Source organism: Zingiber officinale, chromosome 3A (genome assembly GCF_018446385.1).
Source record: "Zingiber officinale cultivar Zhangliang chromosome 3A, Zo_v1.1, whole genome shotgun sequence".
Taxonomy (NCBI): Eukaryota; Viridiplantae; Streptophyta; class Magnoliopsida; order Zingiberales; family Zingiberaceae; genus Zingiber; species Zingiber officinale.
The window spans coordinates 95,623,191-95,767,369 of NC_055990.1; the positions used below are offsets into that span (position 1 = coordinate 95,623,191).

At 38.7% G+C, this 144,179-nt stretch overlaps 4 protein-coding genes and 1 non-coding gene across 7 annotated transcripts; 2 read left to right on the top strand and 3 right to left on the bottom strand.

Annotated features, from left to right (window-relative positions):
- The first annotated feature begins 57,819 nt into the window (after positions 1-57,819).
- Positions 57,820-57,892, top strand: TRNAA-UGC. The gene has a single exon. It is a non-coding gene; the product is annotated as a tRNA-Ala (tRNA).
- Positions 57,893-58,053: 161 nt separating this feature from the next.
- On the top strand, positions 58,054-67,082 carry LOC122052088 (golgin subfamily B member 1-like). 3 transcript variants are annotated; one of them, XM_042613485.1, is made up of 5 exons: positions 58,054-58,100; positions 62,014-62,447; positions 63,294-65,259; positions 65,426-65,632; positions 66,628-67,082. In XM_042613485.1, the coding sequence occupies exons 2-5, from the start codon at positions 62,116-62,118 to the stop codon at positions 66,940-66,942; spliced, it is 2,820 nt and encodes a 939-aa protein (XP_042469419.1). In that variant the 5' UTR covers positions 58,054-58,100; positions 62,014-62,115; the 3' UTR covers positions 66,943-67,082. The 3 variants fall into 3 exon arrangements, with proteins under 3 accessions (XP_042469419.1, XP_042469418.1, XP_042469420.1); XM_042613484.1 differs by lacking the exon at positions 58,054-58,100 and adding an exon at positions 61,107-61,524; XM_042613486.1 differs by lacking the exon at positions 58,054-58,100 and adding an exon at positions 61,109-61,524 and having other exon boundaries at positions 63,297-65,259.
- Positions 67,083-68,070: 988 nt separating this feature from the next.
- On the bottom strand, positions 68,071-70,950 carry LOC122052090 (chaperone protein dnaJ 72-like). Its single transcript, XM_042613488.1, has 3 exons — positions 70,449-70,950; positions 69,045-69,114; positions 68,071-68,398 (listed from the first exon to the last, which is right to left on the bottom strand). The coding sequence occupies exons 1-3, from the start codon at positions 70,853-70,855 to the stop codon at positions 68,336-68,338; spliced, it is 540 nt and encodes a 179-aa protein (XP_042469422.1). The 5' UTR covers positions 70,856-70,950; the 3' UTR covers positions 68,071-68,335.
- Positions 70,951-72,176: 1,226 nt separating this feature from the next.
- Positions 72,177-75,679, bottom strand: LOC122052091 (calmodulin-2/4-like). Its single transcript, XM_042613489.1, has 2 exons — positions 75,522-75,679; positions 72,177-72,770 (listed from the first exon to the last, which is right to left on the bottom strand). Exons 1-2 carry the CDS (start codon positions 75,595-75,597, stop codon positions 72,397-72,399), a joined length of 450 nt encoding a protein of 149 aa, XP_042469423.1. The 5' UTR covers positions 75,598-75,679; the 3' UTR covers positions 72,177-72,396.
- Positions 75,680-78,996: 3,317 nt separating this feature from the next.
- Positions 78,997-95,119, bottom strand: LOC122052089 (SNF1-related protein kinase regulatory subunit beta-1-like). The gene is made up of 4 exons (XM_042613487.1): positions 94,519-95,119; positions 79,954-80,135; positions 79,717-79,879; positions 78,997-79,563 (listed from the first exon to the last, which is right to left on the bottom strand). Exons 1-4 carry the CDS (start codon positions 94,702-94,704, stop codon positions 79,243-79,245), a joined length of 852 nt encoding a protein of 283 aa, XP_042469421.1. The 5' UTR covers positions 94,705-95,119; the 3' UTR covers positions 78,997-79,242.
- Between the last annotated feature and the right edge of the window lie 49,060 nt (positions 95,120-144,179).

Consider the following 144,179-nt stretch of genomic DNA (forward strand, 5'->3'; position numbering starts at 1 on the left):
TAAGATGTAGGAAAATGGATCCTTGTTGTAGATTGAGTTGGTTTAAAAATTAATCTAATGGAACGATTAGGGTTAAGACCATTAACCTTAATCAATGGTTAGATTTAATTTTGGGTAGGTAATTGGTTATGTTAATTAGGGTTATCCCTAATTTAGTTTCGTGGATTTTATTAAGCTATTTAAATTCATATGACCTTTAGCTAAATAAATATTTATATATTGGTTGGTACAGGATTTTGATTCAAGACGGTGTCTCGACGAGGGATCCATTTCGGACTTATTGGACCTTTCTTATTGGAGGCGGGTACTTTTGACTTATTGTCTTTGATATGCATAGTAATGAAATTAACAAGTTGCATTAATTATGTTCCTCATTTGTTTCGATTAATCACTACCCGATTACCTGTTACCTGCTTGATTGATTGTTTGTTTTGCATTTCGTGTTGTTATATACCTGATTACACATGCTCATAGGGGTAGTGATATAACCATGTTTCACCATGTTCAGGACCTAGGATTGATACCTTATCTGATCGATGTACTTTGATGTGATTTATTTACTATGGTGCACATCATATGTGTATGTAGATTTGTTCGGTATATTACCATGCTTAGTGTCATGCACTATTCGCATGATTGCATGCTGTGTGATAGATTGCTCCATTATTGTCGAGCACATTGCTAGTTTCATCACTGTTCGATGCTCCGTTGTGACGCTCATGGGTAGTGTGGTGCAGCGTGGTAGCACGTCAGTTTGCTCTTCCGGTGCTCCGTTGGTCCGCTCAGGGGTAGTGTGACGCAGCGTGTAGCACGTTAAAGATCCCTCCCTGTCATAGTGTACCGGAAGATGAGAGCACTGAGCTCCCCCATTTACGATTTGGGGTAGGAGTATGTATGTACTCCGACAGCATCCCGTTCTCTCGGTCACTCATCAGGAGTAGTGATGCGGAGTGCACGGTCGTCACAGCCCTACCCACTCGGTCCCACTTTTGTTGTGAGTTGGCTGACTGGCGTCAGGGGTGACCATGACATTGGCATCATATGCATGATGCATTTATTGTTTGTGTTTGTGTTTGCTGCATTTATATGCTGCACATTGTTTGGATACCAATGTTTGACATGCATACATGATTTCTATACCTCTCGGACTGCTTGTCTTTATACCCAGGTCCTGGTTAGTACAGTATTCTCCTGTTTACTTAAGTTTGTATTCACCTTTATTACATCAGGAGACTGTACGCATGATTAGTGCTAGGCGTTATTTCCTTACTTTGCATATCAGTTGTACCTGCTGAGTGTTGGACTCACCCCGCCTCCATTGTTGTTATATTTTCAGGTTGAGGCTGTCCGGAGCAGTTCCAGTCGCTAGTTCCCATCTGCACGTAGTGCTAGTCCTTTGCTGGTCTTGAGTTGTTATTTTATCTTAGTTTCTCTATCAGACTTTGTTTTTAGTCTTGTATTGTTTTACTTATGGATATTGTATGGATTCATATCGTTTGATGGATTTTTGGTATGATTTGGATTTATTCTACTACATGCCTGCCTGGACGGCAGAAGAGGTAAGTTTATCGGATTTGAGCTTTACGAGTGTAGTTGAGTAGGGTTGATTTTGAGTCATGGTATTACTGCTTTGGTTTGCTTATATTTATATAAACTGCGTGGTGATGGTTTATTTACATGTTATTATTCCAGCCGCATGTGGCTGAGGTATATGAGGATGTAGAAAAGTTTCAGATTGTCCGCCGTACAGGGGAGATGCTGTCGAAATTTCTTCGGACAGAGACTCCTCCGGGGCGTGACAATTTAGTGGTATCAGAGCCAAGTTTTACGATCATTGTTTTCGTATTTTGGATATTTGGGATAACCTGATACCAATTTATATGGTATCAGAGCGCCAAAGTTTGGCGATACTTGTTTAGTTTCCGTGTGTTGGATTTTCGAGATTTATCTGATACCAATTTATTGGTATCAGAGCAGGGTGTGATTCCTGCTTTTAGTATTCTGGATATATTTTGCTAGCCCAAGTTTGCGAGTCAAACTGGGTAGTTATTTTGGTTGCACGGATTTTCCATTACGTATATGTTTTGGATTTTCGTTTCGGATTAATATGGATTTCCGGTGATTTTCATGTTCGGAATTCCGAGGTCAATTTGGGGACTGGACAGCGACAGAACATCTCCAGACAGCAATTAAGTATGATGTTTAATTTTATAGTTTATGACATGTATTAGCATTCTTTATTTAATACTTGTTTGGTTGTTGTAACACATATTACATGTGATAGGTTAGCCATTGAGCATGGTTGACCTTAATAGAGATCAAGGATTATAGTCTCTGGTGATTTTTCATATCATACCATCAGTAGTTTTAGCTTCTGTTACTACTAGTAGGAGATGGAGGCACGTACCAGCCTCTGCTATTGTTAACTGGGTAATGGATGATACCTACTTATTCCTGTTGACTTAGCCAGTAGAGTTTTTTTATACTCATATCTTTTGGATATTAGGGTACCCGATACGATGAAAATTGGTCATTGGAGAGTTATCATGTTTGATCATTGTCGAGAATGGTTTGAGGTTGAGGGATATTGTGAGATCAGATATTGTGATGTGTTGATTTCTAATGATTTATGAGAGTAAATGTTATGTGGTTGTCTGATGATCTATTACTAGATATTTGTTTTGATGATCTATTAGTGGATAACTATTTTGATGATCTATTATTTGGGTTGTCGTTGATGGTGTCATAGTGAGTGTCATGTAGGATATTCACATGTTTGATGATTATAGTTGGTGATTAGATTATAAATCGGGTGCTAGAGAGTTTACGGTTGAGTGTGCCTATGAGATTTTAATAAATCTGGTTAGTTGTGATTAGTTAATAGGATGGTAAGATTGATATTTGCTTCCTCTGATATTGGACAATATGGATAAATAATGATTTGATGTTTTGAATGCTAACTTGCTCTTATGGGGAGTAGAGATTTATTCATTTGATATTATGTGGGCTGTTATTTTTGAGGATAAAAATGAGAGTGTCTTGATGATCTTGAATTCTGACTTTTTCTTTTGGGTCGGACACATTTATACATATGATATTATGTGGGCTGGCATTTTCTAGTTTGAGTTGATGTAATTAGTGTTGAATTGACCCATGAACTGATTTAGTTATTTGATAATTTATTTGGGGGTCAAGTTGTTACTTGCTCTGGTGTCTATAAAGATGGGTCCCTTCAGATAATTCTGTATGGATTATGGATCAATGAACTGGTAGGATTTTTGTTGTGCTGCCTTTGGTTGTCATAGTTGAAAATTTTTCTGGGTCTGCTGAGTGGATACATGTATGGAACATGATATCCGGTTGATTATGATTGGATTGGTTTGTGAATCCTGGCAAAAAAATTTTATCATATAACTCTCTATATGAATGATTAGTAATGGTTTCAGATATTGAGGATATAAATTTGATTGAAGTGTTAAATGTAACCAATTTTTCATCAATGTTAAGGCTGGATGTAAATGGTTGAGTATTGTGTCGGATTTGGATAACATAGAAGGTAAAATAGGGAATGTCAGGTTGATTGGATTAAATATGCTGATTAGGTATATCTATGTGGTGTATACTTGTCCAGTTATGATTATGTGGGTTTCTAGTAGATTATACCCGAGTGGTTAGGCATACATGTCTGATTGTTTATTAGAGGTATTTCGTCGATTAAATCTATGTTGTGAAATGTGCACATGTGTTTGAGTGTTTTATTGGAGGTATCTTATCGATTTAATCTGAGTTGTGATATGTGCAGATGTGTTCGGTGTAATATTCGAGATATCTTGTTGATTATGTTTGTTCTGTGTGTACACTCGTGTCTATTATGACTTTGTTGGAAGTATTACGTTGATTATACTCTTGGCATAGGTGTATGTATGCCATGTGAGGTTGTTTGAGGTGTATTGTCGATTATACCTATGTTGATATATGCACACGGGTTCGGTAGGTATTGTTGGAAGTATCACACTGAATTATACCTGTGCTATGAGTGTGTTTGGTGTACTAATTGGATGATTATGTCGATCATACCTATGTTATGTGTGCACGTGTGCCAGGTGTATTGTTGGTAGCATCATGACGATTCTACCTATGTTGAGTGTTTATCATTATGTCTTTGGTTGTATTACCCTGTCAAATAATTCTCCTATTAGTGGGTGACCGATCCACTAGGATGATGATAGAGTTGACTATGGATTTGATTTGCTTACTAGGTTGTTATACCTTTGGCTGCCCACAGTGATATGTGGTTGAGTGATCTCGTACAGCCTCTAGTTAGATAGTTAGGTGCCTTGGACATTTATGGATCGTTTGTGGTGGAGCGGAGCTCCCACATATTATTGTTGGTTTGTGAGAGAGCGTTGCTCTTACATATTTTGGATTGTTGTGGTGAAGCGTTGCACCCACATGTTACGGATTGTTTGTGGTAGAGTGTTGCTCCCACATATGTGGTATTTCTTGTGATGGAGCGTTGCTCTCACACTGGTGGATTTATTCTTTGGTGATTTGTATTGTTAGTGATTATATTTCAAACTTATTGTCAGGGATCTTATGGTTAGAAATGTCTGTGATACGGACATTATGGGTCATGATTTTTCCATTAGGGTTTGGGAAGCCTTAGATGTTTTCATGGACTCGATGATTTGGGTATCCCTAGGATATTGGATCAGAATTCGTTATCGTTATTGACGACGTGGTGTTTTATTCCTGATTTGAGGTGTATCACGTGTTGGAACCCCAAGGTTGTTTTGGTGTGATCAACAAGTTAAGTTAGGTCCTGCGTTGTTTTAACCTTGTGTCTAAGTGTGCAGGAGCTTAGGAGCACAGGTACTCGAGCGGAAGACGCAGCTAGCGAGAAGGACGGCACGCGGTGCGTTCGAGGGACGAGGTGCTGCGGAAGAGTACACCGGCGGACGAGAAGGAAGTGAAAGCCGGAGCGGAAGATTGCTCGGGGAGCAAGAGACGCAGCTAGCGCGAAGGTCGGCACGGGGTGCGACTGAGGGACGAAGTCTGCGGATGAGTACGCTGGTGGACGAGAAGGGACACGTGGCAATTCCGAGGGACGAGAAGCCGGAGGGAAGCACGCTCGAGAAGACCGGAAGATGGGTTCGGGTGAGCCCTATTCCGGATGTCAGAGATCACCCAAGAAAGCGGAGCCGGAGCAGAAAGACCCGGACCAGAGGCGAGCTGAACCGGAGAAGAGAGCACGGACCAAAAGTCAACTAGGTTGACTTTTGGCTCCGGGGCGCCCGGAACTGTCCGGGGCGCCCGGAGCTGTCCGGGGCGCCCGGAACCCTTCCGGGCGCCCGGAAGTGACTTCTTCACAGGATCGAGATTTAACTCGATCCAACTGTTGGGGGATAAATTTTATCCCCCCCCAGGACGCCCGGAACCCTTCCAGGCGCCCCGACCAAGGCTATAAATATAGGCTTGGTCCAGAAGCTTTTAAACAATCACGATCATTCTATTTCCAAACACTTGTATGCTTTAGTTGTAGTTAAGCTTTTGTTTTCTGTGCCTAAACGCTGTAAGAGGCTTCTCCGCCTGAAGGAGTTTTTGAGCTTAATCTTCCTTGGATTAACAACCTCCCCGGTTGTAACCAAGTCAAATCCGGTGTCTCGTCTTTTCGTTTATGCTTTTATTTATCTGCTTAATTCATTTTACAAGTGTTAGCTTAATCGTTCGAAGAAGGGTTGTCTGTTTTTAATTGACAGGTTATTTACCAACCCTTATAGCCGGCCCAAAGGTCCTACATCACGTACACTATCTTCGCATAGTTCTAGAGATGTTTCGACTGAAACGTCTATATGTGAAGATCAGTAGTGCGTATCTTAGTTGTCTTTTATGATATGTTTGAGACACACGGTCACCAGTAGAGTATACCGTGGTTTCACAGGAGATCGAGGTTGTTACCGTTGGGAGTAGACGGAGTCTATAGAGGAGGCTTGCAACTTCCTTTGTTTGGCTCGATATTTCCGGAGATACGTTGAGGGTTTCTCCCGGATTGCTATGCTACTTACACGTCTGACCAGGAAAGGCGTGAAGTTCACTTGGACAGAGGATTGCAAGACCAGCTTCCAGGAGCTGAAGCGGAGATTAGTGTCGGCTTCAGTTTTTGATTTTACCTTCAGGAGAGGAAGGATATATCCTCTACACTGACGCATCTATTCAGGGTTTGAGTGTTGTTCTAATGCAACACGATAGAGTAGTCTCCTATGCTTCTCGTCGGTTGAAGGAGCATGAGAAGAACCACCCTGTACATGATCTGGAGCTAGTCGCCATTATTTTTGCCATGAAGATTTGGCGACATTATTTATATGGCGTTACATTTGAGATTCTCACAGACCATAAGAGTCTCAAATATCTGTTTACTTAGAAGGAACTTAATCTCCGACAGAGGAGATGGATGGAGTTCCTTAAGGATTATGATTGTACCATTAGCTATCACCCGGGGAGAGCTAATGTGGTTGCCGATGCGCTTAGCAGGAAGTCCGGAGAGACTTTGGCTTGCTACCGAGTTTCAGTTACAGACTTGGTTCAGGGTTTCTCCGAGTTAGACCTTGAGGAGCAGGGATCTACAGAGCAGGGTATTCTGGTTACCATGGTTGCTCAGTCGTCGATCAGGACGAGGATCCGAAAGACACAGGCTGGTGATCAGCATTTGCAGTTCATTAGTAGTCAAATAGCTTCCGGGCAACAGACCGAGTTTACACGAGACGAGGAGGGTATTATGTACTTCCGAGGTAGATTATGCGAACCTCAGCCGAACCCAGCCAACCAACTGGTCTGCGGTTGATTTGTACCTCAGTCTCATCCAGTCTTACAGGGCTACTTCAGGAGGCTCATCGCTCTCGATTTGCGATCCATCCAGGCGAAATCCGTATGTATCGAGACTTGAGGCGTTCCTATTGGTGGAACGGTATGAAGAAAGACATCGTGGATTTTGTAGCTAGATGTCTTGTCTGTCAACAGGTGAAGGCTGAGCATCATAGACCTGCCCTGCCGGGTTACTTCAGCGGATTCCTATTCCTGAGTGGAAGTGGGATCACATTACTATGGACTTTGTGGTGGGTTTGCCTAGGACACGACGAGGCCATGACGTGATTTGGGTAATCGTTGATCGATTAATCAAATCCGCGCACTTCTTAGCGATCCGGAGGACTGATTCCCTGGATCAATTGGCAGATCTATATTGCCGAGAGATCATCAGATTACATGGTGTTCCGTTGAGTATCATTTCGGATAGAGATCCACGGTTTATGTCACGTTTTTGGCAGAGTCTGCAGCAAGCCTTGGGCACGCAGCTCTGATTTAGTACAGCTTTCCATCCGCAGACAGATGGATAGTAAGAGCGGACCATTCAGACTTTAGAGGACCTGCTGAGGTCGTGTGTTATGGATTTCGGAGGCAGTTGGGAGGACCACTTGTCATTGGTAGAGTTTGCTTACAACAACAGCTTTCATTCGGCTATCCAGTTGTCACCGTTTGAGGCGTTGTATGGTAGGTCTTGTCGGACACCCACCCTCTAGGATGAGGTTGGGGAGGGCCAGTTGTTGGGACCTCATAGAGCTCCGCATAAGGCAGAGTTAGTTCGTACTATCAGACGGAGGATGTTAGAGGCGTTGGACCGCCAGAAGGGTTATGCAGACCGGAGGCGGAGACTCTTAGAGTTCTCTGCAGGCGACCATGTATTTCTGTGAGTTTCACCCACGAAAGAGGTGAAGAGGTTTGACTTCAGAGGTAAGCTAGTTCCGCGATACATTGGCCCTTTCCAGATCATGGAGAGGATTGGAGCGGTAGCTTATCGGCTGGCACTATCGCCGTCCTTGGCAGGCGTTCCCGACGTTTGCCATGTATCTATGCAGAGGAGATACATATCTGACCCGACACATGTGCTGACAGATATCTCAGTTCCTGTTAAGTCTGACGTCATTTATGAGGAGATTCCGGTACGTATTCTAGACCGGAAAGAGCGTCAGTTGTGGAACAAGACTATTTGGCTGGTTAAGTCGGATGACAGTATCATTTGGATGAGGAAGTTACTAGGGAGCTCGAGGATACGATCCGAGCTCGATACCCCCATCTTCTCACTTGAGATATGTGATTTAATTTACCGTTCATCATTTATACTTTATATCTATTGTTGGTACTTGCTGATAGTAGATAATAAAATTTGGGGACCAAATTTTTATTAGTGGGGGAGAATGTAAAATACCGAAAATAGGCGAATATTAATAAGGAAATTTTCTGAAATTTTTGGAAATTTTTCGAGAATTTTTCGGAGCTCGTACGGACGAGTTAACGGGGATAAAAACGGAGCCCGGGAAAAGCCTGTTTAGGCTACCCCATTTAAGCGATTCTTTTGATAATCCACATTGTAAAGTGTTGAGTGCCTTTGAATCAATTTGTACTTTCTTCTTTATTTCTTCTATCCATTCCTCTGGATTGTTGACTGGTGATGTGTAGCCGCATTGGATAATGAGCCATTGATCAATGTCTGTTTTGAGAAAAACTTCCATCCTCTTTTTCCAGTATGGGAAGTCACTTCCATCGAATAGCAGAGAATGCACGGTCGAATATCCCTCGGATTGTGTCATTTGTTCTTGCACCAAAAATTGAGAAACAAAAAGAATTTCCAAGACTCTTGTCTTAGGATTAGCAGTGCTTGAAAAATAAAAAATATTCTAAAAAAATGATGAAAAGAAAAAGTTTTAAAAGATGCTTTGAAAAACGGTTAAGTAATTTCAGAGCTAACTTGGCTCTGATACCAATTGATAGATTGGATGCGAGCGATAGAGGGGGGGGGGGGGGGGGAATATCGCTTCTTTTAAAACTCTTCTTTTACTTTTAAATCAGAATAGTGCAGCGGAAAGTAAAAAAGGAGACAGGTTCATTTACTTCGTTCGGAGCCTAGCTCGACTCCTACTCGAAGGCTCGCAGCCCTTGATTGCACCGATGAGCAATCCACTAAGATTCTTCTTCCCGAAAACCTCGGAAAGAAGTAATGCGTACAAAATACAATAATATAAGATAGTAACAAGCCTACTATCTTATATGAGTTTAAGTATAATATAAAAGTAAAGTATACCGACAGTATGTGAAAGTTGAAGCTCGGTCGGCACTTGCTTGCATGTAGAAGAGTTGTAGAGCAGTATCACGAACAGCAGCAGCTAGCACAGAGATTGATTTCAAACCCGAACAGTGTTTTTTCAGCCCTGGACCTCGAGCTCTCTTTTATGAGAACCGTCGACGTTCGATCGACCGATCCCTGGGTTCGGTCGATCGAACCCGCTCCCTTTCTTCTGTGCTGAGATTCGCTGAGATCTTATCTTCGAGCATTAACTGAACTTTAATGGTTCGATCGACCGAACAGTAGCCTTCCTTGTTCGTCGAGATCTTGAATTAATGCGCCATTAATGTCTTCATTGTTCGGTCGACCGAACCTCATTTTCGGTCGACCGATCATGCTGTGATACCATGTTTGCAAGCCTGATCTGTTTTTCCATTTTTGCCTGTTCGGTCGACTAATAAAATGTCTTTTATGGTCGACTGAAACTCCTGTTCAATTGACCGAACCCTTGGTTAAATGAAGCTTTCTGAGTGCTGGTCGCGTGGCTGTTGACAGAGCCTGATTCTGAGTTCTGAGTCAAAAGTTATGACCATTTGAAGTTCAAGAGGTCATATGATTCTGCAACACAAAGTTAGTTCGATATAACAATAATATTCCTGCAAAACAAAGTTAGCACAGTTATAATACATGAGTAGTAATATGCATAAGTATAATAGTTAGGACTATCTTGATCTCAACTTGGAAACCTTCCCAGTTTCTTCAGTTGGATCTGCGACCTTAGGTTGTTCCCTTTAGGAACCCGGTCTCACTGTCGCTCCTCCAGTTATTTACCTCAACCTACCTACCAAACGTTGGGTCCTTCAAACCTGTTTGGACTTTACTGTCTGGCCGTGACTAGGGCTTTCCTGATTGAGTAAATAGCCTGCACACTTAGCCAAATCATCAGATCATAACATGACTTAACTTGAACCTTTGACAACATCAAAACTCAAGTTTGATTATGGTGCACCTTGCACCAACAGTTATGTTATTATATTTTTTTCCTAACTTGAACTTAGGTTGATGCACATCAAAAAGGGAGAGATTGTAAGTACCCCGAGTGTAGGACTGAAAAAATGCTAGAGGGAGGTGAATAGCATTCGTCAAAAATTGAAAGTGAATTAAATTGAAGTATGCAGCCGCAAAATAAAAGACAATGCTAACACAAGTAGTTTTACTTGATTCGGAGTCTTCATGACTCCTACTCCAAGGCCCGCAATCGTCGATCACTTTTGTTGGGCAATCACTATCAGTTAGAATAAGGTGTTACAAGTATTGAGTACAAGAACTGAAATTGTTACCGACAAACAAAAAGGAAATAAGAATCTCTCGTTCTTCGAACTTCGGAGCACCCTTTCGGTGTCGTCAGAGCTTTTTTAGAGCAACACGCAAGAGAAAAACTTATAGTAGTTGTTGTTGTGAAACTCCTAGTCGAAGGCCTTTAAATAGGCCCATTCCAGGCACCTCGACCATGTGGCTCGGCCAATTGACGTGCTCTACATCAGCTTGTGGATGAGTTTTTGGGTCCGGGTACCTAGACCGACTCCGGGCCCCCAGACCATCAGGGTGCCCACTACACTCGCCCGGGAGAGCCCGGTCTGGGCGCCCGGATCCCTTTCGGGTGCTCTAACTCTCCTTTTCTTCAGCAGCTTCTTCCCTGCAAAAAGGTTAGTGCATGCAATAAAAAATATATTTACCCTACAAAATAGAGTTAGCACAATATAATAAAATAGCAGTAGTAATTAGATCATGTCTCCTCGAGACCAGGATCTAATCAAGGTCTCAACTTAGGTTTCCCAAATGGACCTAAGTTAGAACGACGCCTACAATTTCCTCAACAGGGAACGCATCCTCACTGGATCTCTCCTCCAGTTGCTTACCTCCACTTACCAGCTGCAGTTGCTTGACTTGCCTTTAACCCATCAGGTCTTCCCGCTAGTTGTCAGGTCCATAAATCCAACTGGATTTCGGTCAATTGTCAAGTCCCTAGGAGGAACCGGACTTCCCGCCAGATATCGAGTCTTGCAGACCTATTTGGACTTCGCACCAGCTATCGAGTCCTGCGGACCTAACTGGATTTCAGCTTGGTGTCAGGTCCTTCAGACAGTCTATTAGGATGTATACTAAAAGCCTAGCTTTTTATATGAACATTTATTTTGAAATGAGAATCACATTGGTCAAATGTCTGCATTTAGTAAAATGCAGTTGTCCATTTAATTTATATTGTATATAACATGGTATGTGGTGTCGCACAGAAGATTATGTTATTAGTTCCTTATAAATTATAAATAGTAGCTCACAACCAAGATGGATTGGGACAAACCATTGGAATGGTTGTAGTGTAATTTGGTACTAGTTTATCTTGACTATAAAATTATTGGTGCGGGTAGCACTAACGGTCTAACTCAGGTTTTGATGAATGACAAATCAGGTTAAGTTAGTTTGTTGTTGTCTAACACTTTGATCGAGTGTGCAGGAGAAGTCCAGACAGGTCGACGGGCTGACCAGATGTTTGGCACGAAGCCCAGCTAGGTCGACGGGCTGACCGGATAGCTGGCACGAAGTCCAAGCGGGTCGACGGGCTGACCGGACGCTTAGGCACGAAGTCCAGATAGGTCGACGGGCTGACCGGATAGCTAGCACGAAGTCCAGACGGGTTGACGGGCTGACCGGTCGTCTGGCAGGTAAGTGAGGTAAGTCACTGGAGGGGAGTGACTGTGAGAACGCGTTCCCGGGAAGGGAACATTAGGCGTCGATCCGGCTTAGATCCATTTCGGATATCTAAGTCGAGATCGTGACTAGATTCCGGTCTCGGAAAGACGGAATCTAAGTCATACTCTTTTTGCTAATTCATACTCACTTTGCTTATCTATAAAACTGTGCTAACAATCTGTGTTGCAGGGTATATTTGCCTCGGACTAACCTTTTCTTGCAGGAGAAGGACTTTCTGGAGAAGAGGGGTCCGGGTGCCCGGAAGGGATCCGGGCGCCCGGAGGCAAGTTTTATCCAAATCGAGTCGTCGCCACATGGAGTTCGCTGATTAGACTTGCCACGTCGCACCAGGGCGCCCGAAAGGGATCCAGGCGCCCGGAGCAGCATATAAAAGAAGCCCCAGGGGTGGAGCTTCAACATCAATTCAGAACTGAGAATCTACTGCTTGCTCTGCTGCTCTACGCTCCTGCGACGCCAAGAGGCTATTCCGACAAAGCGCTTTCTTAAGTCTAATTCTTCTTCTCTTGTCGGTATTTTATTTTTGTCAATTCTTGTACTTAATTATTTTGTAATCATCATTCGAATTGATAGTGATTGCCCAACGAAAGTACTCACGGAGTACGGGCCTTCGAGTAGAGTCGTCACAGGCTCCGAACGAAGTAAAATTACTGTGTCTGTTCTTTTAAATTCCGCTGCACTTAACTCTTTTCAACGCTTTTTTTCGAATCGATATTCACCCCCCCCTCTATCGAACTCTCACGATCCAACAAAAATTACACTAGTACACTATGTGTGTATTGAGCAGGATCATTTGAGGTTGTTCCTTTTACACTGACTGCATAAAAGAACATAACCTCTGTTATTATGGATGTGCGTACTCTTAATCCTGATATAATAACAAGCACATATACTTAGTATTTATTTCTTTAATTTATCAATGGTGAGATTTATTCGTTAAATCAATAGGCCCGATAAGTTAGGAAATAATATTATTTATATGATGTGTTGTTGATTATAGAAGGAAACTGTGTCCTAGTTATCTAGGTTGATGATGTCCCCTTGAGGAGTTCATAAGGATTGTCATGTAAACCCTGCAGGTGGACTTAGTCCGACATGACAATGAAGTTAAGTGGTACTACTCTTGAAGCTAGATATTAATTAAGTGAGTTGTCAGTAACTCATTTAATTAATGGACATTCGATATCTTAAACACAGGGAGATTAATGCACTCATGATAAGAAGGAGCCCATAATGTAATATGTGATTGGTGCAGTACTTCAATAATAACTCTTTAGTGGTATAAGTTATTATTGATGAACTTAAATTGGGTGTTCGGGTCGAACACAGGAAGCTCAAGCTCATCGGGAAGCCAAAATCAATTCCTCCTCTCGGTCCCTGCTGTAGCCTCTATAAAGTCTCGCATTCACCCGTTTTGATTTTCCTTCTTACCCAAATAAGGGGTCGGCCAAGCCCTCTTACTGCCGAAGATGTGGGTCGGCCAAGCCATGCTTTGTGCCCAAGCATGGGGTTGGCCATACAAGAAGAGAAAAGGAAAATTTTATTTAAAACTTTCCTTTTTAGCTGCTAGCAAAGATTATAAAAGAGGAGGAGGTGCTCCCTAAAAATATAACCTAAGCTCTCTCTCTTTTATTCTCTTGTGTGGCCGGCCCTCTTCTATTGTTTTCTTTCTCTTGAGGTCAGCGGCACCTTGCTTCAATCTTTGTGGCTGGTGGTGCTTGGAGGAGAAGAAGAAAAGGTTCGGGTGCTTTGTCTTGGTAGATCATCGCCCACATGACATCCAAGAGGAGGGAGGAATATAGCAAAAGATCAAGATCAAGAGGTCTTTGTCTACGAAGAAAGGTATAACTAGTTCTTTATTCTGCAACGAAACTAGTTTAGTTTTTCTTTGTATGGATCCTGAAATACCAACACAAGAGGCAATCGATTTTGTGCTTCAATTGAGTTCTCTGTAGTTAAACCTAGGGTTTACCGTAAGGAGTTTAAATATTCAATTTCTTTGAAAGACTTTGTCTAGAAAGTGGTGGATGATCCCATAACCAAGAAGGTCGAGTGCCTTACCAACGACCTGGAAGTCAATCCTTGAAATAGATATTTAATCAACTTTTGTAATATGGTTTAACTTCTGAAGAATACATGAGTTGAACTTGGATTAATAATGTTAAGTTTCGTTTGCAATCCAAGTTTAACTTTTGAAGAACACATGGGTTGCTAGGAAAAGTTATGTACTTGTACAAATTTTTGTACAGGGAAAATGGAATGGAATTCCAAGTAGCACCCAACAATTGGTATAAGAGCTAGTTTTCTGCCTCTATGTGTTTGGTTTTCAGTTAAATTATGCACTTTTCATACATAGATTTAGGCAGGATAATAGTAGGATGTACAAATAGATTAACTCTGTGGTTGCAGGCATCCTAGTTCCAACTATTATGGACCAATTATGTTTGTGTGTGATTTGGACCCTCGGGCATGTTGAGGGTATTTTATGTGTGTGCATGATTGTAATTATTAAATACAGCAGGAGCTGTATTAGTTTTAGGATTTTACATTCTGTTCGATCTAGATTATATGTACATTTCCTTGTGGAATATAGGATCGATAAATGTAAAATTTTATTTTTGTCGCAGATCGTATCCTTGCGAAGCGTGGTGGTATTTGAGGACCAGAGGTGTAGTGGAAAAGGAAGCAAGATAGACGCGACGACATGACCCGTTGGCAGCGGCTAGGGTTAGTGGCACAAGGAGGACAACTATGGATGAGGGCATAATAATTGAAAATTTATTTTTATATTTATTACCTTTTATGTTGTTTATATGTGTTGTGTGTGTGTGCATGTTAAAATTCTTCGTTTTAAATAACTAAGTGGGAGAGGAATTATTAAATTTCCACGGTCTCCATTACTGGTTTATAAGTGATGCATTCAAACTTGCGTGTTGGCTTTGAGTGTGTTCCTCCACATCGGATGAGTTTGTTTGTGGATCACTAGATCAAACTTCCTTTATGGATGATTATAGGAAATTATTTAGGTTTGTGTGATCTTCTCCATCTGAAGGGGCACAATCCTATTTAATGGACTAAGTATCAAGTAATGGTATACACTTAGGCGCATTTAATAGTATCCTCCCCATCGGAGTCACTGCTATTATTTTTGTGACCGAAGAAAAACTAACTATTAATTTTATTTATCATAAAGTTATGTTGACAAGATAATAAAATTAATGGGTAAAACCCCCTCTTACAAATGTTTGAATTTGTATACGTCCACACTATCGTGGCATACAAAATTCATGATGTTTTGAGGTGTTGGTGAATTTTAATGATATTATTTAAGGAATCAATATTATTTTAAATTCTAAAGTTTTGACCAAATATTTTGTGATTCTTCATATTTCAAATGGCTTTCAATCCTCTTGTTGTGATATTGAAAGAAAACAAACTAACTGGTCCCAATTACATTGATTGGAAAGAAAACTTGGACATTGTTTTAACTGCTAAAGGTTATAAGTTTGTACTTCTTGAGGTCTGTCCTAGCATGCCTAATAGAAATTCTAGTGAAGAGGAGATTGACATTCATAGGAAATGGGTTAAGGCAGATGAAATGGCGCGGTGTTACATTTTGGCTTCTATGTCAAATGTGCTGCAACATCAGCATCAGGCCCTACCCACTGCCTATGACATGATGCTCAATCTCAAGGAACTTTTCAGACACCAGAATTGGGCTGTCAGGTAGGAGGCCATTGTTAGAGTGTATACTAAAATCCTAGCTTTTGTAAACATTTATTTTTGAAATAAAAGAATCACATTGGTCAATATCTACATTTATTTGTTAAATATAATTGTTCAATTAATTTATATAGTAGATGACATGGTGCGTGGTGTCACACTCAGAAGATCATGTTGTCGGTTCTTTATAAATTATAAACAGTTGCTCGCGACTAAGATGGAAAGGAACAAACCATTAGAATAGTCGTAGTGTAATTAAGTATTAGTTTATCTTACCTAATAAATTACACTGGTACACTCTAAGTGTATTGAGTAGGACCATTTTAGGTAAATTCTTTTTGTACTGACTAAATAAAAGAACTAGACCTTAGTTATTATGGAAGTGTGTGCTCTTAATCCTAATATAAAAATAAGCACATATATTTAGTATTTATTTCTTTAACTTATCAAAGGGTGAGATTTAGCTCGATAAATCAATAGGCCCGATAAGTTGAGAAATGATATTACTTATAGTGTGTGTTGTTGTTTATAGAAGGAATCTGTGTCTTTATTATCTAGATTGAGAATGTCCCCAAGAGGAACTCATAAGGATTGTCATGTTAAACCCTGTAGGTGGACTTAGTCCGACATGACAATAAGGTTGAGTGGTACTACTCTTGGACTGAGATATTAATTAAGTGAGTTGTCAGTAACTTACTTAATTAGTGGACATTCGTTATCTTAAGCACAGGGAGACTAACACACTCATAATAAGAAGGAGTCCATAATGTAATTCGGGATTGGTGTGGTAGTGCGATAATAACTCTCTAGTGGAATGAGTTATTATCGATGAACTTGAGTTGTGTGTTTAAGGCGAACATGGGATACTCAAGCTCATCGGAAGGCCAAAACCAATTTCTCCTCTAGGTCCCTGTCGTAGCCTCATTAAACTCTCAAGTCTATCCAAAGAAAGGCTCATCTTGGTGTCCAAGAAGGGGGTCGGTCCATTGCTTGGTGACCAAGCAATGGTCGGTCACATCTCCTCTTAAAGGGCCGGTCTTTTTGCTTGGTACCCAAGCATGTAGGGGACGACCACAATAATTCAAACAAGGAGGGGTGTTTTAAAATTTTAAAATCTTCTCTTTGTAGAAAACTACAAGTTTTAAAAGAGAGATTTTAAATTTTAAAACTTTCCTTATTTGAATTAGGCCACATGTTTTAAAAGAAAGTTTAAAAGTTTTAAAATTTCCTTTTTAAACCATCCTCATGGTTTAAGGGAAAAAAAGGGAAGAGGAGTTTTAAAATTTAAATTTTCTATCACCATGTTAAAAAAGGAAATTTTATAAGAGAAGTTTTAAATTTTAAAACATGGTTTTGATTTTTTTAAAACTTTCCTTTTTTAACTCCTACTTTAGGAAATTAGAAGAGAGCTTGTAAAATTTTATAAGGGCTTATAAAATTTTATAAAAAAAATTATTATTCTTTTTCCTTGATGAGGTGGCCGGCCACCTTGCTTGGTGCCCAAGCAAGGGGCCGGCCAATAGGATTAAACTCAATCAATGATTGGTGATTAATTCAATCAAGAGGTAAGAAAAGGAAAAATTAAAAGGAAAAAGGAAAACTAGAGGAAGATTTTAATTTTTGTAAAAAGTCTTTCCTTATTTGCCTTGGGCAAGTAATATAAAAGAAAGGGGAGGGGAGGCCTCATGATACAACAATTCTTATTCTCTTGCTTGGAGATCTTGGTGTGGTCGGCCCCTCTCTCCCTCTCCTTTCCCTTGCTTTCTTTTCCTCGGTGGTGGTGGTGGCCGAATATTAGAGGAGGAAGAAGAAAGCTCTTTGGGTGGTGTTCATCTTGGAGGATCGTCGCCCACACGACGTCCAAGGCAAAGCGAGGAATATGGCAGAAGATCTCGAGGTCATTAGCATACAAAGAGAAGGTATAACTAGTATTTTTCTTCCGCATCATACTAGTTATTTTTCTTTATAAGAATTCCAAACACAAGAGGCATTAGATCTAGTTTTTTCGAATTTATTTTTCGAGTTTGTGTTTTCCTTGTTCTTCGAATTTGTTATTCGATTATTCTTTTTGGTTAAACCTAGAGTTATTTAAGGAAATTAAATATTAGCTTTCCTTAAAAGGCTTTGTCTAGGCGGTGGTGGTTGCTCCCATATCCAAGAAGACCATGTGCCTCGCCATGTAGTCCTGGAAGCCAATTTTGGAAATTAATATTTAATGGAATTAATAACATAGGTGGATTTGGATCAATAGTGTTAAGTTCCGCTTGCGATCCAAATCTAAACCATCAAGAACAGATAAGTTAAATTTGGAATCAATGATGTTAAGTTCCGTCTGCGATTCCTAATTTAACTTCTAAAGAACACAATATGTTATTTAAGGAAAGGTTCGACACTTGTACAAAATTTTTATACAGTGGAACCGATACGATTTTCCTAGGACTAACCAACAGTCATGAGAAACTTAATGATGACCACCATGATTGAGGGAACACCCATAAGGGATAATATCCTCAAGATGATGGCTCATTTAACGAACTGTCCTCGCAGAAACAAGAACAATGAAGGTGTATCTTATTCATTAGTTGTTGAAACATGTTTAGCGGTGTTCTACCGGTACCTCGTGTGTAGATACGGGAGTCACTGATCATGTCTGCAATTCATTGCAGGGGTTCCAGGAAACCCAACGACTACATGAAGGGGAAATCACCGTCTACATGGGCAATGTTACGAGAGTGGCGGCTGTTGCAGTGGAAGATGTTTATTTATCTTTTGATAGAAATAAAACATTGATTTTGAGAAATTATCTTTATGTACCAAGTTTTAGAAAGAACTTGATTTCAGTTTCTAAACTATTTATGGATGGATATTTTGTTTCTTTTGATGAGAAAGTAGTTGTCAAGAAAAATAGGGTAGTTATTTGTTCTAGTACGTTGGTTGACAATTTATATACTCTAAATCCAATAACTCCCACGATACAACAATAAGAAATTTAAAAGAAAGAGATTTTAATCTTTCCCTTTTAGAATTACAAAATTCGTTTTGGGAATATGCCCTGGAAACAGCAGTGTACATTCTGAACTTAGTACCTTCTAAGTCAATAACCTTTACTCCCACAGAATTATGGAATGGGTGTAAGCCTAGTCTGAAACATATTTGGATTTGAGGTAGTCCAACACATCTGCTGAAGGGAGACACTAATAAGTTGGAATCATGTTGGCACCAATGCCTGATTTTTAGAAGAGGACTATATAATGAACCACAAGCGCATGAGTAAAATTATTCTTGAAGAAATAAGAGAAGACACGTCTACCTTAGTACCAACGGTACAAGATGAGATACCACGAGAAACTGCAACACGTGTTACCAATGATGCACAATTACAAGTAATGTCTCGTCATAGTGGGAGGGTTGTTAGACAACCTGATAGATTCATGTTTTTGGGAGAATCTTTAGACTTGATTCCTGGTGAACATGAACCTGATCCCTGGACATATGATGAAGCACTCCAAGATAAAAATGTAGAATCAGTCTATCTATGGACTAAAGCAAGCTTCGAGATCTTGGAACATCCGGTTTAATCTTATGGATTTATTCAATGACCGGATGAGTCTTGTGTATACAAGAAGAGTGACGAAAACGTGGTGGTATTTCTTGTATTATACGTAGATGACATTTTGCTCATTGGCAACAATGTCAAAGTGTTGTCAAACGTAAGGGTATGGTTGTCCAAGCAGTTTGATATGAAGGATTTGGGAGAATGTGAACATATTCTTGGGATCAAAGTAATAAGGGATCACAAGAAAAGAATGTTGTGTTTATCCCAAGCTTCATACATCGATATTATCCTAGCTCGTTTTAGCATGCAAAACTCCAAGAAAGGCTTTCTACCTTTTTGGCATGGAGTACCTTTATCTAAAGAGATGTGTCCTAAAACATCAAAAGAGATAGAGGACATGAAGATAGTTTCTTATGTTTCGGCTGTAGGAAGCCTAATGTATGTAATGCTATGTACGAGACCGGATATCTGTTTTGCCGTTGGCATGGTTATCAGATATCAAAGTAATTCAGGACAGGGACATTGGACTGTCGCAAAGCATATATTAAAATACCTGAGAAGGACTAGAAATTATATATTGGTTTACCAGGCAGATGATTTGCTCCCTGTGGGTTACATGTAGGGATGACAATTTTCCCCACGGGTTTGGGTCCTCGCGGGGAAACCCCGAAATGGGGATGGGGATCCCCGATTTTTCGGGGATGGGCGGGTTCGGGGCGGGTATGAGAATACTATCCCCATCCCCGAACCCGCCCCGAATATTATTATTAATAATATTAATAAATAATAATATGATTTTTTTTAAAAAAGTATTAATAATAGTGTTAATATTAATATTAAAATTTTTGAAAATAGTATTAATAATAATATTATTAATATTGATATTAATATTAATATTATCATTAATAATAATTATTAAATAATAATAATAATAATATAAATTAAATTTGGGAATGAGGCGGGGATGGAGATTTGATCCTCGTGGGTTCGGGTTCGGGGAATCCCCGAACCCGAAAAAATGAGAACGGGGTGAGGATGGGAATGGCAAACCCGCCCCCGCCCCACCCCATTGTCATCCCTAGTTACATGGATTCTGACTTTCAATCGAATAGGGACAATAGCAAGTCGACCTAGGGATATGTGTTTACTTTGGGAGATGGAGCCATAGCATGGAGGAGTGTTAAGCAAAAATGTGTTTCGAACTTTACCATAAAAGCTAAGTATGTGGCAGCCTCTAAGGCAGCAAAAGAAGTTGTATGACTCAGAAACTTCTTGATGGACTTAGATGTGATTCCTGGTTTGCCCAAAATTATCATAATTTATTGTGATAATAGTGGTGCAGTAGCAAACTCGAAGGAACCACGAGCTTATAAGGCAAGTAAACCCATTGAGCGCAAGTACCACCTAATACGAGACTTCGTAAAACGTGGAGAAGATGTTGTCGCCAAGATTGCCCTTTAGGCGAGAGCTTTTTGTTGGGATTTTCGGGCCGCAAAAACCACTTTTTCGCGTTGCAAAAACCCCGAATCTCCCATGCCACCGGATCCGTGCAAAGTTTATAAACAAAAATTTCGAGTACGAGTTTACTAACGCCTAGATCTACACTAGAGAAGGAAATTACCCTCGATGCGATGCCCTTCGCAATCCCGCTCGTCCAACGGTTCACCGAATCTCGAGATTGTCAAGCGTACGATCCCCTAGAAGTATCCACACGAACAAACTAGGTGGAGAGGCCAAACAAAAAGGTGTGCTAGCACCTATGAAGTGTTCAGCCAAGAGAGGAGAGGGAGAAGAAAATTGAGAGCAAGAGGAAGAAGATGGAGTAAATGACTTGAATTGAAAAAATCAACTCTTTTCCACACAATAAGTGGCCGACCACAATGGAGTTGTAACCTCCATTCTCATTTAATGTGGCCATTAAAGAGAAGATTTGTAACCTCCATGAGGTGGCACACACATGTGCCAACTATGATGATGTGGCACATCATCATTAGTCCTCCTAATGCCAACTCACAAATGAGGTGGCAAATAGTCAAGTCAAACTTGACTCTTCCTCTTCCTCTCAAGTCAAGTCAAACTTGACATTATAACTCCCATGGTTGATCAAATCCAACCATTTGATTCAAGCCAATTTAATATAATGAATCTAATTCATTTAATTAAATTGATTCAATGAGTCATAATCTAAATTAGACTCATTGAACACATGAATCAAATTGAGTCCAACTCAATTAGTTCAATTAGGATTACTCTTAAACCAATTTGATTCATCACATGAATCTAATCCTCTTGGTTCATCATATGAACCTAATATCCATCTAATTGTCCTTTGTGTGTGACCCTATAGGTTCTTATAACGTTGGCAATGCTCCTAAACCCATTTAGAAGCATAAGTAATGAGCGGTATCTAGCAACAATCATTACTACCCAAGTTATAAGAATGTTGAGATCCAACATCACCTTGTGATTACTAATTGTAACTCCTCACAATATATGACAAGTGTCCTTCTATCCTAGACATCTAGATTGATCAATATGAGGCATAGACCGTGTCATCCTCTAATCAATCTAAATCTTGAACTCCAAGTAGACTCACTCAATCAAATGAGCTCAATATCTCATATTGACTTATTTGGGCATGGCCATGCACTTTGTGGTCTCACTCTATCAAAAATATCGATGTCACTCCCATCATATAGGAGGGATAGATCCCATATACATCACTCACATCCCTCTACATAATTCGTTACATACCCAGTAATCGCCTTTATACTCCACCCAGTTACGGGTGACGTTTGACGAAGCCAAAGTACGTAACTCCTTATGTAGGGATCCATGGTGACTTCAGGTCCAAGGACTAGTAGTCATACTAATAGCCACATGAGAAAGTATATGACACTCATATAACAATCCATGATTCTTTCTCATGGTAGGTCATTCAGTATACATTCTCCAATGCATACCCATGTGTCAACTGATATCTCTGTATCCATGACTTGTGAGATCAATTCATCGAGTTGACCTACATGCTAGTCTCGTCACATTAACATTGTCCCTGAATGTTAATACTCGACTAGGAATGATTAAGAGTAGTGTTCCCTATATCATCTCACTATCGGTTCAACTAACCGATTGATATAGGTAAGAACCCTCTACTCAAGGACGCTATTATACTTAGTTATTTGGCACCAATATAAGTAAGTATAATAATCAAAACAAATGCCTTTATTAATATACAAAAATATGATACAATGAGTCCATACAACAATCATCAAATGATTGGCTCTAGGGCTCTAACTAACAATCTCCCACTATCACTAGTGCCAATCAGTGTAGGCTCTAAGTCCCAATGACCTAGTGTGACCATCATGCTTTCTCTGTGCTAAAGCCTTGGTCAAGGGATCTGCGATGTTAGCCTCTGTAGGTACTCTGTAAATCTTCACATCTCCTCTATCGATAATCTCTCGAATGAGATGGAAGCGCCGTAGTATGTGTTTGGTCCGCTGGTGTGAGCGAGGTTCCTTCGCCTGTGCTATAGCTCCATTGTTGTCACAATAGAGCCCAATAGGGTCAGCAATGCTAGGAACCACCCCAAGTTCAGTGATGAACTTGCGGATTCAAACTGCCTCCTTTGCTGCTTCTGATGCAGCAATATACTCGGCCTCTGTTGTAGAATCAGCTACTGTGTCCTGCTTCGAACTCTTCCAGCTCACAGCACCACCATTTATGCAAAACACGAACCCTGACTGCGATCGATAATCATCCTGATCGGTTTGGAAGCTGGCACCACTGTAACCCTTTATAGCTAGCTCATCATCGCCTCCATATATCAAGAAATATTCTTTAGTCCTTCTTAAGTACTTAAGAATATTCTTGACTGCTATCCAGTGACTTTCACCTGGATCTGACTGGTATCTGCTCGTCATGCTCAAAGCATACGAGACATCAGGACGAGTACATAGCATGGCGTACATGATAGATCCTATGGCTGAAGCATAAGGGATCTGATCCATGCGGTCTCTCTCCTCTCTAGAAGAGGGGCCTTGAGTCTTCGAAAGACTCACGCCATGTGGCATCGACAGAAATTCCTTCTTGGAGTTCTGCATGGCAAACCGAAGGAGTACCTTGTCAATGTATGTACTCTAATTTAGGCCAAGCAATCTCTTAGATCTATCTCTATAGATCTGTATCCCTAGAATGCGGGATGCCTCACCTAAGTCCTTCATTGAGAAACAAGTCCCTAGCCAAGTCTTGACAGACTGCAGCAAAGAAATGTCTTTCCCAATGAGTAGTATGTCGTCCACATACAATATGAGGAAGACAACTATGTCCCCTACAACTTTCTTGTAGACATAAGATTCATCTTCATTCTTGATGAAACCAAACTATTTGATTGCATCATCAAATCGAAGATTCCAGCTCCAAGAAGCTTGCTTTAGTCCATAAATGGACCTATGCAGCTTGCATACTCTGCCAGTATGTTGTGGATCTACAAAACCCTCAGGTTGTGTCATGTACACATCCTCGAGTAGATTTCCATTCAGAAACACGGTTTTGACATCCATCTGCCATATCTCATAGTCATGGTATGCTGCAATGGCAAGCATGATCCGAATGGACTTAAACATCACTACTGGAGAAAAGGTTTCATCATAGTCAATACCATGAATCTGCTTGAAACATTTAGCTACCAAGCGACCCTTATAGATAAGTCCATCCATGTCAGTCTTTCTCTTAAAGACTCACTTTCACCCAATGGGTTTTACCCCTTCAGGTGGATCAACCAAAGTCCATACTTGGTTGGTGTACATGGACTCCATTTCGAATCTCATGGCCTCTAGCCATTTCTCGGAATCTGGTCTCATCACAGCTTCCTGATAGATGGTAGGCTCATCCTCTATGAGCACAACGTCATCATGGTCAAACAAGAGAAATGAGTATCTCTCAGGCTGACGACGTACCCTATCAGACCTGCGAAGAGGTATGTCTACTTGAACTGGTTGTTGTTCCTCAACTTTTTGTGGAACAACATCATCCACAACACTTTGTGGTTCCAGTTCAACTTCCATCGAGGCTTCAGTGCTATGTTCCGCATCTTGAACTTCTTCAAGATCGAACGTACTCCCACTAGTCTTTCTAGAAACAAAGTCCCTTTCTAGAAAGACCCCAGTTTTTGCCACAACTACCTTGTGCTGACTGGGAATGTAGAAGTAATATCCCTTAGTTTCCTTGGGATATCCAATAAAGTAGCACTTGTCGGATTTGGATCCTAATTTGTCTAAGACTTGACGTCGAACGTAAACCTCACAACTCCAAATCCTCATAAAAGACACCTGGGCATCTCTCCCAGTCCATATCCTATATGGTGTCTTTATCACGGCCTTGGATGGAACTCGATTGAGTATAAAAGCTGCCGTGTCTAGAGCATAGCCCCAAAGAAATGTAGGAAGATCTGTGTGACTCATCATAGACCACACCATATCTAATAGAGTATGATTCCTCCTTTCAGATACATCATTCTACTGTGGTGTTCCAGGAGAAGTGAGTTGGGATAGAATCCCACACTCAGCTAGATAGTCACGAAACTCATGGCTAAGGTATTCTCCACCTCGATCTGATCGAAGTATCTTAATACTCTTACTAAGCTGGTTCTGTACTTCATTCTTGAATTCTTTGAACTTTTCAAAGGATTCAGACTTATGTGTCATCAAGTGCACATAACCATATCTATTGAAGTCATCAGTAAATGTGATGAAGTACCTATAACCGCCTCTAGCAGCGACATTGAAAGGGTCACATACATCACTATGTATAAGTCCTAACAAATCAGTCGCTCTTTCGCTGTGCCCACTAAAGGGAGTCTTGGTCATCTTGCCTAGTAGGCATGACTCGCACATCTCATAAGATTCAAAATCAAATGAGTCCAGCAAATCATCCTTATGGAGCTGGGATAAGCGCTTGTCATTTATATGACCTAAGCGACAGTGCCAAAGATAGGTTTGATTCAAGTCATTTGACTTGAATCACTTGGTATTTATGTTATAGATAGGGCTTACAAGGTCTAGAATGTAGAGTCCATTCATCAGAGGTGCACTACAATAGAACATTTCTTTTAAATAAACAGAACAACATTTGTACTTTATTACAAAAGAAAAACCTTTCTTGTCCAAACAAGAAACTGAAATTATGTTCTTAGTTAAAGCAAGCACATAACAACAATCATCCAACTCTAGTACAAGCTCAGAGGGCAGAGATAGAAAATAAGTCCCTACAGCAACAGCAGCAACCCGTGCTCCATTGCCTACTCGTAGGTCCACCTCGCCCTTTGCCAATGCCCTGCTATTTCTCAGCGCTTGCACATTAGTACAAATGTGAGAAGCACATCCGGTATCTAATACCCATGATGAAGAAATAGATAGATTAACTTCTATAACATATATACCTAAAGTGGAAGTCTCACTTCGCTTCTTCTTAAGATCTTCCAGGTACACCTTGCAGTTCCTCTTCCAGTGCCCGGTCTGACCACAGTGGAAGCAGGTAGCATCCTTGGCGACCCCTCCTTTAGGCTTCAGTGTCTTGCCTTTGCCCTTGGCTTGGGACTTTCCCTTGCCTTTAGGCTTGCCCTTGCGCTTATGTTTCTGAACCATCAGAACAGAGTTGGGATTAACCTTCTTAAGGTTGAGCTCAGCAGTTCTTAACATGCTAAGCAGCTTGGGCAGTGGCTTGTCAATTTCGTTCATGTTGTAGTTTAGAACGAATTGACTATAGCTATCCTGCAAGGATTACAAGACCAGGTCAGTGGCCAGCTCTTGGCCAAGCGGGAATCCCAACCTCTGTAGGTTTTCTATGTACCCAATCATTTTGAGTACATATGGGCCTACGGGAGCCCCATCTAACATCTTGCACTGAAATAGTTCCCTTGAGATCTCAAATCTCTCGTGCCTCGCCATGCTTGGTGCCCAAGCATGGGGCCGGCCATACAAGAAGAGAAAAGGAAAATTTTATTTAAAACTTTCCTTTTTAGCCGCTAGCAAAGATTATAAAAGAGGAGGAGGTGCTCCCTAAAAATATAACCTAAGCTCTCTCTCTTTTATTCTCTTGTGTGGTCGGCCCTCTTCTATTGTTTTTTTTCTCTTGAGGCCGACGGCACCTTGCTTCAATCTTTGTGGCCGGTGGTGCTTGTAGGAGAAGATGAAAAGGTTTGGGTGCTTTGTCTTGGTAGATCGTCGCTCACACGACGTCCAAGAGGAGGAGAGGAATACAGCAGAAGATCAAGAGGTCTTTGTCTATAAAGAAAGGTATAACTAGTTCTTTATTCCGCAGCGAATCTAGTTTAGTTTTTCTTTGTATGGATCCTGAAATACCAACACAAGAGGCAATCGATTTTGTGCTTTAATTGAGTTCTCCGTAGTTAAACCTAGGGTTTACTGTAAGAAGTTTAAATATTCAATTTCTTTGAAAGGTTTTGTCTAGGAAGTGGTGGATGATCCTATAACCAAGAAGGCCGAGTGCCTCGCCAATGACCTGGAAGTCAATCCTTGAAATAGATATTTAATCAACTTCTGTAATATGGTTTAACTTCTGAAGAACACATGAGTTGAACTTGGATTAATAATGTTAAGTTTCGTTTACAATCCAAGTTTAACTTTTGAAGAACACATGGGTTGCTAAGAAAAGTTTTGTACTTGTACAAATTTTTGTACAGGGGAAACAGAACGGAATTCCAAGTAGCACCCAACACAGTCAACTCCTGCACACTTGGTAGAAAGGTTAGACAAACATCACATCCAACTTTCCAGCGAATGGAGCATCTTGGAGGCGCCTTCTAACCTCGAATAGAGTTTTCCAAGGGCTATAAAAAGATCCCTGGAAATAGGAAATAATCAACAACTTAAACTACAACTCTTGTACCACTTTCCTAACATTTCTTTGAGATTTTCAACGATTGTAAGAGGTTTCTCCACCTACAACGAAAGAGATCTTTTAGTGTCTTTCACAACCTTGGATTAACAACCACCTAAGTTGTAACTAAGTAAAATTATGGCCTCTTAATCTTCGTTTTTAAGTTGCTTAGTTCAGTTTTATTATTGTTAGATTTAATTATGATACTAATCAAGTCCAAAGATCGAGAAAGCTTATTTTAATTTTACAGAAAATTCACCTCCCCTCTTGCCAGGTCCCGCTACACCAACAGACAACAAGTATATTCTCCTAAGAGGAGTAGGTGAGAATGTATTCCTCGTTGAGGGAACAGAAAGCGTCAGTCTGGATTAGAGTTTCATGGAAAATTCAAAAGTTAGGTCCGAATAGTTCGAGACTGTCAAAAAATATTGTTTAATATTATTTTATTTTTCTATACTAACTCTATGATGCAGAATACTCTTAAGCCTGAAAATGTTAATCTAGGCGCCTCAAGTAGATACAAACACCTGAAAGGTATTAGGCACCTCTATCACCTCAGCGCACACAACAGGATAAGGTGACAACTTTAGGTTGGTCAACACACGTCAGATCCAGGTGCCTCAAATGAATTAAGGTGCTTGGGATAGGATAGAGTCGACCAAGAGAGCTTCGCTCAGCGCTCACCATGTCAGCAACTGAAGCACCTCAAAAGAATTAAGGCACCTAGACAAGGATAAGGCGTGACGAGCTCAAATCAGATAAGACTTTAATTGAGGTGCCTCAAAGGGAATAAAGCTGCCTGGATCAACCCATAAAAGGAGGTCACGAGCAGTAGAAAAGAAACAACTTTTCTATACAATCAAATAGCTTCACACTGCTATGAACTTTGATTACAATGCTGCAATGTTGCTCTGGCAACTATGTATTACTTTAATCATCTAATTGTTGGTATAATTTACTTAAGTAAAGTTGTATCTTCATATTCAAGTTTGTATTATTCAAATTGAGAGTGAATTACCAAACGAAAGTGATCAACAATCGCGAGACTTAGAGTATGAGTCATCAAAGGATCCAAACTAAGTAAAAACAAATTGCATTAGTATTGTTTCAATTATTCCGCTCCATACTCTCAAGTTTTACAAAAAATGTGAAAAAAGACATGAATGTTATTCACCCTCCTCTAGTGCGTTTTTCAATCCTATAGATAGCATAGCTGCCTAATACAATGAAATGTTGCTTTCCTTGACATCTAATTAATGAAGAGAGAGTATCATCTCAGCGGTATTTAAAAGAAGCTCATATTTACGGGAGAAGGTACAATCACTTGTTGGACAAAACAATCTATTGCCAGAGATTTTGGGAATTAGCTAAATTTAAATTCACCAAGTTAAATTCAACTTATCTGTCGAGATGACCTGAGCAGATAATCTCAGGCTGCCAGCAAGGACTGGTTTATGTCAAGTGTTGAACGCAAACGAGTGACCGACTGGGCGAGTGAGCAGCCAGAAGGGCGAGTTGCAAACCAAGTGACCTAGTGGTCGAGCGAGCAAGAGAATGTGGCCGAGCGAACTATGGTAGGAGGGCATGCGACTGAACAAACATAAAGGCCGAGCGAGGTGCGACCGAACGAGCATACGATCGAACCAACGTAGAGGCCGAGCGAGCTACGATAGGACGAGTGTGTAGCCGAGCAAAGAAGAGGTCGGGTGAGCAAGCAGCCGAGCAAGAGTGCGGTCAGATGGGCTTGCGACTGAGTGAATGAGCGTACAATCGAGCAGACCAAGCACATGGCCGAGTAGACCAAGAGTCCAAGCAGGTTTGCGACCGAATGGGTGAGCAGCCAAGCACCGAGTGAGCGACCAAGCAGACAAAGTGAGCGGTTGAGCGAACTAAGCGACCAGATAGGCGTGCAGCCTACTAGATGAAAATACCAACCAAGTTAGCTGCCGAGCGAATGCAGAAGCCGATAGAGTTAGCATCCAAGCGGACGTAAAGTATGAGCGGGCGAATGGACCGAGGCCTGCGAGGGTTACAATTTCCTTGAAACATATTCGCCCCACCTCCAGCTGTGCTTCGAGATTTCCTCGGTCGTCTGTTTCTCAAGATACAGCGGTAAACCGTGATTCCCACCAAGCACTGATGGTCACGGTGAACTGAGAGGTACCCGACTGCTATCACGAGCACTTCGCCAAGCAAGAGATGCATGACAAAGGAGAAGGGGAATGTAAGTGGAGAGATTTAACTTTTTTTTAGCCTGTAACCTTTTGCCTGTGGACGCAGCCTCCTTATATAGGAGCTCAGACCAATGGGTGGCTTTAATGATCATTTAATGATCATTATTCGCTAGCTGTGAAATGCCAACGTTTCATTCGGTTGCATTAATTTTTAATTTAATGCATTCGTTACACCCTTAAATAAGTAGTAAAAAGTTTATGTGATAAAATGTTGGTTATTCCACTTGGGCAAATTTTATCCCAACTGGTCTGGCATTCGGCGCGCACAAGTCGCGCTCGCACACGAGTCAACATGGTTCAATGCAATTTAGACCTTGGATTTACACACCCCCCCCCTCCTGTGCACCCACGTGTGAGAGAGAGTATCTCCCCATGCATTTGTTCACATCATTAATGTATGTGAATTAATATAAACCAACTAATATGGCTTGAAACTTCCAATGAGGGACTAAAGTCTCATTTACAATGGAGCTTCATACCTCTTCCACCTCTTCTCCATTCACATATATCTAATAATCCCCCACATGAATAGAGATAGGGTATGTGATAGCATTCAACAGTTGAGTCCAGTATAGGACAAGTAGGTCTTACCCATTTGAACTTTTCACTATGAAGATTTATTTACTTACTGGCTGACAGTAGACGTGATGCCCTTGAACTATTCTGCCATCTGTGTAAGCATTGACATATCTCACCCAAGACTCTCCCTGATACAACTTATTTCTCACGAGTATGTTCGTTCTTGGTCATGAACACTCCTGGTTCTATAAGAAGTTCTAAGAATTGTGCCTCCAATTCTCTTCGAAGCGGCCCCACTTCTTTCTCACATAGGTGATCTCTTAAGAGTATTTCCACATTACTCTTCTTGGATAATTAAAAGTCGTGTACTTAAACTCCATCCTTCACTGATTTATTGGGGCATTCCCCCAAAGTGAGCAACTTTGTCGATACAATTAGGTTATCCCTTTGAACCTAGTTCTTGGGATCTCCAGTCTGCATAGGTTGGGTTTCCTTTGCACCAACATTTCTCATCGGCATCAAACTCATCCCTCATGATGAGCTTGCAATTAACTCTTTGTTTAACCCCTTAGTTAACGGATTTGCTAGGTTATCCTTTGACTTCACATAGTCAACAGTGATAACTCCCGTTGAGAGTAGTTGTCTAATGGTATTATGTCTATGATGTATATGTCTAGACTTACCATTATACAGATAGCTCTGTGCCCGACTGATTATTGATTGACTATCGCAATATATGCAAATTGTCAGTATAAATTTTGGCCATATTGGAATATCTTCTAAGAACTGTCGTAATCATTCAACCTCTTCACCATATTTGTCAAGAGATATAAACTCATATTCCATCGTGGATATGGTTATTACCGTTTGCTTAGAAGATTTCCAAGATATGACTGCACCTCCAAGAGTGAATACATGCCCACTCGTAGATTTAGAATCTTTTTTGTCAGATATCCAACTCGCATCGATGTATCCTTCTATCATAGTAGGATATCTCATATAGTGCAGTCCATATTCACGAGTGTACCTAAAGTACCTCAGTACTCTTGTTATCCCTTTCTAGTGCTCAACGCATGGATTACTTGTGTATCTACTTAATTTACTTACTGCGTAGGCCAAGTCTGGTCGTGTACAACTCATCAGGTACATTAGACTTCTAATCACTTGAGAGTACTCTATCTAAGAGATACTTTCACCTTAATTTTTCAATAGATGTTGACTCATATATATCGGCATTCATGCCAACACAGTATCACCCTTGGCAAATTTCTTAAGAATCTTGTCCACATAATGAGACTGACTAAGAACAAGTCCTTCTGTTATTCTAAGAATTTTGATTCCTAGAATCACATCAGCTAGGTCTATGTCTTTCATGTCAAATCTTGAGTTCAATGTATCTTTAGTGGATTTGATTATCTTATCATTACTCCCAATGATAAGTATGTCATCTACATATAGGCACAAGATGACGTAGTCATTTTCTGTGACTTTTATATAGATACATTTATCACATTCATTAATCTTAAATCTACATTCCTTCATGGCATTATCAAATCTTTCATGCCACTACTTTGGTGCTTATTTCAAGTCATATAATGACTTCACCAATCTACAAACCTTGTTTTTCTATCTTGACACAGAAAACCCTTCCGGTTGCTTCATGTAGATTTTCTCTTCTAAATCCCTATTTAGAAAGACTGTCTTTACATCTATCTGATGTATTTTGAGATTTCATAGAGTGGCAATGGACAACAATACTCTAATGAAAGTTATTCTCGACACTAGAGAATACGTATCAAAGTAATCGAGGCCATCTTGTTTCGATATCCTTTATTACCAATCTGGTCTTATACTTATCAATTGTGTCATCTGACTTTATTTTCTTCTTGAAGATCCACTTACAATCTAGTGGTTTACTTTTAGGAGGAAGATCCACAAGTTTTCAAGTGTGATTTTGCAAGATAGAGTCTATCTCAGATGCAATTGTCTCTCTCTAGTGAGGTCCATCAGAAGAGCCTACATCTTCTGAGTAATTTTGGGGCTTACTTTCCAACATGAAGGTGATAAAATTCAATCTATAGGATTTTTCTACCTGAGCTCTTTTGCTCCGTCTAAGTTCAACCTCCACTGATTCCTCATCATCATCTTCACCTTGTGTTTCATATGGCCGCTTTGAGGAGCTAGCATCCTCTCATATCTTATACGGAAACATATGCTCGAAAAATGAGGTATTTATTGATTCTATTATCGAGTTCTTGTGTATCTCTGATATTTGTGATTCATACATAAAAAACTAATACGCACTGCTATTCTGTGCATATCCAATAAATATGCAATCAACAGTCTTTGGTCTTATCTTAATCCTTTTCGAATCAGGCACCAACACTTTGGCAAGACACCCCCACATTCGTAAAAATTTGTAGGACGTTTATCTTCCATTCCATAACTCATAAGGGCTCTTATCTATTTTTTTTAGGGCACCTTATTTAAAAGGTAATTAGCTGTTAACCAGCTTCCTCTCACATAAACTCTAGCAGTCTAAAGTTCAATAGAAGAGCATTCATCATCTCCTTTAGAGTTAGATTCTTTCACTCATCAACTTCATTTTACTGAGGAGTATAAGGAGTTGTAATTTCGTGTCTGATCCCATGTTCAGCACACAATTCAACGAACGATGATATATATTCACAGTCTTGGTCACTTTGAACCACCTTAATCTTTCTATTAAGCTGGTTTTCAACATCATTCTTATAGAATGTAAATTTCTCTATAGCTTCATCCTTACTTTTAAGAAGATACACATAACAGTATTTTATGTTATCATCTACAAAAGTGATGAAGTATTTATTCTCACCACATGTTGGTGTACCTTTGAGGTTACACACGTCGATGTGAATTAGTCCGAGTAGTTCGTTGTTTCTTTCAATATGTTGAAAGGATGATCTTATCATTTTTGCTTCAACACAAATCTTATACTTGTGTTTTGGGTCAAGGTGGAATGTAAGTATGCTTTACATATTTATTAATCTACGCAACATGTCGTAGTTAACATGCCCTAGTCTACTATGCTACAAACATGAAGACTCAAGCAGATAAGTGGAAGAGCTTTCATTTTTTTTTATCTTAGGCCTAATAACCATTACATTGAGCTTAAACAACCGATCAGATATATAGCCTCTTTCAACAAACATTCCATTCTTAGACAGTACAACTCTGTCTGAGTTAAAAATAATACAAAAGTCATGCTTACTTAATAGTGATCCAGACACTAGATTCTTCCAAATCTATAAAACATACAACACATTGTTCAGAGTAAGATCCTTATCTGAGATCATTTTCAGCACCACTTTTCCTTGGCCCATGATATTTGAGGTTGCTGAGTTCCCCATGAACAGCTTGTTTTCATTAATTTTTTTGAAGTTGTGGAGTGGATCCTTGTTGCAACACACATGTTTGGTGGCTCCAGTATCGATCCACCATTGCCGCGGATTTGAATTGACCAAGTTCAACTCAGAGACTACAGTGTAGATGTCGTCCATTTCTGGTCCCTCATTGTAGGTTGGCCTCCTTCTTCTTCTTCGGCTTTTTGTACTCCAAAGATTTGTGACCCACTCGGTCATAGTTGAAGCACTTCCTAAAGAACTTCTTCTTACTGATGCCTCCTCTGGGTTCCATCTTAGAAGACTTGGAGTTCTTCCATTTCGAGCATTGATCGTGCTCGACCACGTTGGCTTTCACAGTAGCTTGAGAGAACAGCTTTCTCTCTAAACTCTTGTTGTCTTCTTTGATGTGAAATATAACAATGGGTTCCTCCACATTTATCTCCTTTCACTTATGCTTCAGGTAGTTCTTGAAGTCCTTCCAGTCAGGGGGCATCTTCTCAATGATAGCAGTCACCTGGAAGGTTTCACTCAGAAGCATCCCTTCTTAGTAGATCTCGTGTAAGATCACCTGAAGCTCCTAGACTTGGTTGATCACTGTCTTGGAGTCAACCATCTTGTAGTCCAGGAATCGACCCACGATGAACTGCTTGGCCTCTACATCCTCCATCTTATACTTCATATCTAGGGACTCTCACAGCTCCTTAACCGTTCTCTTCATGTTATACACAACGTACAATGAGTCAGCCAGGCAGTTGAGGATGTAGTTTTGGCAAAAGAACTCAGAATGAGTCCATGCCTCCACTACATTAATGGTTTGCTTATCAGCATCCTCAGCACGCTTGGGAGGGTCCTTGGTCAAGAACTAAGCCAGATTGAGCGTGATCAAGTAGAAGAACATTTTCTGCTGCCACCTCTTGAAGTTCAATCCTTCTCTGGCATTTTCCCATGATTGATTGATACAGTTCCAATCGAGGCAAAGGGGGTCTTCATGTGTTGAGTTTGTTGCACCTCAACATCCTGTTTTGTGATCATCTTAACAGAACCGAGTCTATTTCAAGATTGTTGGATAAAACAATATGTTGTCAGAGATTTTAGGAATTAGCTGAATTTAAATACGCCAAGTTAAATTCAACTTATCTGTCGAGATGACCTAAGCAGATAATCTCAGGCTGGCAGCAGGTGCTGATTTCTGCCAAGTGTCGAACGCAGATGAGTGACTGACCTAGCGAGTGAGCAGCCGGACAGGTGAGTCGTAGACCAAGTGATCGAGTGACTGAGCGAGCAAGTGAACAAGTGGCTGAGCGAACTGCGGTCGGACAGGGTGCGACCGAACGAATGTAGACGTCGAGAGATCTGTAGCCGGATGAGCGTGCAACCGAATGAACGTAGAGGTCGAGCGAGCTGCGACCGAACTTACGAGTAGCCAAGCAAAGAAGAGGCCAGGTGAGCGAGCGGCCGAGCGGTGTGGCCAGATGGGCTTACAGTCGAGCGAATGAGTGAACGGAGCGTATGGCCAAGCAGACCCAGAGTCCGAGCAAGTTTGCGGGCAGATGGGTGAGCAGTCAAGCGATCAAGCTAGCAACCTAGTAGACCGAGCGAGCAACCGGATGGGCGTGCAGCCGACGAAAATATCGACCGAGTTAACAGCCGAGCAAACTCAAAGGCCGACTAGGTTAGCATTCGAGCGAACGCAAAGTTCAAGCGGGCCGATGGATCGAGGCCTGATAGGGTCACAATTTCCTTGAAACAGATCCGCCTCACTTCCCACCCGACCCAAACCCGAGTTCAACCAAAATACCTCAACCAGAACCCGAACCTGACCAACCCGATCAACCCGAACCCAACCCATATAACCCGAAAATCTGATTCAAAACGACTTTTTTGGGGTATTTTTCCTATAATTCTTCACTTTTATCTCAATATTTCATCATTATCATATAAACATGATATTAATATACATAAAAACATCTAAATTTTTAAAATAAAATTTGATTTAACCCCAAAAAAATCCACAAAACCCTATATTTAAGCTAACCGGGGTCAATCCGGGTCAACCCGAACCCGACCCGACCCGAAATTTTTTTGCTCTCCAACCCTCCAACCCGAACCCGACCCGAACCCGAAAATGCCCAACCCGAACCTGATTTGTTTCGGGTCGACTCGGGTTGGGTCGTCGGGTCAGGTTCATTTTTGACACCCCTATCGCCAGCTATCCAGTCAGCCCGTCGACCTAGCTGGACTTTGTGCCAAGCATCCGGTCAGCCCGTCGACCCGCTTGGACTTCGTGCCAAATGTCTGGTTAGCCCGTTGACCCATTTGGACTTCGTGCCAAGCGTCCGGTCAACCTGTCGACCCACTTGGACTTCGTGCCAGACATCCGGTCAGCCCGTCGACCTGTCTAGACTTCGCCTGCACACTCGGTCAGAGTGTTAGATAACGACAAACCTAACTTAACCTAATTTGTCATTCATCAAAACCTGAGTTAAACCGTTAGTGCTAACCGCACCAACAATCTCTCTCTTTTTGATGGAATGACAACCTGGTTAAGTTAGTGAAAAGATATGCGAGTGACAAAACTAGCATGATTTTTAAGGTTTAAGTTAGTTTTTAAATTTGGCTTTTTGTTTGCTCTAACTTAACCACCTACCCCTCCCCCTTTGGCATTCATCAAACAAGGACATAAGTCAAGTAACCAATATAGGATTCAAGCAGAATAAAAGTTTTAAGAAAGATGTCAAGCTAACTTGGGGGAGTTTTTAAATTTCACTATATAGTAATTTAACTTTTGTAACATAACTAAGTTTTTGAAAAGTAGCTAATTGTAGCAAAATAACTTAGTAATGAGTTAGGACATTTTGAGATAATTTTTACAAAATTAATTTTCAAAATGAATTTGCAAACTTAGAAAGAATTTTTCAATCAGAAAAGCTAATTTTCAAGTATAAGTGTATAAGTTCCAAATTTTAAGATCAAGTTTTAAATTTTCAAAGTAAGTTTCAACTTTGAAACACTTTTCAAACATAAGTTTTCAAAATCAAAATTTCAAGGCTATGTTTTCAAAACTAGATTTATCAAAAAAAATTTCAAACATAAGTTTTCAAAATCAAAATTTCAAAGCTAAGTTTTCAAAACTAGATTTATCAAAAAAAAAAATTCAAACATAAGTTTTCAAAATAAAAAAAAATTAAAACTAAGTTTGAAAAATCTACTTTTCAAAACTTCAAATTTGAAAAGATTTTTTTTTCAAAACTAAGTTTGAAAAAAAATTAAGATTTTTTTTTTTTTGCACTAAGTTTGTAAAAACTTCAAATTTCAAAACCTTAGTTTATAAAATTCAATCTCAAAACTGAAAAAAAAAAAACTTAGAAAAGACGTTACTTTTAAGGTGAAAAGAATAATTTTGGTGCTAAGTGTGAAAGTAAGTTGATTTAATCCTCCCCCTAAACTTGACATTTAAAATAGTTGTCTAACCAATTAGGTACTTACTGACTATCAAAAGATAGCAACTTTCACTTAGTTAGTCAAGTTAAGTGCATTGTAATCAGTTAGTATTTGACTAAACTGAATAACTTAACTTGATCAATGTCTGTTTTGTATTTAACGCCCAGACTTATGTCGATGCACTGATATAAGCATCTTAAGTCCAGGCAACTGGCCTATGCATCTCACCCCTTTCTATGTTCGTCAATCACAAGCAATGTAAAACTAGGGTGTTGGTGAGATGCTCAAGTACTAGTCCTAAGGGAACATGATTTCTAAGGGATTGACCTAGTCTAAGGCTAAAAGATCTTTTTGAAATCCTACAAATAGGAAAGTTTTGAAAAATAATTTTAACCTAGGATTTGAAACAATCATTTTTTAAAACAATTTTTGAATATTGAAAAATTCTAGTCTATTAAACACATCCCTAATTTTCTACGTAAATTGCTAAATTCACTTTTAGGGAGTGGTTTTGTGAATATGTCTGACAAATTTGACTTGGACTCAATGTATTTGAGTTCAATGTCACCTTTAGTAACATGATCACTGATAAAGTGATGCCTAATTTCAATGCGTTTAGTTCGGGAATGATGCACTGGATTTTTTGTTAGGTTAATTGAACTAATATTATCAATTAAAATTTTTACATTTGTAAGGTTTAAGTTGAAATCTTCTAGGGTGTGCATCATCTATAATAATTGTGCAACGCACTCTCCTATAGCTGTATATTCTGACTCGCTTGTGGATAGAGCAACACAGTGTTGGTTTCTACTGAACCAACTGACAAGTGATGGATCCAGTAATTGACACCCACCACTTGTGCTTTTGCGGTCTAATTTGTAGCCGACATAATCGGAGTCAGAATATCCTAACAATTCAAAGTTACTGGTTCTGGGATACCAAATTCCTACATTTGTTGTTCCTTTAAGGTATCTAAAGATTCTTTTGACCTGAGTCAAATGTGATTCTTTAGCACAGGTTTGGTATCTAGCACACATACTAACTGCAAATAAAATATCTGGTCGACTTGCAGTTAAGTATAGTAGACTACCTATGGCACTCCTATAGTATTTTAAATCAACTGATTTTCCATTGGGGTCATCATCTAAGATTGTGTTCACTGTCATAGGTGTTTTTATCTCTTTAGTATTTTCCATTCCAAATCTCTTAAGTAATTCCTTAGTGTATTTTTGTTGAAAGATGTAATTTCCTTCATTCGTTTGTTTGATTTGTAGTCCTAAAAAGTAGGTTAATTTACCTACAAGACTCATTTCAAACTCGTGTTCCATTAGGCTTGTAAATTCATCTAAAAATTCTGAATTTGTTGAGCCAAAGATTATATCATCTACGTAGATTTGGGCTATAAAAATATCTTCTTTTATTAACTTGACAAATAAAGTAGGGTCAATTTGACCTTGGTTGAACCCTTTAGAGATTAGGTAAGAAGTTAGTCTTTCATACCATGCCCTAGGTGCCTGTTTAAGTCCATATAAAGCCTTTTTTTTTAATTTGTAGACATAGTCTGGGTGTTCTAGATTTTCAAACCCGGGTGGTTGTCCTACATAGACTTCTTCTTTTATTAGTCCATTTAGGAACGTAGATTTAACGTCCATCTGATATAATCTGAACCCTTTGTGGGTTGCATAGCTAAGTAACATTCTAATGGATTCTAATCTGGCTACTGGTGCATAAGTCTCATCATAGTCAAGTCCTTCTACTTGACTAAACCCTTTAGCAACTAGTCTGACTTTATTTCTATTAATTTCCCCAATTTCACTTAGTTTGTTTCTAAATATCCATTTTGTTTCTATTACTTTCTTGTTTTTGGGTGGTGGTACTAAGTCTCAAACTTCATTACGCTCAAATTGAGCTAGTTCTTCTTGCATAGCTATGACCCAATCTGGGTCAAGTAGGAATTCAGCTATGGTTTTGGGTTCAATTTTTGAGATTAATGATATTTGGCTTAGATTTCTAAAGGATGACCTAGTTTGAACTCTTAGGTCTGAGTCACCAATTATTTGATCAGTTGGATGATTAGGGTTGACTCTTGTAGTTCTAGGATGTTGATTCTCTTGAGGTTGATCTTCTTCTTCATGATTTAGGGGTTGGTTGGTTCCTTCAGAGTTATTTTCTTGTATAAATTCAATTGGTTGTAGTTGAGTTTGTTCTAGGTTTTCATTGGATTCTTCAAATTTCACATTGGTAGTCTCTTCAATCCTTAAGGTAACCTTATTATATACTCTGTAGCCCCTACTATTTAGGGAGTAACCTACAAAATTTTCATTTTCTACTTTTGAAGTGAATTTTCCTAAGTGTTCTCTTGTGTTTAGGATGAAGACTGGGCATACAAATACTCTAAAATATTTTATATTGGGTTATTTGTTGTAGTAAATTTCAAAAGGGGTTTTGTTGTGCGTTTTATTTAGTGTTGTTCTATTTTGTACATAGCAGGCTGTACTAACAGCTTCTGCCCAAAAGTATTTAGGTAGATTATATTCATTTAGCATCGTTCTAGAAGCATTAAGTAAGATTCTATTTTTTCTTTCTACTATTCCATTTTGTTGGGGGGGTTTTGGACACGAAAATTCGTGATGATATCCGTTTTCAAGACAAAATTTACTAAAATTATGATTTTTAAATTCTCCCCCATTGTCGCTTCTAAGTCTTTTAATTTTGATATCTTTTTCATTCTCAATTTGTTTATAGAAATTTGTAAATATTTCAAAGGTTTCATCTTTATTTTTTAAGAATTTTACCCAAGTGAACCTAGAATAGTCATCTATTATTACTAGATAGTATAGACTTCCATTTATTGATTTGGCTCCATGGGAGTCAAATAGATCTAAGTGTAAAAGTTCTAATGTTGAGTTGGTTTGTGATTGATTAGTTGGTTTGTGGGTAGATTTTGTTTGTTTACCTTGTTGACAGGCATTACATATGGTTGAATCTAAGTTAGGTAATTTTGGTAGACCTCTAACTAATCCATTTAGTCTGCTTATATTTTCTAAAATTCGTGTGTGACATTCTTCTATGCCATAACCAAGTTTCTTCTTTTTATGTTAAGTAACACTTAATTGAAGAAGTGGTTAAGTTAATTGCATAGATGTTGTCTTTTCTAAACCCTTTTAGGCTTATGTTAGGGTTGTCTAAATGTTTGATTAAGCATTTTGTAAATAAAAACCTAACCTTATACCTAGTATCACACAGTTGACTGATACTTAAAAGATTATACTTGAAATTTTTCATAAGTAAAACATTTGTAATAATAAAGTCAATTTTTAGTTCGATATTACCTATACCAATTACCTTGAGTTTGTCGTTGTTTCCAAAGGCAACTATTCCTAGGCTTTTGTAGGTGAGTTGAGTGAATTTTGTGTGATCCCCAATAATATGTTTGGAGCAACCACTGTCTAAAATCCACTTAGTTTCCTACAATAGGTAGGAATTGGGGTTAGTGTAAGTAGTCATTCTTTAGATTTGATGAAAGTAAGTTGAATGAGTTAAAATAAATTAAGTTTAATTTCTAAAATAGATGTTTTTAAAAAAAAAATTTAAGTTTAATTTTAAAATAAAATTTTAAGAAAATTTAAGTTTAATTTTAAAAATAATTTTTAACTTAAAACAAATTAAGTTTAATTTTTAAAATAATTTTAAAGTTAAAAAAACATTAAGTTCAATTTTTAAAATAATTTTTAAGTTAAAAAATTTAAGTTTAATTTTTAAAATAATTTTTTTAAAAAAAATTTAAGTTTAATTTTTAAAATAATTTTTTTAAAAAAAATTTAAGTTTAATTTTTAAAATAATTTTTAAGTTAAAAAAAATTAAGTTTAATTTTTAAAATAACTTTTAAAAAAAATTAAGTTTAATTTTTAAAATAATTTTTAAGTTAAAAAAAAAATTAAGTTTAATTTTTAAAATAATTTTTAAGTTACAAAAATTTAAGTTTAATTTTTAAAATAATTTTTAAAAAAATTTGAGTTTAATTTTTAAAATAACTTTAAAAAAATTTAAGTTTAAATTTTAAAATAATTTTTAAGTTAAAAAAAATTTACGTTTAATTTTTTAAAATAATTTTTAAGTTAAAAAAATTTAAGATTAATTTTTAAAATAACTTTTAAAAAAATTTAAGTTTAATTTTTAAAATAATTTTTAAGTTAAAAAAAAATTTAAGTTTAATTTTTAAAATTATTTTTAAGTAAAAAAATTTTAAGTTTAATTTTTAAAATAATTCTTAAAAAAAATTTAAGTTTATTTTTTTAAAATAATTTTTAAGTTAAAGAATAATTGAGTTTTAAAAAAATAATTTAATTTAAATTTTAATTATAAATTTTAATTTTAATTTTAATTTTAATTTTAATTTGATTTAATTTAATTTATTTTTATTTTTATTTTTATTTTTATTTTTCATTTTAATTTGATTTAATTAGGGGTGTCAAAAATGAACCCGACCCGACGACCCAACCCGAGTCGACCCGAAACAAATCAGGTTCGGGTTGGGCATTTTCGGGTTCGGGTCGGATTCGGGTTGGAGGGTTGGAGAGCAAAAAAATTTCGGGTCGGGTTCGGGTTGACCCGGATTGACTCGGGTTGGCTTAAATATAGGGTTTTGTGGATTTTTTTTGGGTTAAATCAAATTTTATTTTAAAAATTTAGATGTTTTTATGTATATTAATATCATGTTTGTATGATAATGATGAAATATTGAGATAAAAGTGAAGAATTATAGGAAAAATAGCCTAAAAAAGTCGTTTTGAATCGGATTTTCGGGTTATATGGGTTGGGTTTGGGTTGATCGGGTTGGTCGGGTTCGGGTTCGAGTTGAGGTGTTTTGGGTTGAACTCGGGTTCGGGTCGGGTTCGGGTTGGGTTAAAAAAAAAAAAAAAAACTCAACCCGACCCAACCCGACCCGACCCACCCGAATTGACACCCCTAGATTTAATTTAATTTAATTTAATTTTAATTTTAATTTGATTTAATTTAATTTAATTTTAATTTCAATTTTAATTTTAATTTTAGTCATTTGTCATCTCACCCGATCTATGTTTTCAATCAAGGAATCCTATGATTTTGTGAGATGAATTGGGTTCAATTTTATGGTTTGTTTTTAACTTGTGTTAGATTCAGGTTTAGCTTTGGGTTCAACAAATAGGCGTTCTCTGGATAAACTTTTGGGCTATGGTGAGTCACTTGGACATCATTAGAGTAACCATGCCTTCGAGGTTTTCTAAATAGTCCTATCCACTAGACTTAGTACAAAACCTTGGTCTAACTGGTTAGGATCCATAAAGGGTAGCTTCGGTCAGTTCCACTTAGCCAAATGCACCAGGTCGAAGTCATATCTTCCTAGACATGCATAGACTAAGTTTCCCTAACGTACTATCATCCAAAACTTCACCAGTACCATTTTTCAAGTTAAACTTGAACCCTTTTTTAACTAGTCCTAATTACCCTGTCGGGTAGGTTAGTTAGGGTTACCCTGCCGGGTAGGTTAGTTTTGGAGGTGACAGCTATTCTGGAGCCTCCCCCTAAATTAATGGTCATTAATTTAATTTTTAGTTCTAGGTTTATGTCTATTTCTTTTATAATTATATTTTACTTGGTGATAGTTTAAATTTTGTTGAGTTTTAATATATTTAGATTTTAAATTTTTTGGTTTAGGTTTGTATTCTGGTTTTTTATTTGGTTTATTTGACTTTACATAATATATTTTATCTTTAGGGATATAATATTGGTTAGGTCATATTTGCTTGGTTAGACACGCTTTCGGAACCCAGACTTTATTTGTTGGTTTGTATTGGGTTATTAATTATTTAAAAGTTTTATTTGAGTTCGACTTATATCCGAGTCCAGTTTTATTATAACATGTTTTTTGATTATTTAGTATTAAGTCTAAATTTTTTGATCTGGTAGTAAATTTTTCTAATATATTTTTTAAATTATTAATTTCTAATTTTAATGATGAATTCTCCTCCTCAAGTGTTAGATCTTGAGTTGGTTTATTATTTACAACTTGTTCCTTGAGGATTTGATTTTCCTCGAGGAGCAATTTATTTTCATTTTCTAATTTAACTAACTTATTATTTAAGCAAGAAATAATTTTAAAAAACTTTCGGTTTAAGGTTAGAGATACCTCTTCGGAACCTTCGGAAACGAGTACGGACTCGTGGCTTGATTCGGGTTCGGACCCGTCTTCCGATTCGTCTTCCGACTCTGCTTCGCGGGCCATCAGCGCGAGGTGGCTTTGGTGCTTCTAATCTTCTGCTTCTGATTCGTCTGAGGAGGAGTCGTCCCACGTCGCTTTGAGGACCTTCTCTTTGGTCGGCTTCGGTTTGTCGATCTTCAGTCTTGGGCACTCGTTTTTGTAGTGTCCCTTTTTGTTGCATCTGAAGCATGTCACGTTCCTCGAATCGGCTGGCGAATTGATCTTTTGTATATCTTTCTTGTTGAAGCTTCTCTTCCTCCTGGTGAACATCTTCCTTACCAGGTTCACCAGGTGTTCTTCATCTTCAGAGCTCTGGTCAGAGTCTTCTTCAGGTTCAGCCTTATTCTTCTTGGAAGAACCTGCATATAAGGCAATGCCTTTCTCGGCCCCAGTGTTAGTCTGCTCATGTAATTCCAATTCACAAAACAGGTCATCTAATTTAAGCTTGGTTAAATTCTTAGAAATTTTGTAGGCATCCACTATGGATGCCCACAAACTATTATGTGGAAATGTGTTTAACGCATACCTGATAAGGTCGTTGTTGTCCATCTGGTGGCCTATTGCGTGGAGCCCGTTGAGGATATCCTTGATCCTCGTGTGCAGCTGACTCGCTATTTCTCCTTCCTGTATTTTTATATTAAATATTTTATTTAATAATAAGTCCCTTTTTGTTACCTTAGTGTCGCTGGTTCCTTCGTGCAACTCGATCAGTTTGTCCCACAGCTCTTTAGCGTTTTGATGTGGTCCGACCCGGTTCAGTTCTTCTCTTGTTAATCTGCACTGTAAAGTGTTGATAGCCTTGTTCTCTGTTGATGCCTTCTTCTTCAGGTCTGATGTCCATTTTTCAGGATCCAGTAAATCCCCGGAGCTGTCAACTGGTGGTGTGTAGGCTTTTGTGATGCTCAGCCATTGGTCGAAATCTATCTTGAGATATACTTCCATCCGCTTCTTCCAGTACGGGAAATCATCCCCATTGAAAAGGGGAGGTCGCACTGTGCTGAAGCCCTCGATCTGTGATATTTTAATCTGCACAAAAAAAACAAAGAACAAAGGTTCCAAGACTTGGTCTTGGATTAGTAGTGCGGGAAAATTAAAAAAAATAACTAAATTGGTGTTATATCAATTTAGATTTAATTACGACGGAAAGAGATTTCCAAAAAGATAATAATACCAGTTTGGAACTATACAAAAAACTGAAATCCGAAAATAAAAAATAAAAAATAAAAAACAAATCATCCCCTTGTCTGATTGGTGGTTGCACCAAATCAAGCGGTACCTGCTCTGATACCACTTGTTAGACCGTGATCGTTCGATAGAGGGGGGTTGAATATCGATTATAAAAATTAGTCAATAAGAGTAAGCGCAGCGGAAAAGTAAAGAACTGATCCGGTGGTCAAGGCAGAGGACCCCATTGCGAGGGGTCAACGCCACGTGGAGATCAAAGGGCCGGGGGGTCCACCGGAGAAGTGTGAGCTGACCGGACTTGGGAGAAAAGGATAGACCGATCGGCCGATCGATGAGCATCCAACAGTAAAAGGTGCCCTGACAGGGGTCGGGGTTCCGACGCTCAGTTGAAACAATAGCTAAGAGCCGAGCGGAAGGCTTAAGAGAAGGTGACATACTGCTAACAGTCCTTACGTAGCACCCGCCCGGGAGTCTCCCCAGCATATCAATGCAAACGACAGGCGGGACGTGATGGGCATGCCGCCCGGCCGGCGCAGGGGATGAGGGCCGTCCGGACGACGCTCTTCGTCCAGCCGGCCGGACGGACGTCCAGGCCGGTGGTGGGTAAAGAAGGACAGGAACCTCTTCTGACAGCCGTCAAGTCCTATGGCTAGGCCATACTCCAAGTCTGACAACTAGGTGTTCTATTGTCCCATCAAGGACATACTTGGACTGTAGCAGTATGGCATCAGGTAAGCTTTCTGACACACATACCGAGGCATGGGCTGCAGACACGCATGCGCCTCGGTGGACGTGTAGGAGTTCTTTCGTCGTTCTATATAAAGAGCCGCATACTTCGCCGGAGGTAGGCGGGGAATTCCTTTTGAGCTACTTTTTCCACCACTTGCTTGCCTGACTTGAGTGTCGGAGGGTCGCCGCCGGGAACCCCTTCCCGACCCGACTTCTATGCAGGTTCGCCGAAGCTTCGTGCTCCCAGTCGAAGATCCACGTCAACAGTCGGAAAGCGCCCCGTGCCAGCGTCCGTTGATTCAGCATTCAGACAGGATCAATTTGGCGACGTCTGTGGGAACGCTCCTACATCCGAACGGAAACAATGGACGAGGCTGGACGACAACACACGGTGACGCTTTCGACGGAGGAACTCGATGCTCTGGTTGAATTGAGGGCCGACAAACTTGTGGAGCAAAAATAGAAAGCAGCAGCCGAGCGGCCGGAACAGCAAGCAACGTCAGCGTCCGTTGCATTTCATCGAGCCCTATTCCGCACCCCCGAAGCCGCAGCAACTCATAGAGATCGGGGATCTTCTTCGGATGAAATGCCTAGACGAGACGACAGAAAAGGGAAAGCCCCCCGAGCGGACGCATCGCCCGAGCGGATCAATCGCCAATTTTCAGAGGCTATTCTACGAGACCCTTTACCCAAGCATTACGTACCTCCGACGATCGGCGAATACAATGGGACCACCGATCCGGATGATCATTTGGGCAAGTTTGATAACACGGCCACCCTGCATCAGTACACAGATGGGGTGAAGTGCCGGGTTTTCTTCACCACTCTCTCAGGATCGGCTCAACGGTGGTTTCGGAGGCTGCCGGACGGATCCATCACAAGCTTCAAGGACTTCCGAACGGCCTTCCTCCATCATTTTGCAAGCAGTCGGCGCTATCAAAAAACCAGCGTTAGTCTGTTCGCCATCAAACAAGAAGCCCGTGAATCGCTCCGAGCTTACATCCAGCGGTTCAACAAAGTGGCCATGGATATTCCAACGGCCACCTCGAAGACCATGATGAATGCCTTCACACAAGGCCTAGTGGATGGGGATTTCTTCCGATCGCTTATCCGAAAGCCGCCCCGAGATTATGATCACATGCTACATCGGGCTAACGAATACATCAACGTGGAAGAAGCGCAAGTGGCCAGAAAAAAAGAAACTCCAATCGAGCGGACTCCTCCTGCCGAGCGGAAACAGCACGCCACTCATCAACCGCCAAGAGGACCGAGGGTCGAAGCAATCCGCTCCCCTCATGTGAGGTCCCAAGTGCAAGAAGTAGCTGCCGCTCGGCCCAAGCCAAAGAAGAAATGGACCCCGATGTTCTGCTCCTTCCACCGGACGGATACGCACAACACAAGGGATTGTCGAAGTCTTCCCTTCGTGGCACATCCCGTGCCCCGGAATGGCGGACGACGGTCTCCCTCAGTCGACAGGCAACAGAGAACTCATGAAGCCGATCGAACTCGAACCGAGAATCGACAGCAACAGACGCCCGATCGGCATTGCTCTCCAAGGCAGGAGAATCGCCGAAAGTCACGAGAACGGTCTCAACCATCCGTACGGGAAGAAGAGAATAGAAGCAATGCTTCCCGAGGCAAGATCAACATTATTGCTGGCGGGCCGACCGGAGGAGATTCCAACCGAGCAAGAAAGGCGAGCGTCCGGCAGCTCCAGATCCATGAGGTCGGTTGCAGCCGAGAGCGGGCGAGTGGACCCGAAATCAGTTTTGGGCCCGGGGACTTGGAAGGAGTGGAAGTACCCCACGACGACGCTCTGCTCATCAAGGTGGTAATAGCCAATTATACTATTCACCACGTTTTTGTTGACACAGGAAGTTCGGTCAACATAATATTCAAAAAGGCGTTCGATCAACTTCAAATTGATCGTGCCGAACTGCTACCCATGACAACTCCCCTCTACGGGTTTACGGGCAATGAAGTCCTTCCGGTCGGACAAATCCGGATGGCTATTTCATTGGGAGAAGAGACGCTCAGAAGGACGCGTACAGCAAACTTCGTGGTGGTCGACTCTCCCTCGTCCTACAATGTCATTTTGGGACGACCGGCGCTCAGCGAGTTCCGAGCAGCCGTCTCCACCTTCTATCAGAAGATCAAGTTCCCCGTGGAGGATAGAGTGGGTGAAGTACGGAGAGATCAACTCGCAGCTCGACGATGCTACATCGAGATGGTCCGAGCAGAAGCCAATTCCGCTCGGAAGGCGCCCCGGATCGAGGTAAACGCCATCACTGAAAAGCCACCCTCTTTAATTTATGAAGAAAAAGAGGAAGTGCAGATTCACCCAACCCGATCGGAGGCCAAGACCTTTATTGCGTCCGATCTGGAGGCCAACCAAAAGGAGGAAGTGATCAAATGCCTCCAGAGAAATTGTGATGTCTTCGTCTGGTCGACGCATGAGCTGCCTGGAATTTCGCCAAGCATAGCGCAGCACGAGCTACATGTCCGACCGGACGCTCGGCCAGTGAAACAGAGAAAAAGAGATTTCAGCGCCGAGCAGAATTCCATCATACGGGCGGAAGTTGAGAAGCATCTAGAGGCCGGCCATATACGAGAAGTGCAGTTCCCGAGCTGGCTGGCTAACGTAGTGTTAGTCTCCAAACTGGGCAACAAGTGGAGAGTATGCATAGATTTCCGGGATCTCAACAAAGCTTGCCCGAAAGACTTTTATCCTCTGTCCCGGATAGATCAGCTGGTGGACTCTACGGCCGGATGCGAATTAATATGTATGCTCGACGCTTACCAAGGTTATCATCAAGTGCCGCTCGCCCGTGAAGATCAAGAAAAAGTCAGTTTTGTGACGGCCGACGGCACCTATTGCTATAAGGTGATGCCGTTCGGATTGAAAAATGCGGGAGCCACATATCAGCGCCTGATGAACAAAGTGTTCAAAGAGCAGATCGGGCGGAACCTAGAAGTATACGTGGACGACATTCTCATCAAATCCGTCCGAGCGGCCGATCTCTTGGAAGACTTGGAGGAGACTTTTCGAACACTGAGGAGGTATGGCGTTAAACTAAATCCCCAGAAGTGTCTGTTCGGAGCAAAAGGAGGACGATTCTTGGGTTACATAGTGACCGAGCGAGGTATTGAAGCAAATCCCAGCAAGGTGAAAGCTTTACAAGACATGCCGCCCCCAAGAAATACGAGGGAAGTGCAGCGTTTGACCGGTCGGATAACTTCCCTGTCCAGGTTCATCTCCAAAACTGCCGACCGGAGCCTTCCTTTTTTCAAAATCTTGCGCAAGGCCACTAAATTTCACTGGGACGAAGAATGCGACCGGGCGTTCGAAGATTTAAAGGCATATCTGAATTCTCTCCCGGTATTAGCCAAGCCGGTTGCGGGTGAGCCACTTTGTATCTACCTATCCTCGACTGAGCAGGCAATCGGCTCGGCACTAGTGAGGGCGAGCGGAGAAGAGCCGGTGTATTTCCTTAGTCATATTTTAAAAGATGTCGAATCTCGCTACACTGGGTTCGAAAAGCTGGCTTTTGCCTTGGTCCTCGCCGCTCGGCGACTTCACCCATACTTCCTGGCGCATACCATCATTGTCAAAACCAATAGCCCGCTCGGGCGTGTATTACTGAATCCAGAAGCGTCCGGGCGGCTCATCAAATGGACGACGGAGTTAAGTGAATTTGATATCCAATACCAGCCCCGCTCGGCGATCAAAGCGCAATCTTTGGCTGATTTTGTGACTGAGGTGCAAAGGCCGGAGCCGGAAGCTATGTGGAGAATATATGTGGATGGGTCGTCCACTCGGCTCGGAAGCGGGATTGGAATACTACTGCTCTCCCCCCAAGACGAGAAGATGCACCTATCCGTCCTGCTGGACTACAAAGCTATAAACAATGAGGCAGAGTATGAGGCCCTCATAGCCGGCTTGCAGGCAGCACGGCATGTGGGAGCCGGTCGGGTAACGCTTCATTCGGATTCCCAGTTGGCCGCTCAGCAGCTCTCTGGTACCTTCGAAATCAACAGTGCTCGGCTCAAGCTCTACGCTGAAGCCTTTGAAAGGCTTAAAGCCGATTTTAGAGAAGTTATTGTCCAGAAGATACCCAGAGCAAAAAACCAAGCGGCCGATGAGTTAGCCAAACTCGCGAGCTCAATAACGTCGATCGCTATTCAGCAGTCAATTGAAAAAGTACTGTTGGTGGCGCACGTCGACCGGATGGAAGGCCTCACGTTTCCAAGCGACTGGCGGACACCCATCATAGAGTTCCTCCGCTCGGGCACCACACCATCCAATGAGAATGAAGCCCAGCTGCTAAGGAGGAGAGCCGGTCGGTTTACACTCATCGGCGATCAGCTTTACAAGAAGGCTTTCTCACGACCGCTGTTGAAATGCATGAGCTCGGAGGACTCGGCTTACATCCTCTAAGAAGTACATCAAGGATCGTGCGGAGGGCATCCGGGCGGACGATCGCTGGCTAAGAAGATCCTGCTGACTTTACAAGCAGACGCCGCTCGGACTGTGTCGACGTGCCTTTCATGCCAGAAGTACCATAACTTCTACCACCGACCGGCAGAGGAAATGAAGGCATCCACAGTCTCATGTCCGTTCGATCAATGGGGAATGGATATTGTTGGTCCATTTCCAATGGCGACCGGACAGCGGAAATTTCTGCTAGTAGCGGTCGATTATTTTTCCAAATGGGTGGAGGCCGAGCCGCTAGCCAGGATCACCGAGCAGATAGTCAAAAAATTCATCTAGCAACACATCATCTGTCGGTTCGGCATTCCTCGCAGACTGGTTTCCGACAATGGGCGGCAATTCACAGGGAAGTTGCTCGAGGACTGGTGCAAAAGCTATGACATCGAGCAACACTTCACGTCCGTGGCCTATCCCCAAAGCAACGGTCAAGCCGAAGTAGCCAATCGGGAAATTCTTCGTATTATGCGCGCTCGGCTCGCCCATTTGGGAGGAAGTTGGGTAGATGAAGTGTCGGGCGTCCTATGGGCCATCCGAACGACTCCAAAGGAAGGGACGGGCGTCACCCCGTTCCACCTGGTGTATGGCGGCGAGGCGGTCATTCCGGTTGAAGTGGGAGTTGAGTCCGCTCGGATCCAAAATTATGATGGGGACAACGCCGAGCGGAGGAACCTGGAGCTGCATTTGGTCGAGGAAGAAAGAGCCAAGGCATCCGTCCAGCTGATGGCGTACCGGCAGCGGATGAAGCAAAACTACAACCGCCGCATAATTCCCAGATCATTCCAGGTCGGCGACCTTGTGTGGAAGAAAGTCAAGCCGATCGGCAACGTCGGCAAGCTGGAGGCCCCTTGGGCGGGCCCCTTCAAGGTTATTGAAAAGCTTCGCTCGGGCACTTATTATTTGGAAGATGAAGACGGGCATCAACTAGACCGGCCGTGGAGCGCGAATCATCTCCAGTCTTATCGGGCTGGGTGAAAGGTGCACTAATGTAAATTATTTTTGCATATATTTTGGTCACTCGTACCCTTGTAATGCAGGAAGCGAAATTAATTCAAAGGATGGCCAATGGGTTTGCCGAGCAGCTGTATTGAAGTTAGCCTTAAAAAAGGTCGTCGAGCTCCGACGTTAAATATCGAGAGACGAGCCGGCGTCTATAAACATCCAAGCGGAAGACCGTCGAGCTCCAACGTTAAATATCGAGAGACGAGCCGGCATCTATAAACATCCGAGCGGAAGGCCGTCGAGCTCCGACGTTAAATATCGAGAGACGAGCCGGCGTCTATAAACGTCCGAGCGAAAGACCGTCGAGCTCCAACGTTAAATATCGAGAGACGAGCCGGCGTCTATAAACGTCCGAGCGGAAGACCGTCGAGCTCCGACGTTAAATATCGAGAGACGAGCCGGCGTCTATAAACGTCCGAGCGGAAGACCGTCGAGCTCCGACGTTAAATATCGAGAGACGAGCCGGCGTCTATAAACGTCCGAGCGGAAGACCGTCGAGCTCCGACGTTAAATATTGAGAGACGAGCCGGCGTCTATAAACGTCCGAGCGGAAGACCGTCAAAAGATGACTCGGCGTTTATAAACCCACCGATCGGACAGTAGTCAAGTTCCGACGGTAAATTTGACGGGCGACCGAAGCCTATAGGGCCGCCGGATGGATGGTTTTCTGCGTAGCCCTCGGTCGGACCCGACATAATAGCGTAAGGCCGAGCGGCTCCTTTATAAAAGGTACTTGGGCACAAAAAGCTCAAGAACAAGGCGAAAAACAAAAATCCGACGTTAAATATCGAGAGACGAGTCGGTGTCTATAAACGTCCGAGCGGAAGACCGTCGAGCTCCGACGTTAAATATCGAGAGACGAGCCAGCGTCTATAAACGTCCGAGCGGAAGACCGTCGAGCTCCGACGTTAAATATTGAGAGACGAGCCGGCGTCTATAAACGTCCGAGCGGAAGACCGTCGAGCTCCGACGTTAAATATCGAGAGACGAGCCGGCGTCTATAAACGTCCGAGCGGAAGACCGTCGAGCTCCGACGTTAAATATTGAGAGACGAGCCGGCGTCTATAAACGTCCGAGCGGAAGACCGTCAAAAGATGACTCGGCGTTTATAAACCCACCGATCGGACAGTAGTCAAGTTCCGACGGTAAATTTGACGGGCGACCGAAGCCTATAGGGCCACCGGATGGATGGTTTTCTGCGTAGCCCTCGGTCGGACCCGACGTAATAGCGTAAGGCCGAGCGGCTCCTTTATAAAAGGTACTTGGGCACAAAAAGCTCAAGACCAAGGCGAAAAACAAAAATCAGACGCGGGAAGAATGGACAAATAACAAGAGACAGTTGATCCACGCCGATCGGCGGATTGACAAAATTTATAAAGTTTGCCCCGAACGGCGCGCATACAGAAAATTACAAAATAGCCTCACAGACAGATTCTTAGTCATTAAAATTAAAAAGATGGTCAGGGATGGAGCCCATCATGGTCGCCAGGTCTTCAGCAGGGACGGACATATCGGCAGGAGCATGGCCTTTGTTCTTCATGTATTCCACCGCCACTTTGATTGCCTCCTCGAAAGTCAAGGAGAGCTTGTCGGTAAACTTCTCGCCAAACTCGTCCGAGCAGACGAAGGCTTTGCGCACCTCCGCTGATCGACCGGGCTCTCCATCTTGGTAATCCTTGAGAGTAGTCTAGGAAGCATCCAGAGCAGCTTGAAGATCTTTCAAGGCTCCTTCTACTTTGGTCCGATCGGCGGAGCGACCCTCCCGTTCGGCAGTTAGCGAGGCGTCTAGCTCCTTCACCCGTTGTTCCAGCCCCCGGTTCTCCACCTTCATCAAGTCCATATCATCAATGGCCTTGAGCTTCCGAGCGGTCGCGATCTTTATTTCTTTATCTCGTTGCTTGACCAAGGCTTCGAGGCGGGCAACCTCGCTTGTCAATCCGGAAGTCTTACCCCGCTCAGCTTCCAGCAACCTTTTGGCCTTCTCCAGAGCGGCCGTCGATTGTCTGTTGTCCCCCGCAGCCTTGAGCTTCTTCAATTCGTCCTCCAGTTCGGCCAACCGATCGCTAATGGCAATCTGCTCCACCCAGTTATGCGAGCAAACGTGAACAAGTTAAAAACTTAATTCAAATACACGAACAAAGAAAAAGAGCATACCCCGGTGGCCTGTTGTAGGTTGCTATCGCCTAGCTGCCCGGGAGTCAACGCGGCTATTCGGCGCCGAGCATCCTCCCAAGCTTTTGCAAGAGGGCCCGTCAAGGTGATCTGCTGCTCGGGGACCACTGGCCGATCAGCAGCAGCCATGTATTCCTCCGAGGGGAGGCGCAGGACGGTTTTAATTAAGTTTGGGCCGCTCGGCTCTCTCTGAGAAGCAGCTGGCTCACCGGACGGCCTACCGGTGGACGAAGAAGGAAGTTCGCCCAAACGCCTGATACGGCGCAGAGTTTTCGGTGGACTGGACGGCGGCACCTCAGAGCTTGCCCTCGGTGAGCCATGCGGTGTCGGGGTGCTCTCTAGGGAAATCGTCCCAGATAACATCGGAGCGTCAACGCCCAGCTCGGATGATGGCTCATCAGATGGAACCGATGCAGGTGCCGACTCTGGCCGTCTGCGCTTCCGAGTGAGCAGTGGAATATCGTCAGCCGAACGGCCCTCTACCTCGACTTGAGCAGAGGGTTCTACGTCGCCCGTGGCCTCATCGTGAGAAGCAGGGGCATCCAAGGCTTCGGGGATAGTTTGAGTCCCCTCACCTTCTTCGCTGGCCGGACCAGCTGGAGCAAGGCCCCGCTCGGCGATCTCCTTGTTCTTGGCCGCCTCAATATTGGCGGCTTTCAGCTTGAGCTTTTCGGTTGCCTTGGCGCGCCACATGACTTCAGCTGCAGAAGCAAAAAATAAATCAGTTAGAACAAAACAAACGGGAAGATAAGGGAACTTACTCATGCTGCAGGGCAGATCGGCCGGGGTAGAAGACAAGCCGAATATATACATTACTACTGGGAGGAGCAGCTTGTCGATATGATAGCGCTGGCCGACCAGCCGATCGGCTGCATGAAGATAGGCCGCATCGCCTCTAAACTTGCCTAGCTCTGGTTGCGCGGGCATTGCCGTCTGCCATTTGACACGGAAGGTCGGCGGCTCGGGGAAACGCACATAGAAAAAGTGCTCCTTCCAATATTTGTTGGAGCTCGGCATGTTATCGAAGAGGACGAAACCTATCCTAGACTGGAAAACAAAGGTGCCCCACTCGGCTTGCTTGGGATAAAAAAAGTAGTGGAAAATCTTAGGGTCGAGGGGGATGCTGTTCAGCTTAAAGAGAATTATCACCCCGCTCAGCAGCCTAATGGAGTTGGGAACTATTTGGCCGAGCGGGATGCGGAAGTAATTGCAGACTTGCAAGATAAACTTATGGGGTGGGAAGCGTAGCCCGGCCAAAAATTGGTCTCGGAAGAAAAGAACAGTGTCGGTCGGCGGTTCATGAGGCCGATCGGCCGGTGTGGCTAATACTATTTGGTGGTCGGAAGGAATGTCGTAAGTCCGAGCGAGACGCAACGCGTCTTCCTCGTCAAAACGGCTCTCCATGGTCATGTACCATAGACCAGGAGCGCCGCCGGTCGACTGTGAGGTACTAGTCATGGTATAGGACTGGGAATGAACGCGGAATGGAAGGAAAAAGAAATAAAGCCAGGAAATAAGGCAGAATGATAAAGGCGACTAACAGGAAGAAAGGAGCGAGGAACCGAGGAGAAGAAAGGCTTACTAGTAAACAGATAGTCGCAGGGGGTGTTGAGGTCGTCGGAGGTGCAAGGTCGCCGGAGAAGAAGAGAGCAGAGAGGTGTCTGGAAACGAGAAGGTCGAAATGCGGCGAAGAGCAGGGGTCGGGAGCTTTATAAGGGCGGCAGCGATCAATTTCCACCGTCCAATCCAGGTCGTCGATAACGAGGTCATCATCCAGCCGTTCCTTTCAAACGGCGGCTGTCCCATCGGATGTGACGCCACCGCCATACCCTGACAAGAGAAAGGCAGCCACGTGTCAACAAGTTACGGGTTAACGCATGTGGTCAACAGAAGCTTTGGCATAAATTCCAAGGCACGGGCAAGATATCGCCGAACGGCTGAGCATCCATTAGCCAGTCCGAGCGGACTAGGGTATCGGTCGTCACTCGATCAGATCGGCAGTCCAGTCAGTCGGACTTCGCCTCCTTCGACTAGACTTGAGGGGAGGGCAAGTGATCCAGTGGTCAAGGCAGAGGACCCCATTGCGAGGGGTCAACGCCACGTGGAGATCAAAGGGCCGGGGGTCCACCGGATAAGTGTGAGCCGACCGGACTTGGGAGAAAAGGATAGACCGATCGGCCGATCGATGAGCATCCAACAGTAAAAGGTGCCCTGACAGAGGTCGGGGTTCCGACGCTCAGTTGAAACAATAGCTAAGAGCCGAGCGGAAGGCTTAAGAGAAGGTGACATACTGCTAACAGTCCTTACGTAGCACCCGCCCGGGAGTCTCCCCAGCATATCAATGCAAACGACAGGCGGGACATGATGGGCGTGCCGCCCGGCCGGCGCAGGGGATGAGGGCTGTCCGGACGACGCTCTTCGTCCAGCCGGCGAGACGGACGTCCAGGCCGGTGGTGGGTAAAGAAGGACAGGAACCTCTTCTGACAGCCGTCAAGTCCTATGGCTAGGCCATACTCCAAGTCTGACAACTAGGTGTTCTATTGTCCCATCAAGGACATACTTAGACTGTAGCAGTATGGCGTCAGGTAAGCTTTCTGACAAACACATACCGAGGCATGGGCTACGGACACGCATGCGCCTCGGTGGGCGTGCAGGAGTTCTTTCACCGTTCTATATAAAGAGTCGCATACTTCGCCGGAGGTAGGCGGGGAATTCCTTTTGAGCTACTTTTTTCACTACTTGCTTGCCTGACTTGAGCGTCGGAGGGTCGCCGCCGGGAACCCCTTCCCGGCCCGACTTCTGTGCAGGTTCGCCGGAGCTTCGTGCTACCAGTCGAAGATCCACGTTAACAGTCAGAAAGCGCCCCGTGCCCAGCGTCCGTTGATTCAGCATTCGGACAGGATCAAGAACAATGCTTACACAAAACCAATTTTACTTGGTTCGGAGCCTGTGTCGACTCCTACTCCAAGGTCCGTACTCGTTGAGTACTTTCGTTGGACAATCACTATCAATTCGAATGATGATTACAAAAGAATTAAGTACAAGAATTGTCAGAAAGAAAATACCAACAAGATTAAAAGAATTAGACCGAAGATAGCGCTTTGTCGGAGTAGCCACACGGCGTTGCAGGAGCACAGTAGAGCAGTCTGAGAGATTTTCGTTGTTGTTGAAGCTCCACCCCTGCCCCTTCTTTTATATGAGGCTCGGGGCGCCCCGGATCCCTTCCGAGCGCCCTGGTGTGACGTGGTAGGTCCAACCAACGGGCTCCACGTGTCTACGCCGTGAAATGGATAATATTTGCCTTCGGGCACCCAGACATCCTTTCTCCAGAAATTCCTTCTCCTGCAAGACAAGGTTAGTCCGAGGTAAATATATAATATGTATCATGCAAAACAAAGTGTTAGCACAGTTTATAAATTCAATATATAGAGTATGACTTAGATTCCGTCTTTCCGAGACCGGAATCTAGTCACGATCTCGACTTAGATATCCGAAATGGATCTAAGTCAAATCGACGCCTAATGTTCCCTTCCCGGGAACACGTCCTCACAGTCACTCCCTTCCAGTGACTTACCTTTACTCACCTGCCAGACATCCGGTCAGCCCTTCGACCCGTCTGGACTTCTCGCCAGCTATCCGGTCAGCCCGTCGACCTAGCTGGACTTCGTGCCAAGCGTCCGGTCAGCCCGTCGACCCGCTTGGACTTCGTGCCAAATGTCCGGTCAGCCCGTCGACCTGTCTGGACTTCGCCTGTACACTCGGTCAGAGTGTTAGATAACGACAAACCTAACTTAACCTAATTTGTCATTCATCAAAACCTGAGTTAGACCGTTAGTGCTAACCGCACCAACAATTCCCACCAAGCAGTGAACTGAGGAGACGTTTCACTCGGCTGCATTAATTTTTAATTTAATGCCTCCATTACACCCTTTAAATAAGGGGTAAAAAGTTTGTGTAGTTTGTGTAGATTTACACCCACCCCCTACGCACTCAGGTGTGAGAAAGAATCTCTCCCCATATATTTGTTCACATTATCAATGCATGTGAATTAATATAAATCAACCAATACAGTTTGAAACTCCCAATATAGGACTAAAATCCTATTCACAATGAAGTTTCATGTCTCTTTCATCTCTTCTCCATTCACATATATCTAATATTATTTAATCTTGCACTTTACATTTCTCTCCTCTTATTGTTCATTTACCTCTTTATCAAAGACTAATTTAAATGTCGGAGTGGCTAAGTTAGGACACACTTGGCCTCCCTTCTAACTCCGTGCTTCTTCCTTTCTTCCTTCAAGCTCACCAGCTCTAAAGTTGATTTGGCTCATTCCTCGCTCTTGCTTGAAGCTCGGTGACTGAAGTCTAACATAGAAGTTAGCTCAGCTTGTCCGTCGATGGTCTCAAGTAGATCAATGAGTAACCATGTTTAAGAATGGCCCATTGAGTCACGTCAAGAGCTCCTGATAGAGTGCTTAAGGAGTTCAAGGGAGAGAGCATAGACGGTTTAAAATGGGAAGCTCGGGGCGGTCAAAACAGAGAACTCAAAGAGAGTGGAGTATCAAGAGCCTAGGCAGTTTAGAATTGAGAATTGGATTTGGGGGCTCAACTAGGTGACTGAGTCCTTATCCACGTAGGCCAAAATATGACTGGTGATTTGGAGAATATATATTTTTTTTAAGGTAACCCGGGTATTCAGTTTTTTTAGCTGGTTGATTTGTTGGGTCTGATGGATATTTTTCATAATTTAAAATACTCATAGTTATCAAACAATCAATATTTTTTAGAATTATCATTCCACTAAAACAAATTCAAAAACTAAGATTCAATATTCAGATATTTGATTAAATATTTACAAGATCTAACTACTATACTATTATCCCAAGGACGATTTAGAGCAAATATTATCATAATAGAGTTTTACTATAATATATTTATTTCAAGGTGATCGGTCCGACTCCACAAAAATTTTCCACGTCCATTAAGACAAATTGAAAAGTATTCACAACGGACAACTTATCAAACCAACATTCTTTAATCAACTATCCATTAAAGGAAATCCATCTATTAATTCCCGAAGTTGAGACTAAATCCTTAAATACTTAAAAAAAAACTAAAAAAAAAAAATATCCTACCATTAAACATTACTCGGAAGCAACATCAAATCTATTATTTATTTATTTATTATTTTTTTTTTTTTTAATTGATACAAGTTTTTCAGTTCAACATCTTATCTATTAATTTATCCCATGGCCGAATGATCGAGGATACATTGTAGATATCATAACAAATTATCATGCGTGAATGTTTATGTGTTTTATAGGTTTTAAATTTTTATTATCTTGTTTAAACAAATGAGGATGTAGCTCAAATGGTAGAGCGCTCGCTTTGCATGCGAGAGGCACAGGGTTCGATCCCCTGCATCTCCAACTTCATTGTGATTTTTCTTTTTTCTTTTGGTTCGGGCTTTCGAGATCATCAATTTTGGTTCGGCAAGCCACCGGTTCGACCCGGTTTATTTCACCCTGCCCCCCATTTGATACCGTTTGTCTATATATATAAGCCGCTCGACGCATCTGGTACCAGTCCACAACAGAGCCTCCCAGTGAAGCTTTGCAGGCCCAGCTCCACCTCAAGGTACTCACAGGCATTCTTCTCATCCTTGTTCATTTCGTAAATTTGCTTTTCATTTGTTGTTTTTATCCCTCATCGATCTATATCTATTGATGTTTGTTATTCTTACTTTTCAATTTTATTTTGATTTGCTGTTTTTTCGATCGATTTAGAATTTTTGATTGATAGTCGTTCTTCTCTCTCATCCATGTTTATTTCCCCCCTCCCCTTTTTTTGATTTATTGTTTACCTTTTTGATCGATCCGCAGCTTTTTACAACCCTCTTTGATCGATGTAGACGTTTTGATGAGCAGATGAGGAGATCTATTGAATGCGTATTTTGCGCCTGAATCGTTGGTTTCTTTTTTTTTTTGTTCGATTAATTTAGGGCTGAGATGACGTTCGACCGGTTGTTCTTACATTCGAAATAATTTGAAAGATCTCTATCCTTATTTGTTCCCATAAATTTAAACTGATCTGAAAGATGTTCTACTGAATCAGAGCGAAGATGAGTGACAGTTTCATGCTGCATTTCACATCACATTCATATCCGATGTCTTTTGTTCCAGATCGAGATCGATTCAGTTTTGAGATGATAATGGATCATTTGTTTACTTATAATTTGACGACCAGTAAGCATTAGCTGCATCTGATCTCTTTCTACCGCTTTATTCCTTCAGTTTTGAATTTGTGATTCCAACTTAAATCTATTGAAAACTTTTTCTGGTTTTTGTTAACAGATGAAAGTAGCTCCAACTTAAATCTTTTGAGATTTCTCTTTAAATAATTTCTATTCCATCCTGTTTCTCATTTCCGGTGCAGTAAAGGAGTTGATGTTTTTTGAATTTAATTTTTTGCCAATAAAAGAATAATTATCATATGAAAATTGGAAAGAATTAAGATGGAAAGAATTGGTTGAAATTTAGATGAGCAGAACTAATTAATACAGTGCTTAGACACATCTTATGGAAATATTTCAAAATTTGGAATGATATGGTAAATAATTAATTTCAATTCCTTTTTGACATTTTTATCTAAGTTGTAAAATATTAATTTAGATGAGGCAAATGTTAGAGATGTTAATTGGGTTAAATCTTAATAATTTGGACGGTTGTAGGACAAGAACATTGTCGGCTCTTGTATTACTAAAAAACTTTTAGAAATAATTTATTTTCTAATATTCGTGTATGGCATCTAATTATTATTTGATGGTTTTATCTAATTATGACATTAGAAGTAGGGTTGTAAACGAGTCGAGTCAAGTTGAATTTTATAGTGTTCAAGTTTGTTTGATAAGGTAACCGAGTCGAGCCGAGTCAAGCTTAAAATGAACTAAGCTTTTGAAATGATTGTTCAAGCTTGACTTGATTTACTTTTTATGAGCTTGAGCTTGTTTGAAGCTTGGCTTAAGTTTGATTCGTTTAGATATTATCAAGTTCTCAATTCAAGCTTAGCTTGAGTTTGATTCGAGCTTGGCTCGTTTAGATGTTATCGAGCTTTCAATTCGAGCCTATTTAATTGTTTGAAATTTTTAGTTGTTTGATTAGTATTGAGTTTGATAATTTAAATTTATTTATTTTATTTTATTTTATTTTATTATTTATTTAACATATTGAAAAGAGTTTTATTTATGAATATGTTTCTTGAACATTGTTCATGAACGTTATTCACGAACGTTAACGAGCTGAATACATATGTGTTCAAGGTTGTTTGTGTAGCTTAACGAGCTGTTCAAACTTGTTTGTTTAATTAATCTTGTGTATATTGAACAAACATAAATAAGCTCTTACCAAGTCGAACACTAAATTTGTTTATGAATGTTTGATTCATTTACAACCCTAATTAAAAGATTATTGACAATAATCAAAAGAACATAATTTATTTTTATTATTGTTAAAAGAACTCTTAAAACTGAATGATCTAGACCAGTTTGACCCCAAAAAAATTTCTTATCGAGAAACGATTGGTCCTAGTAGATCATTTAGCATCACGAGTGACTAGAACATCTTAGACATATGAGATATATTATGTGAATTTCGAACTTTTGTTGCATGTGAAGTTGTCCTATCATTTATCATTGCACTGTGTCCCTAGAAAAAAAACAATTTATATTTTGCAAGTACCTTTGTGTGTTTTCACTAATATTATTTTAAGACTAACCCACGGTGATGTTCAAACTTATTTGGTAATATGATAAATCAAGTTAAGTTAAGTTGAGCCTAAAATGAATCAAACTGTAGCTTGACTTAATTTTTTTTATTAGCTTGAACATGGTTTAAATTTAACTTGAGCTTAATTCATTTTAATATTATTAAACTCTCAATTCAAGTTTATTTGATTATTTAAAATTTTTACATTTTAAACTTATTTGGTTAATTATTAAACCTGATAATACAAACTTATTTGTTTATTTTAAAACTTTCTTTGTTTATTTAACATATTAATAAAAATTTTATTTACAAACATAGTTTATAAATATTATTCATAAATATTGTTTAAGAATATTATTTACTAATATTGTTCACAAATATTATTTATGAATATTAACGAGCTGAATATATATGTGTTCAAGTTTGTTTATTTACTTTATTATTTAAGCTTGTTCATTTAATTGATTTTATACTTATTCAACGAACATAAACAATCTCTTACCAAATTAAATATCAAGTATTCACAAACGCTCAAATCATTTATCATTCTAAACTTTATTTATATTGTAATAATTTTGATCAAAATTATTCCAAATTGTAGCCGGTCAAAATTACATAATGGTAGCAATTTTGATTAAAAGTATTCCAATGTATTTACTTAATCTCGATGAAATTGGATCATTTTAATTAATATTAGAGTTGTTAAAATAATTTTGACTATAATTACTTAATAATTTTAAATATATTAAAATATTTTTGATATTATAACAATACTACCACAATAATAATATATATTATAGAATTATGATGCTCTTTTAATTTTTTTTATAACAATAAGATACTTTTTAATGAATAAAAATCAAGGTTTTCTTTGCCATTATGCTTAAGCTCATCTTGAAATTAATGTCGAGATTTGGAAATGGGACTGCGTTGTGTTCGGTGAGACCCTGTTAAAGTCATCTCGGCTGGATCGGTTTGACTTGATTCAAACCCGATCGTATCGGGCCATTTACGCCACTACCAAATTAAGACTTGGCGCTCCAACTCAAGTTCGTATTGGTTGCCTCATTTCAAATTTTGCAATTTAGGAATCAACTTCAAGTTGCCGCAGCAGCCCCCATCATAACGGTAACTTTATCCTTTTGCTTCTAAAGCAAATCCTCATATTTTTTTTAAAGATTAAATCGATGTCCATTGATTGCTTCATCTCTTCTCCTGTGATCCCGTCGTCGAGGCGATTTGAAGGTGTTTGCGTGCGCGATTCGATACATCCATCGCCGGCGATTGCGATCCCTGAGGTAATCACTTCGACCTCTCGCTCTTCTTCGTCTTCACTCCATTCGATTCGATTTTTGGCTGGAGTTCATCCTTCCCTCGATTTCAGAGGCGAAAACTATTGATTCCACCGCGCCAGCGCCTTCGTTTTCGGCAAAGGAATTTGATTGTTCATTTTGAGAGCAAGAATCTGTGGTATTTCAGATCTAGGTTTTTGACAAAAAAAAAAAAAAAGAAGATTAGGTTTTTAGTGCGCGTTTACCTTCTACTGTTTACTTTTTGACTGACCCTTGTCTTTTTCTTTAAGGCATGAGACTCTTTAGACAATTCCCTCTCTTTAGATTAAATTAAGCTTTTGTGTTAAATACAGTACTGTTGCACACATTTATGCATGTTGAATGAGCTTCCAAAGTCTGTTACTTTGGCTTTTTGGAACCACGGAAAATTTCAGTGCTATTTTTTTTGTTTGTTTGTTTAAATCTCAACTTGCTGATTGTGGATTTCAATTCTAGACTTGGAGCTTACATCTATCATTGCCCAAGGATTCTGAAACTAATAACCAGGAGCAGGCATTCTGAAGCTGATTCCTACAAGCTATCAGATACTACTAGAAGATGAGAAGGTTCTTCCCACTAAGATCCTCTACATCTAGTAGTGGAAGTACCAATGTTGCTGCGCCTGCACCGAGCAACAGGAAGGAAGTAAAAGCTCCAACTTATGGTGATGCTCATGATGGATCCCAATCTCCCAAGGAAATTCTTAAGCCATGCAACCGGTGTCTGGATGAGGGTTCATCAACGCCATTTCTCCAAAGGAGTCTTTCATTCTCCTCAGGCATGGTGACTAGGTATGGTAAAGATGGAGACTTGGTATTTTTGCGTGACACTGTCGATTCACCTACCAACTCGGAGAACAATGCAAACCACATTTGCAAGTATCCTAATCAGTAAGCATCCAATTAATGCAACTGATTTTATTATGGTGCTTTCAGTTATCCTATTATTCTTATGTTCTTTATGTTGGTGACTAATGACCTACTACTAATGCCCTTTTAACTTTCGGTTATTTGATTTCTACTCAGTTGGGAGCATTCATATTATATGGCATTCTCAAAGTTTATATTTTGTTCATTTTCCCTATATGAATAAATAAAAATTCTTTCTTCTCAATGATTTTTTTTTCCCATTATCAAAGTGGATGCTAGTTTGCATATTTCTGCCACAATGTACTTTTATTCTGTCTTTTTTTGTTTAGCATTTACATAAGTTGCACATTTCAGCCACAAATACACCCCTTGGTTGTTATATTCTCAGTTTATGCTTGCTCATAATGTCATTTTATGTTATTGATCATGTGATTCATGTTTAGATAACCAATTTTGTGTAGCAACGGAGAAGTTTACTTTGGCATTCTATGTTTTTTTTTAATAATCCAAATGCCTGGGCTTCATCCGACTAATCCTGGAGGTAGACGACCTCCTTTTGCCTACTGGCCTATATCAGAGTACAGTTTATATACACTCTGAAGTCGACCTCCAGGATATTCTCCTCATTTAAGATTCGAACTTTGATCCTCTTAATGCTCTTCTGAGTGTTTTACCATTGTACCTTTTGCATTCTAGATTTGCAGTGGTGGTGACTTCCATTCAATATATTTACTTGTGTTGGTTGGCTTTCGTTGATTGTAATTGATTCTCCTTATGGAAAATAAATCAAATTCCACAGCTTTGATATTATTCAGCAATTATCCCTGTTTGGCATCTTTCTGATATCATGTGCTTGATCACTGACAGCAGCCAATTTTCAACATCAGAAAGATTTTCAAGAGAAAATAGAGGCAATTTAGCTTCCATCCATGATGTAGAGTTCGATTCTTCAGGTTCAAGAGAACAATTTCTAGCAGAAATTTCTCCATGCAGTTCACCCATTCCATCAAGAAGCAGAGCAGATCGCTGTAGGAGGACTCCAAGCAAAAATGAATTTGATGGCTTCACAGATGGAGAGTATCAAATGGGCAAATCCAGTCATTATGACACTAGCTACTTTTCTGGTACTGAATTCGATAACTGTTTGGTGGACAAAAATATGCTCCCAAGTCTAGGAAAGCTGCCAAGATTTCAACACCTGAGATCATCTGTACTCTCATATGATAAAGACAACAGGAGGAGCTACTCGTTCTGGGAGACGAATCATGTGCACCATCATTCTACTCGAGCTTGGACAAATGATGATTTTAAGCTACCTGCCCCTTCTAGGCAGACCAGAAATGCTGAGAAAATGTGCCATGCATTATCTTCAAAATTTCTTAAACCACAAGATCATGATTCTAGAACAACTATTACAATAGAGGAGGCGCACGATGAGATGTCGCAACCATCATTGTCTTCAAACTGTTTTTCTGAATTGCATGTTCCTGAAAATGCTTCCTTTGAGGATGCAAAGGACTCTTGCACAGATGCTAAGCTTATTGACATGATTAATGACAACCCACAGGAAGACACCACAGATGAGGAATTACAAATGAAAGTGAAAAGGTTGGAAGAGAAGCTTATGCTTCTTTCAGATGAAACTCCTGAAATGCTGATTTATCGGGAAGAGAACTCAAACTTAACGACTATGCTTCAAATAATTCATAATATCAATGAAGAGAGAAAGTGCTTGACACTTGAGCTTTCATCACAAATCAAATCTAGGCTTTCTGAGAGACATTCTGCAGAAGAAAGATTTAAACAGTGGAAAACAGAATTGGGCACTAGGACAAGGCGGCTTGAGAAAGAGAAGATTGATATACAGTCAAGTCTGGAGAAAGAATTAGACCAAAGGGAAAACGAATGGTCACTGAAGTATGCAAAACTTCAATCCGAAGAACAGAGGCTAAGGGATCATGTTAGAGAACTTGCTGAGCAGAATGTGTCACTTCAAAGAGAAATTTCTCTAGTCAAGACCAACGAAATAGACACTCAGTGTAGGATAATGAACTCAGAGAGGCAAGTCAGCGAACTGACTGCTAGTTTGGAAGACATGAGAATAGGGAACACTGGCCTTCATCAGTCCTTGTCTGAGTTGCAGGACAAACAAAGAGGAACCGAAGAGGATCTTGATCATCTGAGGAGATGCAGCAAGGAAAAGGATGAGGAGAATAAGGAGTTGCAAAAAGCAATTATAAAGCTGCAAAGAATATGCAGTGGACAAGAGAGAACAATTGGTGGGTTGAGACAAGGACTTGATGATGAGTTAGGTAAGAAGACAATAGAAAATGGTGGTGAAATGGTTAAGTTGAAAATGGAACAATTGCGATTAACTGGAGTTGAGCAGATGCTGAGGAAAGAAATCGAATCCCACAGGCTTGAAATGGAATCTATTAGACATGAAAACATTTCCCTGTTAAATCGTCTTCAGATTACTGATAATTGTTATGGCTACTCATTTTTCAAATTTGACCAAGAACTCCATTCCCGAGTAGCAACTTTGCAGGCTCATGGACTTTCATTACTTGACAACAGTAGCTGTTTCTTTAGTGAACTGTTAGAATTCATAAAATGCAAGAGGTATGATGAAGTAGCTAGCATTAATCTTGAGAGAATTCCAGTTGATGATTACATTCTGAAGTATCATAGTTTAAAGAGAGGTATTGAGAACTTGAGAAGAAACTTACAAGCAACAATGGTGGCATTAGATGACAAGTCGAATCTTGAAGAATCACAGAGGCAGACTATGGAAGAAAGTAAAATGAGGCAATTGAAAAGTCATGTCACAGAGGTAAATCTCAGTAGCTTGCTATCATGTAAGAAATAAGAATTAATCTCAAAATAAAAATAACTATTTGTTCCAATTCCTTGAATGTTTATTTGAAAAGATTCTCCTTGAATGCTTGATGATTATATTGTTCAGCATGTTACTTTGATGTGTACTTTTACTTACATAGGATGAAATGGTGTTAAACTTGAGGGCAGAAGCCATACTATCAAGAGTATTGAAAGAGAATCTGTTGTCTCGAGAACTGGAATATGAACAACTACAAGCTGATTTTGCAAGTTCTATAAGAGCTAGTGATGTCCTGCGAAATGCTAATCAGAGGCTACAGGATGAAGTTGCTTGTATTTCCCACAAGATGAAGGATTTGGAGCTTCAGGTACTTGTCAAAAATTATACTGCTAAACTACTACTCACCCTCAAAATTAAAGAAAAAAATTGGAAATGTTTTGATAGCTCACTAATCTAATTATCTATGTTAGTATGTTGCACCCTTTTGTAGGCAATCCACGCTTGCATTTATATTCTATTGGACAATTCTATAGGCTATGTAACTGCTACATACTCTGACACTGTGAATGATAATGCAGGAAAATGATACTGTTCTTATCTCATTGAAGTGGAGCTCTATTCTGTCTTTATGAACTACTCTATCCTAGTTCTCATGCATTAGTAACAAAATAGGCAGCCACATGACAATTAACCTCACCTTTGCCTATGTTGGCATACGTTGTCGACATGAACACGACTGGAGCATCTTAACCTTCAATTTAGATCTAGAAAATAAAATCTAATTTGTATCTTTGCTTATCCTAAACTCTTATCTCAAGTGTTTCAACTGAACAAATCTCCTTTTCCATAATTATTTACAAACTCCTCATTCAACAGTTTACTGACAAAGGCTTATTGAGTTTCTGTGTGAGCATTGAACAATGTCACATTCTTTACACTCTTGGTATGTATGTAACTATGCAAATTCAGTAACTTGGGCTAAAAATAGAATGATTTAGTCTATACTTTTAGAAAGGAGGAATTCGCCCTAATGTTTGTTACCTCAAGCACTCTGCCAGTGCAGTGATTGCCTAACAAACTTTAATGTCTCAATTGTTAGTGTCTATTCATTGTCATCGGTTTATTAATATACCGTTTACTGCTCTCACCTCAGTTCTACAGATCATCTCAGGATTACTGTCGTGTCAGCATACTGTTTGTTGTTCCTGTATGTGTATTCTAATTACATTGCTTAACTGAATTATCAATTCAAATCACAAATGACCTCAGACTTCAGGAACATAGCTCCTCGATTCTGTTTGATGAAGCCTTGACCCAACTTTATTTATAGTTTGACAATAACGACTATTATACTAATTGCAGATGCTAAAGAAGGATGAGACAGTCACAAGGTTGCACCAGGAGCTTCAGACTTCCATGAAAGACCTTAATGTTGTTCAAAGCATGCTACAAAATGTGTCCACTGAAAAGGATGAATTGTGGGAGGAAGTGAAGCGGTTGAGAAAGATGAATTCGGATTTGGAGAATGAGATTAGCTGTTTCAGGAAGAAGATTGAGAGCCTTGACGAAGACATACTACTTAAAGAGGGGCAAATTAGCATTCTGAGAGACAGCATAGAAAAACCGTACGACACCATATACGGTGTGAAAGGAATGAAAGAATTCATCTTGGAATGATCTGCTCAAGAGTATATAAGTATGTTCTTCATGATCTTTTTTTAGATGCAGTTTTGTGTATCTTTTTTTGAGATACACTATTATCTTTCCCGACAATTGGATTTTCTTGAATCATTAATGAATTAGGATAAGCTCGATCATCTAATCTGTTGTGTGAAGATTGTGCCTTTGAGGTGGAGGTTATTACAGTTTCTGTTATTCCCGACGAACTGTTCAAATGAGCTGATCTTGATTATCCACTCGATCAATTACATGGATGATGGATCATATGTTATTATTTTTATTTGCTCCTTGTGCTTTATTCGCTTTCTTTGTTATGTATACATACTGTTTACTAAGATGGCGATTACTAGAAAGGATAATCTGGCGATTACCATAGAGAAGAGGAAAGAGGAGTGTTCTTGATCTTTTCTTTACATGTCAATTTCTTTGAATTCTGAAGGTTTAATATGAGATTTAATTCATATACAATTCAATTAGTTAGATTGGTAGAGTAAAAGGGTAATCTGGTGCACGAATCTCTCTCCAATACATGATCCCAGGAAAGGGTCACTCTACATTGCAAGAGTTTATTTTTGAAACTCGAACTCGTGATCATCAAGTCACACATCAAAGAATTTTATCGTTATGCCAAGGTTCCCTTCATTTCATTTAGATAGTAAAGTAAATTAAAAATTATTTAAATCTACCACAAAGTTTAGGTTTGAGTGTCCAATCTATTATCCATTTAATTTTCATTAAATTTGTATTAATTTGATAATTTCACCCTGATGTGGATGCTTGATATTGAAGTGAATGATTTGGGTTTCTACTAATTTTATAAAAATCTAACATCTGATAGACTTAAAATAATTAAATATTAGTGAAAAGATAATAATAAAATAAAATTTATTAAATATAAATATGATATAATAGGGAATCGAGTTCAATGGTATTAGAAGATTTAGTAGTATAAAAGTTTTGTTATTGTAAATATAATTAAACATATTACCAGACTATTGACCAAGGTAATTTGAAAGTGATTAGGAAGATAAGTCATATCAAAAAATACTAATGATTTTTATATAATTTAATTCTTTATAATTTGATTAACACAACATATAAACTTCAATTATGTTATTTTTGAGATGCTTGATTAAAGGGATTTAAATATCAAGAATCACAACAAAATACAAATTCCCAACACAAATTCTTAATCATTCAAGGAACAAAACCAACAATAACACTAAACCTCAGTGCTCTTACACAGCTCAGTTGTTTTATCTGTAGGGGAATGCATAGTATGCTAAGATAGAGATTTATTTGGATGACAGGGAGAGAAAAAAACAAAAGAAGGATAAAAATGAGTTATACAAGAATTTACTTAATTTCATCATCCACTCGGGACAAAGCTTCAGTTGTTCTCCTTCTGAGCTTTTATCTGTTCAATGGATTCCATAGCTTCTTCAAATGATTTCTGGAGGGAGAAAAAAAGCCAGTGAATCAAAGGACCAAACAAGTGTAATTTAAATTATCAGTGAAAGTATTAACTCAACTGTTTACAATTAGCCATCCTAATCTTATTTCAGTGTAGAAATTTATGTGGTGAGTTTGATTCATGGAGTAGAATGAACAAGGAATAAGTCTTCGATTTCATTTTTACAATCAAATGTGCTATATCCATGGGAATTGAGTAGAATAGTAATCCTTATGGCGACCAATACACATATTAATCGAGGAAGAGGAAGACTACATAAAGTTTGATTAGCAATAATAAAACATGATAAAATTCATTTAAATATAGAGAATGATATAGTAGAGGATTGAACTCAATAGCATAGAAGGATTCATATATCCGGCCTCACTTAGTGGGATAAAATACTTGGTAGTTATTGTTGTAGTAGTAGTCTTTATGAACCAAACACACCATACAATTAATACACCCAAAGGAACACGAAAAGCTCTTAGAAAATGTAACAAATTAAGCATCCCGTGAAAGTTTCGGTTGATAATATTTGTCCAATTTCAATGCCTGTTATTTTAATTCGAACCTCAAATTTATGAACAGGAGTAGTAAACAATGTTTATAAATTGGAAGAAAATTATTAGATGAGAAATCATACCCCCGAATTGTTCATTTTCCATATAGTCTCCATGCTTCTCTCAACAACAACAGCACCTCCTAACAATATGCTGCACAGAATGAAGCATGTTAGTGTAATAAAAAAGAAGACATGCAAATGACACTATGGTAGGATCGTCAGAGAGCTTGAAGGGTCCTGTTGTTTTGATACACAGATTCGTCTCACCATAAAATATTCTTGGAAGTATGCGACAACTCCAAGAGCATTCAAAGATGTGTACAAATCATCTCGTCGCCCCCTTTCTAATGCAAATTGAACAACATATCTATCCGTTGATGGTTTCATCCTCCCATCGAGAGGCTATGTGATACCAACAAGAGTCCTATTCTTCTCCTCTTCATCCTACCTTGGGTGTCGCTTTGTAAGGAGGTCCGTGAAGTTGTGTTAGTTTCAAAGGAGGGTAGAGATTCATTGTAAATGTTGAAACATATCGTCGTTTTTTATTTTTTTTGTTTTACGTCTCCTTTGGTTTCTTCTTTGACTCCATTTTTGGTCCCTTCCAATATGGTATTCCAGACGGAAAACGGTGCCAAAGAACACTATGAAGGTAAACAAAGAACTAACACATGCTATTCTAGCTCTTTGTATTAAGAAACGAGCATTCCAGTTTAGGTTCAGTGTTTGGCCTAAACGAGTTTAAGCTCCAAAACTCAAGGTAAGAGTTGGTTAAATCATCCTCCAAAGGAAACCCTCTATTGTATCTAAAGCATGGTTTGAAATCTTGTACCAGGTGGTACAGTCTATATCATTCGAAACCCGATACTACAGTCTAATATACTCTGTTGTTGTGTCAATCATGTCGATGAGTAGCATGTTATACTAGCATTCACCAGTTCTTGACTGAGGCTACAGAACACATAAAATAATGTTTGCTATCTTTTAATAGATTTTGTTCGGATAATACAATATCAAAACTGTATCATTCAAGACAGAACATAAAGTCCAAAATTGTGTTTTTGTGTTATTTTCTTCCTTTTTATCCATTTCTTTTCTCTTCAATTCTCCACCAGTATCCTACTTGTATCGTACCAGGTGGTACAGTGGATATCAATCCGATAAATTATTGAAATCTGATACTATTTGGCACAGGTAATCTATTCTATGTTGTCGTGCCAATCATGTTGGCATTCAAGATGAATTAAAATAATGTTTGTAATCTTTTTATAGACTGTGTCCATATTATAATTGTGTTCTTTTTCATCTTTTTTATTCATTCCCTTCCTCTTCAATTCTCCTAAACATTTCCTAATTAGGTCTAGGAAATTGATCTCATGTAGCAGCATATCCCAATTCCTAAACATTTGTAGTGAACAATGATCTAGAAAGCAGAAGAATTGTAGATGCAAATTCGATTGAATTGAAGATTTAGCAGAAGAAGAATACCTCGCGAAAGCCATGCCCACGAGAAACCCTCGCGTCGTTATGAGTCGGAACAGCATCGCCGCGGCGTCCACGCGGTCTCCCGCCGCCGGCCTGCGGTAGCCATACTGGCGCCACCCTCCATAACGCGCCGAAGAGTAAGAAGAAGAAGAAGGCCCTCCGCGGTTCCAGCGATCGGAGGAGCCGCCGTCTCGGCAGGCGCTGTCGTAGTCGGCGCGCCTGCGGTCGTCGAGCAGGACCTCGTAGGCCTCGGAGGCTTGCTTGAACTTGAGAGAGGCGGCCTCCCGGAGGTCCTCGGAGGATTGGGAGTGGCGGTCGGGGTGGAACTGGAGGGCGGAGCGGCGGAAGGCCTCCTTGATCTCCTCCTTGGTGGCGCCGCGACTCAACCCTAGGGTTCGGTAGTGATCCATCTGCGATCGGGGAGAAGGAGAAGGAGAAGGAGAAGGAGGAGGAGATTGAAATCCAGAGCCATGGAACGGAAAGCTTCGAATAATCAAAACGAAAGGCTTCTAAGGAACCAAGACTCAGTTTTCTTTCCATTAATTAAATAATTAATATTATTAATAATATTATGGGTAAAAATCAAAAGAGTATTTTTTTATAGCAAAAAAAAAAAAAAAAAAAAAAAAAACCTCCCATATTTTCAAACCTTCATAGGAACGTCCACTTTAATTTTTCTGTCATCTCATCCGACCAACTATACAATTACTCAATTATCATATTGAATCGAGGGTGCATTGTATTGGCTAAGAAACTATAGCTACATAGTAGTATGTAATAACTATAAAATTATAACTATTATCAATATTGTAATAACTATAATTTTATAATCTCAAGATTTAGGTAGAAAATATAAGCGTGAGATAATAATGATAACAATGTATTAGAAGGTAATTGAGAAATTGTATATGAGTTACCGGTAGGGTGAAATGTCATTTTGATAAAAAAAAAAAATTCAAAATGGAACCCCTTTTTTGATTCCAAAATATAACGACACTCTTTTTATTTTTATGAAATCATCATACTCTTTTTCATTTATTATCAAAATAACATTCTATCTCATTTTTTTTTAAAAAAAAATATCCTCTTTTTCTAGCATTATTGTAATAATTACGGTGTCATTCCTGCTATAATATATGTCTTCAATTCTAATCAATACTAATAATATTATATTATAAATAGTTACTCATCATAATTACTACAACATAGACAATTTATTTCTGACAATACTAATCAATATTATATTATAATAACTATAAAATTATAGTGGTTATATAATTGTAAAAGTCATCTCTTATCAATATTATATTGTAATAATCACGAATCATTCTGTTTATTTTTTATCATCTACATTTTATAGCACCAATTGTTATAATTGTATAATAGTTATAAGATCATAACTATTATAGTTGCATAGTCAAGTTGTGATATTTAAGTGGCACAATATCACATGAGAGGAGAGATCAAATCCCTAAAGGAACAATTTCTTGTGGAATAAAATTCCTCTCATCTAAAAAGGTTGCTCGGTCACCTTGATTTATTCCTTTCATCTCGCTATGAGACCAATAGTGTGGGACGCTTGTGATGAGTGGATTACCTTTTGTCACATAATTACTATATTTGTATAATAGCTATAAGATCGAAAAGTTACGCTGGAACATCTTTTGAAATTAAAAGATGTTTTTTAAAAAACAAAAAATGGTTCAATATTTTAGAAATGGGAATAAGAAATTCATCAAACACAAGTTTAAATATTTTCAATAGTCGCCAATCAAATAAAGAGTCAAACAAGGGAAAGATGCTCAACGACAACAACATAGCAGTCTACCTTAACAAGGGCCAGTTAGAGTAAATGAGAGTCACCGAGTTTTTGTTTCACAACTAAAACAAGATTCTACAACTCAATCCATAAACACTGGAGATTTCCTCAGTTTTATTTTCTAGTCATGACTCACTTAGCCATCATGACTTTGACAAACTCGTCATAGTTGATCTGGCCGTCACCATCAACATCAGCTTCACGTATCATTTCATCGACTTCCTCATCGGTGAGCTTCTCTCCGAGATTGGTCATGACATGTCGAAGTTCAGCGGCAGAGATGAAGCCATTCTGGTCCTTGTCAAACACTCTGAAGGCCTCCTTTAGTTCCTCCTCTGAATCTGTATCCTTCATCTTGCGGCCCATCAAGTTGAGAAACTCTGGGAAGTCGATCGTGCCATTTCCATCTGCATCCACCTCGTTTATCATGTCTTGAAGTTCGGCTTCTGTGGGATTCTGACCCAAAGAGCGCATGACAGTTCCGAGTTCCTTGGTTGTGATGCAGCCTACACAATAAAAGTTCTATAGCTTTTTCAAATGAATGCATAGACCATTATCAACAGGTAAAAGAACTTGTGGATCAAGCCAAAATTCAGCTACATCCAAGAAAACCAATCCTCTTCGGTAAATTAGATATTTCTGGCTATGTTCTGCTAAGAAACGAATGGCGAGTGGGAGGAAAAATCCAGTAAGGTCAGTCGAGCTCATTGGTTTATGATCCACTTGATCATTCAACTAGCAAAAGACAAGTTCAGTTGTCATAAAGACAAGGACATGGGCATAGTGTCAAAATCATGGTTGCCAAAGCGAAAAGCTAGAAATGAAGTCCACAAATAATCTTTTCCAGGAAGACAACAAAAATCTTCAATACTACCAGCATTAAACTGCAGAAAAATTCTTTTGAAAAAGAGCATGATTTTCACACGTAATGGACTGATTCTACTCTTTGATCACCAACATGGAAACTCTTGGATGAGCTAACTTAGCCAACAAAAGGATATATATGTATTCGACTCTCTGACCACAAACTTATCAATGCCCCCTATATGATAATCAAACTGACCATCAAACACCATGGAACATTTTGGTATCATATCTTAAACGAAAAGACAAAAATTACTCTACCAATGAGACTGTTCATCTTCCAAAAATGCTGCATGCGAATATTTGTGAAAAAAATATTATCCACCCAAAAGAAATGTAGCGATTGTTTATGCACAGATATGAGAAATTAGATACCGAACTATTGACAAATTAGGTATGGCTAAACCTTTTATCAGAAATCCACATAAAACCCTACTGGAATTTTACTGTTTCCTGTTAAAGGTTTTGGTAATGTATGATAAATGCTATACATATCTGATATTCATATATATAAATACAGCAAATATCTCCATGATAGAACATAATGAAATGGTCACTATGCCAAAGTATGAAAGTGTGTTAGTCTAAACCTTAATTGGTAGAATTTCAAATATCATTCACGCGTAAGAATTGATGTCACCTATATTCGGTTGAGTATGTCATGATGAGAACAATGGATGAGTCTTTATGCAGAGGCTTAATTTATCTCGTGGTAATACCTTGGAAATATCTTTAAATCTTTAAATTTTAAAAATAAAGACAATTAAGAGTAACTAATTCTCAAGAAGCATAAGGAAATTGACTTCCATTAAGCTATTGACCAATCAAGAGAGCAGGAAATGACCCAAGAGACATATACAGCCGACAATTTGATCAACTAGTGTAAATGTCTTTTGATTGGCTGGTCAGACAGGTTAGATCTTAAAGCTAGTATAAGTTTAAAAGTCAATAAAATGAGAAAGCAACCATTTTATGAAACTCAAGTAGTTAAAAATACAATTTGAAAAAACAAGTTGTATGAACTGAAAAGATGCTGGATATTTTTTTCCCAATTTAGCTGGTTATATCTATTATCACCAAGCTAAGTATGCAAACAGTTTATGTGTTGTTTAGTCTAAGCATGATAAGTTATGTGATACACATTATAAGTAGAGTTGTAACTCAGTCGAGCCAAGCTAGACTATGTTCAAACATGTTCATTTTTCTTATCGAGCATGTTCAAGTTTGTTTATTGTTTGAGCTTTTACAAAGCTCAAGTAGAGACATTGCCGTGTTATAATTTAGTTAGAACATTGATCCAATAAATGAAACTTCTATCCTTTTCTCTCGTTTTAACATATTATAGATAATATATGAAATCATAAAATTTATAAGATATCAAAAATAAGAGAAACAAATAATACCATAAATATAGACATTAAGATCATAATCGAGCTTTAGGTAAGTTAATAAGCAAATTTGTTCATGAACTAAAGTCAGTAGTGGTTATGATTGTTTATTTTATATATTTTTAAACATTGACCAAACATAACCAAACTCTTATAAAGTCAATTACTAAGCTTGTTCACAAACATTCTATTCATCTACAATCCTAATTATAAGTCACCAAAACAGATGCATATATATATTTTTAAAAAAATATGAAAAATAAAGACATTTGTCTTACTTTTTCTATTCTCTGTGCCATTCTTCATTTAACAAAAACAATTGAAAATAAAATAGCAAAGAAACACAAACATTGAAAATAAAAAAAACATAAGCTTGATACTCAGTTATACTTGAGTATTTAGTCATGATGAAACAAAACTCAATTATCAAAGGTGATCTCCATGAAACTAAAATAGCATGATAGAGAAAGTAGAATATCAAATTACATTCACATATGATCCATAATCATAAAAAAAACACAGAACATGACACAATTAGATGGAGATTTTTTCTAATAAATTTTTTTTTCTGAGCAATAGGAACATCAAATATGTAGCCCAACATTGCAGAGATTATTTCTATTGGTGACTAACTCAAATATAAACTTTGTGCACAGGAAACATATAGATCGTTGGGTCCTTAACCTAAAAGCATAAAACAAAGTAAATAAAAATTTCACCTGAAAGCTGATTTTATCAAACAAGATAAAGAAGATCGATCACAAATAAAACATTTCTGCAATCAAGATTACACAACACAAATTCAAAATATGCAATCTTAAGCGAGAAGATGCTATCCGTGTTCTAACGATCAAATCTAAAAGAAAACGATGTGAGTGAAGAAGACAAGGGAAAAAAATATCAGAATAAGTAGCGGAAAAAGGCAAGATTTGTTACGGATCTAACAAAATGTTGAAGAAGAAGAAGAAGAAGAGTAGAAATAGAATGAGACGGTGAGGATTTAACCATCGCCGTCCTTGTCGAACAAGCTGAACGCCTCCTTGAACTCGGCGATTTGACCGTCCGTTAGCTGCCCCGCCATGCCTGCTGCGCGATCGATCGAACTCCGCGAGTGAGCGAAACGAAGCCGGGGAAGAGAGAGAGAGAGGGGGCGAGAGCGATTTATGTTCTGGAGCACGACTTAATGCCCATATAAAGTGTCCGCAAGTTAACCAACTCAGAGTAGTACCTTCAGGAGGACCAGTTCGGGGCCCATGTAAAATTTGAATTCTGACGATCGTCTCGGAAGGGTGGAACGACTGGGCGTGACTGGAAAAAATTTCACATTTTTCTTTTGTTATAGTTCTCCTTTCAAAATGCCTTTTTCATACATTTTAAAATTGTTTTTTTCTGTGTGTGTGTTAGATTTCTTTTTCTAAAAATAAAATTTAAGATATATATATTTATATACCTGCACATTTTTACCAATACATATTTCTAGACGACCCTCATAAATTCTAATACCTCGATTCACTTTTCAGGATTTGGATGCTCGAACGCATCCAGATGTCCAAATATATATATATATATATATATATATATATATATATATATATATATATAGAGAGAGGATATCACTAGTTTTATTTTTTAATTTTTGAATTAAAAAAATTAATTAAAATATTTTTTTAAAATTTTATTTATAGGGTTCAGACTTTGGGTTATAATTTTTAAATTATTTTTTTTAGATTTTACCTCTAGGGTTTAGGCTTCCTAATTAAGTTATAGTATTTGGTTTTTAAAAAAAAATAAAATAAAATAAATTTAAGTATTTATTGAGTATTGTAATATGTTGAGGAGATATATTAATGTATTAAAAATTTATATAAGGAATTATTAATTTTTTAATTTAAAATATTAAAAAAATCAAAAAAAAAAAAAAGAGTGATCTCGTGCGCACGCAGAGTCACACACTGTGTGAACGTACAGGGAATCACTTATATATATATATATATATATATATATATATATGACATCTCGATCCAAAAAATGAATCGGGGGTGCTGGGAGAGTATCCGGGGCACCAAGAGTGTGCATATATATATATATATATATATATATATATATATATTTTGGTGCCTTGGACGTAGGGCGTAGTCAGGATTTAAAGTTATCTAAGGATGTTAGCTAACTATAATTAATACAACAAACTAATTAATTTAAAAATAAAACTAAGTATATAAATATAAAAAATAGAATAAAATGATTTAATACTCAATCTATTCTATTCTATTATTAAAATTATTTTTTTATTCTTCTTAAAATTAAACTCATTAATTATTATATTGTTAACTTCTTAAAATCAAACTCATTAATTATTATATTGTTAACTCCTATTCAATATTGATAACTATATAATATACTAAAAGATCTTCTTCCATCAAAAATTATTATAACAAATTTTATAGTTGAAAATACTTGTTCCATTATTATTATAGAAATGGAAATAGTTAAAATATTTAGAGATTTCTCTTGTAATGCTTGATAAAATAGATTTATTATCTTCATTATCTTTTATATCAAATGAAATATAAATATGAAATCTAAAGACTTAAACGTAATAAAAAAACTACTAACTTCACCAAGTATTGAGTTATAAGACTTTTCATCCACTATATTTTCTAACATGATAATCATAAAGTTATATATCAATCATGCAACAAATTAACTTAAAATTTGAACTACAACTAGTCTTCCCAAACTGTAGTAAATTTCTAATTTGATTTTCTTTTCTACTTCTATCACATTCAACAATAGTTTGTCATATGAACAACTTTCAATTCTTTAAACAATGTAATTCAGTATGGCATTTAGAAATGCGTTAATAAGGTTATAAATGAAATTTAATTTTTTAAAAAATAATCAAATGAATATCTTTTTTCAATAACTTTAGTTAATCCTAATTGAAGGAGAGGAATGAAAGAATGTAATAATATGCACATGAATCATCTTTTAAGAAAAGAGTTTATAATTCATTACAAGTTCATCACATATATTTCTAGCACCATAATATTCTTATACTTGTATATTATGGATATGCAAGTCATAACGATCGAGAATATTAGGTTTTTTTTTTTTAAGTATTACAACGGCTATTAAATACTTGTTAAAATAATAGAAAACAAATAAACCAATTCATTGAATACGAAATGAGGGTGTTAAATTAAAATTAGATTATGTTTAAACTAAATTCAATGGAGTGGAGATCAAAATTATATTGGTTCAAATCGAAATTAAACGATCCATTTAAAATAAATTAAAATATTTTTTAGAAAAATATATTCTCTTTCCTCTTCATGTTTTTCATGTATGTGCAACATCCCACTGTTTATGTCAACCCTCTTTCACATGCCAGCAACTCAAAAGGACATGTGTCTCTCTTTTTTCTTTTTCTTTTTTAATGTTTTCTCCTCTATTTTTCACCGGAAACAAAGGTACAACCTCTTCTTCTCAGCCTCCCCTCATCTTCCTAACTCTTAGTAAAATCAAAAGTTTCGTGGGGCTGGAGCCCACCCTAGCCCAAGGATGGCTTCGCCCTTGCCTGGGCGACACATGTGAGCGACACACGTGGACGCCTCTTTTTATGGGAGGCCTAGGATAAGCATCATATAGAAATTTGTTAACCCGAGCGACATGTTTGAGCGCTTCTCATGCGGAGAGACGCCTTCTATCATTAGAGGTGCCCCTACACATAAGGTATTTATACGTGTCGCTCATGTTAACAATCTTTAATATTTGTGTATATTTCTTTGATTTATTATAATTAAAAAAAATTAAGATGAAAATATATTGAATGTTATTTTAACCCTTTGCTCAACAAATCATTTAGCATGTTAAAAAATTCAAAAAAAATTAAACCAGATGATTCAAGTGGCAAGTAAAAAAAAAAAATATAATAATAAAATTGATTAAGACTTAAAATAAAAGACATACATTAAGCCAGATAAATGAAGAGAACCTTGACCTAATGATAAAATCGCTGTCATAATCTAGAAATTGGGTAACAATCTACAGGTTAGATAAGGCCGCTTCATTCTGGCCTACCTACTCTTTTACATTAAACCAAATAAATCAGGCAAACAAATGAAAAATTAAGTTGATAAACCAGCAAAAAATCGTATATATAAGACAATTACTTATTAATTACTCAAAATATACTTGTAAACCAAATATAAATTAATTATTAATTAAAGTAACTATTTCATGGATAAAAATCAAAAGACATCTCAAATCAAAAGAAACATGGGTGACTTTTTTCAAAAAAATTAAAAATAAATTAAGGTGTGATAACTACCAAAATCTATCAGTTTCCTGTTACAATGTGGAAAATTATGTTTTTTCACACTTAATCAAATTGAATCGTAAACTCCTCGTAAACCCATTATAGTAGCTGCGATTTTCCGAGGACAAAAAACATTTTTTTAATAATTTTACAAGGATGTCGACAAAATTACACAGGATTGAATTGATGTTACATGGCTTAGTTCCTCAGCGTTTTTCATCAGCAAAATGTTGCATTCTAAAAGTTCAAAGAATAAATTCTCATCAGGAGATCCTTGATTGAGCAATAAATGAAGAGTCACTACTAAGAGGACATGGTATCGACTATGGTTAGTCGAAGCCAACTTCGTGTGGGAGTAGAACGCGATGAAAGAACCGTTGAGCAGGGCACGACGAAAAGCATTCGTCACCTTCGGATGGGTTTGTAGAGCACCACAGTGACGTACTTGGACCGGAACCGATGCGTCACGCCAAGCCCCACTATTGACTGTGAAGATGATCCTTTCTCTATGCAAAGGTGATTCAACCCGACATGCTCAGGCGTTACCGGGGCTTCTTTGTTGTCTGCATTCTGCATCTCCAGAACTGTTAAATGCAGGTGGGGCGGTTCGACTGGCGGTTCCTTTCCGAAATCTTCGTCTGCAGGTGACGACCAGGCGTAACTAGAGTCGGGTGAAGCTGGAGAATCGAATTCAGAAATGCTCTCCACATTTTCAGGAACATGATCCTGTGGGAAAGGAAATATGTCAGTAAAAGTGTTCTCTCATACACCACTTAATTTGATGATGCATCGTCAGTTATAGAATGGCATCTAGAATGGCGAAGGAGGAGCTTAAACCTACAAGAAACAATTTTATTCGCACTGCAAAAGAGGACTTACTTGGACATCAAGGAGATTAACGGCATTTCCCATCTCATCGGTTACGAAAGACAGATCGGGCATATGTCTCGGCTGTCCATCGACTATGAACTTGTAGTGGTAGACACCAGAAGGGAGAACCAACAAAATGGCATGGTCCTTGCCGGATCTCTGTAAAGATTTTCTGAAAAAAAAAAGAGAATAAGACAAACTAGAGATTTTTTTTTTCAGCTACCAACTTAGAGGGAGCAAATATACCTTGAAGTCCAGTTATCCCATGATCCTTCCACTAGGACAGTATTTCCACCTCGGTTCCATGTTATCAGTATTGGAACTCCCTTTTCGAGGGGATCGTCAAATTGTTGATCAGGTCCATTCGGCCATAGTTGATCAAATATAGGAGGGGGATCAGAAGCTCCTGACAAAGGTGGTACAGGAACCTAAAACCAAAAGTTGTCAGTGCCATCTTTTCGCAGTTAAAAAAGCTGACTTAGTGTGTGGGTGTTTTGCGTGTGCGACTGATTTCCAAGTCCTATAATTGAAGGCCACTATTCAGGAATCAGCAAACAAACCCACATAGAAAAGTAGAACGATTATACACCAAAGCTGAGAATTAGAGGATTGCGATATAGAAAAGTTGATCTTCGAATTGGTTTGTCCAACCATATGCTAATTATTTTTAGTTTACAAAATAAACCCGGAACAAAAAAAATCCTTCACAATGAAACAGAATAGAGATAAAAAAAAAATCCTTCCTAATGAAGAAGAATACATAAATTTTGTATAGAAAAATATCATATAGCAACTAAGTGTGATGTGCTCGCAACACAAAAATACATGAAGAAATAAAAAGATCAAACCAGTAGTGGTGCAGTTTAAATTTGTTCACACCAACTTAATTTCTCACACTAAGTTATGTGTTGGAACCACACCTAATTGCTCCGGATACTAATTGATACGGGCAAAGGCAATGAGAGATGAAAGGACTCTGCATGGCAACCACATGTATGTATGGCCGTCAGCAGGCTTAGTGTGAATGTAGATTGATCCATGGTAATAGGGGGAACCAACCGAAAGCAGACACTTAGCACAAGGAATTGGGCAATGTTTTCCTCAAATAGCGTATAAATAGGCAATGCTACAATATGAGTGGCATCTTTTCAAAGGTTATTTTTATTTTTTCAAAATTTGCAGTCTACTGAGAGCTTTTTTTGCTAGCCTTTACAAAGCAAGCCAGCTTTGTAGCTTTTAGAAAGTGAGAGAGACAAAAAGCTTTTGCACAGCACCAAAAAGCATTCACCTTGATAAACTGTGTTCGCTTGGCAAGTTAACTTTGCCCTCAAGAAGCCATTTGTACCTCTATCAAAGTGCTCCGCTGCAATCCCAACAACATCACAAATTACCTTGATTGAACTGCAGTCATTTGTGTTGAATTGTATAAGCCCTTGTTTGGCCTTGACAGAACTCAACTTGCACTCATTTGACTACAAGAACAATAACAAAGTCTTTATCTCACTCAATGAATCCTCATATGTTATTGGGCTCGACGCCGGATTATATCATTATGAATTTTATCTTATTTTATCATCGCTAACCATTTTTTTTTTGTCTCTCTCTTTCTCAATTAATGTGCACATTTATCATGATCTTGTATTGCTTAACTACCACATTTATTAGTCGTCTAGGTACATGCCCATACCATATTAAATGCCTCTTTCATATTTTCCCTAAATAAGTACAATCCTGACTTTCTCTGTAATATTCTCATTTCATATCATTATGAAGTTTATCTTGTTTTATGGTTACTAATTAAGTATTTTTTTTTATCGTTCTCTTCCTCGATTAATGTGCGCATTTACAATGATCTCACATCGCTTAACTAAGATATTTATTGGTCGTCTAGATACATATCCATACCATGTTGAACATATCTTTCAGAGTTTTCCCTCAATAAGTACAATCTTAACTTTCTCTCTAATATTCTCATTTCTTATCATGTCTAATCCCATAATTCCACAAATCCATATTAACATCCTTATTTTTACGTCTCTCATCTTTTGCTCCTTGCTTCATAGCCCAACATCCACTCATTTGACTACATTGTGGTCCAAGCCTAATCAAATATATTTGGAAAAACTCCTTTTTATAAAAATTATCATAAGGATATGATTTTCAGCTTTTATTTTTTTTCTAGCAACCAAAAGGTCACGAGTTTAAATCTTGGAAACAACCTCTTGCAAAAAACTGTTAGTTAGAGTCCTAGAGCCAATCATTTAATGATTGTTGTATGGACTCATTGTATCATATTCTTGTATATAAATAAAGGCATTTGTTTTGGTTATTATACTTACTTGTATTGGTGCCAAATAACTAAGTATAAAATAGCGTCCTTGAGTAGAGGATTCTTACCTATATCAATCGGTTAGTTGAACCGATAGTGAGATGATATAGGGAACGCTACTCTTAATCATTCCTAGTCAAGTATTAATATTCAGGGACAATGTTAATGCGACGAGTGAGTCAATATAAGATATTGCGCTCATTTGATCGAGTGAGTCTACTTGGAGTTCAAGATTTAGATTGATTAGAGGATGACACGGTCTATGCCTCACATTGATCAATCTAGATGTCTAGGATAGAAGGACGCTTGTCATATATTGTGAGGAGTCACAATTAGTAGTCACAAGGTGATGTTAGATCTCAACATTCTTGTAACTTGGGTAGTAATGATGTGTTGCTAGATACCGCTTATTACTTATGCTTCTAAATGTGTTTAGGAGCATTGTCAATATTACAAGAACCTATAGGGTCACACACAAAGGACAATTAGATGGAGATTAGGTTCATTTGATGAACCTAAATGATTAGGTTCATATGATGAACCAAATTGGATTAAGAGTAATCCAAAGTAGGCTAATTGAGTTGGACTCAATTTGGTTAATGTGTTAAGTGAGTCTAATTTGGACTTAGACTCATTTAATCAATTTAATTCAATGAATAGAGATTCATTAAATTAAAATTGACTTGAACCAATGGTTAGATTAGATCAACCAAGGGAGAGAAGTAGTCAAGTTTGACTTGACTTGAGAGGAAGATGAAGGGTCAATTTTGACTTGACCATTTGCCACCTCATTGGTGAGTTGGCATTAAGTGGTCCAATGATGATGCTCCACATCATCATGGTTGCTTAAGTGGAATGCCACCTCATGGGAGTTACCAAGAGTTGTGACTCTTGACATCCCATGGAGGTTACAATTCCCCTTAAAGAGGCCGGCCACTTTTGATGAGGAGTTAGTGCATTTTGTGTGCTTGGTGAGTAACTCCTTCTTCTTCCTCAAGCTCTTCTCTTCTCTCCCTCTCCTCCACCATTACTGATCTTCTAAGGTTGCTTGCACATCCTTAGAGGTTCTCTCCATCGAGTTGTTCGTGTGGATACACATAGAGGAGTATCTACTTTGATACTCTCGAGATCCGGTGACGAACCTTGGACGAGCGGGATTGTGAAGGGCTTCGCATCAAGGGTAACTCTTCTCCTTCGTAGATCTAGTGTAGATCTAGGTTAGAAAACTCATACTCGAAGTTTTTACGAAATTTTATTCTTCGCACGGATCCGGTGGCGGGGGATTTCGGGAATTTTTACTCATAAAAATTGTAATAAAAATTACAGAAATTTATAGAAATTGCATAATTTAGAATTATGTATTATTTTGTGATGGTCATGGCCCAAAAGACCCAATTAGATTGAAAAATTGTGTTGTAATTCATAATATGGCCTGCGTGCCATTTTGTGTTTGTGCGTGTTGTACTTGATTCGCGACCTGCGCGTCGTGCCTTCCTCTATTTTATATTTCATGTTGTAAATTAGTTTAGACTCGAATGTAACTCGAGTTTCACTTTTGTAATGTACAAAATAAAGCGGTGGAAGGTCCACTCGAGACGGAGTTACGAGGAGGGCGCGAGCAACACAAGGTGGTCAAAGGGAGGAGCTTGAGAAGCTGTTGACCTTAGGTTGACCATCCGATCTTCTCATTGGCTTGAGAAGATCGTAGTAGGGCCATGACTAATCACAAAACATTTAATTAATTGCTTGTGTGTGTATATGTGATGCATGCTAGAATAAGTAATTAATTAGCGCCTTAACGATTCGATTCGATCAATCGCGTATATGATACACCTCGACGATTAGATTAGATCTAAATCGCGTACATGATGCACCCTAATGATTAGATTAGATCTAAATCGAGTATATGATACACCTCGTTGATTAGATCTCAATCGCGACAACTCGTAATGCCTACCATGCCGTGATACCTATCACTACCTCGATCACATGTAGTTGTTGAATCTGCCAAAGCAGAGCAACACATATTATCTTGGTAGGGTACGGAGGGACAATCTTGGTCCCGCCTATCAACGCATGGGTGAGTAAAACTCAATTAGATTGAGTATAACTAGTTAAATCAAGTTTAACTGTAGGCATTTTTCCAATTGTTGGTAGATAGGACAAAATCACTTTTATATTAACTCTTGGGCGTATTAGCCAAAGCTAACTCGAGTTTTAACATAAATGCGGATCTTGATCCTATAAACAAGAGTTGCATAGAGATGTAATTGGTAATTAGTTACCTACCGATCATACTAAGTCTTGGGCGTTTTAGCCAAAGCTAACTCAGGACATAGTATGATGTGGATCTTGTCCCACATGAATTATAGAATTCAGTGGGAGCATCATTTAATTAAAGACCTAATTAGATGATTAATAGAATATGATATTTATTTTTCTGCATTTTCTGTTGTAGATAACCATGATGTCAAATACAAATTCTTTCTCCCTGCGTTCCGTCCTTAAGAAGGACAAGCTCAACAGAGTTAATTTCCTGGTCTGGTACAGAAATATGAGAATAGTTCTCACTCAGGAAAGAAAACTGTACGTCTTGGAGCAGCCCATTCCTGAGGCACCTCCTGCCACTGCCACGCGAGCTGATCGTGATGCTTACAAGAAGCATCAAGATGACGCATTAGATGTGTCATGTCTTATGCTCGCAACCATGAACTCTGAGCTTCAGAAGCAACATGAGTTGATAACTGCTTATGATATGGTTGAACATCTTCGTCAATTGTATCAAGGACAAGCAGGGCACTGGAAGAGGAACTGCACAGGATACCTGGAAGATCTTAAGAAGAAGAGAAATAAGATTTCTACTTCAGGTATACATGTTATAGAAGTCAGCCTCTCTATTTCTTCATCGTGGGTATTAGATACCGGATGTGCTTCTCATATTTGTACTAATGTACAAGCGCTGAGAAATAGCAGAGCATTGACGAAGGGCGAGATAGACCTACGAGTAGACAATGGAGCACGAGTTGCTGCTGCTGCTGTTGCTGTAGGAACTTATTCTCTATCTCTGCCCTCTGGGCTTGTAGTAGAATTGGATTATTGTTGTTATGTGCCTGCTTTATCTAAGAACATTATATCAGTTTCTTGTTTGGACAAGAAAATGTTTTCATTTATAATAAAGAACAAATGTTGTTCAGTTTATTTAAATGATATGTTCTATTATAGTGCACCTCTGATAAACGGACTCTATATTCTAGACCTTGAGAGCCCTATCTATAACATAAGTACCAAGAGGTTTAAGTCAAATGACATGAACCAAACCTATCTCTGGCACTGTCGCTTAGGTCATATAAATGACAAACGCTTATCCCAGCTCCATAAGGATGGTTTGCTGGACTCATTTGATTTTGAATCATATGAGACATGCGAGTCATGCCTTCTAGGCAAGATGGCCAAGACACCCTTTAGTGGACACAGTGAGAGAGCGACTGACTTGTCAGGTCTTATACATAGTGATGTATGTGACCCTTTCAATGTCACTGCTAGAGGTGGTTATAGGTACTTCATTACATTTACTGATGACTTCAATAGATATGGTTATGTGTACCTGATGACACATAAGTCAGAATCCTTTGAAAAGTTCAAAGAATTCAAGAATGAAGTACAAAATCAGCTTGGCAAAAGTATTAAGATACTTCGATCAGATCGAGGTAGTGAATACCTTAGCCATGAGTTTCGTGACTATCTAGCTGAGTGTGGGATTCTATCTCAACTCACTCCTTCTGGAACATCACAGTGGAATGGTGTATCCGAAAAGAGGAATCGTACCTTATTAGATATGGTACGGTCTATGATGAGTCACATAGATCTTCCTATGTATCTTTGGGGCTATGCTCTAGACACAGCAGCCTTCATTCTCAACTGAGTTCCATCTAAGGCTGTGATAAAGACACCATATAGGATATGGACTGAGAGAGATGCCCAGGTGTCTTTTATGAGGATTTGGGGTTGTGAGGCTTACGTTCGACGTCAAGTCTCAGACAAATTGAGACCCAAATCCGATAAGTGTTATTTTATTGGATATCCCAAGGAAACGAAGGGATATTACTTCTACATTCCCAGTCAACACAAGATAGTTGTGGCTAAGACTGAGGTTTTTCTAGAAAGGGATTTTGTTTCTAGAAAGACTAGTGGGAGTACGTTCGATCTTGAAGAAGTTCAAGATGCGAACAATAGCACTAAAGCCTCGATGGAAGTTGAACTAAAACCACAAAGTGTTGTGGATGATGTTGTTCCACAAGGAGTTGAGGAACAACAACCAGTTCAAGTAGACATACCTCTTCGCAGGTCTGATAGGGTACGTCGTCAGCCTGAGAGATACTCATTTCTCTTGTCTGACCATGATGACGTTGTGCTCATAGAGGATGAGCCCACCTCCTATCAGGAAGTTGTGATGAGACTAGATTCCGAGAAATGGCTAGAAGCCATGAGATCCGAGATGGAATCCATGTACACTAACCAAATATGGACTTTGGTTGATCCACATGAAGGGGTAAAACCCATAGGGTGTAAGTGAGTCTTTAAGAGAAAGACTGACATGGATGGACTGATTTATAAGGGTCGCTTGGTAGCTAAAGGTTTCAAGCAAATTCATGGTATTGACTATGATGAAACCTTTTTTCCAATAGCGATGTTTAAGTCCATTCGGATCATGCTTGCTATTGCAGCATACCATGACTATGAGATATGGCAGATGGATGCCAAAATCGCGTTTCTGAATGGAAACCTGCTCGAGGATGTGTACATGACACAACCTGAGGGTTTTGTAGATCCACAGCATACTGGCAGAGTATGCAAGCTGCATAGATCCATTTATGGACTAAAGCAAGCTTCTCGGAGCTGGAATCTGATGCAATCAAACAGTTTGGTTTCATCAAGAATGAAGATGAACCTTGTGTCTACAAGAAGGTTGTAGGGGACATAGTTGTCTTCCTCATATTGTATGTGGATGACATACTACTCAATGGGAAAGACATCCCTTTGCTACAGTCTGTCAAGACTTGGCTAGGGACTTGTTTCTCAATGAAGGACTTAGGTGAAGCATCCCGCATTCTAGGCATACAGATCTATAGAGATAAATCTAAGAGATTGCTTGACCTAAGTCAGAGTACATATATTGACAAGGTACTCCTACGGTTTGCCATGCAGAACTCCAAGAAGGGATTTCTGCCTATGTCACATGGCGTGAGTCTTTCGAAGACTCAAGGCCCCTCTTCTAGAGAAGAGAGAGACCGCATGGATCAGATCCCTTATGCCTCAGCCATAGGATCTATCATATACGTCATGCTATGCACTCGTCCTGATGTCTCGTATGCTTTGAGCATGACGAGCAGATACCAGTCAGATCCAGGTGATAGTCACTGGATAGCAGTCAAGAATATTCTTAAGTACTTAAGAAAGACTAAAGAATATTTCTTGATATATGGAGGCGATGACGAGCTAACTGTAAAGGGTTACAGTGATGTCAGCTTCCAGACTGACCAGGATGATTATCGATCGCAGTCAGGGTTCGTGTTTTGCATAAATGATGGTGCTGTGAGCTGGAAGAGTTCGAAGCAGGACACAGTAGCTGATTCTACGACAGAGGCCGAGTATATTGCTGCATCAGAAGCAGCAAAGGAGGCAGTTTGAATCCGCAAATTCATCACTGAACTTGGGGTGGTTCCTAGTATCGCTGACCCTATTGAGCTCTATTGTGACAACAATGGAGCAATTGCGCAGGCTAAGGAACCTCGCTCACACCAGCGGACCAAACACATACTACGGCGCTTCCATCTCATTCGAGAGATTATCGAGAGAGGAGATGTGAATATTTGCAGAGTACCCTCAGAGGCTAACATCGCAGATCCCTTGACCAAGGCTTTGGCACAGAGAAAACATAATGATCATACTAGTGTTAGTGTATACTAAAAGCCTAGCTTTTGGTATAAACATTTATCTAGAAATAAGAATCACATTGGTCAAATGTCTACATTTATGATAAATGTAGTTGTTCAATTAATTTATATTGTAGATAACATGGTGTGTGGTGTCACACACAGAAGATCATGTTATCAGTACCTTATAAATTATAAACAGTAGCTCACGACTATAATGGAAAGGAACAAACCATTGGAAGGTCGTAGTGTAATTAGGTATTAGTTTATCTTAACTATATAATTACACTAGTACACTAAGAGTGTATTGAGTAGGACCATTAGAGGTCGTTTCTTTTATACTGACTTTATAAAGAAACAAAGACCTCAGTTATTATGGAAGTGTGTGCTCTTAATCCTAATATAATAACAAGCACATATATTTGATATTTATTTCTTTAATTTATCAATGGGTGAGATTTAGTTCGATGAATCAATAAGCCCGATAAGTTGGGAAATGATATCATTTATAGTGTGTGTTGTTGATTATAGAAGGAAACTGTGTCCTAGTGATCTAGGTTGAGAATGTCCCCAAGAGGAGCTCATAAGGATTGTCATGTTAAACCTGCAGGTGGACTTAGTCCGGCATGACGATGAAGTTGAGTGGTACTACTCTTGGCTAGATATTAATTAAGTGAGTTGTCAGTAACTTACTTAATTAGTGGCTTTGTTATCTTAAACACAGGGAGACTAACACACTCATAATAAGAAGGAGCCCAAAAATATAATTTGGGATTGGTGCGGTAGTTCAATAATAGTTCTTTAGTGGAATGAATTATTATTGATGAAATTAAGTTGTGTGTTCGGGGCGAACACGGGATGCTTAATTTCATCGGGAGACCAAAACCAATTCCTCCTCTCGGTCCCTATCGTAGCCTCTAGTATATAGAGATTTATACCCACCGCATACCCACCTTCTTACCCATCCAATGGGGCCGGCCAAGCTAGCTTGGAACCCAAGCTAGGGCCGGCCAAGTCCAAGTGGATGAGGCATGTAGGTGGCCGGCCAAAGCATGGGTCCTAAGCTTAGGTGGTCGGCCACTAGAATATTTAAAAAGGATTTTTATTGAAATTATTTCTTATGTGGATATCATGATTTTAAAAGAGAGTTTAAAAATTAAAATTTCCTTTTATAGCTTTCTACAAAAGATTAAGAAAAGAGATTAATCTCTTTCCTTATTTGTAGTTTAAAAGGATGGTTTTAATTTTTGGTAAAAACTTTCCTTATTTGTAAATCACCTACATGTTTAAAAGAAAGTTTAAAATTTGAAATCTTTCCTTATTTGTTGATTAAAGGAGGATTTTAAATTTTAAGAAAACTTTCCTTTTTAATCATGTTCATGATTTAAAAGAGGGTTTAAATTAAATATTCTCTTTTATAAGTCTCTACAAAAGATTAAGAAAAGATTTGATATCTTTCCTTATTTGTAAATTGAAAGAGATTTTAATTTATAGAGATAACTTTCTTTTTATCCACATGTTTAAAAGAAAGATTTTAATTTATTAAATTTCTTTTTTATAAACCAATCATGAAGGGATAAAAATTATTAGAAATTTTTTATAAATTTCTGAGACAATTTAGGAAGTTTTAATTAATTTAAACTTTCCTTGTTTTGGGGAGAAGAGTGGCCGGCCATTGAAAATTTAAAAGAAAAAATTGTTTTAATTAAATAAATTTTCCTTTTAATGGCAAAAGAATTAAGGAAGTTTTTATTAAATTTTCCTTATTTGCCAAGACCAAGGATTATAAAAGAGGGGGTAGAGGTGCCTTCATGGTTGAACAACTCTATTCTATTCTTCCTCTCTTTTCCTCCTTGGTGGCCGACCCTAGCTTCTTCCTCTTCTCTTCTTCTTGTGGCCGGCGGCAATCCCTCTTGGAGCTCTTGATGGTGGCCGGTTCTAGCTAGGAGAAGAAAGAGAGAAAGGAGGTTTTATTTCTTGCATCCCTTGGAGCTTGGTGGTGGTGGCCGGACCTCTACTTCTCTTGGAGAATTTTGGTGGCCGAAACCTAGAAGGAAGAAGAAGGTGCTTGGTGGTTCTCATCTCGGAAGATCGTTGCCCACACAACGTCCGAGGTTAGAAGAGGAATACGGTAGAAGATCAAGAGGTCTTTCTAAAAGGTATAACTAGTATTTTTTCTTTCCGCATCATACTAGTTATTTTTGGAAATAATACCAAATACAAGAGGCTTACGATTCTAGTATTTCGAATTTATTTTCGATGTAGTGTTCTTATGTTTTCTTCTTTTCCTTATGATTTGATTGTTCCTTTTAGTTAACCTAAAGTTATTTTAGGAAATTAAATATTATCTTTCTATAAAAGGTTTTGTCTAGTCGGTGGTGGTTGCTCCCATATCCAAGAAGGTCATGTGCCTCGCCACGTCAGTACTGAGAACCAATTATGGAAATTAATATTTAATGGAATTAATAACTTAGGTGATTTGGATCGAACGTGTTAAGTTCTGCAGGAGATCCAAGTCAAAACCTAAAAGAACAAATAGATTAAGTTTTGGATCAAACGTGTTAAGTTCCGCAGGCGATCCAAATTTTAATTTAAAAGAACACATGGTAGCTAGGAAAAGGTTCAGACCTTTGTACAAAATTTTTGTACAGTGGAACCTCTAGGCTTTCCGAGTAGCAACCAACAACTAGGTCATTGGGACTTAGAGCCCACACTGATTGGCACTAGTGCTAGTGGGAGATTGTTAGTTAGAGCTCTAGAGCCAATCATTTGATGATTGTTGTATGGACTCATTGTATCATATTCTTGTATATAAATAAAGACATTTGTTTTGTTATTATACTTACTTGTATTGGTGCCAAATAACTAAGTATAATAGCGTCCTTGAGTAGAGGGTTCTTACCTATATCAATCGGTTAGTTGAACCGATAGTGAGATGACATAGGGAACACTACTCTTAATCATTCCTAGTCAAGTATTAACATTCAGGGACAATGTTAATGCGACGAGACTAGCATGTAGGTCAACTAGATGACTTGATCTCACAAGTCATGGATATAGAGATATCAAGTTGACACATGGGTATGCATTAGAGAATGTATACTGAATGACCCGCCATGAGAAAGTATCATGGATCGTTATATGAGTGTTATATACTTTCTCATGTGGCTATTAGTATGACTACTAGTCCTTGGACATGAAGTCACCATGGTTCCCTACATAAGGAGTTACATACTTTGACTTCGTCAAACGTCACCCGTAACTGGGTGGACTATAAAGGCGATTACTGGGTATGTAACAAATTATGCGAAGGAATGTGAGTGATGTAGATGGGATCTATCCCTCCTATATGACGGGAGAGACATCGATATTCTTGATAGAGTGAGACCACTAAGTGCATGGCCATGCCCAAATGAGTCAATATAAGATATTGAGCTCATTTGATCGAGTGAGTCTACTTGGAGTTCAAGATTTAGATTGATTAGAGGATGACACGGTCTATGCCTCACATTGATCAATCTAGATGTCTAGGATAGAAGGACGCTTGTCATATATTGTGAGGAGTCATAATTAGTAGTCACAAGGTGATGTTGGATCTCAACATTCTTGTAACTTGGGTAGTAATGATGTGTTGCTAGATACCGCTTATTACTTATGCTTCTAAATGGGTTTAGGAGCATTGCCAATGTTACAAGAACCTATAGGGTCGCACACAAAGGGCAATTAGATGGAGATTAGGTTCATTTGATGAACCTAAATGATTAGGTTCATATGATGAACCAAATTGGATTAAGAGTAATCCAAAGTAGGCTAATTGAGTTGGACTCAATTTGGTTCATGTGTTAAGTGAGTCTAATTTGGACTTAGACTCATTTAATCAATTTAAATCAATGAATAGAGATTCATTAAATTAAAATTGACTTGAACCAATGGTTAGATTAGATCAACCAAGGGAGAGAAGTGGTCAAGTTTGACTTGACTTGAGAGGAAGATGAAGGGTCAATTTTGACTTGACCATTTGTCACCTCATTGGTGAGTTGGCATTAAGTGGTCCAATGATGATGCTCCACATCATCATGGTTGCTTAAGTGGAATGCCACCTCATGGGAGTTACCAAGAGTTGTGACTCTTGGCATTCCATGGAGGTTACAATTCCCCTTAAAAAGGCCGGCCACTTTTGATGAGGAGTTAGTGCATTTTGTGTGCTTGGTGAGTAACTCCTTCTTCCTCAAGCTCTTCTCTTCTCTCCCTCTCCTCCACCATTACTGATCTTCTAAGGTTGCTAGCACATCCTTAGAGGTTCTCTCCATCGAGTTGTTCGTGTGGATACACATAGAGGAGTATCTACTTTGATACTCTCGAGATCCGGCGACGAACCTTGGACGAGCGGGATTGCGAAGGGCTTCGCATCAAGGGTAACTCTTCTCCTTCGTAGATCTAGTGTAGATCTAGGTTAGAAAACTCATACTCGAAGTTTTTACGAAATTTTATTCTTCGCACGGATCCGGTGGAGGGAGATTTCGGGGTTTCCGCAATGCAAAAAGCGATTTCTGCGACCCGAAAACCCCAACAAAAACAGGATAAGGCTGCATACAATGGATCATTCTCCGGGACCTCGCATGGCAGGAGCTTCGTGCACCGAGCTGCCTTTTTTTTTAATTTTTTTTCTAGCAACCCTACTCACCCATAGTAGTATTTTTCAATTTTGTTGTATTAATATTTAATAGCCTAACATTGGTCCATATAGACACGTTGTACAACTTATACCACAACCATACAAAATTTCTCCTTCGGCATAAGGGGCAAATGCCAATCATTCAAGTGTCTAAAAGCTCCTCTCGAGTTCAACCATCTACTCTATATCTTAACAATGCTATCTTCAATATTATCTTCATCTTATTGAATAAAAACTTTTGCTTATAAGGATTTCTTGTACATTCATCATAACTATTCCCTCAATTCTTTTCTTACATCAAAGCTATATTTCATATATTCAATTTGAATTCTAATTGACTTAAAACCTTTTGTTTTAAAAAATTTCCTATTCTTCAAATGCCAGCTAGCTTTTATTAAATAATTTTGTTGGAACAATTAACAATTATCTACACTCCGGTTAGATATTTCATAATCAGATCCATAAGTACAACTATAGTCTTTGCTGATTCATTAAGAGACGACCACATGTATGTCAAATACATATAATCTACTTGTAAATTCCCAGTAAAGGAAATCCCAACAGAGACAGAGAATTGAAAACTTCTGCATTACTCAATTTTCAGCGATTAACTATCTTCTGTAACTACTAAATTTATTTCAAAGAAATGAAGGAAATCCCAAGTCCAAATTTTAGTAGTATTAACTAGTGTCTACTGCCCAAATCAGTAATGGAGGAAAACTAAAAATTGGCCCGTTTATCTACTTGTGAGAAAGAAATAAATAAAGGCTTCCATTTAAGCCACTCTTAAATGGAAGAAGCTATCAATAAATCAATGGTAAGAAGCTATCAATAGATCAATCAGTCTTCATAGATACTAATTGTTTGGTTTGTGAAAAAAAAAATCTTTTAGAAAATAGAAATTGAAAATAAAAAACAACCATTGTTTTTCATATCTTTTGACTACTTTTGAGAGGCAACTAGCGGATACTAATCCTGGGCTATACAACTGAAAATGAAATTCTTAGAGATGCACATTATATAATTAAACCATTGTTGGGTGTTGTGAGGGGTTAGAGTAGCTAGGTAGATCAATGAGGTAGTGAATGGCTCTCCTTTTAATATCGACCTACTCTCTACAGTTGTTTTCATGTTTCCAAATATTGGAAAAAAGTACGAAATGCTAACACTTCTAAATAACTAAAGGACTGAGGCTGTGCCTCTTCCTTTGAAGGAAAAAACGTAAGTCCACAGCTTCAGTAGAACCGAAATATGACGATCAATAAAACAGAACAAAAAACACGAGTCACTCAGTAAAATCAATCAATAACTAAAGTAATCAAGTAATCCTAATTATCTAACCCAAAACTTCAGCCAGAAATCAGCACTATCTCCACTCTCTCAGTTTTTTAGAACACCACTTCTAATCTGTCAATTTACACTGTCAAGAACAATTTTATTCTGCATTTTATCAATCATGTGTGTTCCTCTAATCCTAACACTTCTAAAGAACTAATGGATTAAGACACTGCCTCTTCCCAATGAAAGAAAAAAAAAATGCAATTCCACAATTTCAATGAAACCAAACAAAATAAACAAACCACTTGTAAACTTGGTCAAAATCAAAGAAATCGAGCAATCCTGATTCTCCAACACAGAACTTCAGCCAGAGATCAGCACAGTCTCCAGGTTTTTCTTTGCACCACTTCAAATCTATCAATTCACATGGTTGAAAATAAGATTACTCTAGCACCTTACCAATCCTAACACTTGGCCAATGTTGATGTTTTTTTTTTTTCATAGTTTTTTTTTAACAAAATTTTACATTCATAATATTCAACAGCCTAAATCTGGAAGAAAAAAAAAACATTAGCCAGGGAGATCCCGATAGCTACCTGCGGGGCGAACATGAGAGGCGATCGGGAGCGGCTAGGGCTCTCCGGCGGCAAAATATCAACCGATTCGACGGATCGGATGCGGCGAATGTGGTTGGAGCTCGAACCGGCGTCGGATCTCGATCGGACAGAGTCGTCGCCGTCGTCAGCGTCCTCCATCCCGCCCCGACCGCTCGCGTTCCCCATCTCCTCCCTACCTGCTCACCCCGCGACTGGGGCGGAGAAGATTCAGTCGCCGCCGATCTCTCACACTCGCCCGACGACGGAAATTTGACCCGCGGAGTATGGCGGTGGAAGCGGTGACGGAGAATTTACAGAGGGTTAGAAAGAAAAACGGTACGTTCCCCACTACTTGATCAAATTTATTTCTGCTGTTCAACTCCCGAATCTGCTTCCATTTGTTAAATTATCCTCTTTCTTTTCTCCAACATATTTTCTAATCCTCCGACTTCCAGGGAAGTGAGCGAACTCTTCCCTGACTTTCATCGTAAACCCGAATTCAACTCAAAACGGTAGGTGGTAGGTGACCGTCTAAAATAATTACTTCGACATTGCAAAGTGACCGTCTAAGTGCATACCTGATTTTCACGATGAATGACGGGTCTAAAGAAGTGAAGGTGGTCGACGAATGACGGGTCTGATGAAGAGTAAGAAGGTGGTGGATGAATGACAGGTCTAAATAAGTAAGAAGGTGGAAATTGGAACAATCAGATGATAGTTAATATGAAAAAGTTGTTTGCATTGTATTTCAAATAAATATCTGAGTAGAAGATAAATTATGTTTTTTTTTTCCTCTAAATTTCGATTGATTTATTATTCTTGTTTGTAGAATAAAATTAAGATTATTGTTAATATATGTTTCTCTAAAATGGTGTGAAAAATTAAAACTTTAGTTCACGAGTGTTATCGATTTTGTTAGGTTGAATAAAATTATGTTTCACTGTTCGAATTGTAATTTTATGAATGAATTTATATTGCATCTTCTTCTATTCAAAAAAATGAATGAGATATGTGAGTTTTTTTTTTAGTAATTATCAATAAACTATGTAATTTACCCAATTTAAGCACTTTAGTGTTATAAAATTTTTAGGGTTTATACTTTATAGTATGAATAGATAAAATTTTCCAATTTTTATGGTGTCAATTCTGCTAGCTCGAATAAAATTAATTTTGATGTTTGAATTATAATTTCATGACTGTGTTTATGTTTTATCTTCTTCAATTGAAAAATTGAAAGAGATATGATTATCAATATACAAGATCATTAATTAAATCCCTATTATTTCAATCGTGTCCCAATTATATACCTAAAGAATTTCAGGGGTTGAATGCGCCTCTTATTTTATTAAATGTGTCTAAATATATCCTTCTCATTAACTCCATTGTTTATAATTAACAGAATGAGCATGTCCTTCTCACGTATTTTTTTCTCTATACAAGCGGACTGGAAAATACGTCGTAATCATCAAAATCGAGTAGGAGAAGAAGGAAGAGGAGCAAATAAGTTTAGATATGGTGAGCCATTTTATTTCAATTTCAGTTTTTGATTATTTATTGTATTTTGGAAATAAGTTGGGAAAATTTTGTTAGCATTATAGGACAAGACATATGTTATGTTTATTGGACGGAAGCCTGACATTTATAGCACTTGAGAAGAAACACAAATGCAAGTTACAAATTTAGCAGAGTCGTACACAAGTCCTATAAAACTAGTGAGGAAGCAGTAATAGTATTTATTGCATACAAAGAGAAACAAGCTATCACCTTTGCCTATGCTGAGAAGAAACATTCGAGCTCAACATTTGCAACAAGCTCAACTGCCGCTTCGAGTTCTAGTAAACCTGACCAATCTAAGATGCTAGCAAAACTTATGGATGCACAATTAAAGTTAGCAAATGAGAATCATACCCATTGTTTATATGTTGCAGGGATGTTAGATGAGATACAACAACAATTGAAAGCTCTCGGTGTTATAGATGATACTAAGTAGTTTTTTTTTTCTTTTGTAATGAAGGTTGATGGATGTATGGAGATAAACATATGTGGTTATGTTATGCATTCCAAGCTTCTGCTACTTATGTCATGAATGATCTTCAAGAATTCTCCAAATCTTCATTATTTGTTTAGGGATATAATTGGGATATGATTGAAATATTAGGGATATTTTAATGAATTACCCTCAAATAAACTGAATAATAAACTCAATTTAAGTGCTTTGATGCTCAATTTTTCATGATTTGTACTATATGATATGAATTATAAATAAAATAGTTTTGGATAAATTGTTCCTATTTTTTAGTATTGTCGATATTGTTAGTTTGAATAAAATTGGGTTCTAGATTTCTAGTTGCAATTTTATGAAGTGAATGTGTTGTGTTTTATCTTCTTTAATTGAATGATTAAAAGGTAGTGTGATATGTCTCTAATTTTGTTTTCTTTCATTTTCATTTATAAATATATATATGTTGCGGACATCACTTGCACATACTTTCATAATGGGTTCTCAATTCAACTAAGATACATAGATAGCTCTTAAAACATAAATTAATAACGACCTTTGGTACTACTGATCATACAGTTCAAAATTTATTCTTCAAAGAAAACACCAAACTAATGCTGAAACTAAACTGTAAGGTATTTGGGTCGTACTGCTTGTCCCGAACTAGCTCACTGGTATCTCCTACCTCATTTGTCTCATTTCCTGAAAAAAAAGTTATAATCTGTGAGTTGAGAGACTCAGCATATTCCGAATCATATTATGCAATAGTTAGCGCTTATAATCTAGTGTACTAAGGGATACCTAGGCTAGGTAACTTAAGACTTACCTACTTGTTGGTGCAGGGTGCACCAAAATCAAACCTGAGTTTTGATGTTGTCAAAGGTTCAAGTTAAGTCTTGTTCTGATCTAACAAGTTGACTAAGTGTCCAGGCTATTTACTCAACTAGTGAAAATCCTAATTGCAGCTAGGTAGGAAAAGTCTTAGTAGATCATGGAAGCCAGGCAGGAAGCCCAAGTGGGTCGAGAGGACCCGACACTTGGTAGGGAAGCTCGATAGGTTTAGAGGACTGAAGATCTAGAGGAAGTCCTCATGAGCTGATCTGATGCTAAGCAGAAAAGTACAAACAGGTCTGGAGGACTAATGTTTGGCAGATAGGTTGAGGTAAGCAACTGGAGAGGAGCGATAGTGAGGTTATATTCCGGAAAGGAACAAACCCTAGATCGTTGATTACTGTCAAGTTGAGATCAAGATAGTATTATTGTCAAATACTACTCATGCATTATATAACTGTACTAACCTTTGTTTTGTATGGATATATACTGTTTTACTCTATTTTACAAGAATCGACCTAATCGGTTGACTAAACCAGATTGACTCAGCCCAGAGATCAGACTAGAGCAGAACAAAGCAAAGTCCAATCAAAACTTGATCGGTCGATTGAACTAGTAGATCAATTGATCGAACCTTGATGATATGACACTGAGTGCAGATCAGATCAAGCTGAAACAAAGAAGGAAGCCAGACAGATTGGTCGACCGAACCCGGGGATCGGTCGACCGAACCTGGGGATCTGTCGACCGAATGATCACCTCATTAATGATGAGTTAAGTGTGAATCTCGACAAACAGGGAAAGTTCACTGTTCAGTCGATGGAACAAAGTAATCGGTCTATCGAACCATTAATGCTCATAAATATGCAAAGATCAGATCTCGGCAAAAAAGAAAGGGTCGGGTTCAGTCGACCGATAGGGTGTTCGGTCGACCGAACTGATAAGTCAATCGAACGTTTTATCAGTCGACCGATCAAGGTTTATATAAGCAGAGCTCAAGGTCCAACACAAGGTATTGATTCTCAAGTCAACATTGTGCCAAGCTCCTATTCATTCTGATACTCTGTGCTTCACCTTCACAAAGCAAGCTGCTCCATCCAGAAGTGACGATCGAGCTTCATCTTCCATCTAGTGTCGGTATAACTTTTGTTTAAGCTTGCATTATTTTAATTTCCAAAAGATAGTAGTGTGTTAATATCTTACATTTGTCATATTGGATGCATTGCTTCTTTCCGAAGATTTCGGAAAGAAGAGTTTTAGTGGATTACCCAACGATGCGATCAAGGATCACGAGTCTTGGAGTAAGAGTCGACTTAGGCTCCGAACCAAGTAATCGAAATGAGTTATTGATTTCCGTTGCACTACTCTTATTCATCGATGTTGATTTTGCAGCAGATAAACTCAAAGCAAGCTCTCAATGCTAACAAGTAGGATTTACTTGGTTTGCACCTCAAGATGAGATGGCTAATCTAAGGATCCACGCTAAGCACACTCTTCACTGTGTAAACAACTCCTATTCGGAACAACTGGAGGTGGAGAAAACTCTAAGAACAAGAAAATACAACTTGAAACAAGGAAACAAAACATAAATACAAATAAAAAATGACTTGACACTTTGAACCTTGAATCCATGAGCTTTTCTTGCTTTGAATGCCTCTTGAAGATGGGAAATGCAGCAGCACTTTTCCTCCCAAGACTTCCAAGAACTGGTGGAAAAGATGGAGAAGAGAACTTCGGCATTTGAACTTGTCATCGCCTTTATATATGTGCTTTTAGGGCTCCCAATCAATTGGACCTGCTCCCAATCGATTGCCACGTTAGATCCCAGTAATCCCAGTCGTCTAAACCTCACAACTTACGCAACGGTCATATTCCAATCGATCAATCAATCAATTAGGGAGGCTTGAATCGATCAATTCAGAGCGTCTCTGTGCTCTCACTATGCTTCACAGAAATCTTCTCCCAATCGATTGGGAAACTCAATGTTCGTCACGAAGAAATACCCTCAATCGATCATCTGATCAATTGGCAGCTTCAATCAATCACCCAATTGATTTAGAACCTCACTGTTCGCTCCCAAGCTCTCCCAATCGATTGACCAATTGATTAGGGAAGATTTTGATCAATTACCCAATCGATCAAGATATTTTGCCCCGTTTCTTCGTCAACCAATCGATTGGATGATCGATTGACCCCCCCCAATCGATTGTCCAATCATTGGCATATCAAAATGTATATAGCTCGAAACAAGCTATATTTTACATCCGATATCACCTCATTCTAATATCCGAGTCAAAAGTTATGACCTTCGAAAGTTTGCTACGTCTGAACTTCCTAGTTTCATGCCAACTCCCTATTGGACTTACGACCGCCAAGTGTTCGGTCAACCTTTGACCCATCTAGACTTTCTCTTTGTCAACTTCTCGTTAGACTTCCGACCAACAAGTGCGGTCCTCCTTGACCCACTTAGATTTTTCTCATGCTTGGTTTTACTCACCAGGGCTTTTCACCTAGCTTTACTCACCAGGATTTTCCCAACTGCCTAGCTTCACTCATTAGAACTTTCTAACTGCCTAGCTTCACTCACCAGGACTTTCCATCTTCCCGACTTCACACACCGAGTCTTTTACCTATCTTCACTCACTAGTATTTTTTATCTGCCTAGCTTTACTTACTAGGTCTTTTTTCACCTGGCTTCACTCACCAGGATTTTTAACACCAAATGTCTAGTCAACACTGACCCACTTGGATTCTCTCTTCTGCCAACCTTCTCGTTAGACTTATCCTTACGTAACCTCCAGTTAGGACTTTTCTAGTCAAGTATTCGGTCAACCTTGACCTACTTAACTCTTCTTCTTGTCAACCTGGTCAAACATTAACCAGTGGAGAATTATTCCAACAATCTCCCCAAATGGACGATTGCACCTGCAATCTCCATATATTGTCAAACATCGAAACTCAAATCAAGACTCAAGCTTGAGCCAACTCAAGTTTAGTCAACCTGGTCAACCTTGACCCAGGAGATATTGCACCAACAATCTCTCTCTTTTTTATATTTAACAATACATTTAAGTTAGGCTAATCCAATAGCCTCACCTTCTTCTTCATGTCAAAGTATGAATGAATGTTTCCTTCATTTTCTCCCTTTCCTAGAGGGCAAACTCTCCTTTTAGGTAATGAAGACTTAACTTAAACCCTACATTCTCCCCCTTTAGCACATATCAAAAACTCTTCTACATAAAAGTTATCATACATTGTTCACAACCTCACTTATTGTTCACAACACTACAATGAAGGTCTCATACCCTTCATTGTCTCCAATGCTCATCCTTGAGCATTAACCGCTTCACAATGCTCATCCTAGAACATTCATCACAACGAAGGTTTTACTCCCTTTTAAAGTTTTGTGAAAATAGTTTTCATGTCTTTAAAGAGTATCTCCCCCTAAAAACATACTCCAAACTTCTGTCATTGTACCAATAATGACTTGAAATTTCTAAAACTTTAGGAAACTCAAAAACTTGAAGTTTTGAGGTTCAAATATCAAAATTTGAATGCAAACCTCAACCTAAACACCAACTTAGTCTTCTTTAACCAACCCATTCTTGTTTTCATCAAAAAGACCACCCATATATATATTTTAAGGGGTAAGGAATGGTTATCACGACTAAAAATGACTTAGTGTGCTGAAATCAGACATTTACAGTCAAGATTAGCCTTTCCAATCGATTGAAGTTGGGATTCAATCGATTGAAGCAATCGATCCACTGATCGATTTCGCGAGCTTCTGATAGCGGAAATACTCTTGAACCGATCAACTGATCAATCCAGGCAGGGTTGAATCGATCGGCTGATCGATTCTATGAGCTTCTGCTTGTGAGAAAACCTTGTTCAATCGATCGACTGATCGATTGAACTCTCTGCATCAATCGGCTGATCGATTGAGTTTCTGAATTTTTAAAATTAAATTTCAGTCGAAATTCAGAAATGTCCTAATAATTCTACAAAATTATAAAAATCATAAAATTTTTTGTAAACATTATTTAAGGTATATACTAATAAGGAAAAATAGTTTTCTAGGAAAATACTATAGGATCGAGAAAGTGTGTTAGAGGGGGAGGGGGGTTGAATATCGCTTTTAAAAAAACTTTTTTCTTTTTAATGTTTAAACCAAAGTGGTACAGCGGAAAGTAAAGAACAAGTTTCGGTTACTTGGTTCGGAGCCTAGGTCGACTCCTACTCTCAGATCCGCGATCCTTCATCGTACCGTTGGACAATTCACTATAATTCTTCTTTCCGAAACCTTCAAAAAGAAGTAATTCGTACAATGAGTAATATAAGATAGTAACAATCTACTATCTTATTGAAAGTAAGTATAATGGAAGCAATATAAAATTATACCGACAGTAGATGAAAGCTGAAGCTCGGTTGACACTTGATTGAAGTAGTAGCTTGCTTGAAGATGAAGCGCAGAGTAGAAATATGAGCAGCTTTGCACAGAGATGAACTGGTGAATGGATTCATTGTTGAGCATCGGACCTTGAGCTCTTTTTATAAGAATGGTCAATGTTCAGTCGACCGATCCTTGGGTTCGGTCGACGAAACCCGCTCCCTTTCTTCTTCGCTGAGCTCCAATCAGATCCAATCTTCAAGCATTGATGACACTTAATGATTCGGTCGACCAATCCCATTGTTCAGTTGACCGAATAGTGAGCTTTCCCCGTTCGTTGAGATTCTTCATTAATGTGCCTTTAATGCGATGATTGTTTGGTCGAATGATCCTCTTCTTCGGTTGACCGATCTGGTTAGCTTCCATCTTTGCTTCTGATCAATCTGTACTATGCCACATCATCAAGGTTCGGTCGACCGATCCTTTGGTTTGGTCGACTAATCAAGTTTTGATCGGAATGTGCTCTGCTTTGGTCTAAATTGATCTCTAGGTCAACCTGGTTCATTCGACCGATCCTTGCATTCGGTCGACCGATCAAGCTGGATCTGCAAATAGTGTTAGACAATATAATCCTGCAAAACAAAGGTTGGTGCAGTAATATTGTATTTGATGCATGAGTAGTATTAAACAGTAGAACTATTTTCATCTCAACTTGGAAACCTTTCCGGTTTCTTCAGTTGGATCAGCGACCTTACATTGTTCCTTTTAGGAACATGACCTTACTGTCGCTCTTCCAGTTGCATACCTCAACTTACCTGCTAAACATTAGTCCTCCAGATCTGTTTGGAGTTTGCCTGCTCAGTGTCTGATCGCCTGATCCACTAAAACTTTTCCTGCAATACTGTATTAAAGAACAACAATAATAGTAATACAGAATATTGTGGTAAATCTAAACTTAAATTCATTGAGATCTGTTGGTTCGATCGACCGCGCATGGTCGACCGAAAACTATCTAATCAACCTTGCTTGGAGTTCACTCCTCCAAGACTTCTTGTTACCTAAGGTTATCTTCTCCTAGGATTTTCTCCATCTGGCTTCACTCACTAGAACCTAAGGTTACCACCCCCTAGGATTTTCTCCACCTGGCTTTACTCACCAAGACTCAGTATTCGGCTACCCAGGGATCAAGTCCTCCTGACCTATCGAATCCACCTAGCTTCCATGATCTACCAAAATTTCCCTTGCCTAGCCTGCAACTAGAACTTCCCTTGCCTAACCGCAGTTAGGACTAGTCACTCGGTTGACTTCTCACCCTTGTCTAGCCACGACTAGGACTTCCCATGATCAAGCTTCATTAAACATACTTAAACATATTTGTTGGACATTAAAACCTTGGAGGTTGATTGCATCAATAAATACTTCCTATTTTCAAAGATTGACACAAATTTGAAAACTCATAAAAATTTCAATATTTTCTTCTAGTTTGTGTTTAACTTTTCAATGGTGATTACTATCGAAAGATAGTCTTCACCAAGATTTTCCAAAGTATATTTAAAATGATTTTCAAATTCAATTTCCAACCATATTCTTTGGACTCAATGCACATAACTTGTACATTAGCTTTCCCAATGATCGGATGACACATAACTATGAGTTTTGATGAAACTACAAGTTAAATGGATGCGCTAAATCAATATCTTGAGTCTTGTTCATCATCCTAACATCTCACTAGTATCTAATGTGCACTAAAAACACATACAAGTCACCTTATAGTCTTTGTGAGATAATGTAGATATTAGTTTTCCCTAAACTAAGAGATCATGCATATCTATCTAGGCATTTTAATTTATAAATATCCACCTAGGATGTTACTTGTTGATAAATCTTTTACCATTTGTTGGTAAATGTCATTGTCCTTAATTACAAGGAATTTAAAATAATACATGATGAGTTATGACATACATAAAAAGAATAATTTAAAAAAAACATACTATTGTTACATGATGTATATATGACATGACATGTATTTTTGTTTGTTTTTTATAATAAGTATGAATGTAAAATATGATGTCATGGCATATGATTGGCAAACAAAGCATAACAATTTAGCATAAATCAATATATCTAAATTATTTATCTAAGTATCCCTAAATAATTTGCTAGATGAAAGGAAATTATCCTAGATTGCCCTTATCCCCCTAAGCAAATGCCAAAATCCCAACTTGATATTTCTTTTGCTTCTTTCCTAATTGTGTCAATTTAAATTAAGTCCAATTCCTCAAATTTTGGCATATTTAATTTTCCAAAGAGTAACCAATATAATCCATTTCATTTTCAAGGAATACAACTGTTAGGATGTATACTAAAAGCCTAGCTTTTGGTATAAACATTTATCTAGAAATAAGAATCACATTGGTCAAATGTCTACATTTATGATAAATATAGTTGTTCAATTAATTTATATTGTAGATAACATGGTGTGTGGTGTCACACACAAAAGATTATGTTATTGGTTCCTTATAAATTATAAACAGTAGCTCACGACCAAGATGGAAAGGAACAAACCATTGGAAGGTCGTAGTGTAATTAGGTATTAGTTTATCTTAACTATATAATTACACTAGTACACTTAAAGTGTATTGAGTAGGACCATTTGAGGTTGTTTCTTTTATACTGACTTTATAAAGAAACAAAGACCTCGATTATTATGGAAGTGTGTGCTCTTAATCCTGATATAATAACAAGCATATATATTTGATATTTATTTCTTTAATTTATCAATGGGTGAGATTTAGTTCTATGAATCAATAAGCCCGGTAAGTTGGGAAATGGTATCACTTATAGTGTGTGTTGTTGATTATAGAAGGAAACTGTGTCCTAGAGATACTAGGTTGATAATGTCCTCAAGAGGAGCTCATAAGGATTGTCATGTTAAACCCTGCAGGTGGACTTAGTCCGACATGATAATAAGGTTGAGTGGTACTACTCTTGGACTAAGATATTAATTAAATGAGTTGTCAGTAACTCACTTAATTAGTGGACATTCGATATCTTAAACACAGGGAGACTAACACACTCATAATAAGAAGGAGCCCAAAAATATAATTTGGGATTGGTGCGGTAGTTCAATAATAGTTCTCTAGTGGAATGAATTATTATTGATAAAATTAAGTTGTGTGTTCGGGGCGAACACGGGATGCTTAATTTTATCGGGAGACCAAAACCAATTCCTCCTCTCGGTCCCTATCGTAGCCTCTTATTTATAGAGTACTATACCCACCTATACCCACCTTCTATACCCACTTAAAGGGGGCCGGCCAAGCTAGCTTGGAAACAAGCTAGGGCCGGCCTAGGTATAAGATTGGGTGGCCGGCCCTAGCTTGAACCCAAGCTAGTGGGGGCCGGCCAAATTAAATTAAAAAGGGATTTTAATTTTAATTTTTATTATGTGGGAGATATAATTTATTAAAGAGAATTAAAATTAAAATATCTCTCTTGTAAAAGATCTACAAAAGATTAAAGAAAGAGATTAGATCTCTTTCCTTATTTGTAGATTGGTGAGATATTTTATTTTCTCTTTAAAAATTATTCACATATTGTAAAATTAAAATTATAGAAATTTCCTTTTATCAACCATGAAGAGATTTTGAAGAGAAATTTTATTTTTATAAAATTTCCGGAAACAAATTAGGAAGTTTTAATTGTTGATTGAAACTTGTCCAATTTGTTCTTCATTGATGTGGCCGGCCATAAGATTTCAATTGGGGAAATTTTATTTTATTTTTCTCAATTAAATCATGTCAAGGAAATTGAGGAAATTTTATTGTAATTAAATTTCCTAATTTGCCTAGGCCAAGGAATATAAAAGAAGGGGTGAGGGTGCCTTCATGGGTGACAACCTCTATTATTTTTCTCCCTCTTTTCCTTGGTGTGGTGGCCGGCCCTTCCCTTTCTCTCTTCTCCTCTTGTTGGCCGAAACATATCTTCTTGGTGGAGCTTTTATTTGTGGCCGGATCAAGGAAGGAGAAGAAGGAGAGAAAGCAAGTCTCATCTCTAGCATCCCTTGGAGCATTGGTGGTGGCCGAAATTATTCATCCTTGAAGAAAATTATTGTGGTCGGCCATCCTCTTCCTTTCTTCCTCTTTTGTGGTGGCCGAAACTTATCTCTTGCTTGGAGTTCTTGTGGTGGCCGGATACTACTTGGAGAGAAAGCTTGTATCCCTTGGAGCTTGGTTGGTGTTTTGTTCTTCGTCCTTGGTGAAGCTTCTTTTGTGTTGGCCGAACCTAGCTAGGAGAAGAAGAAGGTGCTTGGTGGTTTCTCATCTCGGAAGATCGTTGCCCACACAACGTCCGAGGTTAGAAGAGGAATACGGTAGAAGATCAAGAGGTCTTTCTAGAAGGTATAACTAGTAATTTTTCTTTCCGCATCATGCTAGTTATTTATGGAAATAATACCAAATACAAGAGGCTTACGATTCTAGTATTTCGAATATGTTTTTCGATGATGTGTTCTTTTGTTTTATTTTTCCTTGTGATTTGATTGTTCTTTTCGGTTAACCTAAAGTTATTTTAGGAAATTAAATATTAGCTTTCTATAAAAGGTTTTGTCTAGTCGGTGGTGGTTGCTCCCATATCCAAGAAGGTCGTGTGCCTCGCCACATCATTACTGGGAACCGATTATGGAAATTAATATTTAATGGAATTAATAACTTAAGGTGATTTGGGTCGAACGTGTTAAGTTCTGCAGGAGACCCAAGTCAAAACCTAAAAGAACGAATAGATTAAGTTTTGGATCAAACGTGTTAAGTTCCGCCGGCGATCCAAAATTTAATTTAAAAGAACACATGGTAGCTAGGAAAAGGTTCAGACCTTTGTACAAATTTTTGTACAGTGGAACCTCTAGGTTTTCCGAGTAGCAACCAACAATTGGTATCAGAGCTAGGGTTTTGCCTCTGTGTATTTGGTATTAGTTTAATTATGCACATGTCATACATAATTTAGGCAGGATAATAGTAGGATGTGCTAACTTTGTGGATGCAGGATCCAACTATTATGGCTTATAGTTTTATGTGTGTGATTGGACCCTTGGACATGTCAAGGGCATTTATATGTGTGTGCATGATTGTATTAAAATACAGCAGGAGCTGTATTTAGTTTTATTAGGATTTTATTTTTGATCTAGATACATGTACATTCCTTTTATGGAATACAGGATCGATGGATGTAAATTTTATTTTATGTTCGATCTAGTTTACATGTACATTCCTTCGAGGAATATAGGATCAAAATGTAAAATTCTATTTATATCGCGGATCGAATCTTGCAAAGCGTGGAACCTTCTAAGGACCAGAGGCGCAGCGGAACTAGGAGCAAGATGGATGCGACAGCTAGACCCGGTGGCAGTGGCGAAATATGGCAGCAACTTGGGATGACAACACACGGAGGACAACAAGAGATAAAAGTCATAATAGTTGAAAATTAGATTTTCTATTTATTGCTTTTATATTATGCTGTGTGTGCATGTTAGTTTACATATTTAGTAGGCTAGCATAGTTAAAATTCCTCATTTATAAATAACTAAGTGGGAGAGGGATTTTTAAGTAAATCCCATGGTCTCCATTACTGGTTTGTAAGTGATGCAAACAAGCTTGCGCGTTGGCTCTGAGTGCCTTTCTCTATAACGGATGAGCTTGTTTGTGGATCACTAGAACAGACTTCCATTTTTGGATGACTATAGGAAGTTAATTAAGAGCGTGTGATCTTCCCCAATGGAAGGGGCATAATCTTATTAATGGACTTAGTGTCAAGTAATGGTATACACTTAGACACATCTAATAGTATCCTCCCCATCGGAGTCACTGCTATTATTTGTGCGACCAAATGATACCAACTATTAATTTTATTTGTCAAAAAGTTAGGTTGACAAGATAATAAAATTAATGGGTTAAAACCCTCCTTTTATAAATGTTGAATTTGTATACGTCCACACTAACGTGGCATGCAAAATTCACGGTGTTTGAGGTGTTGGTGAATTTAAATAATATTGTTTGAGGAATCAATATTTTTTAAATTCAAAAGTTTTTGACCAAATATTTGATCAAAGACAGATCAACTATTAATTTTATTCGTCATAAAGTAAAGTTGACGAGATAATAAAATTAATGGATAAAATCTCCTCTTTGATTTTGTATACGTCCACACTAACGTGGCATACAAAATTCATGGGGATTTTTAAGGAGTTGATCTTGACCAAGTATTTTTGTGATTCTTAGGATTTAAATATTTGTCAATCCCCTAGTAGTCATACTATAGAAAAGGCTTAGTAGTCCCAATTGTAATGATTGGAAATAGGACTTGGACATTAAGGTAGACTGTCTTCTTAGAACTAAGAACAACATAGGTGTAGGTAATTCATTAGTTGAAACATGTTTAGTGGTGTTATCTACCAGAACCTGGAGTGTAGATACAAGATGCCATTAGTCATGTCTGCAATTCATTGCAGGGTTCCAGGAAACCCGACAACTAAATGAAAGATAAATCACCATCCACATGGGCACTACTGTAAAAGTGGTAGCTGTTGCAGTGGGAGATGTTTATCTTTTGATAAGAATAAAACATGGATTTTTGAGTAATTGTCTTTACGCACTAAGTTTAGAAAGAACTAGTTTTCAGTTTCTAAACTATTCAAAGAACTTGATATTCTGCCTCTTTTAATAACAAAGTTGTTATTAAGAAAAAGAGGTAAGTTATCTGTTCTGGTACGTTGGTTGACAATTTATAAATCCAATAACTCTCACGATGCAACAAATGGAAATTAGTAACACATCTTCTAACTTTAAGAGGAAGTAACCTTCGGAAATGAACCAATTATATCTTTGGCATCTAAAGCTAGGTTATATTAACTTGAGTAGGATTCATCGGTAGCTGATGAACTTTTGGGTTCATTAGTAGTGGAAATCTTTCCAACCTGCGAGTCTTACTTGGAAGGAAAAATAACCAAGAAGCTTTTAAGTCTAAGGGGTATGGAGTCAAAGATATGTTGAAATTGGTTCATTCTGATTTGTGTGATCCTATGACTATCCAGACAAGAGGTAGTATTGAATATTTCGTCTATTTTATAGACAACTATTCAAGATACAAATAAATTTACTTAATGTACCACAAGACTAAGTACTTTGATTAGTTCAAAGAGTACTAGGCTGATGTGGAGAAACAACAAAGTAAAAAGACACTATGGTGAGAACATAGTGGCAAGTACCTCTTGGGAGAATTTAAGAGTCACTTATCAGAAGTAGGGATTCAATCCCCACTAACTGCACCTGGTACACCCCAACAGAATGGTGTAGAAAAAGGAAGGTATAGGACTCTTATGAAAATAAGTAGATTGATGAGTTATTTAGAATATTACCAAAATCATTTTTAGGATATACTCTGGAAACGGAAGTGAATATAGTACCTTCCAAAGTCAGAACTCTCTACTCATATAGAATTGCTGAATAGGCGTAAGCCTATTTCGAAGCATATTCAGATACGGGTAGTCCAGCACATATGCTGAAGAGAGACAATGATAAGTTGGACAGGAATTCACTTGTTTGTGGGTTATCCTAGAGAAATGAAAGTAGGTTTATAGTCTTAAAAATCAGAAGGTCATTATTAGCATCAATGACTGATTTTTAGAAAAGGACTATGTAATAAACCACGTGCCCATAAGAAAATTTGTTCTTAAGGAAATAATAAAAGACATGTCTAATCTAGTACCAATTGTACAAGATGAGATACCACAAGGAAACTGCAACACATATCACAAATGATACACAATTACAGAAAGTGTCTTGTCGTAGTGGGAGGGTTGTTAGGCAACCTAAAAAGATTCATGTTTTGGGAGAGTTTTTGGACTCGATCCCTGGAGGACATGAACCTGATCTCCGGACATATGACAAAGCACTCCAAGATAAAGATGCAATATCTTGGCAAAGAGTAATGAATAACAGAATTAGAATATATGTATTCTAATAAAACCTGGAAGCTTGTAGAACCACCAAATGGTGTAAAAGCCTTTGGGTATAAAAAGGTCTATAATAGGAAAAGAGGGATAGACAGGAAGGTAGAAACTTTCAAAGCAAGGCTAGATGAAAAAGGAAACTTTTTCACTGGTAGCCATGCTTAAGTCTATCCGGATTCTTTTATCTATTTGGTAAGTGGATGTCAAGACAGCATTCCTTAATGGAAGTCTTGAATAAAGCATCCATATAAAGCAACCAGAAGGGTTCATAGCAAAGGGCTAAGAGCATCTTGTGTGGAAGCTCAATCAGTCTATGGACTGATACAAAACTTCAAGGTCTTGGAACATCCAGTTTATCAAAGTAATCCAGACCTTTGGATTCATTTAGTAACTGGATAAGTCTTGTGTATACAAAAGGTGTGATGGAAGCGTGGTGGTATTTCTTGTACTATACATAGATAACATTTTGTTGGTTGCTACTCGGAAAACCTAGAGGTTCCACTGTACAAAAAATTTGTACAAAGGTCTGAACCTTTTCCTAGCTACCATGTGTTCTTTTTAAATTAAATTTTGAATCGCCTGCGGAACTTAACACGTTTGATCCAAAACTTAATCTATTCGTTCTTTTAGGTTTTGACTTGGGTCTCCTGCGGAACTTAACACGTTCGACCCAAATCATCTTAAGTTATTAATTCCATTAAATATTAATTTCCATAATCGGTTCCCAGTACTGACGTGGCGAGGCACATGGCCTTCTTGGATATGGGAGCAACCACCACCGACTAGACAAAACCTTTTATAGAAAGTTAATATTTAATTTCCTAAAATAACTTTAGGTTAATCGAAAAGAACAATCAAATCACAAGGAAAATAAAAAACAAAAGAACACAACATCAAAAAACATATTCGAAATTCTAGAACGTAAGCCTCTTGTATTTGGTATTATTTCCATAAATAACTAGCATGATGCGGAAATAAAAATTACTAGTTATACCTTGTAGAAAAACCTCTTGATCTTCTACCGTATTCCTCTTCTAACCTCGGACGTTGTGTGGGCAACGATCTACCGAGATGAGAAACCACCAACCACCTTCTTCTCCTCCAAGCAAGGTTCGGCCACAAAAGAAAACTTCACCAAGGAGAAAAACCAAAATACTAACCAAGCTCCAAGAGATGCTAGCTTTCTCTCCTTCTTCTTCTTCTTCTCCAAGTAGTATCCGGCCACCACAAAAGCTCCAAGGGAGAAAGAGAGGTTCGGCCACCACAAGAGGAAGAGAGGGAGAGGATGGCCGGCCACACCAAGGAACAAAAGAGGGAGAGAAATAATAGATGTTATGTCTTGAAGGCATCCTCTCCCCTTCTTTTATATTCCTTGGCCTAGGCAAATTAGGAAATTTAATTACAATAAAATTTCCTCAATTTCCTTGACATGATTTAATTGAGAAAAATAAAATAAAATTTCCCAATTAAATCTACATTGGCTGGCCATATCATTGGAGAACAAATTGGACAAGTTTCAATCAACAATTAAAACTTCCTAATTTGTTTCCGGAAATTTTAAAATTAAAATTTCTCTTTAAAAATCTCTACATGGTTAATAAAAGAAATTTCTATAATTTTAATTTTACAACATGTGAATAATTTTTAAAGAGAAAATAAAATATCTCACCAATCTACAAATAAGGAAAGAGATCTAATCTCTTTCTTTAATCTTTTGTAAATTTTACAAGAGAGATAATTTAATTTAAATTCTCTTTAATAAATTATTTCTTCCACATAATAAAAATTAAAATTAAAATTCTTTTTAATTTATTTTGGCCGGCCCTACTAGCTTGGGTTCAAGCTAGGGCCGGCCACCCAATCTTATACCTAGGCCGGCCCTAGCTTGTTCCCAAGCTAGCTTGGCCGTCCCCTATTGGGTGGGTATAGAAGGTGGGTATAGGTGGGTATAGAACTCTATAAATAAGAGGCTACGATAGGGACCGAGAGGAGGAATTGGTTTTGGTCTTCCGATAAAATTAAGCATCCCGTGTTCGCCCCGAACACACAACTTAATTTTATCAATAATAATTCATTCCACTAGAGAACTATTATTGAACTATCGCACCAATCCCAAATTACATTTTTGGGCTCCTTCTTATTATGAGTGTATTAGTCTCCCTGTGTTTAAGATATCGAATGTCCACTAATTAAGTGAGTTACTGACAACTCATTTAATTAATATCTTAGTCCAAGAGTAGTACCACTCAACCTTATCGTCATGTCGGACTAAGTCCACCTGCAGGGTTTAACATGACAATCCTTATGAGCTCCTCTTGGGGACATTATCAACCTAGTATCTCTAGGACACAGTTTCCTTCTATAATCAACAACACACACTATAAATGATATCATTTCCCAACTTATCGGGCTTATTGATTCATCGAACTAAACCTCACCCATTGATAAATTAAAGAAATAAATATCAAATATATGTGCTTGTTATTATATCAGGATTAAGAGCACACACTTCCATAATAACCGAGGTCTTTGTTTCTTTATAAAGTCAGTATAAAAGAAACGACCTCAAATGGTCCTACTCAATATACTCTAAGTGTACTAGTGTAATTATACAGTCAAGATAAACTGATACCTAATTACACTACGACCTTCTAATGGTTTGTTCCTTTCCATTTTGGTCGTGAGCTACTGTTTATAATTTATAAGGTACTGATAACATCATCTTCTGCATGTGACACCACATACTATGTTATCTGCATGTTCCTTTCCATTTGTTAATTTTTCTTTCCTTGTAACTGACGGCAAGTCTATAAAAAGGTGTAGGATGTGGCCCCTAAAACCTAACTTTCTAATTCTCCACAATCTTCTTTTCTCTATGTGGTCGGCGCCCCTCTTCCACCAAGGGCCGGCGCCACATCCACCTCTTCTTCTCCTTGTAGTCGGCGCCACCTTCAACCCCTTCTAGGGTTGGTGCCACCTCCACCAAGGGTTGCCCCCTTTCCTCTCCTAGCTAGGGCCAGCGGCGCTTCTTCATCTTGGTGGCCGGTGGCTTGAAGAAAAGGAAGAAGAGAAAGGAGAGGAAGAAGAAGAAGATTAGAAGGTGCCCCATCCTAGAGACTCCTTTTTGTGGCCGACGGTTTTGGAAGAGAAAAGAAGGAGGGTGGTTTTGTTCTTGGTAGATCATCGCCCACACGACGTCCAAGAAGAGATGAGGAATATGACAGAAGATCAAGAGGTCTTTATCTACAAAGAAAAGGTACAACTAGTTCTTTAATTCCGCTGCGTATCTAGCTTCGTTTTTCTTTGTATTGATTTTGCGTATTGATTTTGAATACCAACACAAGAGGCCAGTGATCTTGTAATTTGATCAAGGTGTGATTTGATCATTCAAGAACTTGCTTGATTGATCAAACACATGTTTGATCGAATATGCGGGTTGTTAGGAAAAGTTCTGTTCTTGTACAATTTTTTTGTATAGGAAAATCTAAACAGAACAGAATTCCAGTGCCCTTTAAGTGGTATCAGAGCATGTTTTCTGGTTCTGTGTGATTGATTTTTGGTTAAATTATGCACTGTTCATACATAAGTTTAGGCTGGATAATAGTAGGATGTACTATATAGATTAACTCTATGGTTGCAGACATCTTAGATCCAACTATTATGGCTTTTTGTGTGCTTGTGTGTGATTTGAACCCTCGGGTATGTCGAGGTTGTTGAGTGTGCATGATTGTAATAATTAAATACGGTCGGTTGTCGTATTATTATTATTATTATTATTATTATTATTATTGTTTTACATTGTGTTCGATCTAGTTACATGTAAATTCCTTTGTGGAATATAGGATCGATAAATGTAAAATTTTATTTTTGTTGCGGTTTGTATCCTTGCTATGCGTGGTACTATTTTGAGCACCAGAGGTGCGGCAGAGAAGGAAGCTAGATAGACGCGGCGGCTTGATCCATCGGCAGCATATTGGAGGACAGCATTGGATGAGGCCATAATAGTTTGAAATTTTATTTTCATGTTTATTGCCTTATATGTTGTTTTTATGTGCTGTGATGTGTGTGCTGTGATGTGCGTGAATGATTAAAATTTCTCAATTTAAATAACTAAGTAGGAGAAGGATTATTTAAATAAATTCCACGGTCTCCATTACTGGTTTGTATGTGATGCATTCAAACTTGCACGTTGGCTTTAAGTGTCTTCCTCCATATCGGATGAGTTTGTTTGCGGATCACTAGATCAAACTTCCTCTATGGATGATTATAGGAAATTAATTAGGCATGTGTGATCTTCTCCATCAGAAGGGACACAATCCTAATTAATGGATTAAGTATCAAGTAATGGTATATACTTAGGCGCATTTAATAGTATCCTCCCCATCAGAGTCATTGCTATTATTTGTGTGACCGAAGATAAACGAACTATTAATTTTATTTGTCATAAAGTTAGGTTGACAAGATAATAAAATTAATGGGTAAAACCTCCTCTTACAAATGTTTGAATTAGTATACGTCCACACTATCGTGGCATACAAAACTCATGGTGTTTTGAGATGTTGGTGAATTTAAATTATATTGTTTGAGGAATCAATATTATTTTAAATTCTAAAGTTTTCACCAAATATTTTATTATGTGATTCTCAGGATTTCAAAATGGTTTTCAATCCTCTTGCTGTTATTTTAAAAGAAAACAAACTTACTGGTCCAAATTATATTAATTGGAAACGAAACTTGGACATTGTCTTAACTGCTGAAGAATACAAGTTCGTACTTCTAGAGGTATGTCCTAGCGTGCCTGATAAGGATTCTAGTGAAGAGGAGAATGAGAGACATAGGAAATGGATCAAGGCAGATGAGATGGCGTGATGTTACATTTTGGCTTCTATGTCAAATGTACTGCAACATCAGCATCAGGCCTTACCCACTACCTATGACATGATGCTCAATCTCAAGGAACTCTCCGGACACCAGAATCGGGTTGCCAGGCAAGAGGCCATGAGAAAGGAGAACAATGAAGGTGTATCTTATTCATTAGTTATCGAAACATGTTTAGCAGTGTTATCTACCAGTACCTGGTGTGTAGATATGGGAGCCACTGATCATGTCTATAATTCATTGCAGGGTTCCAGGAAACCAGATGACTACATGAAGGGGAGATCACCGTCTACATGGGCAATGCTATGAGAGTGGCGGATGTTGTAGTGGGAGATGTTTATCTATCTTTTGATAGGAATAAAACTTTGATTTTGAGAAATTGTCTTAACGTATCATCTTGTAGAAAGAACTTGATTTCAGTTTCTAAATTATTTATGGATGAATATTCTGTTTCTTTTGATGACAAAGTAGTTATCAAGAAAAATAGGATGGTTATCTGTCCTGGTACGTTGGTTGGCAATTTATATACTCTTAATCCAAGAACTCCCACAATGCAACAAATGGAAATTAATAATACATCTTCTAATTCTAATAAGAGAAAGCAACATTCGAAAATGAACCAAACATATTTTTGGCATCTAAGGTTGGGTCACATTAACTTGAGTAGGATTCAAAGGTTAATAGCCGATGGACCTTTGGGTTCATTAGTAGTGGAAAACTTTCCAACCTGCGAGTCTTGCTTGGAAGGAAAAATGACCAAAAGGCCTTTTAAGGAAAAGGGGTATAGAGCCAAAGAAGTGTTGGAATTGATTCATTCTGATTTGTATGGGACTATGACTATCCAGGCAAGAGATGATTTTGAATATTTTATCTCTTTTATAGACGACTATTCAAGATATGAGTACATTTACCTGATGCGCCGCAAGTCTGAGTACTTTGACAAGTTCGAAGAGTACAAGGCTGATGTGGAGAAACGTCATGGTAAAAGTATCAAGACACTACGGTCTGATCGTGGTGGAGAGTACCTCTTAGGAGAATTTAGGAGTTACTCATCAGAGGTCGGGATTCAATCCCAATTGTCTGCACCAGGTACACCCCAACAGAATGGTGTGGCAGAACGAAGAAATAGGACTCTTATGCAAATGGTTAGATCAATGATGAGTTATTCAGAATTACCAAATTCATTTTGGGGATATGCTCTAGAAACGACAACGTACATTCTGAACTTGGTACCTTCTAAGGGAGTACCCTCTACTCCCACAGAATTATAGAATGGGCGTACACCTAGTTTGAAACACATTCAGATTTGGGGTAGTCCAACACTTGTGCTGAAGGGAGACGCTGATAAGTTGGAATCACATACAGAAGTTTGCTTGTTCATGAGATATCCTAAAGGAACGAAAGATGGTTTGTTTTATAGTCCTAAAGATCATAAGGTCATTATTAGCACCAATGCTAGATTTTTAAAAGAGGACTATGTAATGAATCACAAGCCCATGAGTAAAATTATTCTTGAGGAAATAAGAGAGGACACTTCGACTTTAGTACCAACGGTATAAGATGAGATACCATAAGTAACTGCAACACGTGTCACAAATGATGCACAATTACAGGTAATGTCTCATCGTAGTGGGAGGGTTATTAGGCAACCTGATAGATTCATATTTTTAGGAGAGTCTTCGGACTTGATCCCTGGTGAACATGAAGTTGATCCCTGGACATATGATAAAGCACTCCAAGATAAAGATGCAGCATCTTGGTAAAGTACAATGAACTCTAAAATCGAATCTATGCATTCTAATCAGGTCTAGGAGCTTATAGAACTACCAAATGGTGTAAAGGTCATTGGATGTAAATAGGTCTACAAAAGGAAAAGAGGAACAGACGGGAAGGAAACCTTTAAAGCGAGGCTTGTTGTGAAGGGGTATATTCGGAAAGAGAGAATCGATTATGAGGAAACTTTTTCACCGGTAGTCATGCTTAAGTCTATCCGAATTTTTTTATCTATTGTTGTTCATATGGATTATGAGGTTTGACAAATGGATGTCAAGATAGCTTTCCTTAATGGAAATCTTGAAGAAAATATCTATATGAAGCAACCAAAGTGTAACGACCCACCTTCTGGGTACTGGCTGTAAGGCCGGTCGCTACAATTATGCTGTGCTATACTGTGCGGAAAGCTGGGCTAATTAAAATTTTACTCTACTAAGGACGGATACAACTGATAAGAAAGGTCTAAAGACCTTCTTTGCTGGTGTACACATGCTAAGGAGGGGAAACTGAACATCTCACTGAGCTAGGGACTAGAAACTAAACTTCCCAACTACCTACAGACCTGTCGATCGATCCACAGATCGATTAGAGCTGCGGTCGTTCTGTTCCCAACTGGATCGGTCGGCAGACCGATCCAGGTGTGGCTGGATCGGTCGGCCGGTATCTCTGGATCGGTCGGCCGACCGATCCGAGCACCAAACTCTCTGGAACGCTACTATATCGTCTTTGGGTGGTCGGTGGCCGATCCGGGAGGATCTGATAACATCTTGTATCTGTTCGATCGGTCCGGTGACCGATCCAGCTGGCATCTAGGCCACCGATCGGTGCGGAGACCGATCGAGTTCGATTTCGCCGAATCGATTTGACACTTTGGCGTGCAAAACCTCACACAACAACTCTAAACCAATGCAAATCACACTAATATAAAACTACTAACATTCTAAACCTGGCATACTACATAGTGCATGGTTTACTATCTCATAACACTTAACAATCAAAACTGAATAATGAAAACTAAAAACGCAAAGTGCTAATACTGAAGTAAAACTGTTTAGATCCCAAAGATCTTTATTCCAACTCCTGCCCACACACATCTTGATAGCATTGCCCTCCAGCCTCCGCTACTGATCCACTTTTCCTTTACCTTTATCTGCAGTATAAGAAAAGTAGTATCTATAAGCTAAAAAGCTTAGTAAGAAACCATCTACCTCACAAAACATGCAACGATGCAAATATGATTTTAAATCATGTTGTTTAAAACATATGCTGGATATACTGAATAAACTAAGCATGACATGGCATATAAGCATACAATCATGGCATATCTAAAGCTGAACATAAAGTCATCATGCATATTCACAGGGAAAAACTAAGCTGATACTAAGAACTGAGCTACGCTAATACTGAGCTACTGCTAGAACTGTACTGAATTCACGAACTAATTTGTGAAAGGTTGAAAACCATATACATATAATAAGTGAAAATACTAAACATGCTGCTGAGGGGCCCGACAACTGTACGTGCATCTCTAACTAGACCCGGGGTTGCAAGTCCCGAATTTAGTAGAGCTACTAGGTTATCTAAACCTAGGGACCGACTATGGGAGCCCAGCCCAATGGATATCTAATCCAGTACAGTGCCAACTGAAAAGTAAAATACTGAGTATAGCTAAACTGTTCTAAATTGTTGTTTCTAGGTTATCTGAACCTAGAGCTAGGTTGTCTGAACCTAGAGGCGACTGTGGGAGCCCACCCATTGGACCGTAGTCCCATATAAGCTAGAATAAACTGATTTACTAATTTAGATGCTTCTAATGCATTCAACCGTGCTAATAAAAATGCCTAAGTTGCATTCTTTTCTAAGCTGGTTATTTAATCGAACACCTAGTGCGCTTTAACTCCCCTCTCTATTAGGGAGACTACCTTTAGGCACCCAACAACATCTAAACCTCCAACTGAAGGAGAAAAGATGTGTCCGGCCCATCTAAAGGTACTCACTAAATCCCTAAACCTGCGAGGAGGGTTAAATACACCCTATGTGTCGAAAACATACGCATATAACTAAACTAATGCACAGAAAAATCACACGGTAGCTATTATACTGCAGGTGAGGGGTTTCTTACCTTGTGTGTTAGATTTCTTACAAATCTAATCGCTAGAAATTCCGGTGGAGACGACTTCTCGACGATTCGCTCGCGTCCACGTGCTCTACTCGCGGAGGGGAGCGTCCTCGTGTCCGAGATGTCACCGGGAGTCACTCCTATGGCCCTAGGGATGAAACCCTAAGGTTGCTTGGGTGTTGGCGCCGAGAGAGGGAGGAGAGGGAGAGGTGGCGTCGGTGAGATTAGGTGAAGGAGGAGTTGCCGAACCAACACAAAATAAACCAAACCAATTTATGTTTTCCTATTTATACTAAATAATTAATTCGGCCAAACCAATTATAAATATAATTGATTCCCTTTCCTTTCAGCACAGCCCTGCTGGGTTCAACTGGTTACTAGAATTATCCGTAAACCATAGGTCTCGGGTTCAATTTCCGCTTAGGCCGTTTTCGTTTTCTAATAATTTTTGCTACTTCCGCTACTCGAAAAATTCCGGAAAAATATCTAATAATTCCAGAAAAATCATAGAATATTTCAAAAATAGTTTTGAGGATTTTCGGGCGTTACACAAAGGGATTCATTGCGAAGGGTAAAGAGCATCTTGTATATAAGCTTAATCGGTCCATTTATGGATTGAAGCAAGCTTTGAGATCTTGGAACATCTAGTTTGATGAAGTAATCTAGTCTTATGGATTCATTCAGTGTTCGGATGAGTCTTGTGTATACAAGAAAAGTGACGGAAACGTGGTATTTCTTGTACTATACGTAGATGACATTTTGCTCATTGGCAACAATGTCAAAGTGTTGTCAGACGTAAGGGTATGGTTGTCTAAGCAATTCGATATGAAGGACTTGGGAGAATGTGAACATATTCTTAGGATCAAAGTAATAAGGGATCGCAAGAAAAGAATGTTGTGTTTATCCCAAACATCGTACATCGATACTATCCTAGCTCATTTTAGCATGCAAAACTCCAAGAAAGGTTTTCTACCTTTTCGGCATTGAGTACCTTTATCTAAAGAGATGTGTCCTAAGACATCAAAGGAGATGGAGGAGATGAAGGCAGTTCCTTATGCTTCGGCTGTAGGAAGCCTAATGTATGTGATGCTATGTACGAGACCTGATATCTGTTTTATCATAGGCATGATTAGCAGATATCAAAGTAACCCAGGACAGGGACATTGGACTACCGTAAAGCATATATTGTACATGAAAAGGACTAGAGATTATATGCTGGTTTACCAGGCAGATGATTTGCTCCCTGTGGGTTACATGGATTTGGACTTCTAATCAGATAGGGACAGTAGTAAGTCAACCTCGGGGTATGTGTTTACTTTGGGAGCTGGAGTCATAGCATAGATGAGTGTTAAGCAGAAATGTGTTTCGGACTCCACCATGGAAGTTGAGTATGTGTCTGCCTCTGAGGCAGCTAAAGAAGCTGTATGGCTTAGAAACTTCTTGATGGACTTAGATGTGATTCCTGGTTTGCCCAAAGTTATCACAATTTATTATGACAACAGTGGTGCAGTAGCAAACTCGAAGGAACCACGAGCCCATAAGGCAAGTAAACACATTAAGCACAAGTACGACCTGATACGAGACATCATAAAATGAGGAGAGGTTATTGTCGCCAAGATTACATCAGTAAATAACCTAGCAAATCCTTTCACTAAGGCCCTTCCGGCGGGAGCTTTTGATAGGCATGTTGAGGGGATGGGAATCAGATGTATAGCAGCATTTATAGCAGCATAGTCTTTCAGTATAAGTGGGAGATTGTTGGGATGTATACTATAAGCCTAGTTTTTGTATGAACATCTGTTTTGAAATATTTTGAAATGAGAATCACTTTGGTCAAATGTCTGCATTATATATATATCGATGCAGTTGTTCATTTAATTTATATTGTAGATAACATGGTGTGTGGTGTCACACAGAAGATCATGTTATCAATTCCTTATAAATTATAAATAGTAGCACACAACCAAGATGGATAGTGATAAATCATTGGAACGGTTGTAGTGTAATTTGGTATTAGTTTGTCGTGACTATAAAATTACACTAATACACTATGTGTGTATTGAGCAGGACCATTTGAGATTGTTCGATTTATACTGACTATATAAAAGAACACAACCTCTGTTATTATGGATGTGTATTCTCTTAATCCCTATATAATAACAAGCACGTATACTTAGTATTTATTTCTTTAACTTATCAATGGGTGAGATTTATCAGTTAAATCAATAGGCCCGATGAGTTGGGAAATAGTACTATTTATATGGTGTGTTGTTGATTATAGAAGGAATCTGTGCCCTAATTATTTAGGTTGATGATGTCCCCTTGAGGAGCTCATAAAGATTATCATGTAAACCCTGTAGGTGGACTTAGTTCAGCATGATAATAAAGTTGAGTGGTACTACTCTTGGACTCAGATGTTAATTAACTGAGTTGTCAGTAACTCATTTAATTAACGGACATACGATATCTTAAACACAGGGAGATTAACGCACTCATAATAAGAAGGAGCTCATATTGTAATATGGGATTGGTGCGGTTGTTCAATAATAACCCTTTAGTGGTATGAGTTATTATTGATGGACTTGAGTTGGGTGTTCGGGGTGAACACGAGAAACCCAAGCCCATCGGGAGACCTACCAATTCCTCCTCTAGGTCCTTGTTGTAGCCTCTATATATAAAGTCTCGCATCCACCCATTCATAACCGGATTTGGTTTAACTTAACTTGGTTTGGTCTAAATTAACTTGATTTGGTTTAACTTAACTTGGTTTAGTTTAACTTAACTTGATTTGGTTTAACATAGTTTGTTTAGATTTTTTCTAAACAAAATTTTATTAATTTTTCTTTCCTTGTAACCGACGGCAAGTCTATAAAAAGGAGTAGGATGTGGCCCCTAAAACTTAACTTTCTAATTTTCCACAATATTCTTCTCTCTTTGTGGTCGGCGCCCCTCTTCCACCAAGGGTCGGCGCCACATCCACCTCTTCTTCTCCTTGTGGCCGGCGCCACCTTCAACCCCTTCTAGGGTCGGCACCACCTCCACCAAGGGTCGCCCCCTTTCCTCTCCTAGCTAGGGCCGGCGGCACTTCTTCATCTTGGCGGCCGGTAGCTTGAAGAAAAGGAAGAAGAGGAATGCAAGGAAGGAGAGGAAGAAGAAGAAGAAGAAGAAGATTAGAATGTGCCCCATCCTAGAGACTCCTTTTTGTGGTCGGCAGTTTTGGAAGAGAAGAGAAGGAGGATGGTTTTGTTCTTGGTAGATCATCGCCCACACGACGTCCAAGAAGAGGAGAGGAATATGATAGAAGATCAAGAGGTCTTTAGCTACAAATAAAAGGTACAACTAGTTCTTTAATTCCGCTGCGTATCTAGTTTCGTTTTTCTTTGTATCGATTTTACGTATCGATTTTGAATACCAACACAAGAGGCCAGCGATCTTGTAATTCGATCAAGGTGTTTGATCATTCAAGAACTTGCTTGATTGATCAAACACATGTTTGATCGAATATGCCGGTTGCTAGGAAAAGTTCTGTTCTTGTACAATTTTTTTTGTACAAGAAAATATAAACAGAACGGAATTCCAGCGCCCTTCAGAGCATACATAGCAACTTAGACATGGCATAATCGTATACGTAAATGAAAGCATGCAAATTCATATAATTCGTAAACCTAAACGTAAGCATGTAAATTCATAACATAAGCTTAAGCATAGACGTGTGCATCAACATAGCATGAGCATGCATAGCAACTTAGACATGATATAATTGTACATCTAAACGAAAGCATGCAAATTCATATCATTCGTAAACCTAAACATAAGTAAGCAAATTCATATCATAATATAACCTACTAAACTATCGTGGTGTGAAGTAAGAGTAAGCACAAGCACATTAAGCAAATTCATATCATTCTTAAACTTAAACGTAAGCATGCAAATTCATATCATACATATAATCTACTAAACTATCGTGAAGTGAAGTAAGAGTAAGCACAAGTACACTAAGCAAATTCCGTAACTTACAAGTTCTAGGAGCTAACATGGCATTGTTTTCTAAAACAAAAGAACCTAAGAATCTATAAAGTCCGAAACTTACAATTTATAGGAACTAACATGGTATCACCTTCTTAAAACATAAAAGAGCATAAGGATCTATTGTTGGGGTTGCAAGGTTGCAAACATAGTCCCATATTGAAAACACATGGAAAAGATCATGAGTTTATAAGAGAAAGATATCTCCATTGGCATGAGGCCTTTTGGGTAGAGCCCAAGAGTAAAACCATGAGGACTTAGGCCCAAAGTGGACAATATCATGCTATTGTGGAGATATCTAAATTCTTTTGGATCCAACAATTGGTATCAGAGCCCGGACTGTCAGAAGGTTTAACCGCCGAGTGTGCACAAGAGCTATGGTCTGATTGAGCCATGTGGGTACAATATTGACCTCGAACAAAGAAAGTGGGGGCTCCTATGTTCGGATCAAGAGGACCAGACACCAGGCAGGAAGTCCTAGTTGCGGCTAGGCAAGGAAGTCCTAGTAGGTCTGTAACGCCCGAAAAATTCTCAAAACTAATTTAGAAATATTCTATGATTTTTCTGGAATTTTTAGATATTTTTCCAGAATTTTTCCGAGTAGCGGAAGTAGCAAAAATAATTAGAACCGCAAAATAGCTTAGGCGGGAATCGAACCCGAGACCTATGGTTTGCGGATAATGTTAGAAACTAGTGAACCTAGCAGGGCCGTGCTGAAAGAGAAGGGGAACATTTATATTTATATTTAAGTTGGGCCTAGTTACCCACCTAATATAAATTAAGAACTTAAGTTGGTTGGTTTAAGTTTTGGTTCGGCAACCCTCCCTCTCCAAAACCCTCACGCCGAGACCCAACATCACCGCCGCCTCTCCCTTCTTCTCCTCTTCCTCACGCACGGCACACCAAGCCCCAAGGGCCAAGGGAACATCTTCCGGCGACGACTCCAACACGAAAAAGGTTCTTCTCCGCGAGAGGAACGCGAAGACGTGAGCGGATCGTCGAGAAAATCATCTCCATCGGAATTCTACAAATAGAATCGTAAGAAATTACGAATAGGAGGTAAGGAACCCCTCACCTGCAGTATAAGTAGCTCTCGTTTGATTGCATGCTTATAATTTAGTGTTATGTAGTTTTTATCGATATCTAGAGTGTATTTAATTCTCTTCGCAGACTTAGGGGTTAGTTGAGTATCTTTGGATGGGTCGGACGCATTTTTCCTCTTCAGATAGAGGTTCTAGACGTCGTCGGGTGCCTAGAGGTGTTCCCCCTATTAGAGAGGAGAGTTGGAGCACACTAGGTGTTCGATAAAATGGTTAGCGCAACATTAGACAGTTTTAACAGCATAGTTAAATGCATGGAAGCATTTAAACCAGCATATCAGTTTTATTTCAACTTTATGGGACTAGATGTCCAATGGGTGGGCTCCCACAGTCGCCTCTAGGTTCAGACAACCTAGTTCTAGGTTCAGATGACCTATATTCAGCTAATTAGCATTTCAGTATTTTACTTTCAGTAGCGGCACTGTACTGGATTAGATATCCACTGGGTTGGACTCCCATAGTCGTCCCTAGGTTCAGCTAACCTAGTAAACCCTACTAGATTCGGAACTTGCAATCCCGGGTCTAGTTAGGGATGCGCGCACAGCAAGTACAGTTGCCAGGGCCCTACAGCAGCATGTTTAGTATTTTTATCTATTATACATAATAGTTTTCCAAATCAGTTTTAAAACATAATGGAATTCAGTATTAGCTCAGTTTCAGCTTAGCTCATTTTGTATCAACTCAGTTTATTTCAGTTGTTAAATATGATAGCTTCATATACAGTTCTAGACATGTTATGATCAGTTTTATTTTATGTTCAGCTTATGTTATGCCATGCTTTGTATGATACCATGTCATGTCATGCTTGCATATTCAGTATGTTTTTCAAACAGCATGATTTAAAAGCATATTTGCATCGTATGCATGATTTAGTGAGGTAGATGGTTTCTTACTAAGCTTTTTAGCTTACAGATACTATTTTCCTTATACTGCAGATACAGGTAAAAGGAAAATGGACTAGCAGTGGAGGCTGGAGGTCAGTGCAGTTGGGGATGTGTGTGGCAGGAACTGGAATAAAGATCCTAGGGATCTAGTTTTATTTTACTACGCATTAGAACTTGAAACAAGTCTAGTTATTAAAGTCTTGTTCTCTTTTCCCTTATGCTTCACATTCTAGTATGGTTAATGGTATGAACTAGTGAACATGCATTATATTATGTCTTGAATGTTGCCCAATGCATGATAGAATAGTTATTAGCATTTGTAGAGTTGTTCTTTGATTTTGCACGAAATCTTTCTTCCACCGGGAACCCTGATCGGTCGCCAGACCGATCAGAGTCTCGATCGGTCGGTGACCGATCGAGGATCTGTTCTGAACAAACTTTCTATTCGTTCACTGATCGATCCGTGGATCGATCGAGCTGAATCGTGACTCAGCGATCGGTCGGACCGATCGATGCTGATCGGTCTCAGCGACCGATCGAGGACCGGATCGGTCGAGACCGATCCGGCGTCTGATGCGGCCTAGTTATGGATCGGTCGGTTGAACGATCCGGAGGTTCACCGATAAGCGATAGATCGGTGCGTGGATCGATCCGAAGTTTATTATCAGTTGTAAACACCTCCCCTAGCATGTGTACAACTCCTAGGTACACCTAGAATACTAAGATCAGATTTTAAAGATAATAGTTTAGCAAAATTTTAATTAGCCCAGCTTTCCGCACAGCATAATTGTAGCGACCGGCCTTACAGCCGGTACCCAGAAGGTGGGTCGTTACAGAGTGGTATCAGAGCAGTGTTCCATACTTCCTACACACACATCAGCATTGTGCCTGCAGCTTCCAAGTAAGAATACCTCTACTCTCTTTATTGTTCTTGCTTTCTAGTTACAGTTCATGTTTATATGCCTACTGCTTGTTAGCGTGTGATAGTTTTTTTAAGATGATATCAGTAGTTATATAACTGTAATTACTTTAGTATGTTATGTTCTCTATGTCTTTAGAAATGGCACGAGGACGCCCAGCTAGAAGGGCATTAGCTACTGAGCCCCAGCAAGAGGCAGGTAGTTCAGTGCCTCCTCCAGACCTTACAGCATTAGTGGCTCAGTTACAGCAGCAGTTAGCTGAACAGCAAAGTACCCCCACAGTCACCCCGGAACCGAATTTGACTACTCCGGTAGTCTTGGAGGTTCCACCGGCTCAGCCTACAGCACCAGCACCAGCCCAGAAGGAAGCCTATCTGATCCAGTGGCAGCGGGTCAAGCCAGAGAACTTCTCAGGCACTAGTGAACCATGGGATGCACAAGCCTGGTTCAAAACACTGGAGAGCACGATGGAGCTTCTGGACCGGCCAGAACACGAGAAGGTGAAGTGTGCCTCCTTCTGCCTGACAGGAGACGCACGCATGTGGTGGGAAAGAATCAGAACGAAGCGCCCAGTAAACCAGATGTCATGGGCTCACTTCGAGAAGAAATTCTTCGAGGAGTTCTTCCACATACGGGTTACGAACCGCCACTACGACGAGTTCACTGAGTTTCGTCAGGGTAACCTTTCAGTTGAGGAAGCCGTGAAGAAATTCAACAGGTTGGCTCGTCTGTGCCCAGAGCTAGTCAGCACAGAGAAGGAACGAGTACGCTTGATGCTGAAGATGCTCAGACCAGAGATCGCAATGAATGTGGCTGGTGGCGTTCATAGGTCACAAACCACAGAGGAGCTAGTGAGTAGTGCTCTGATCACCGAGCACTATCAGCACAGCATCACCCAGCAGAAGCAGATTTCCATAGAGCCCAAGGGACAAGCTGGCTCAGGTACTCAGCAGAAACAACAGGGACATAGCTCCAACTGGAAGGGGAAACGCAAGGCAAGCAGTGACCCAAAAGGAGGACCAGCTGGAAAACATTCCAGACATCCCAAGTGTGCTACTTGTGGGAAACATCATCCAGGAGTTTGCCGCAAGGGTACGCGAGGTTGTTTTGAATGTGGACAGGAAGGGCACATGGCTAAGCAGTGCCCGAACAAGAACAGTCTTCCTCAGTCTCAGCCGATACAGTATGGAGCTCAGCCAGCGCAGCTACACCAGATGTATGCTGCCTTAGATGGTCCACAGATCAGCCAGGGCAGATTAGAAGCCCCTCCAGCTATGGCGAATGCGAGGATCTACTCACTCACCAGAGAGGACGTAGCCAATGCCTCAACAGTTGTCACAGGTCAGATTAGCATTTTTCAGTATAGTGCTACTGTTCTATTTGATACTGGGGCAACCCATTCATATATAGCCAGGGTGTTCTCCGAAAAATTAGAAATACCCTCAGAGGTACTCAGTGGTCAATTTTTGACGGCACTACCTTCAGGAGAGATCATGGCATCCACGCACTGGCTCAGAGCAGTGCCGGTCATTATAGCAGACAGAGAGCTCTTTTGTGATCTGATAGTGCTAGAAATGACCGACTATGACGTTATCTTTGGAATGGACTTTCTGATCAAATACGGTGCTACCATAGAGTGCCGTAAGCAGAAAGTCATCTTCCAACCTGAGGCGGCAGTGCAATTTGAATACAGCGGAGAACCAAAGAGAAAGGCCAAGAAGTTCCTCTCAGCTATGAAAGCACAGAAGCTACTGGATTCAGGATGTACAGGATTTCTAGCACACGTGGTCAATGCCAGCCAGGACAAGAACCAACAGCTAGAAGAGGTTCGAGTCGTATGTGACTACCCAGCAGTCTTCCCTGAAGAGCTACCAGGCTTAGCACCAGACAGGGAGATTAACTTTGAGATAGAGCTCATTTCCGGTACAAATCCTATCTCCAAAGCGTCATATCGCATGGCTCCAGCAGAACTGAAGGAACTTCAGGAGCAACTACAGGAGCTGCTTGACAAGGGCTTCATACGCCCTAGTCACTCACCATGGGGAGCACCTGTACTGTTCGTGAAGAAGAAGGATGGAAGCATGCGACTATGCATAGACTACAGAGCACTGAATCAGGTCACGATCAAGAACAGGTATCCTCTCCCCAGAATAGATGATCTGTTCGACCAGTTAAAGGGAGCGGCAGTGTTCTCTAAGATTGACCTCAGATCAGGATATCACCAAGTCAAAGTTAAGGAGGGTGATATACCGAAGACAGCATTCAGAACCAGATACGGACACTACGAGTTCGTAGTCATGCCCTTTGGCGTGACCAATGCTCCAGCTACATTCATGGATCTCATGAACAGAGTATTCAGGGAGTATTTAGATAAGTTTGTTATTGTGTTTATCGATGACATTCTTATCTACTCAGGAACTCAGGAAGAACATGCAGAGCACCTGAAGACAGTACTACAGACACTTCAGCAGAACCAACTATACGCCAAGTTCACGAAATGCGAATTTTGGCTAGATCAGGTGTCCTTCCTGGGTCACATCATCTCAAAGGATGGTATTATGGTAGATCCCAGCAAGATAGAAGCAGTAAGTAACTGGAAGAGACCTAAGAACGCCAGCGAAATCAGGAGCTTTCTGGGATTAGCAGGATATTACAGGAAGTTTGTAGAGGACTTCTCCAGGATAGCCTCCCCACTGACAGCTCTTACCAGAAAGAACAGGAAATTTCAGTGGACAGAGGACTGTGAGAACTGTGAGATTGACCAGTGCTCCCATTTTGGCTCTACCAGACAACATCAGCAGCTTTGACATCTATAGTGATGCCTCTAAGTTGGGACTAGGAGCAGTACTGATGCAAAACGGCAAGGTGATCGCCTATGCCTCCAGACAACTCAAGGATTATGAGAAGAATTACCCTACTCATGACCTTGAGCTTGCAGCAGTAGTGTTCGCTCTCAAAATTTGGAGACATTACTTATATGGAGCTCAGTGCAGAGTGTATACAGATCATCAGAGTCTGAAGTACCTCTTCACTCAGAAGGATTTGAACATGCGACAGCGCAGATGGCTTGAACTGGTCAAAGACTACGATATAGACATCCTCTACCATCCAGGGAAAGCCAATAAGGTAGCCGATGCACTTAGCAGAAAATCCAGTGCTACCTTATTATCTCTTACAGTCATGTCACCGCCCCTACAGAAGGAGATCGTAGATTTCGGTCTCGAACTCATCGTTGGACAGCTCTCTACTATGACCTTAGAGTCTACCTTGTTTGGTGATATTCAGTCAGCTCAGGAGCAGGACCCTGAAATTCAGAAAATCAAGCAAGGGCTAGCAGAATCAGAAAGTAGAGAATTCAGAGTGTCCGATAGCGGGGTGTTGTATTTTGGTGACAGACTCTGTGTTCCAGATCAGGAGGAGCTACGGAGACAGATTTTAGATGAGGCTCACAAGACTCCCTATGCGATGCATCCAGGTTCCACCAAAATGTATCAAGACCTGAAGAAACATTTTTGGTGGCACGGGATGAAGCGAGACATTGCTAGATATGTTAGCATCTGCCTCACCTGTCAGAGGGTCAAGGCAGAACATCAGCGACCAGGAGGAGTTCTGCAGCCTATACAGATTCCAGAATGGAAGTGGGAGGACATCTCTATGGACTTCATAGTGGGACTACCCAGAACCACGAATGGTTTGGATGTCATCTGGGTAATAGTTGACAGGTTGACTAAATCAACCCACTTTTTAGCTATCAAGATATCCTACTCCATGGAGAAGCTAGCTCAGTTGTATCTCCAGGAGATCGTCAGACTTCATGGAGTCCCACATACCATTATTTCCGACAGAGACAGCAGGTTTACATCACACTTCTGGGAGTGTGTACAGTCAGCATTGGGCACGAAGTTAAAGTTCAACACAGCATTCCATCCGCAGACAGATGGTCAGACAGAGCGAGTAAATCAGGTACTCGAAGATATGCTCCGAGCGTGTGCCCTAGACTTCAAGGGAAGTTGGTGCAAATATCTGAGCTTAACAGAATTTGCATACAACAACAGCTATCAGGCCACTATCGGCATGGCACCTTATGAGGCTCTCTATGGGCGAAGGTGTAGATCTCCAATCTGCTGGTATGAGAGTGGTGAACAGAAAGAACTAGAGCTTCAGACAGATCTAGTAGCAGATACCACAGCAGCTATACAGCAGATCCGCCAGAGGATAGAGACAGCTCAGAGCCGCCAGAAAAGCTATGCTGATACACGGCGCAGACCCTTAGAGTTTTCAGTTGGGGATTCAGTGTTCCTCAGAGTAGCTCCCATGAAGGGAGTAATGCGTTTTGGGAAGAAGGGCAAGCTAAGTCCCCGATATGTGGGACCATACCTTATCAGCAGAAGAGTGGGCAAGGTAGCATATGAGCTAGAGCTACCCCAGGAAATGTCAGCTGTCCACAATGTATTTCATGTCTCTATGCTGAAGAAGCATACCCCAGATGCCACCCAGGTGATTGAGCCCCAGTCGGTACAGATCCGCGAAGACCTCAGCTACGATAGTCGGCCTATTCAGATAATAGACCGAGCAGTTAAGAAATTACGGAACAAGGAAGTACCATTAGTCAAAGTCATTTGGCACAGTCACACACCAGAGGAGGCAACTTGGGAGACAGAAGTCAGCATGAGACAGAAGTACCCAGAATTATTCTAAGTTCGAGGACGAACTTTTTATAAGGTATGGGGGATTATAACACCCGAAAAATTCTCAAAACTAATTTAGAAATATTCTATGATTTTTCTGGAATTTTTAGATATTTTTCCAGAATTTTTCCGAGTAGCGGAAGTAGCAAAAATAATTAGAACCGCAAAATAGCTTAGGCGGGAATCGAACCCGAGACCTATGGTTTGCGGATAATGTTAGAAACCAGTGAACCTAGCAGGGCCGTGCTGAAAGAGAAGGGGAACATTTATATTTATATTTAAGTTGGACCTAGTTACCCACCTAATATAAATTAAGAACTTAAGTTGGTTGGTTTAAGTTTTGGTTCGGCAACCCTCCCTCTCCAAAACCCTCACGCCGAGACCCAACATCACCGCCGCCTCTCCCTTCTTCTCCTCTTCCTCACGCACGGCACACCAAGCCCCAAGGGCCAAGGGAACATCTTCCGGCGACGACTCCAACACGAAAAAGGTTCTTCTCCGCGAGAGGAACGCGAAGACGTGAGCGGATCGTCGAGAAAATCATCTCCACCGGAATTCTACGAATAGAATCGTAAGAAATTACGAATAGGAGGTAAGGAACCCCTCACCTGCAGTATAAGTAGCTCTTGTTTGATTGCATGCTTATAATTTAGTGTTATGTAGTTTTTATCGATATCTAGAGTGTATTTAATTCTCTTCGCAGACTTAGGGGTTAGTTGAGTATCTTTGGATGGGTCGGACGCATTTTTCCTCTTCAGATAGAGGTTCTAGACGTCGTCGGGTGCCTAGAGGTGTTCCCCCTATTAGAGAGGAGAGTTGGAGCACACTAGGTGTTCGATAAAATGGTTAGCGCAACATTAGACAGTTTTAACAGCATAGTTAAATGCATGGAAGCATTTAAACCAGCATATCAGTTTTATTTCAGCTTTATGGGACTAGATGTCCAATGGGTGGGCTCCCACAGTCGCCTCTAGGTTCAGACAACCTAGTTCTAGGTTCAGATAACCTATATTCAGCTAATTAGCATTTCAGTATTTTACTTTCAGCAGCGGCACTGTACTGGATTAGATATCCACTGGGTTGGACTCCCATAGTCGTCCCTAGGTTCAGCTAACCTAGTAAACCCTACTAGATTCGGAACTTGCAATCCCGGGTCTAGTTAGGGATGCGCGCACAGCAAGTACAGTTGCCAGGGCCCTACAGCAGCATGTTTAGTATTTTTATCTATTATACATAATAGTTTTCCAAATCAGTTTTAACACATAATGGAATTCAGTATTAGCTCAGTTTCAGCTTAGCTCACTTTTGTATCAACTCAGCTTATTTCAGTTGTTAAATATGATAGCTTCATATACAGTTCTAGACATGTTATGATCAGTTTTATTTTATGTTCAGCTTATGTTATGCCATGCTTTGTATGATACCATGTCATGTCATGCTTGCATATTCAGTATGTTTTTCAAACAGCATGATTTAAAAGCATATTTGCATCGTATGCATGATTTAGTGAGGTAGATGGTTTCTTACTAAGCTTTTTAGCTTACAGATACTATTTTCCTTATACTGCAGATACAGGTAAAAGGAAAATGGACTAGCAGTGGAGGCTGGAGGTCAGTGCAGTTGGGGATGTGTGTGGCAGGAACTGGAATAAAGATCCTAGGGATCTAGTTTTATTTTACTACGCATTAGAACTTGAAACAAGTCTAGTTATTAAAGTCTTGTTCTCTTTTCCCTTATGCTTCACATTCTAGTATGGTTAATGGTATGAACTAGTGAACATGCATTATATTATGTCTTGAATGTTGCCCAATGCATGATAGAATAGTTATTAGCATTTGTAGAGCTGTTTCACTGATTTTGGCACGAAATCTGCTGAATCGGTCCCTGGACCGATCAGAGAGTCTCCTGATCGGTCGTGAGACCGATCAGTGTCTGATAATTCAGATTCTGATATCTGATCGATCAACTGATTTCGCAGTCGTTTCTCTCGAGAATTCTGAAATTCAGAACTCTCAAATGATCGGTCTCACTGACCGATCAGGGACCAGCTGGATCGGTCAGCAGACCGATCCAGCAGCGTACAGAATTGCAGCCTAGTTATGGATCGGTCGGTTGAACGATCCGGAGGTTCCTACCGTACCAGTATCAGTAGATCGGTCTGTGGATCGATCCGAAGTTTATTATCAGTTGTAAACACCTCCCCTAGCATGTGTACAACTCCTAGGTACACCTAGAATACTAAGATCAGATTTTAAAGATAATAGTTTAGCAAAATTTTAATTAGCCCAGCTTTCCGCACAGCATAATTGTAGCGACCGGCCTTACAGCCAGTACCCAGAAGGTGGGTCGTTACAAGGTCGGGTGGACCGAGGGGCAGGAAGTCCTAGTAGGTCGGGTAGACCGAGGGGCAGGAAGACCTGGTGGGTCAAGGATCGGACGTGGGAAGCTCATGGTCCTTTGTTTGAGGGGGGGATTGTTGGGGTTGCAAGGTTGCAAACATAGTCCCATATTGAAAACACATGGAAAAGATCATGAGTTTATAAGAGAAAGATATCTCCATTGGCATGAGGCCTTTTGGGTAGAGCCCAAGAGTAAAACCATGAGGACTTAGGCCCAAAGTGGACAATATCATGCTATTGTGGAGATATCTAAATTCTTTTGGATCCAACATCTATAACATCCGAAACTTAGAATTCCTACACTACAATTTGAGCATGCAAAGTTCTCTAATTTTAAAGGATAAACACATAGAAGAACATGAAGCTATAGTACAAGATAAATAACCTCTAAATCAGTGAATAAATCTCCTTAAAAAAAATTTTGAAACTGAACAATTCTATAACATAAATTGAGCACACCACGTTCTCTAATCCCTAAGAGTAAACACATAGAAGGACATGAAGCATTTATAGAGTTATCCTCAAGATCAAGAACCCCTAAAATCAGTGGTTAAACTAAGATAGATGCCTTTCATAAGAATAGAATTTGCAACCAAAATGCTTAGCCACCAAACCAGATTCAACTATGAGGATCGTATACATAAAATCCAAATTAAAACTCAAGGTTCATAAGCTAAACAAGAGGTTTAAAAACCACTACTTACAATATCCAAATTTCAACATCTATCCAAGCAAATTGGAGCATAAGAAAAGAAACTAACTAGAGCATCATGTTGGTCCCTAGCGGCCAGCAAGAGGGAGGTGAACTGTCCTATACAAAAAAAAAAAATAAATACCTTTCTCAATCTTATAGCTTGATTAAGACAAATACTTGTACAAAAAAATTAAGAAACTTAATTAATTAAAGAGAGATGCAAAAAGATTTACTTGATTTGTAATTAGAGGATTGCTAATCCATGGTAATTAAAGCTCACTGAAAATCTCCTTTGGGTAGAGTAGCCTCTTATAACGTTGATAGACCACAAACAAAGTAGTAGAATAGAAAGAGAATCATTTACAAGTATTGTTTTGAACTACTGGGATCAGGGCTATATTTATAGCCCTGATCCGAGTGTCTGGAAGGGTTCCGGGTGCCTGGGCGTGGGTAAGATTTTATCCATGTTGCAATGAATTACATTGTAATGGGTCTAGATAAACTCTTTGGTCCGAGTGCCTGGACCATCTCTGGGCACCCAGACCCCTATGAATCTTATCAGCATTGCTGAACAGGTCGAGGCGCCCCCAGTTTGCCTCAAGGGATCTTGGCGCTTGGACCATGTTCGGGTGTGCTTGGAAGGTCCGGGCGCTCGGACTACAGTTAACTTCAAGTTGACTTTCAATTCGGGTCTTCCGCTCCAGCTCTGCTCGCTTAGGTGATATCGGTCAATCCAAATTGAGTTCACCTAAACTCATTTTCCGACCTTTTCGAGTAGTTTTCGGCTCCGGCTTCTTGTCCCTCAGAAAATTTACTCGCTCCCTTCTCGTTCACCAGTGTACTCTTTCGCAGCACCTCATCCCTCGAATGCACCAAGCCCGTCGACTCTCTCCCGTGCCATCCTTCTCGCTAATTGCATCTTTCACTCGATTCCTGTGCTCCTAAGTTCTTGGACACTTAGACGCAAGACATCAAAAGACAACAGAATCTAACTTAACTCGATTGATCACATCAAAACTACTACGGGGTACTTACAATCTCTCCCTTTTTTATGTGAGCAAACCAAGTTAAGTTAGGGTAAAACAAAAACAATAAGATAACAAGTATAAATTTTGCAATTAAAATAAATGTGAAAAAAAAATCAAAATATACCCTCCCCTAGACTGAACCTTTAATTCTCCCTCTTTGATCATATTAAAAATATGGGTATGCTATGAAAATAACTTGAAGTAAATTCAAAATAGAATATAAGGGATAAAAATATAGTGACTATCATCTAGAAAAAACATGAACTTTAAATTTAAAAAATTTGGATTTTCACAATTTATAAACCATTTTTTGAAAAGATAATTTAAAAAATATTTTTAATCATGGGAAAATTATGAAAATTTTATAATAGTTAAACAGTCATATTTAAACTAGCAATAAAATTTTCATGAAAAAATAATTTAAGCAGTAATAAATTCTTTTCTACATAAAGATATATTTTCTTTAAAAATTACTTAAAATACTTTTTAAACTAAAAAAAACTTGAAAAATTTTCAGAACATGTATTATAGCAAGTTGCTTTGTAAAAAAATAAATTTTCAAAAATAACTTTTCAAGAACTTATAATATTAAAAGGTAGCATTTGGATAAATAATTTATAGAACATTCACCAACAGTCAAAAAAGTATTAGAAAAAATTTATTAGATAGAGAAAATGATAAGATTTTATAGAAAAAATAAATTTCAGAATCATAACCCTAATAAATATTTTTAAAATTAAAAATATGATTTTTGTTAGAAAATTCATAAGAAATAATATAATTAACAAAAAATTCTAAATAATTTTCTACAGAAAAGAGATGAAATCATCTTTAGTAGAAAAATTACTATATACCTAATTTTGAACAGCATTTAAACAAAACATTTATTTAGAATGTTAGTCAATTTTAAGTAAAATTAAATCAATTTAAAACTGATATATGTATAAAAATTTAATCTAAGCATGATTTTGGAACCTAAAATAGATTTATTCCTACCGGATTGATTAAAAAAATTTTAGAAACATATTTATATCATAATTTTCTAATTTGACCCTTGTGGTATCTAAATTATCAATTTAGTCCTTGATACTCTTTGAAATTTGAAATAACAATATTCGAACATGTAGAATTCTTTAGATTCTCTATTTCTACTTTTAATTTTTCATGTTCAATTCTTAGTTTATCAAAATCTTCTAATCGACAAGATATTGTTCAGGTTCCTTTTAACTCATTATTTTATTTTAATAATTTTTATTGTCATTTTCTAATTGATAGAAAATTTTAGACAAGATTTTTATAAACTAGTACAATTTGTCAGGAGGCGGACACCGTACCTGACTTACCTCTTCAATCCCTTTATCTAAAGCTCCCCTTGCAGTGCTGCTTCTTTCTGATGTTGCTTCCCCTTCTTCGATGCTTTCGATGCTCATCTCAAATGAACTCACTTCGTCTTCTTCTTGGTGACTTGCCATCAGTGCAAGTCCGACGTGGGTTTCGATCTCCGACTCTGACTACGTTTCATCCCACGTCGCCTTTAGGTTTCTATGCTTCGACTGGTCGACTTCTTATCCTTCTCCTTGTTGTTTAATTTTAGGCAGTTATCTTTGATGTGCCCTTCTTCATTGCATTGATAGCATCTTACTTCTCTTCTTCTTTTCTTAGTCTGCACTTGATTGAATTTATTAGCCTTAAATTTTTTTATGAATGTTGTTTCGTCATCTTCAAGGGATGTTTCGGAATCTAGTTCATCCATTTTTGCCTTTAGGCCAATGTTCTACATCATCTTCATCTTTAGATATGCATATCTAGATTCATGAATTTCAAATGTTGTAAACAATTCCTTTAAATTACTTACCTCTAAGTCCCTAGAGATTAAATATGCATCTAGTAGGGTTGACCATTCAAGAGTCTTAGGAAATGCATTAAGCGCATAGCATAGTGAATCTCGGTTGGTTACCTTTTCTCCAAGATTTGTGTGTCCGGTGATGAGTTCTTTGATCCTTAAGTGGAGGTGTGCAACGGTTTAACCTTTTTCTAATTAGAGGTTGCTGATCTGGTTCTGGAGTAGGTTCCTCGTGTGAGTTTTGCCTCCGAGGTTTCTTTATGTAGTTCTAAGAATTTTTCCTAGAGCTCTTTGGCTGACTCATAAGCTCTGATCCAGTTGACTTCTTATGGCGGTAAAATGCTTAGTAGATGGAATTCTGCCTTACCGTTTGCCAAGAAATTAGCTGGCTCCTTTTTCATCTATTGATATTCTTCTTTGTCTTTCCCTTATTGATCCTTCAATGCTGCAAAATCATATTTCATTATTATTAATAATTCGAAGTCAATTTTAAAAAATACCACCATTTTTTTTTTCCAAATCGTGAACTCTCCCTCGAAGTTAGGCGGGTAGATGCTCGGTCCGGCCATCATCTTCTCTGCTTCAGTCGACGATTAGTCCTTCTGAAGTAGTTGGATTCTAATACCACTTGTTGGTCCCTGACAGCCAGTAAGAGGGGGGTTGAATTGTCCTGTACAAAAAAACAAATACCTTTCTCGATCTTGTAGTTTGATTAAGACAAACACTTATACAAAATAATTAAGAAACTTAATTAATTAAAGAGAGAGGCACAAAAGGATTTACTTGGTTTGCAATCAGAGGATTGCTAATCCAAGGTAATTAAAGCTCACTAAAATCTCCTTTGGATGGAGTAGTCTCTTACAACATTGACAGCTCACAAGCAAACTAGTAGAACAGAAAGAGAATCATTTATAAGTGTTGTTTTGAACTACTGGGATCAGAACTGTATTCATAGCCCTAATTCGAGCACCTAGAAGTGTTTTGGGTATCTGGGTGGATAAAACTTTATCCATGTCGTAACGAATTGCATCGCAACACGTCTGGATAAACTCTCTGGTCTAAGTGACAAGACCAGCTCTGGGCGCCTGGACCCCTATAATCTTATCTGCATCACTGAACAGGTCGAGGCGCCTCCGAGTTGCCCCGAGGGATCCTGGCGCCTAGACCATGTCTGAGCGCTTGGAAGGTCGGAGCACCCGGACTATAGTCAACTTTGAGTTGACTTTAAGTCTAAGTCTTCTACTCCAGCTCCATTCGCTTGGGTGATTTCGGCCATCCGAAATTGAGCTCACGCAAACCCATTTTCTAACCTTCTCGAGTAGTCTTTCACTTCGGCTTCTCATCCCTAGGAAATGTCGTGTGCTCCCTTCTCGTCCGCAAACGTACTCTTTCGTAATACTCATCCCTCGGACACACTGAACCTGTCAACTCTCTCTTGTGCCGTCCTTTTCGCTAGCTGCGTCTTTTGCTTGACTTTCTATGTTCCTAAGTTTCTGCACACTTAAACACAAGGCATCAAAGGACAACAGAACCTAACTTAATTTGATTGATCATATCAAAACTACCACAGGGTACTTACATATCATAATAAAAAAAAAGAACAACAAGCTATAGGATCCGAAACTACACCAAATTATGGGTGGGCATAAACCGACTGAACCGAAAAAACTAACCAAATCGAAAAAAACCAAACCGGCCAAACAAATCGAAGAAACTTTCTTTTCAATTTTTTCGGTCAGGTTTTCCAATAACATTTTCACTCTTTCTGAAATATTGGACATATATTTGGATTTTTAATAATTTACTTATATTTTGTAAACTATAAACCATATATTTGAGCCTTTAATGTTTTTTTATATTTTTTATATTTAGTAGTAACAAGTTGTCTTATTTAATTATTAAAATTACTTCTTTGATATTGGAACAATTTATGTTTTATTGTCATTGAGTGACTTGAGTCTATATTTTGTATTGCATTAATAAAATGATATATCATATTAATATTAGTTCGTAATAAAATTTTAATATTATTTTTTTTATATTTTGGTTTTCATTTTAAATGTAAACCATAATTTTAATCTAGTGTTATTTTTTTGTCTTTAAAACTAATATTTGCAGTTGCACAGAATTAGTTCAATTAAGTATTAAAATCGTATATAACCGACTGAAAAAGTGGATTGTATTATAAAAAATGAACCGAACCGTAATAAAAAATAGTTTGGCTTCGGACCGAATATTTTCAAATTGAAAACCGAAAAACCTAACCGTGGTAGAGCAAACCAAACCGAACCGACCGACGTCCACCCCTACACCAAATCATAGAACTAACTAAAACATAAATTAAGTAGAGAATATGCACCAACTTGTAGGCAAAAACATGATGGACAACCTTTAAAATTTGGTTAGAAAAACTATCCCTTCAAGAAGTCTAAAAGCCTTCATCTAAACATATCATAGCCAAAAAATCAAACTATGCTACCCAAAATTCACAAACTATAGGAACTAATTAGAGCATTAACAAGTAGGGAACATGCCTTCAATTTCTCCCTTCTTTGCCTTCCCTTGGAGCTCTAGGACCGGTGGAGAATAATGGGGAGGAAGAGTTCTTAGGGCTGGTGAAACCATAGGGAGATGGGACTCTTGGAGGTAGGGGTTTTTAAAGAGATGAAGCTTAGGACTTGGTCTAAATTTTATCCACTAAGTCATATAAATTTTTATACTAAATTTTATAAATAATAAGTCCTATAATTTTTATAATACAAATCTATATCCATGGTTATATAAATTTCATATGCATACTAATTTGTCAATTTGATATTGAATCAAATCTCATATATATATATATATATATAGATATACATATATATATATATATATATATATATATATATATATATATATATATATATATATATATATATATACTATATATTTTATTTCTATATTGATTAATCCAACTTCCATAATTGTGGCCTAACTGAATTAATTAAAAAAATTCTTAATTAAATCTAAACTACTCAAATAGACCCTCTTAATTAAATATTTCTGGACTCTAATTAAATTACAATTAATCCAATAAATCTCCTTAATTAAATAAATAGTTTTGGGCACTACATAGTATTTATAAATAAACTGAATAACATACTCAATTTAAATGATCTAATATCTAATTTTGTATATTTTGTACTTAATGGTATGACTGATAAATTAATTTATTTTCACTAAATTGTTTGTTAATTTTTTTTTATACAGAAATGGGAAAGAAACCTTTAAAAATAAAGAAGGTTATGGGGAGCAATAGCAAGAGAAGCAAACAATCTTACTCTTGTTGTTCACCGACATATTTCAAAAAAGCATTGGATGAAGTTCTACCAAATTTGGGTAATAGACAAAAAGAGAGGATTCAAAGCACTCCACTTGCTCCATGACTCTAGATGCCTAAGATGCCCATTAGTAGTACCAGAATAGATTTAGTTTTAAAGAGATTCTAGCAGTTGACATCAACTTAGTTTAGCATTGTCCTTGGTTTGTCCCATGTTGGGCAACCGATTGATCTAGATGTGAGCATGGAGTCCAATTTTATTACTCAGCTATCTAGAGGAAAAGTTAGCAAAGTAAATAGGACCATGATTCATGATAATATGCGTTTATTAATTGGATTAGAGAAGGATTCTAAAGTGGATAGTTTTATTAGGTTAGTTATTTGTCTTCTATTTAAATGTGTTATTTTTCTTGTTGGAAACTATTCCACTTCACGATTTATTATGTCCTATATTGATAACCTGACAAGGTTCTTTGATTACTCATGGGAAGATGTAGCATACAGATTTTTATGCCACCAAATTATCTTACATAGAGATAATTTCAAAGGAAAGGTTGGGAGCAAAATGCATATAGATGATTGTACCATTGGCTTGATGGTGAGTTTTAAATTTTTAAATTACGATTTTGATATGTTTCATATTATTATATTAATCTCTTTATATATTCAGGCATGATTAAATGAAAGAATTCCTTCGTTTGGACATGCACGTTCTTTATATATTATTTCCCCCGGTTGTTTCACTAGGAACGGAGTAAGATTTCAATCAAACATGATGCTACTAAGAGATTATTTACATCCATAGAGTAAGTTGCTATGTTTTTTAGTATGTATTTTTTTGTAAATATGATTGTAGAAGTGACGTTTTATTTATAATTGTGAAAAGGTATTGGATTTAGTACCATTTTCTGGAGGAGGAGATACAGTTAAGTGGCAAGGAAGGAAGTTCTTTGGTAAATATAGAACAAAAATGAAATTATTATATTAAATAATGATGATAAGATATTTTTTTACTATATTACTTTTATTTTTCAGGTGTCACATTGTGTGAGATGTTCAAGATTTGATAATACGATGAGGATGATTGAACCAAGTGGTGTAGATAAGAGTGATGATAAGCAAGTAGAAAAAATTAGTGAAGATTTAGATGGTGAGAAATATTTTGAAGAGAATAAGAATGTTAAGGCTGAAGTCGGTGGTGAGAATGAACATGCTAGGTTACTCGGTTATTTGAATGTGGAAGTGAATGCTGAGTCAACTACTAATTTTGATGATGAGGTTGATTTGATAGTAAAAAATGTTCTTTCTCAATTAGATAAAGAAAGCATAGGATTGGTAGGATCTGATTTGGGGAATGCTTCAACTGATGAGACGCACAATGGTGATGGATTGGAAAAAGAGTACATTTCTAATAGTGACATTACTACTTCAAAAGCAGAGAAGATCAACCTTTTTCAATCTTCTATTGTGGATACTGTGAGCACTATGGCTGATCGTGTGCCGAAAAGAAAGACGTCAATGTTTGTGACTCTACCTAGCTTAACACCAAAATGCAAGAGGGGGAAAAAGGTAGATGGAGCATAAATCTCCGATTCGTTGTTTTGAAGTCTAATAGTTTTATATTGTTTCTAACCATGTAGCCACATAGGTAAATTTTATGGTAGATGTTGAGGAGGAGGCTGGTAAGAGTCCTTCCAAGACTAAAATGAATGTATATAAAGGGAGAATCGATTTTTGTGGGCATGAAGAAGCATCAGAAGAAGAGCGAAAGTTGTTGACAGAATTTCTCTCTAAGAAGGAATTGGAGTACATTTATTTTTGATATTTAAATTTTTTTAATACTTCTTTCTCAAATTTTATAATGAAAATTATTTTTCTTTTCCTATAATGTTATCATTTGGTAAGATGAGTTCCTGAGCTTAACTGGACCTATATTCTAATATGTTTTGTTTGGTAAGCCTATTGGAAGTCAAATCATAAATATTTTCATAAGGATTATGCAAAAACACAGTCCAACTTATGGATTTGTGATTTACTATATGGACACAACTATGTAAGTTCATGGCCAATTTAAATATTCGACTGTTGATATTTGATTTTACTTCTTATTAGATTAAGATACATGATTATATCTTATTTTAAATGTGTAGCAAGAAGTGCTTTAGCACTTGGAGCTAGACAATAAACAAAGGCAAATACGCAACAAGGATTATAGAGCTTTTCTTGTGAGGTTGACATCCACAACTAGGGGTAGATTGTAGGTATTGAATGAAGATCTATTTAGAAGATGTAGATATATCATTTTCCCAATTAATGATAGGTGGAATTGGTATTTGTTGGTTTTTAAAACATCCGAAGGCAATTTCAGAGTGTGGAATTCAAATCATGATTCATTTGCAGTTGGAACAACTAACGTTTACATGAGTTTCACAATATTCTACTTCAATAAGTCTTAAGATCGCAGTATTAAACCATTCCCTTTTTTATAGGCACATTTTTTGACTGGTTGCATATTTCATCTTTCAAGATTAGGCATAGGCAGTCTTGAGGTATTGAGAGAACAGTGTTGTCATCAAGGTACAACTCTAGATTGTGGCATATATGCATGCATGTGGGTGGAGTGTCTATCTCGTGAGACAAATGATATATGAAGGCTTGCAAATGATATGAAGATGATCACTTATCAGGCTTGTGTTGCATCAACTATATTATCAGATGATAATGGATTGTTGAGAAATATATTTGACTAATTTATCTCGTCTTGCTTCTTATGGTAAAACAGATGTAATACGATGAAAATTTGAATTTTACCTTTGTATGAAATTTTATACTGCTGGTTTTTTATGGTAAAACAGATGTAGTACTGATGACAGACATAATCAAGAAATTGTTGTAGAAAATTATTGTTGATTTTTTATTCTATTAGTATAATTAGGTATAAAATATCTAAAATAAAGTATATATGTAGTTTAATTGGGTATAATTATACAAAATTTTAGTATATATATAGTTTAATTTGGGTATATATGTAGTTCAATAAGTCTCGATGCCTCAAAAATTAAAGCATAATTGACTCCAATTAAGATATATATGTACGTGATATCAGTATGATTTGTAAATTGTAGAGTACATTTGGACACAAGTTAGGCACTAATTGAGAATGTTATGGTCAATAGAACCACTATGGATGAGACTCCCACGATAGGTTTTGTTGCCTCAAGAAATCTGGTACAATCAACTTATTGTTTCACATTCCTGATCAAGGTACATAATTCACTTTATTAGGTACTAAATATCTAAATTCAAGTATGTATATAATTTAATTGAGTATAATTATAGAAAATTTGAGTATCCAGCTCCCTTGATAGGTCTCAATGTCTTAAGAAATCAAATACAATTGACTCTAATTCAAGTATAAATATACACAAAGGCAGTATGATTTGTAAATTATCGGATACATTTGGATGCAAGTTAAACACTAATTGAAATGTTGTGGTCCTCACTAATCAACATGATGTTGTTGTCAATAGAACCACTATGGATGATTATTTCCATCGAGGAAGCATTGACACAATAACATCAATATGGATGAACCAATATGAAATTCAATACTTCATAAGTAGAAGACAAAAATATATGTCATATATGTTTGCCATCACATGATGTGATATGCACCCATAACCAAATCCTAGAGGAGGTTAATGCTGGTGATTTTTTGGCCATATGACCTAGTTTCATTAATCATATAACGTGGATTAAGGTTAATGACATTATTATTCTACTTATTGTTTCATATTCCTGATCAAGGTACAAAATTCACTTTATTAGGTACTAAATATCCAAATTCAAGTATGTATGTAATTTAATTGAGTATAATTGTAGAAAATTTGAATATCGAGGTATGAGACTCCCTCAATAGGCCTCATTGCCTCAAGAAATCAAGTACAATCGACTCCAATTCAAATATATATATATATATATATATATATATATATATATATATACACACACACACACACACAAATGCAGTATGATTTGTAAGTTAGATGCTAATTGAAATGATATGGTTCCCACTAATCAACATGATGTTGTTGTTAATAGAATCACTATGGATGATTATATCTAGGGAGATTAAGATCAATGACACTATTGCTCAACTTATTGCTTCACATTCTTAATCAAAGTACATAATCTACTTTATTATGTACTAAATATTCAAATTCAAGTTTGTGTGCAATTTAATTAAGTATAATTATATAAAATTTGAGTATCCAAGTATGAGACTCTCTTGATAGATCACCTCAAGAAATCAAGTACAATTCATTCCAATTTAGGTATATATGTACAGGATTGCAGTACTATTTATAAATTATTGGGTACATTTGGATGTAAGTTAGGAACTAATTAGAATGTTGTGATCCCCACTAAACAACACTAATTTATTCCATACACTATATTCAAATTCAAGTATGTATATAATTTAATTGGGTATAATTGAAAAACATTTAGGTATGGAGAATTTGTATAATTTATACCTAAATGTTAACAAATGGTACCATATTAGCGGGAAACTTATGTTTTCTAACCCAGGGACTGACGAGAGATTTGGAGTTGTGGTTAGAGAATTTGCATAATTTGTAACTAAATGTTAACAAATAGTTCCATTTTACATTAAGTTGGTATCATATTTCATTAAATGGTACATAAAATTGAAAATGGTACTGAAATCCAAACTTTATGACAAAATAGATAGTACATTGCATAA

Excerpts from the sequence above, each read along its gene's own strand:
- LOC122052088 (XM_042613485.1), top strand. The coding sequence starts at position 62,116 with ATGAGAAGGTTCTTCCCACTAAGATCCTCTACATCTAGTAGTGGAAGT. Across the intron at positions 62,448-63,293 it reads ATTTGCAAGTATCCTAATCA|CAGCCAATTTTCAACATCAG; the intron begins GTAAGCATCCAA and ends GATCACTGACAG. Across the intron at positions 65,260-65,425 it reads TGAAAAGTCATGTCACAGAG|GATGAAATGGTGTTAAACTT; the intron begins GTAAATCTCAGT and ends TTACTTACATAG.
- LOC122052090 (XM_042613488.1), bottom strand. The coding sequence starts at position 70,855 with ATGGATCACTACCGAACCCTAGGGTTGAGTCGCGGCGCCACCAAGGAG. Across the intron at positions 69,115-70,448 it reads GTGGGCATGGCTTTCGCGAG|CATATTGTTAGGAGGTGCTG; the intron begins GTATTCTTCTTC and ends CATTCTGTGCAG. Across the intron at positions 68,399-69,044 it reads GGAAAATGAACAATTCGGGG|AAATCATTTGAAGAAGCTAT; the intron begins GTATGATTTCTC and ends TTCTCCCTCCAG.
- LOC122052091 (XM_042613489.1), bottom strand. The coding sequence starts at position 75,597 with ATGGCGGGGCAGCTAACGGACGGTCAAATCGCCGAGTTCAAGGAGGCG. Across the intron at positions 72,771-75,521 it reads GTTCGACAAGGACGGCGATG|GCTGCATCACAACCAAGGAA; the intron begins GTTAAATCCTCA and ends TTTATTGTGTAG.
- LOC122052089 (XM_042613487.1), bottom strand. The coding sequence starts at position 94,704 with ATGGGGAACGCGAGCGGTCGGGGCGGGATGGAGGACGCTGACGACGGC. Across the intron at positions 80,136-94,518 it reads CTCTCATGTTCGCCCCGCAG|GTTCCTGTACCACCTTTGTC; the intron begins GTAGCTATCGGG and ends TTTTGGTTTTAG. Across the intron at positions 79,564-79,716 it reads TTAATCTCCTTGATGTCCAA|GATCATGTTCCTGAAAATGT; the intron begins GTAAGTCCTCTT and ends CCTTTCCCACAG.